Below are 121,218 nucleotides of genomic sequence, written 5' to 3'. Positions count from 1 at the left end.
TTTTACTGCTGAGTTAGGCACACCATATTAGGAGATTTTGCAAAGGGGATATAGGGGGGGTCTAGCTTGTATCTACAATGCAGGGTTTTCCAGGCTATTATTTGGTCATTTAGCCAACATTTTACTAGAAATTAACATTTTTTCCTATCCCTGACCCCATATAAGTCACATGTTACAAGGGTCACTACAAAGGCAAGATATATCATCAAACTGCAGTTATTATCCACGTCCAGTGTGTGTATTAGGCGAGCGCCAATTTAGAAAAAAAGCCTCCCGTTAAGGTTTTTAATGCACCTATTTAACACATCGCTAATTTTGGTATGGATCAAAAGAAAAGCCATCATAGCTTAAGATTTGATTGGTCGTAAAAGTTTCCCGTTGTCACGTTTCTTACAAATCTCGCGAGATCAAAGATATGTCGAAAAGCTTGTAATTATACAGTGAGATTCAATTCAATATATTTTTAAACTTTTGATACTGAATTATTTCTTTTCTTAATAGAAAGGTACAACATTGTCATGAAAAGGAGAAAATCTTGATAAAAACAATATTAAACTATAAACAATTAAATGCAACGACATTATTGTCGGCCCCTTAAAAACAGCACAAAAACATTATATTACTTTAGATTTCTTATCAAAATAACCTATCTGAACTTTCATAAGTCTTTTTTAATCTAATTTCGAATACATTTAAGCGATTTATTCAGTTAATTAAGATCAATGATGCGACTTAATATTTTTACAAGCCTTTAAAATGATTAGCAGTGGAGCTGTCTTCCGGATAATTTTTCATGTTTATCCCGGCCTCGTTTTATTCATTGTGTAAATAGAAATATTCCTTAAAAAGACATAATATTTGCATATCATGATCGAATTTCAGTCCCGCTGAATGCATACCCTGACTCTGAAACGTATACAAAGCCAATAAATTTATATCGTTGTATTATATGCCAAACTGTCACACAGCAGAAGCTAACCACTTATCAACTGATAAAATATATAAAATATACTTTTATAACTGCTCCAAGGCAAAAGGGTGATGTATATAAAATGTTACTTATTGAATTTGATCCATTCCAGGGCATTCCTACAAACACAATTAAGGCATCACAAAAGTTATTACAAGAATCATACAAGTAAACGACACCTCAAATTCTTTGTTGTGATTGTCTGTTTTCCTTGTCTGGTCTTTGTCCCTGGATTACATTCTTTTCATTGCTGCTAGATTGTTGGTTCCCTTGATTAGTTTTCAATCTCAATCGAGTTTTTCATTATTATTTAAAGTGTAAAAAAAAACTCACTCGAAGAAAAACTACTTTCTTGGGTACATGTCCAAATCAATTGGCTTTATCTAATACCTTATACAATTGGTCGTCTTGCATTTTATGCAAAAAGATCGGAAACTCCATCGTATTTATTTGTATTTCATAAAACAGCATAACTTTGGCGTGATACAGAATCTACACAAAAAAATCAAATGAGAACATGTTCGTGTACCATTCACGTGACTTATCAAATTTATAAGTGTAGAGTTGTTCGTTCTGAAAAAAAAAGGTTTCTTGCTGCAAAAATACAAATATCGCTTTCTGCATACAGACAAGTTATTCAAGTACGCGTCGTTTAGACTTCAACTCATTTATTTTATAAATACTTCGGGGACAACATACTTATTGATGTGAATCATGGTAGGGGGAAGTCAAACTTTGTTTCAAGTAGTTTTTTTCACAACTGTCTTGGGCACTAGAGTTTTTAGTTTAAAAACTGAAAAAAAAGAATGTGTAAAACTACGAATATCTGCGTGAACCTCAGAAAAAGAAACTAAGATACTGTATTTGGAAGTTTCAGTTCTAAGACGCAAAATTAGGATTACTGTTCTTCAATAAATATCCTACTGTGAACAAAATGACACTGATGAAATCTAGATACTTTGCCTTCTTTATCGACAGGGATTATTACATGACTTTCTGATCTTACAGCAATGTAGGAAAAGGAACATTTATTTGAATTCCTTTTGTATTTATAGGAAAAGGCTCTAGTCACACTTTGTATTGACATCTCTTTTTAATTGCACTATATCGAAGGTCATAATTTCTAACTGAGCGCTTACACTTCCATAGAATCCTTGCTTCATATCTCGAGGTTTGATTGTACATTGTTGTTGACAACCTGTACATGTTTGTACTTGATATATTCCCACTGCTTTCTGCCATTACGATGTCAAAGTTGACATGAATGTTGAAACAGTAGTTGGAAAGGATTCTGTTTACTCAATGATTAGTACCGCATTTCATGTTTGTGGGGAGGTAAGCTGCAATAAAAATTAAACACTTGGCAACGCAATCGGAGAATTACCAGTTGTCGAATAAAAGCCCAGTCAATAGACAAAAGAGTTCCATCGCTTAACACTGGTGCAAATAAAGCATACAGCTAATACTGTTCAGAACAACTAGGCTTTTCTAACATATTGGATTGTTTCCTTTCCATGCCGAAACCTCTCATTACTTGGTACTTCTTTAGAAATTTACCACGTACTATTGTTGAGCTACCATGTAAATTACCTGCAATTGACAGAGCAAATTTTGTATGTACTTTGTAAGACATATAGCCCACTGGAGCTGCTCTTTTTGAGCTTATATTAGGTAACAAGAATGTCTCGAAATACCTTAAGTGTTTTGGCATGCTGCATAAAACATTTGACAGTTTTATGAGCCGTTCTCTTACATTGGGCAATCATCAAAATTAAAATAATCAAAAAGTAATAAAAGCAACCTCGGGTAAAAAAATGAAGAAATTTTAAGAATGGGCATTTATAATTAGCCTCTAACTTCTTAAAACATTATAAGTTTTGCTAATTAATAGCGAAGAGTGAAAAAAATATATGGCTTTCATTTGCATTCATTATTCTCATTATTGCCTTACTTTTCTGCCCCTAATAAAATACGTCCCTGAGGCCCCTAATGGACCCCTGTCGCCTTACACGACATGCTTTATTCTGCCTACTGAAGTTGCAAGTGGCCCTCGTACTTTCTTGCGTTGGTTTTGATTCCGATTAAGATATTCGTAGTTGTATGTTTGTCTAACTAAAAGGGGAACAATTTAAAGAAATTTAACGAGCACGCTCACAATACCCAACACGCAAACATTTACACACTTTAGTATATTCAATCCTTTACAAGTATGTAACCAAATAAAATATTGCCCATTGACCGGTGTATGTGAAAAAACGTCGAAGATATTATTGTTATTAATCATTTACTAAAGTTTGAAGTAAATCGGTAAAAAAAACGGAGGCGTTACCTAGGCCACAAGACGTTATGACGGACGCACGGGCGGACGGACGGTGCACGGACACAGTTACGGACGTACAGAGAGATACTTGAACGGATCAAAACAGCAAATATCCGTAACTTTTCGTTGGATATAATAAACAAGTGTCTTAGATTGCAAGTTAACGCTTTAAAACCTTTTCCCGCGTTTTCGCGTTTAAAAAAACAGCATTTCGCGCAATAAAGGGCGAATCAACCACGATCTTAGGTTTACAAAAATAGATAAATATGTTCTTGTGACGAAAACATAAGTTTTTCTCTATGTTTATAAGGCAAGAAAGATTGTTTGTTTGTTGGGGTTTAACGTCCGAGCAGCAATATTTCAGCTATATTCAGACGATGAACATGAAATTGATGATAAAATGAACATGAAATGATGATGAAATGAAAAAGGGATGGGACACAAGGACAATGGGGTCGACAAATTTTGACTGCCACTGGAAATAGGGAGAGGTGGGTAGGGTCGGGCAATTTAGCCTCCTGTGGCGGAGCCCTATGGTTCCTACTCCGGGAGAATACCACAGTAGGGTTCTTTAACGTGCGAGGAACGTGGCATCTTTCCCAACATTGTGCATCACTATGGTTTGCGGTCAGGTTTTCCGTATTATAGCCTGACAACCCCAGCATGTAACACGCCAGGGGTACCCCATTCCACCACCTGGGGCACACATCCCAGTTGCTCTGTGGGCAGAGCGCCCTAGCCCCCGGCTAGGGTTCTGAGCACTATTTAGTCGCCTTTTACGACAAGCTGAGCGCTGCTGCAGGCCTATTCTTTTAACACCCGGACCTTGGGCCCCGTGCAGGTGGTGGAATGGAGTATCCCTGGCGTTTTACATGCTGGGGTTGTCAGGCTATAATACGGAAAACCTGACCGCAAACCATAGTGATGCACCATGTTGGGAAAGATGACACGTTCCTCGCACGTTAAAGAACCCTACTGTGGCATTCTCCCGGAGTAGGAACCATAGGGCTCCGCCACAGGAGGCTAAATTGCCCGACCCTACCCACCTCTCCCTATTTCCAATGGCAGTCAAAATTTGTTGACCCCATTGTCCTTGAATACGTCGATAATTAAAACACTAGTACCCAGCATGTCTTTTAACATAGATTATATGCTAAATATAACATTTTGGTTCATGTCGAGGTATTTTTTTTCATGGGTAGGGGGTACTTCTTGCACTAACATGACTTTGAAAGTTCGAATATTTATAACTTGGGCTTACAAGAAAGTTACTAAACTATATAGTAGTATTTATTTACAAAAGCTTTTTTGAAGTACGGTATTTCAATAAAAAATGTGCCAATTAAAAGTGAAATAGAAGAAAATTGAAATTCCGAAAATCCCTTTTTTACGAAAGCACATTATTGTCGCCTTGAAACTAAAATAATACGCTCATGAAATGAGCAGTGATGTTGGATATATCAATGATGAAAACAGTAGCACCCAGCATGCCTATTGTACATCGTTAATAAACTTAAAACTAACATTTTGGTTCATGTTGAGGTATTTTTTCATGAATAGGGGTGGTAATTTCTCACCTTATTTGACTTGGAAAAGTTAAATTATTAATTACTTGGGCTCATCTGAAAGCTTAGGCACTATATACATACACTGTTTCACACAAACACTTGTTTAAACTACAGTATTCCGAATGAAGAAAGATAATAACGGGTGATAAAAAAAATCTGTAAATTCACCTTTTCTTGATTTTATAGTAAATGCAATCCTATTAAGAAATTCAAACAACTGAGTTGATCAGATATGTTGAGTAAATCATTATCTTAATTATGAGTGCCTACATTATGAGTTTCACCGTGTCGGTATGCTGTGAATGAGAAATATGTTTGATACTGAGACCAGTTTCCTAGGGGTAGGGGTAATATTTTTAACATTTTTTAAAACATTCTTTCTTGAAAATTATTTTTGGTGGTTTATTAATGTAGAAAATTAAATTTGGTCACGCAATAACTTGTAGAGTCGAATTTATGCAAATTTTCGCGGGAGTCGAATGTTTTTTTAATTAAAAAATATATTCCGACTACAAAAATCGACACAAGTCATCAATAGAGTCCCAGGTGTATCAATTGTGATAATATTGAACGTAAATAACAAATAAGTTAATTTTTACTATAGAATAAATACTCTAGGGTGACTGGATAGACTACCCAAGTGTATGTCGTTCAGCATTTGTGATGTCTATTTTGCCTTTTACGGACTGATTTGAAGTTTACACGATCAAAAAATTCCGGGGTCACACGTCATCATGAATTTTTTGTCCACGTCACGTAAAAAAGAAACCACATTACGTAAAGAATAAATCATTGCATGTAAAGTATTGAGAGATCGACATAACGTAATGATGAAACGACTTCGCGTTATAAGAAAACCACTGCACGTAAAGATAAATCCACATAACGTAAATATATGTTGACATAAACGTAATCATAAAACGACAGAACGTAAAGACAACATTACAGAACGTTAAGACGAAATGGCAGAACGTAAAGACAAAACGACATAATGTAAAGATGTTCCTACATAACGTAAATACAAAATGACCACATGTAATTTTAAAACCACAGCAAATAATATAAAATTGACAACACATTAACAAATGTGTATCTCATCAGACAGTTTAGGCGTTCCATAGACACGGTCGATTTGGTTTTTGAATCACCTTCATTAAAGAATCTAGCATGATGTCATCAGCTAGTGGTCATATATTGTGGACCAGGACATTAAAAAATAGAATATGATAGAGATTTTGTGTTGTTAGCAGTACTGATACTGGACACGCTATGCACATATTTTTCAAATTCAAAATTTGACAATTTGACAAGTTCTTTCAACATGATTTTGTATTTATTGAAAATATAAGTTAGATAATTACATGTACATATAAATAAATTGGAGAACAAACAAGAGACTTCCTCCGAACCCTAGAAATTTCAAGTGTGTAATGTCGTCATTTCAATTCTACAAGGAAATAATTCAGTCAATAAATACAAACTACAATATGTAACAGTAAGTATATGTGTTAATTAGATTTCACCAATTTATTTTGATTTTTTTGTTTAAATTAGGATTAACTAATACGATAAGTTATACGATGTATTTAATATTTTTAAAAAGTTATTTAAATTCCGCTCTTGGAGGATGGACATTCTTTTACTTCCTACTTAACGCGAGTCTTTTACATTCACAGAATGCATGCCCGGAACAATCAATTCACAAAACTTAGACGTAGACCTAGGGTAAGGGACACAACTCTTACAAATCATTGGAAAGTTTGTATTAATCATTTTTCATCAATCTCATGTAAGCGTCAAAGTAACTTGGATTGATGTCATTCTGTTTCAAATGAAAGCTTGATAGGCCTTGGTTAAATTGAGTATGATACAAACATACCACTGATTTCAAGAGTTATGTCCGCTACCCTAGGTCTACCTCCTTAAGTTCCCTTTGTCTGATTAAGGATAATTTTATGTGTGCATATTATGTTGTAAATAAACAATGCTCACTCACTTAGCAACGTTTTAAATATGGGGACAAAGGTGATCTGATTTAATTTACTCAACGTGTTATAGTATTCCTTTCCTTTTTCGTCTACCCCTGACTCGAGTTTTTATTAGCTGATCGGTTGGTGTTTCTAGAAAAGCAGAGAACGCTTACCCTACCGGTGGACTTGGTCCGTGCTTCCAGTTTTTAGTGGGGCCCGAGTAGCTTATTTACTTACGTTGCTTTGTACGCATTATTTTGGTTATTTTATGTTCTTCGTTATGTGTGTCTGTTTTCCATGTCTGGTCTTTGTCCCATGATTAGTTTCTGTTGATTTCTGCAAGAATCTTTGTTACCTTGATTACTCCTTATGAGATGATTAAAGAGTCATAAGGACTATTTCACCAATAGAAAGGTTCTGTTGTCTGCTTTCTAGATATTAGATAAAAAGGCAAATATACGTCATTCTTTGCATTCCAATGACAGCAACTCTACCAAGGAGTCGTCCTACAACTTCGAATCATTAAAGACTATTGTATTGTTATTCAAACCGAAGAAAGAGTCACTATCATTTTTCTTTATTCCTTATAGATTTGAGATATACCCAAACCTTGAAAATTAATAAGCGGCGTACCAGACATGAAGACCACATTTTTTCATGGATGAAAAATCCAAACGCTGTTATTTTTTTAGGATGCTATATTAAACATTAATGCCAGCTTTCATTATCACATGTCATTTAGTTTTAGAAAAGAAGATGCTTGAAGAAATATTTATAAAAGCCGACGAGGACGGACTCCTAGAGATGGAAATGGCTCACAACACGTTTTGGGTCAGGTGAGCTAAGAAAATGAACGCTCGATCAATGCAAGAGTAATCAAGGGAACCAAGGTTATAGCGGTAATCAAAAGAATGTAATCCAGGGACAAAGACCAGACATAGAAAACAGACATACACAAAAAAAAAGAACATAAAGTAACTAAAATCATACATACAAAGTAACAAAAGTAAATGAGCAACTCGGACTCCACTAAAAACTGGGAGCATGGACCAGGTGCACCGGTAGGGTAAGCGTCCTCTGCTTTTCTAGAAACACCCGCCGAGTTGCTCATAAAAAGTCAAGTCCGGGGTAGACAAACGAGGGAAGGAAAACTATGACCCGTTGAATAAATCAGTTTTCATGGTGCTGATGGATACACCATAACGATCCACGAGTTCATGATAACGGCCATAAAACCTCTGTAGTGATGACTTCAATCTTGTAGCAACATAACTCTATTCCAGAAGCCTATTTGTTAGAGTTCTAGCGCGATACAAAAAGTCTGCGTAGTTTCGGCAAGTTCTGGCATAACGTATGAGTTGTGATATGAACACTCCATACGCAGGAGCCGAAGGGATGTTGCCACAGATGAAAGGGAAGTTGACAATTCTGAATGAAAAGTCATCACATTTGTCGTAAAGTTTGGTCAATAGTTTTCCCTTACCATCGATTTCTAAGTGTAGGTCAAGATATGAGGCTGACTTCACAGTGTCTGTAGTATCCTTTATCTCAAGTTCTTTTGGGTAGATGCGATGTATCAAATCCCCGAAATTAGGATTGTTTAAAGATAATACGTCATCTATATAGCGGAAACTGAGATTGAAGGATCTAGCCAAACGATATTCTTTCTTTCTGATCAGATCAGCTATAAGGTCAGCCTCATAAGAGTGAAGGAATAAGTCAGCAAGTAAAGGAGCACAATTTGTTCCCATTGGAATGCCGACCGTTTGTTGAAAAACGCGTCCACCACACTGGACAAATATGTTGTCAGTTAAAATTCCAGTATTTTGTAAACATCTTCCTCTGTTTATTTGGAAGATGGTTTGGAATTATTTCTTACAAAGTATGAGGAATCTCTACCAAGAACTATATATTTGTATCTAGGTGTACCATCTTTTTTGGAAAAAACAACGATGTATAATGTTTTTAAGTCGGGATTTTAACTGATTATGGAGAATAGAAGTATACAGTGTTGAAAAATCAAAGGTTTTAATGCTATTATATTCAGATAATAGTCCTGAACTGATTGTTTCCAAAAGATCTTTCGAATTTTTCAGGATCCACATTGAATTAATACCACTACGGGAGTAACAAGTGTTGTGGTAGGACTGTAGACCCTCTTTGACAGTTGTGAGTATAGAAGTTAAAAGTTTTGAAAGTGGTTTGGTGGTACATTTTGCAAATCCAGCTATGAAACGTTGTTTGTATGGATTGTGAAGTTTAGGAATCCAGTTCATAGACGGTAAATCACAATCATCCTCCTCCTCACAGATTTATGGTTTTCTACAATCTCTTCTTTGGAGGGAGTGGTAGCAGTGTAGGTCTTATCACTGCTATAATTTTCTACGTCTACCTCTTATAATAAACATTGGATATAAAACGTTTTGCAGACAAAAACAATGTTGTTTTGGGCTTTGTCTGCTGCTACGACAACATATTTGTCATGTATAGTAGACAATGTTTTTGTTACATCGGGGTCTTTGAAAACTGATGTAGCCTTGGCACTCATTGACCTACTTAAAACTTTCATTCGTTTCAAAATTAAAGACCTCACGGCCTTTAACCACTCTGACAGAGAATCAATGTCTTCTTTTTCTCGTTTTATCCATTTTCTTGCATAGTCCTCGACGGCATCCATAAGAACTTTAAAGTTATAATTCCAATATATGGAGCGTGGTTCACGGTACTTGGGACCTTTAGAAAGGATATTACGCAGAGATTCGTTTTCGATCATGGATAAATCTCTTGTAACGACGTGACCAGAAGGACCATATTTGAATGGAGAGGTTTTGCAAGAACAGTCAGGTGGTTTAGCCTTGAAGTCCTCAATCTCGAAGTTCTGCAATAGCCTTTTATAATTGAAAATTTTGGATGCGATGGGTGAAGTATAGGAATATGAAATAATTGGTATGGATTTGTCTGAAATATGGGGGAATTTGGTTGGTAACGTTTTTGTGATGGAGTATGTTAGCCAAATTAATTGCATCTATACCTTTGTTGACAAACAGTAGTGGAAGAAATGATCGTTTTTCTTCATCTTGACTTTTCACACAAACTGGTTTAAAGAGTCTGTGGAAACCAATATCCAAAATGATGGCAACAAATCTGTATAATGATGAGGTGGGGTCAGAAACAGGAGTGTCAAGACTTGTTTTATAAAGGGAGTGTAGTAGAGTGAGAGGTATAGAATAAAGTTTGGTTCTAATGTGATCAAGTCCAAGAGGTTTTTGTATGAAAGGAAGGAGACCATCTATGGAGATATCATGTAACTTAGGTGACGTATAGTGGCGATGGCCATGACTCCTTTCCCGTCTTGGATTTTTGTCAAATAAATTCGTCACATTTATGTTATTGTTATATTGGCTTGAAAGGTTTTCTATACTTTTGATGTTGTCATTGCAAACAAGTCAACAACAACAAAATCAAAGTTCTTATGTAATGTTTCAATCAAAATTAAATCAGAAATAATACTTAAAATCCTCACAATATTCGCGTAATGAAAATTCTAGTACTATGTACATGGTTTATAGAAACTGGACGACATGTCATAAAATGTCGTGGACTATCCCAAGCGTTCCTTTCTTTCATCCGATCTATAATGACCTCATATGGGAATTTAATAACTGCATTTTTAATTAGTAAAGATTACTTCTTTACAAGTCAGATATCTATGCAAATAACAATAATGGTTGATGTTCAAACAATCTGCATAAATTCCGAGGATTTTGATCACCTATGAATATCGACAGAGTCGTTTTGCCGTGGATGCTAACTGTAGATTAGACGATGAGAGCATGATTGGAGCATGCTCAGTATACACTTCCGTAAGGAAAATTAATTTGTTCTACCCAGGCCCTACCTCGCTAGAGTGTAAGTATATTGAGCATGCTCATGAAGTTATCATAACAGTCATTCTCTCAGCTCAGGCGACTGCTATATTAATTCCGATCTCCGATATTGGAAAAAAAACTAATAAACAAACCAAAAATGGAGTAAACAGTTAATATTAGATAAAACTCAAACTGACACAGAAACAGGACGAGCAGGTGGTAAATTTAAAAAAGTGATTTTAAACCCATTTTCTATAAGTCATTTGTTGACCTTGTAGGACGCTTACTAGAAATGTGTTTGTATTTGATTTGCAAATGCTTGTAGTTTTTGCTTATGTTTATCGCCAGATTTTTTAGGTATTTGTTATAGAAGAAAATAGAGCGTATCTATATATTGGGCAAAGAGGAACTGCCAGTCTAGTAACATGTATTCTAGCCATAAACGATTATTTTTAGTACTGATTGGAATTTACTTTGGCTTGGGACTCAAAGGTAAGAAGTTGATCATTATATATAGTACGCAGCAAAAATATTATAGCTTAATTACTTTAGATGTACAGTATATTATTCATTGGTATATGCGCATTATATACGTGCACATTATTTTAATTTGGAACCTTACATTGGTACCACTAGGTCATTTTTTTATGTCAGACATTTTTATGAGAAATTTTAGAGATCAACAAAAATGTATCAGATGTTTAGTGAGATCTTGCTTCAATTGATAAAACTATGCTTTAACTTCTAGTGCTTACACTTTGCTATGTTGAGATGGATATTACACAAACCCTAGATAACTTTAGTGAAAATACAGGTAACCTTTCTGTGTCAAGAAATTTACATGCCCCACAATGTGGTTCGTGGCCTTTAGTTACGCATTTTCATCACAAGAACTAGCTGTTTAAATTTGGAGGTTGCCGCCCTATTTTAATGAATGCTGATTCTAATACCAGGGTTTTTTATCTAGGGGGTTGGTGAAGGTATGGTAGATTGGTTACAAGTCGCGACGAAAGCTGTGTTATATAAAACAGTCTCGTATTTTGTGTTATGTATAAGTAATCAATGGAACGAATGTTCGAATCTTAACCAAAAGAATATAATCTAAGGACAAAGACCAGACAGGAAAAACAGACACACTCAACATCGAACATGGAATAACCAAGATAACACGTGCAAAGAAACAAAATTGAATGAGCAACCCGGCCAACACTAAAAACCAGGAGTATGGATCAGATGCACCTGAAGAGTAAACGTCCTTTGCTTTTCTAGAAACACTACCGAGTTGCTCATAAAATGTCACATCCAGGATAGAAGAAATTGGAAAGGAAAACTACGACAATGTGAACAATTCAGTTCTTATGATACAAATGATACACCCTAAAGATCAACGAGTTCATGATTGTGGCCATAACTTTGTAGAAATGACTTTAATCTGTCATATTCCTGTTCTAGTAGGCTATTTGTAAGAAATCCATTCTTAAAATCTCTTTGAATGTCATAAAGTTTGTCCTCTAGAAAAAAATCCATTTCTGTGATGGTTTACGCAGGCACAATTCCTATTCCCATTGCTCTCCCTTTTATTTGTAGGTAAATTAGCTCAGAAAGAAATGCATTGCATGAATTTAGTACTTTCAATATAAAACCTTTAGAGAATTATAAAACTAATTTATTTAGAAATTTCCAATCAAAGATTTTAATTGTGAATTTTAATGTTAGCGTAGATCATAATTACATCGATGTTCTTCAATGCCTTGTTCTGGTATGTACTATGAAAATCCAAAACTCATCATCAGACATAGAGGTTGGAAAAATATACATAATATCTGAGTATTAGAAGAAGGGCCTGTTTTTAAAGATCGATAAATTGATGACATTGATGAAGTTCCACCGCTTATTCGGAAGTCCATACAGAAGTTACTTGGTTGACCACTTTATGTATCAAAAAATCTCTTAGATTTTTTCTGAGGTTGCTCTCAAATTTTGAGACAAATATTTTGACCTTTAGAGTTGTTAATTCATATATTGAATTATCAGCTTGGTAATATTATTTAAGTTTGACTGTTGTTTATTTACAACAAGTAAAAAATTAGTCTTTGTCCATTATGACTGTGGCTCCCACATTTTTTGTGCTCGCTTTATCACGATAAATTAATCTTTTAATAACCTATTGAAGAGCAAAATTCATCTCTCTTGGGTTTGTTACTGGTCTTTGCTTTGCATGCCTGTAGTCACTTCTTTGCACTTTGTGAAAATAAGCGAATCCTGAAAATGATTCGCCAGTATAACATGCGTTATCTTTCACATTGACCATCTAAAAATTTTTTTTGAGCAATTTGAATATTTTTTGTCGAATAGCACATCTAGATTGCGATCTCCCTCTTATTGGCTTCTATGTCATTTTTTATCTTCTTCGATATTTATTTTCGGTTTCTTTGGCTTTTAAATGATTCTTTGTCATAATGGTTCGCATAATCACGTCATAATAACCATGAATCGTTTTATTCAATATTTCTCTGTATTTCAATTCCCAATTATGGTATGATTTCTCCACAATTCCATGAGTTCATATCAAAATATTTCCTTATAGTCTTTTTGACATTACACTGAGTGGATTGAGCCTGATGTTCCGGTTAGATATGAAATAGTGATTTCCGCTTCAAACTTTCTCATAGCTAAATTAGTGCGTTTATTTGTTTCTGTGTGTTGTTCAGGTAACATTTCCTTCATTTGAAGTTTCAGCGGAAAACTGGCGACTCTCCTTCCATCCACAAACTGTATGTGTTTTCAACTTTTCGCAACGCACATGTTTATGGAAAATACAACATACAGAATTGCAAAGAAAGAATATTTTGTAAGAAAATAGTGTTTTTTTAAGATATAAATTACTATCCAGATCGAAAGTTGTAAGAAAAATTCTTGATTTTTTTCAAAATCAACCTTTAACTATTGCAGGTTATAATGCAAGTCAAATTAATAATAGCTGGTATACAGAATTATATACATATGTCGGCGACAACGTTACATTGAATTGTAACATTATATCTAATGTATCTGAAGGCAGCATACGGTGGTTCCGACAAGAAGACCGCAAAACAATATTGAGCGGAGGAAATCTGGTTGATGATAGATATCACTTAAAGAAAGACCATAAGAATGGAATATTTTATCTTTGCATCTTCGGTTTTAATGAAACGGATGGCGGTACATATATTTGTGACATGCAAGCAGTTTCATCATTATCATTTGTTAACCAAACAACCAGACTAGGTAAGCAGAAAAGTAAGATATTTTAGAAGTCAGTATTTTTTAAAATAAAAAAAAAAAATTGACGCTCTAAAGTAAACAGAATGAGAAGAAAACAAGCGGTGTGGTATCGCGCTTTTAACAATCTCTTTTACAAATGTATATATAAGTCTAAAGGAAACTGCCAACCAGCAAACTTAATGGGTATCGGATCGTCCAGTCATGACGATGCAGCACAAACAAAAATAACTATATAAGTCTAAAGGATTGTACAACGATACAGATAAAGATGTTAACACACTATAATAAAGTATATAATGGGCAAAATTTTCAGTCAACAAATGACCTTCTTCAGTGCCTTAAATAAACTGATATATACTTTCATACACACTCAGTTTATTTAAGGCACTGAAGAAGGTCATTTGTTGACTGAAAATTTTGCCCATTATATACTTTATTATAGTGTGTTAACATCTTTATCGGTATCGTTGTACAATCCTTTAGACTTATATATATATTCATGATGTAGATAATGTATGTAATGGACAAATGTCGATAAATACTAATTCTACGCAAAGTACGAATAAAACATCAAATCATATAAAACTGAATACTTGACCATAAAAAGGTCAAAGCTGTGTTGGAACATTATGTATGTCAGATTTCAATTGTTTTCGACAGATTAAAAATAGTTGCATTTTCGCTAAACTCTATGTTCACATTTGCATTGAAAGGCATTTGGTTTTTATTTATAAGTTTTTTTATTACCTTTTAAGTACCAGGTTGAAATATGAAGTAAAAAGATGATACAAACATTACTTATCTAATATTTGTATTGATAGTACTGGTGGAAGCAACAAGTATAAACCCTTATCTGGATAAAGAGATTTCAACCCGAATATGTATGTTATATTTATACTGAAAAGTACAATTAGCGTAACTACACTATGTTTGCTTATATTGCAATAATTGCCAATGTCATATCTGCAACTCATCCTAAACCTCCTAATGGTGGAACTTTTATTACATATTCCCATTGTGCACTCATATTTTAGATTTATATGATCTTTCCTTTTTGACTATTACTTTTGACTATTGGGTTTATTAGTTTGTTAGTATCCTAACTGAAAGGGTATGATAAAAAAACGACGCGTTAGCTTTTGGCGTAAAAAATGGAAAGTTGGAGGATGAGATTTGTTGTATAGGATAAATTGAAGTTAAGAACTGTCAATATTTTATGGTCGTGAAAACAAAATGAATACATGTAGTTGGCTATCTTGTCAAAACCGTAGGATAACCTTTGTTCTCTGGTATTGGAATTTGAATTAGTTGGTTATATGAAGTTTCTATTTTGTCTTGTACACGAATAGTTTATACTTAATATTGGTAGTTTCAGATTATACGCAAACGTTTACTAAAGAAAAGAACAAACTTGAAGAAACCACTGCTGGTAAGACGTCATATATATATATATTTATTTGTACTTACATGTTAAGAGTTCAGATGGCAAAAAGAGAAAAAGGATCTCTGTTTTAATTAAAAGAAGAGTTAAAAGATAAAATAACATGTACATACCCATCCTTTGAGAGGTTGTATATAGAAAAGTAATTGTATTTTAAAAGTCACACACACAAAGCGTAACACTTTTGTAGACTATTAAACAATTTATATACATTGATTATACAAACGTTTTAGTGTTTTAGAGTCAAATTGATGTTATTTATATTTAAAGACTGCCTACAAATTTTGAAACATGATATTTATTTAGATATACATCAGAATTTTAAATTTATTCAAAATTACATTCCAAATAAATAAAAACTATGCTCAAATCTGTCATAAATAGACTAGACAAATGGAAACAATGCGGATTTCCTTATTCGCGCTTACTTCCCCTTTTCAGATGTCAGAAATAAAGATGATAATATTGTCGACAACGGTAAGAGCTATGTATATATGAATAATGTAAAAAATTAAATTGTATGTACACAACATAATTTAAATCTTTAATTCGTATGGTTTCTAATTTTAGATTTTGATCCAAATCAATTTTGTGGTTTCATATTAGCAAAACATGGAATTTGACATTCATGAATATGGCGCATGGGCACATATGGATAACCATCTCTTACCTGGTATACTTCCTACATCACTGAATGAAACGGGTGGGGTATCAACGTAGGAAGCGCAGTTTTTTTCTAGTTTTAATTTCAAGACGTAATGCTCTTTATTGGTCTTGTTGTTGTTCCTTAATGTTGGCCTGATTGGATGATAATATGTAGGCAATATCCAGGTTTATGTGCTATATTAGTTTGATGTAAACAATAAAAGAATTGAATTGGGCAAGAAGGATCAGAAAAGAAATTCCAAAGCATACATTAAACCCAGCATAAAAGACATTTAGATTTTTACAAGAAAAAAAAACTCATCTACTAATTGATATTTATTGGTTGGGAAGGTTCAAACAACAAGGTATAATCCGGGTATTTCTAGAAACATACAGCAAAAATAAATGTACGGATAATATAAATAATAAATAAGTAGAACGATTGGAATAAATGTAATATAGGAAAAAAAAATCAAATAAAAACATCGGACTAAAGTAAAATCAAACAAAAACACAGGACTATAGTAAAAACCAAACAAAAAAATCATGAAAGGATGCCATTGACGACGAGCATCTATTAATTAAATTTATTATATGCCGCAGCAACACAATTTGCTATGTCAGTGGTATTATGTAATCCGTAAGGGATGATGAAAGCTACATTTAACAAAAACAAATCATTCTTTTTGGTGAAAAGGGGAATAATATTAATGAAAGTACTGTTGTAACAGATTAAACATGACATTTTATGTATAAATGACTTGCAATCGCTTCTGTTTCAGGTTCGTTCTTTCGAGACAACTTTTACATTGTCAGCTTGGGGGCTGGTTTAGTAATCGTGTTGCTTTTGTCTATTGGTTGCAATGTTTTAATTAACAAAAACTGTAAATCACGAAAAATAATAATTGAAGGTAGACCTGAACACGAGAATAAAAATCGTGTCGAAGCAAATGTAAACGACAACGAAGATGACATATTCAGTGAGAATGGTGACAATTCGGAACAGTATGAATTAATCGACGAAAACAAAATGACACATTATGTCTATCCAAGTGAAAATGAAATTGAAACGTTTGTCACAACTAGAGGAGATTATCGTAGTCGTGAGTATGATACTACTGTAGAGCCGTATCTAACAGTTGTGGAGGATAATTCTTCTGAAGGTAGCTCTTGTGATGAACTAATCAAGACGCTGCAAAATCATCAACACAATGAAACTGACAACAAAAATGAACTGCACATATGTGAAGTACATCACAAAAAGCCCCAAAATGATGCTCTAAGTCTTTCAGATAAAGACGACAAAATCAACGAATCAAATCCGCACTCTCCGTGTGGTGCGGAAAATAATTTCTCTGCCCCAATGGAAGGGCGAGAGAAACACTCGGATAAAAGCTTTGATATAAGAAGAAAAAATGATATATACTTGAACCCATGCAATCCACTTCTCATCAAAGATATGGATAATCTCCAAAGTTATTCTGTACCATCTTCTATAGAAGATAAAGTCAGGAAACGTGATTTCTACTTAAACCCGTACAACCCACTTCAAACCAATGATATGGAATATCTGCATAGTTATTCTGTACCATCTTCTGTAGAAGATAAAGTCGGGAAACGTGATTCATACTTAAACTCGTACAACCAACTTCAAACCAATGATATGGAATATCTGCATAGTTATTCTGTACCATCTTCTGTAGAAGATAAAGTCAGGAAACGTGATTCCTACTTAAACCCGTACAACCCACTTCAAATCAATGATATGGAATATCTGCATAGTTATTCTGTACCATCTTCTGTAGAAGATAAAGTCGGGAAACGTGATTCATACTTAAACCCGTACAACCAACTTCAAACCAATGATATGGAATATCTGCATAGTTATTCTGTACCAACAAAAACATCTCCTTTAAATGATAAAGAAGACATGAAGCGTGATTCCTACCTGAAACCAAACAACCCCCTTCTCAGCAATGATATGGGCTTTTTGAAGGGTTATTCCTCACTTAAAAGATCTAATTCAAATGAAAATAAAGCTATAAACGTGGAAACTGATTCATAATTCAATCTTTATGTCCTGCTACAGGACTATGTAAGCAGTTTCAATAGATAGATGGTTTTACTTCTAGGAACTGATTTCGTAGACTCAATAGCATAAAATGATGGGATTGATTATATCAATGTTTCAATGGAAATTAAATATTTCATTTTATTATGACTTAAAACATGTCTTTAGATGTTGTTGGTCTTGCAGAAAAATTGTCGGAAAAGCAACATGATGTTGTACTTAACCATGTTTATTGCTTTGTTAAATGCACCAGAAGATTAATTTTTTCTTGACCTGTGGATACATCACAGATGATATAATGCACAAGTAATTATCGTATTGTTTTGTTGTTTCTTGTTAACTTTAATTTCAATGAAAATATGGATTTGCATGCTTGTACTTTTGTGTAACGATGTAGCCAACATATCTGATGATCCCAAGTGCTCAATGTAGTTTTGTGGTGACAATAATGACCTGCATGAACGTAGTGGATTTTATATTTTACCTCATGTTAAATGTTATCAGCATTGTAAAACATATTCTACCATGAGCATAACAACGAAAGAAGCCACAGTGTTTCAGGTATTTTGAAATTTGTAATACTGCAAATTTTTATAAATGTGATAAATAATTCTGATATATTTCGTGGTCAGACAAGTCTGACTTTGGGGTTTGTGAATACCCAAGGGGATCTTTGATGGCATCGACCCAGTGGTTATTTGATAAAAAAAAAATCCGTTATGCTGTAAACGTGTTTTAAGAAGTTATCTCTCGTCAGCTGCATTGGAGACTAATAAACAGAAAGATCAAAGTCCATAAATTAATTGTATACGAGAAGAACAATTAAGCCCAAGTAATGAAAATCAGAATTTCTTAAAGGTCGTTTTTCGGTGCTTGAATGCTACCCATAGTCCACTACAAAAGCTTGTTAGAATTATGGTATTTAGCGATTTTTCTGTGTGGTAAAGAAATATATTTTGCATGTAACTCAGTAACCGTAAGGGTGACCGCAGGGGCTTGCTCCCATTATCAAATATGCAGTCCGACTAGTACAGTGGATTCCTGTTAATTTGTGTACAAAAAATGTAATTAACTGGAATATGCACTGAAATTATCAATTCAAGAGAAAACACATAATATTTTCAGTGTTTAATTTGGACATATTATTTTATCATGACTATATTTAGATTCTTGCCATAATGTCTATAGTCAAATTAATGAGAAACTATTGTCGTAGCAAAACTAACGTATTTCACTACGATGTATTGTTTTAGCCATTTATGTATATCTTTTTAAGCAAACATTGAAAAATATTTATGCAATTAAGAGGAAATTTCTATTTTTTTTTAAATTTTATGTGAATTACAGGAATCTTTACGTGGATAAAATGGGAAATGTTTCTGTTCATTGAGTTTCAATGCAATTAACAAGTTAAGTGGGATTAATTGTATTTTGTAACAAAAAGGGTGATCCAAGATTTTTGATTGCCTCGCTTCAAATATTTTTTTCCAGATGAAATCATCAAATATATTACTGTTTAATTCCCTGCAATCACTTAACAAATAATAAACCTAATAATAGAAGTAGGTATCACCATACATATAATATATCTTTTATATTAATATATGTTTTCTTCTTTCCTATTTTAGACAGAAAAATTAGAGCTCACCAAACTTAAGTTCTTGTTAATTCAAAACATATAAATCCCAACTTTGTTTCTATAGAATAATTCCCCCACCAATTATCTCCCCCTGAAAAAAAAATGATTTCAGAATAAATGTTTTTATGCCAAAAATATTCTTAAAATATATTAGAAGAAAAAGTTTTTACATCATACCAAAAAGTTTTTACATCATATAAAAATTTTATCAAAATTATACATATATTTCTATTTGAATTAGTAAGTTGACAAAAAAATATGCCTCATGTAATAGGTACAACTTCCCTTCACCTCATTTAATACGTACAATCTCCCTTCACCTCATGTAATAAGTAAAACCTCCCTACATCTCATGTAATAGGTAAAGCCTGCCTTCACCTCATGGAATAGGTACAACCTCCCTTCACCTTATGTAATAGGTACAACTTCCCTTCACCTCATGCAATAGGTACAACCTCCTTTCACCTCATGTAATAGGTACAACTTCCCTTCACCTCATGTAATAGGTACAATCACCTTCACCTCATATAATAGGTACAACTTCCCTTCCCCTCATGCAATACGTACAACTTCCTTTCACCTCATGTTATAGGTACAACTTCCCTTCACCTCATGTAATAGGTACAACTTCCTTCCACCTCATGTAATAGGTACAACCTCCCTTCACCTCAGGTAAGTCGTACAACCTCCCTTCACCTCATATAATACGTACAACTTCCTTTCACCTCATGTTATAGGCACAACTTCCCTTCACCTCATGTAATAGATACAACCTCCCTTCACCTCATGTAATAGGTACAACCTCCCTTCACTGACTGCTAACATTCAATTGTTGATTTCTAATATGCACATTTGTAATTTTCAAAGTAGCACTCCAGCTTAAAATCATGCAAAATGTGAGTCGTGGGTAAAAAGCCTACATTTTTTTATTTTTTTATATTTTGTTTGAATTGCCATAGTTAACAGAAATTAAAATGTGGCTTTTCATATAGCACATGGTCTTAGAAGATAAAAATTATATAGAATGTACTGAAGAACTCAAATTAAGGGAGATAGCTCTGTAAATGCCGCTAAATTACAGGAGAAAATTTGGAATTTCAATGTGAATTATCTCCTATGAGTAGACAGATTGGAATGAATGATTATACATGTCATCATATAAACCTATAAAGCAATTTAATAATTAAATATGTAACCTTTTTTGGGGATGTATCACATATCACACAATCAGTACATGGATGAAGACAAATGTTCATACATAGCTCTACCTTCTGAAATGTTCTATTTGACTATTCACAATTGTTTGAATTAATATTTATTGACAGCTAGAGTACATAGAATACACAGTAGAAACCATTTCAGCCAACAGCATTATGCTTTAGCTTTATCTCCATACTGAAATAATATTCAAGATCCTCTATAGGTGATTGAAAGTATTGCTCAATCAGACAATTTTTTAAATACTGTCAGTTCTTAAATATAAAACATAATTTGGATAATATGGACCTTTAGGAAAATTAAGAAAAAATTCTATGAATAAGGTGTTATAATTCAAAACACAAAATACATATTAACTAGGAGCCTTCATAATTATATATAAACAATTAAAAGTTTAATAAATGTTGTTAGAAACATGCTTAAGGACGTAAACCTAGGGTATGTTGATTTTCCTTGATTCTTGGATGGTGACAATGATATCTGAGATTTGTCATCCTCTGATTCTAAGCCTGCTGCATCTGTTTCTTCTTCTGACTCAGACTCATCAGACCTTTTATCGCTTTCTGATTTTAACCCTTCATCTTTGTTTCTGTTTCCGTTCTTGAAACCTGGGCAGTTCATCATTTTGTGTTCAGATTGTGAGCAAAATCTGCATATCCAATCATTTGGGCATTCCTTGATATTGTGACCTTTTTGTAGACATTTATTACATTGAAATACATCAGTGTCTTTTGGTTGCCCCTGATGATAAATTTTAGCTGTATATTTTCCGATCTTAAGGGTCTTTGGGAGTGGCTCAGCAAATGGCTGACAAATAACCATTCTCAATCCTGTCCAACAGTTTGTAAGTTTGTTGTCTACCCTTAGGTATTCTCTTGAACATTCAACTATTTCAATGTCTCTAAGTGCTAACTCTCTGACTATCTGACCATCATCAGCTGATAATGGGACATTGTATACTTAGACAAATACAAGGAGGTCATTACGCTTTCTAAAGGGTTTTTGTCCCACTAGTATTACTGTCTTTCCGCAGATAGTGACCCTTTCAGTTAGTAACTTGTCCCTGTCATCTTCGTTGTCTAGATATATACGCCAGTTGTTTGTGATTCTTTGAATACCACGAATGAAATGTGGTTTGATTTTGTTACCAATTGCTTTGTAAAGTTCTAAATGGGTGAGCCAATCACTTTGTGTGGTTTTGTATCGCCAAACACATCATATTCTCTGAGAAATATCGGTTTTACACCAGTTAAGTCAGTATTGTTATCTGCTTTGTTATAGTGTTTACCGGCTGCCTAAGCGTACGACGCCATTTTGCCATTGTTCATGTCTTGTTGGTTTGATTTTTTACGTCTATTTTTTTCGGAAGAGGTTGTTCCTTCTTCTGTCTGTTATGTTTGCTTCTTCTGATCCATATTGAAGCTATATCGCTTCTTCAGGTGTTGTCAACTCACAAAAAAATATATATTCTCGAACTTTTCTGCCACTTCGAGAAATCACCAATACCTTAGCAAAGCCCGATCACTCAAAATAAAAGATTGCACTCTTTTGATTACCGCTATAACCTTGGTTCCCTGGATTATTCTCTCTAAAGTCAAAGAAATCAAAATCAAAAACAATTTCATTCTTTTTCAATTAAATATTTAATATTGCAATTAAGTGTCACTCTCTGTAAGAATCAGGCAGTGGATGAAACATGGTTTAAAAAAACACATAAAGAAACATAATTGAATTTAAAATCTACCTTTAATAGACATGTGTAAAACAAATTACTGACACTGAAAAAAATACCTTTTTGGTCATTTTCTTTTGCATCTCTACATGCATTGACAAGATTTGATAAGTCTGATAATGGCAGAGATGTAAAATTAGAAATTCATATAATTACATTTGAATATTTCTCTGATCTAGTCTGTGAGAGAAATCATAATAAAATGCACAGTCTTTAGTTCGACCACATTTTGAGCAGATGTAGTCTATGTCTTTGCATTTTGTTAAGATTTTGTATTGATCTTTATTTAATTTCTGACATATGTTGTGAAACCATGTTTCATATTGATCACAGAATACACAGAGTACTCTGCAATTCAAGTCGCAATCACCACACTGGTAACTCGGCATACTTGTACTGCATTCCCTTGCCCAATGGGTACGAACCCTGTTCCGAAGGATTTAGATTTAACACCGATGGCATCAATCTAAACGAACTAATGTTTATCTTTGCCCAAGGGATACTAACCCTGTTCCTAAGGGTTTACATGCAATACGGATGGTATCAGTCTAGTTATGTGTATCAAAAATTGAAATAGAAGCTAAAATTCCACAAAAATTATATTTACGCAGGAACCGATACATAGATACGAGATCAAGTATTTATGTAAAACTCAATATGAGGCGTGGCTTCTTTCCGCTTTAGTGAGTATACAGACTATACAAAGCTACATTTTATTTATTAAAAAGACCCAAAAACCAAAGAATCATCAGTTCCTTTTGATCCATGAAAACGTAGTCAAAACATTTTACTTCTCATTGTTTATATTACCATTAATATACATTCACTAAACTAACCCGTCTGATTCTCTTTTATCTTTCACGTCAAAGATGATCTTAACAATCATATCATAGGGCTTATTTCATTTAATTGATTTATTTCTTTTTTTTACAGATATTATCCAAAAATATTTTGAAATTTATATATTTGTCGTAAAAACTAAATTTTATTGCGCTAATCAATAGATTGTTGCGTGACCTCAAACAATTACATTATAATTAAGATTTATTGCTCTAAATCCATCCACGCGTCAAATCAGGACAGTAGATAACTGGCTTAGTAAACACATGTGCTTGATTAATTAAAATGGATGGATTATTAATCATTATAATTAATCATTATATCATTAATCAATTAATCATATAACTCCACCATACAAGATTTTATCCAAAACCAAGCAAAAAAGGAACTGTTTTAAAAAGAGTTTTTTTACATCTTGTTACTGATTTTTTTTCACGCGACTTAATATCTTTTTTTTTCTTTTATAACTTTCAATTCATTAAAAAAAAATATTCATACAAAATTTTACTCTATTTTCACCTTTTCCGAAAAATATCTATTTTTTTCCCTGGTACTGGGTGCAGTGGTAACAGTCAACGCACTGGTCTTAAAACAGTATCGCCTTTACATGTTTCAGTATCAGAATGGACAAGAACGGATGTAGAAAACTGATACGGACCTTTTGGGATTCATTGTCCGGAGCTGTTTTCTGATTTGGCAGTGGACGGCCAAATAAAAAAAAAAACAGCCCCGGACACTGAATCCCAAAAGGGATTAGTAGAAAACGAGCTGCACTTATTCTGTAGTGACACAGCTATAACTCCCTTATTTATTCTGAACAAGGTTGCAAATGCGAACTTAAATGGGAATCAGAAGGAATATGTGGAGAAATTTAAAAGATATTTACATTGTGACATACAATTTTTAGAATTAATTTTGTCCCAGTCTGTGGTACATGATCACTTATCAGGCAACTCTAAACCAATAAAATCCCGTGCAGGTCTGGGTGTTAAAAGAATAGGCCTGCAGCAGGGCTAAGCTTGTCGTAAAAGGCGACTAAATAGTGCTCAGAACCCTAGCCGGGGGCTAGGGCTCTCTGCCCACAGAGCAACTGGGATGTGTGCCCCAGGTGGTGGAATGAGGTACCCCTGGCGTGTTACATGTTGGGGTTGTCAGGCTATGATACGGAAAGCCTGACCGCAAACCATAGTCGTGCACCGTGTTGGGAAAGATGCCACGTTCCTCGCACGTTAAAGAACCCTACTGTGGTATTCTTCCGGAGTAGGAATCATAGGGCTCCGCCACAAGAGGCTAAATTGCCCGACCCTACCCACATCTCCCTATTTTCCAGTGGCAATCAAAATTTGTCGACCCCATTGTCTTTGTGTCCTATCCCTTTTTCATTTCATCATTTCATGTTCATTTTATCATCCATTTCATGTTCATTGTCTGAATATAGCTGAAATATTGCTGCTCGGACGTTAAACCCCAACAAACAAACAATCAATAGCAATAAAAATGTTGTAAAGCACACAATTGAAAATTCGATGAAGGATTAAGACAGGTGATTATTCAATTCTTACTTATGTGATTGAAATTTTGTGTTAGGAATTTCCTTGGGTAAGTGCATTCTGAATTCCATCTTACCCTGCCATTCTATATTCTCCTCTTAACTCACATACATGTATCAATATCCAAATAAAAAAGAGGAAGTCGCATGTTTAGAGGAAATTTGGACTAGGGAAAGCGCATAATGAATTGGGCTCAACTCAAGTTAGCATGAAGGTTGATCATACCTAATATTTCTAGTAGATAAATTTCCTAATTTTTCAAAGATGACCATGAATGTACTTTAGAATTTTAATGTAAAAAACGTATGTCACTGAATATCATTTTGAGATAATTGACCCTAACTAAAGCCAGTATTTTACTCCGTTTTATATGGATTCTGTAGGGAATTTTCAATATTTCGTCAACTTCTAAAAGGCTGACCGTGTAGATGAAATTTCCCATAACTTTATATAAAGAACACTTATACTTAAAAATATATCCGGCTTTCTTTCGTATTTCAAAAATGTAATTTTGGGCTCACTGAAATTTTCTTTCTTGTAATAGTAACAAAAAAACCTAAAATTCCTATAGGTACAGTTCAGTAGATCATTTTCCCGCCAATTACCCCCTTTGAAAGACTTATCCTGCCAATTATCTCCCTTGAAAGAGGCTTTATGGAAATAATGTTTTTAATTCTACCATTCTCATTGTTATGTTAATAATCGTTTGAAATGATTTAAACATATTATTCTTTACATCATTTCAAATTAGTTAATAGAAAATAGAAATACGTGTACATTTGTATGTCTGTATGATTTTGCAAGATGACAAAAATGTATGCTCCGTGTAATAGGTATGATTTATCTTATGTTTTAGCCTCACCAGAGACAAAAAATTTACTAGAGCTTTACAACTAACTGAAATCTCATATAAATATGCTACAGGGAATGAGATTTCGTACTTACTTAATCAATAATAACAACTTCACTTTAAATGATCATAACTTAAAAAGTATTGCGTATAATAAAAAAAACCCTTCAGTTTCCCATTCTATGATGTCTTAGTTACATGTTCATACCACATTATTCTTTTTACCAAAACAAACAAATACAGAAGTGTTGAAAACAAGTTACCTACCCCCTGATATTTTATGAAAGTGAATGAAAAGGATTCAAAACATAAATTCATAATTTTCACTTTAACCTTTTCCAACTTTTTTGTATCCCAAAATAATTAAACATAATCCACAGTTTCCAATTTTTCTGCCTTCTGGGCGTCTGCTACAAACATTTCAGATCAATACATCTGAAGGGGAGAAAGTAGTTTAATAAATAAGTGTAAAGGTTAGGGAATCTCATTCTCCCGCTTGATAATTTTATCGATAAACTAGCTGTGAATTATATTTCTCTGGCCTCACTAGACTCAATATTTTATGAACATTACAATGAAAAACCAAGCAGCAAGAAAAAAAGATGTAGCTTTTTTATTACATAATCATTGAATGTATTTTGATAATATTTTTTTCAGTGTTCAGACTGTATTGCCTAAACTGAAATTGAAAAATAGAGATCAATGTGGAAACAGGAATATTGTCAAAGACTCAGACAACTACCCTACCAAACAGTGAAAAAAGTCTGTGTTGCCTTCAACTGGCTCCTGAAACCACAAATATACCAATAAGAGGGAGATCAGCAAATAAGATTAATAATTAGATTTCAAGTCCTTAATCATACATGTACACAGTCATTTCTACAAAATTCTATGTAACTAAATATGCATCCCACGTATTCAGAAACTGTTAGAGAAAAATAACACTGTTGTTCCTCATAATCTGCAGTTTGGTTTTATCAAGGAACATGGATCGATTCCGGCTATTTTCAAAATTAAAGAATCAATAAATTATTATACAGAACGACAATCAACTGTTTTTGCTATATTTTTAGACAACGAGAAAGCGTTTTACCGCATTTGGCAAGATGGTCTCTTGTATAATCTTTGGCAAATTGGAATTACCGGAAAACTTTGGAAACTTATTCACAACTCTTATAAAATGGCTACAGCTCATGTGCAATACAACCCGAGGACTAGTCAAGTGTTTCCTATCCAGAGAGGTGTTGGACAGCGTCGTGTAATGTCTGCCTGGCTATTCGCTCTCTTTATTAACGATCTCATCTACGAACGTCTTGAAACTCACTGTGGACTTAAAATAGAAAATTTACATATACCGACAATCCTACTTGCGGATGATACGACATTGCTAAGTGCGTCCGTAGATGGATTACAAACTATCTTGAATGTAACAGATGCGTATGCGCGAAACTGGAGACTCAAGTATAATGCTAGTAAAAGCAACTGTCTGATTTTCACTCCTTCGAAATCACATAAACTGAACAATTCCGAATACATGTTTAAATTTGGAAATGGAACTGTTTCTGTCAAAGATAAAATCACCTACGCTGGGACATTAATTGATTCTTGCCGAAAAACTTATGAAGGAACTGAAAATGCGTGTAAGAAATTGAAGAAAAACTTACATTCCTTGCATAATATTGGACTTAATCGGGATGGTATGCCAATAATAACAAATACCATAATTTTGAAACGAATTGTGTTACCGACTGCCATGTATGCTTGTGAAACCTGGGGTAAACGGACTTTTACCGAAATTCAGATACTTGGACAAACGCAGCGTTACTTTGTTCGTTTCATTCTTGGCTTTGATAGACAATCACCGACAGATTCGTGTATCTGCAGTATTGGATTGTAGTCAATCGAAGGACTTATTGACAAGTTTAAATTACATTTGTTTGGTACATTGTGCAGAGCCAAACACAATACAAGGATACTTTTATTCCCGACAAACGACTTTGGTCAAAAATCATTTAACAGACAATAGACATTCAGAAAGAAACTCGATGGAAATCGTCCATACAAAATCGTCCGGCACTTGATAGGTTTTACCGCATTCACAACACGCTAACCGAGCACAGATGACTTCGTCTAGCATCGGTGAATTCATGGTCAAAATAGGATCTCTAGCTATTAAAGAAGTTATATGTACCATGTGCAATCGAACATGACATAGTGAAACATTTAGTTCTAAACTGTGAACAACTTATTGATGAGAGAACACTATATTTTATTCTCTTGTTGACATACTGCCAGTTCAGCAATCCGTAACGTCCTTCCTTCAGAACGAGGAAAATATACTGGAATCCCTGCTCGGTGGAATTACTGACTTCATACAAACACTAGAATCCGATGTGTGGAAACATCTGATATACTCTTTGGCAGGTCACCTTTATAAAATGTACCTCAAATTCAAACCTGTTTTGGGCAACCATAGATTCAATTTTGGACACTGAAATGTCATAGATATTTTTGGACTTGATTTTTTTTGTGTGTATATTGTATACTAATTGTGTCCATTTTGTATGTAAATTAGTGTTGTGAATATAAAATGTAACTCATAATTAATGGTGGAAATAAAGAAAATCAATCAATCAATCAATCAATCAATCATGTACACAGTCATTTCTACAAAATTCTATGTAACTAAATATTCATCCCACTGGACATTCTTTTAGCAAACATACACGTTGTATCAACTATAATTTTGTCCATTTTAGTTTTGTGAGGTCCACCATAAGAGATTATATGATAGCTGTACAAACTCAAGCGACGAGATGTGAAGAATTAAGGATATTAAGGTCAGGCAAAACACTGAAAGAAGAGATTTTTAAAAGATTTAATGCAGATTTTGCCTTGTTATGCTGTTTAAAACCAGAGTAAGTATCTTGTTTTGTAATTCATTAGATTGTTTAAATTGATGTGGAGTTTAGGGTTACCAGTACAGTTTTGTGTTTTCTTTTACTGTGTTCTTCATATTTTCAGTAAAATTAAACCATCTGTGTTCATTATATTTTATTAATTAGCAGCAACCCAAACACTGTATTTTGATTTACTTTACAATGTACATGTAAGTGTAAGTTTTTGCAAGAAACAGGCATAATGGGAAAAATCAGAACTACAATTTCACTTAAGGGTGCTTACTCTAATTGAAAAGACCATTTATTTGATCGGCTCTCGCTGGTCAGGTATTGGTCGATAGAATATTAGAAAATAATGAGGCTTTTGAAAGAGTTTTCTGCCCTATAAATGTTCTTTTACAGTGCATTGCAATGAAATTATAACTCAATTTAACAGGTGATATGGAAATTTTTGTCTTTTTTCCTTGATTCCTGATGGTGCAAACAGTCAAATGAAGCTTCACATTGGTATGTTTTTTCATACCATATTTCACCCGACTGATTACCGAGACTTACACTTTAAGTAAAACAATCAGGGCTAATTCACTTTTCATAATGTTGATTCTAAGATATGGGATGTTACCTGAAAAAAATCAATAATGTGTAAAATGTGTTTCTGATTTACATTTTTTTTATTTGAAATTGACAGTTCACATTTATAAAGTGTTTCTGAACCGTACAATTGTTACATTACCAAATATGAGGTAATTGCATTTCTGTATGGAAGGCAACAACTCACTCAATTTCTTTTTGTATACAGAAACATACGATCAATTCCTCCAAACTTTCACGCAAACATTTTTAGTCGAATTTCACATTGTAAAAATTTGGTTAGAGTATAGTGAATGTTGGACGGGAGGGCCGTGGTCGGAAGTCAGTTGGTGGGGAAATTATTGTTGTAACACTTCTCTAAGCACTACTAATCCCAGCCTTTTCATGTTTGTTATCCAGCATCAGGTAAGGGTCCCATATCGTGGGATCCAATGTTAGGCCTTGCAAACATCTACTTCCTGTTTAACGAAATTTGGCCATTTCTGTCTTTGACCCAATTTTTTTACAGTACTATGAATAACACACACACACACACACACACATATATATATATATAAAACACTCCAAAATATTTTAATCCCCCGATCCTTTTTTGTAATTTCATTTTACTTTAATTTTTTTAATGTTTCTCCTTTTTTTTGTCTATGCATGCTGCGTTTGTTTGTTTAAATAACGTTTGTATACTCGTATTACTAGGCCTTATGTGGACCCTTAATTTGAAATGAAGCATTCTTCAATCTTCTTCTATTTCAAATGTAAATTATTGTAGCAAACAATGCCTTTGGTGTTTTAAGATTAAAAATCCTTCCTCGGTAATTAACTTTAGAGTTAAGCAGTACATTTTCGCAGTAGGATACTCTAGTTTCTGCATACATGTATATTACTTTTTTAAAAAGGTAAATACATGTACCTATAAAAAATTTGCATTTTCTAAAATAGACAAAATAGAAACTTTATGCAATACAGTAAGCCCTCTCTAAAACGGTCATCTGAACATGGGCCACCCGTCTTTTTTTTTTCTTTTTTTTAAAGATATTACATATACATAACAAATATGAAATAAAAGTGTTTATAATTTGCGTACAAGTATATAACAACGTACATGTAACAGATACAATGAAATAATGAAATTGGCATAACCTCTCTTATGTGGCCAGTTTTGAATTGCAGTATGGGTGGCCACATAAAAGAGGGACTACTGTAACACAAAATTTTAAGTTAGAAAAAAGGAGCAGCCCCTTCTCAACCATGTCAGAGATGAAGGTGAAAATGTCAGATCCAATAGTTAATTTTCCTTTCAAAGGTGTACTCTTGGTAATCATAAAGATGAATCATGTGTTTGGGAGAACTTTAGAGGGTTGAGGTCTGCAATGTCAAATCCTGATATACGATTGATGAAAAGAGATCTTCCTGAGGAAATTGATAGAAATTTTGAAGAAATAGACCTCCCAGTTGCTTTAGTGTTGGAGGCCCTTCATCCACAGTCTCAAAAGGCATGTAGACTAGTTAGTATTTATTTTATGTACCCCTGCAAACAATGTTATATAGTAGAAAAGAGTAATCAATGGAAACAAGATTCTGGCGGTGATCAAAAGAATGTAATCCAGGGACAAAGACCAGACATGTTTGAATAATAATGCAAAAGAAAAAGAAAATCACAATTTAACTTAAGGAGGTAGACCTAGGGTAAGAGACATATCTCATGACATCAGTGATATGTTTGTATTATATTCAATTTCACCAAAGCCTCTCAAGCTTTCATTTAAAGCAGAATAAAATGAATCCAAGTTAATTAGATGATTACATAAGATTGATGTAAAATGCTGAATACAAACGTTCCTATGATTTCTAAGAGTGGTGTCTCTTACTCTATGTCTACCTCCTTAACACACACCGGTAGTAATTTGGTCAATATTACAAAATGAAAAATGGTTTGTTTAGTAAGTCAATTTGGATAAAATATCTGACATCAATAAATCACTTTCAGTGAAAATTGCATGATTCTTAGGCGGACTGCTACTTAATTTACGATGTAATTGATGCATGGCTGAGGTGGCAGCTAAAGCGATCCACAATGTAAAAATATCCAATGACCTTTCAGAAATATTTTCACCTTTTTTGCTTTTACTGGTATAAAATAAACTGGATTGTTTTGTTGAGTGATGAGTCAATACGGAAACTGATAATATATTTGAAAAAAAAGTAATTTCTCATTCGTGAAAAGCTTACTTGTTCATACAAGAGATGTATTTCAAATGTTACTACATTTAGAAAGAAGTACTTATTTTTATCATACAGTTGTTGTCTTCCTACACAAATACAAGGATTGAAAAATGCTATTCTGTATTTTTGTACATATTCATTTCTGTCTGTTTATAGGCCGTGCCAATGATTATCTTAGCTTATTGTGAAGATGGCCCATGCATTCAATGTACATTGTACTACCACTCTACCCGAAACATGAAATAAGCTATGTGTAGCTAACTAGGGATAGATTACAAATACTGTGAAAGTACTTTAGTTCGTGGATACCAATTTTCGTGAATCAAGGAGGAAACGAAAGTTTGTGGATTCTTGAAATCGTGGCTTTGAGGTTTTGAGTTTACACATCAATGGAAATCTTCTTTTCGTTGGGAACCAAATTTCGTGTTTTGACCTACCCACTAAAACCACGAAAATTGGTACCCCACGAACAATACTACTTTCACAGATTTATGTCTGTACTATAAAATAGCTTTATTGCTTTAAAAAAGGAATATAAAAACAGTGGTAGGGCAGTGTCGAAGTATACAGCTTGTAAAATGTATGTGTACTTGGCTCGGGACCTAAAAATTCTTAGGAAACCATGACTCATAGGTGTTGATTTTTAAAAATTGTTAACTGAAAGATCTCCCTCTCAAACTTTCTCAAAGTGTGAGATTTCCAAAAGTTTTATTCTTGCAATATGTTTAATGTTTAGCAACGTACCTTTTTAGCTCACCTGGACCAAAAGTCCTAGTAAGTTTATGCTATCACTTTGCATCTGTCGTCCATCTTCACATTTTCACATTTTGTTTAAATGCATGAAATCCCATTGACCAACTTTAACCAAACTTGGCAGAAATGATGTATGCAAGAACCTCTACAAAAATTCTTCTTTTGTTTTAGCTTGATTAAACAAGATGGCCGCCAGAGGGCATTTAAGCTTCTGATTGGCCAGTTTTCAAAGATCAATTCCTCTGAAACCACAGCCACAGGAGCCAATGTTTCGAAATGCTAATAGAGTTAACGACCCCAATACCCTATACAAAAGGTTCTCTTTATGGGTGGCTTAGGTAGCTCAGCGGGTGGCTGTGGCCACTCAAAGTTGACATTGAAACCCTATGGGGATACACATTTTGGCCTACATGTACCGGTATGTCTTTGCATTTACTTAGCCATTTGTGACCAAAAAAAAAGGGACAAATTAAACATGTGATAAAATTTTGGTTCTGCTTGCTTAAACAAATTGGCTGCCAGAGGCTGGTTGTCCTTGGCTCTTCTCCATCCAACTTGGCATTTTCCGCCTTTACATGGTCCAATTTCATTTTTATTTTTACTTTTCAAATCATGTAGTAATTTTGTATTTAATAACCAACATTTCAATAATTCACAATTCATATTTCTTTTTTATATCACTACAATTTTCTACTAAACATTTATTTATTCACTTACTTTTATCATTTATTAATAAATTTATTTTTTTCTTTTATTTTTTTTTAATCCAATTAAGATGAATATCAAAATTATTTAAAGCCCATCAAATTGGGCCGTCCGAGAATTGTAAGAGTAGTCAAGGACGTTAAAAAACCCCTTGGTAGTACAATTTTCAGAGATCAACTTCTCTGACACCATAGGTGCCAATGTATTGAAATTTGATAGGGTAAATGACTTCAATGCCCTTCATAAACAGTCTACTTTTTGTATGGCTCAGGTGGCCCAGGGGTGCCAGGAATAATGTTAGTAAAGATAAGTTGAATAACGCTCTTAAACTTTTGTTTAAATGGTTAGATTATTTAACCATACGATTTCAAAATCTCCAGGTGAGCTATTCAGGTTATCTAGAGCCTCTAATTTGAACTAAAACCAATTTCACATGTGTGACAGCTTGTCATGACATCTCCTCCCCTGAAATTTCCTTATAATTTTAGCAATGGTGATAATGATCCTTATCATGTATCAAATAGCTTTTAATAGGTTTCAAAATCAATTTGTTTTAACAAGAATTGAAGTAATTTATTACAATGTCAACTAAAATGAGAAAATTCCAACTGCAACTAAATCTTCAATTTTGACACAAGCCCGCCAAAACTGCGAGACTTGCATTTTGGTCCGTTCACGAGCATTATACACATACGAAGTTTATTTTTCAACATTGCCCTAATATAACGTATATGAGCAGTATAGAAAGAAGCTATTTTTTTCAAAACAATTAAGAAGTGTGTTATTGTGTGTTATTGAACTACATGTAGAACAGGGATGCAGACATCCAACAGTGATCAGTGGGGGATCTAGAGGGGGTGGAGGGGATGTTTACTTCCCCCAACTAAAAATGAGGATTTTTTTTTATGCATGAAATCTTGATTTTTTACAATTAGACCCCCTACGTTTTTTTTTACCTTGCTTTGCTGCACTTGATTCTATTTCCGCCACCCCGAACCTGAAATCCTGGGTCATTCCGTGGTGATGTGCAAATTTACTGAATTTCATTTATAACTAAGTCATAGATTTGATTAATTTTGTTCACTCACTTAATTAATTCACATTGAGAAAAAAAACGATGGAAACCTGAATACACTTAAGGATTTACATTTGTATACATGTATATTATAATTTTCATCAATAAAACCCACATACAATACCAACCGAACAATGAAATATAGCCATACTACATACTGGTTCTGACAGTACAGCTTTTTCAATGAAATAGTGGGTAGATCGGTTTTCAGCATACATTGTATGTACAGGTACTAAAAAATAACAACACATCATAATATAATTTGACCAGCTTTCTGGTTGATTGGTTCTCTTTTAGCAAACAAGGTTATATCGTATAACTGGGTTTAGATATGTTTATTCGCTAAACTCCCAAGTATTTTCTAAAACAAGTGATCTGATATCATGGAATACGGAAGTCGCGTGATTTTAGAACATATTGCATTCGTGCCATTTCAGATGTTGAAAGTAAGCCAAAATCAGTGGCAGTGAATATTTGACGATTAGCGACTTTGAGGATTTCAGTCTTTGATTTATTTTCTTTACTTTTCAAACCTATTTCATTACTTAAATTGGGTCTTAAGTCAGTTTCCGTATGGAAATCAAATACATTTATACATTAGAATTGGTAGCACATGATGATCTCCAAACTGTACTTTTATTTGCTTGTTTGTATGTAAATATAAAAAGACGAAAATAATATCAAGTATCTGATATACCTCTAGTTAAACGTTTTTTAACCAATTTGATTTGTAGTGGGTTCTTTGTAATCAAATTTCTAAAAATTATCTTCTTTTGGAGAGGTGCTTAAAAAAATACAACGAAAATAAAAAGCGGAATTTCCCTAAACATCAAAAACATTTTGTAGAGAATATATGATAAACAAGTTATTGATGTGACATGAGTTATCTCCATTTCACATGGTGCATTCTAAGAAAACCACGTGTACATCTTCAAAGGAAAAGTGCCATTTTCAGAAAACTTAACATTTCTGAAAAGAAATACAAAAAAATGATTACACAAATGTTACACACAATCGTAGTGAATCAATTTTTATAATGTGTCGCACAATTTTTAAATAACCCCCCAAAAATTGCTTTTGTATAATGGTATGGCACTGCATCGTCACCGTCCTTGTGACAAATTTCGTTGCCCTCCGTAGGCACTAAGTTTTCATGTCATTACTTGAATATTATATGGTTAATCTTTATTTTATATTATAACAAGGTTCCAAACCAAAAAAAGATGGGTTGGTATTGATTTTAATGTCCAGTACCGTTTTAGAATTAGGGCCAAAAACAAACTTTTCATAGAATTCTTTTTTAAAAATCCAGTTAAGGTGGTAGACCAAGGATATTCAGTTTTTTACATCAATCTCATGTAAGCATCAAAGTAGCTTTGACTAATTTCATTCTCCTTTAAATGAAAGCTTGATAGGCTTTGGTGAAATTGATTGTGATTCAAATATATCATTGATTTTAAGAGTCATTATCCTTACCCTAAGTCTACCTCCTTAAAGCATGGAAATGTCTATGATGTTGTTTCACAAAATTCTATACCTCAACGGTCAGACTGGTATTGATTTGGGTGTTAAAACTTTTTAAAAAATTGGGACACGGAAATTTGGAACAGCCGCCAAAATGAAAGATTGGATTGAATATCGAGGTATTGAATTCAACCATCAGGAAATAAGGGGCCAAAAGTGACTGCTTCAATCCTGGTCAAATTCTTGTTCTGTGTCAAATATTTACTTATATTCAGAATACAAAATTGTATCAAGACAAAGTTTCCCCCATCTAATCACGCGGTGTGAATTATTCTTTCTCTGACAGTGATTAGATGCCCCCATATAATCACTGTCAGAGAAAGAATAATTCACACCGCGTGACATTCATGTCAGGTTTCCTATCAATATATAAAAGCCACCAGGTATTTGGCAAACATGCTGGTGAATTGCTATTTGACCTGAATAGATGTTTGACAGACTCAAAAGCAAAAGTTGGTAGAATGCCTGGCATAATTGTTGATGGCGTTAAGGTGAGATTAAGAAATATATATACACGTGTATGTATATGTTTGAGAAGAAATAGTTTTACTAAAAAAATGAAAATGAAGAAACTCTGCTTCTCTACTTGTGCTTGTAGGAGATAGGACTTAACTAGTATATAGTATCTAAATTTGACCCAATAATCCTGAGATGCCATAATTCGGGGGAAATGGTGATTTGCAGGGAATTTTTTTTTTTAAATGTCAAACAATGTAAGGAATCTGTAGCTTTTTTGTACGAGAATGACATGTTTAGTAAAACTATTTAGTATTTTGGTGTGGTTTTGACCATAGCATTTTTCTCTATTGTCATTTGCCTTTTTGATACGTAAGAGATTTAATAGTTTTAATGTGTTAAGTTCATTTTTTTGTGTATTTTTTGTTTGATGTATGGTATCTTAGAGCAAAATACATCCAAAATATCCTCAGTGACAATAAGTTTGAGGTTAGGCTGAATTTTTTTTAGATTATTTGACTGTACTTTTTAGCCAACAAAGTTTTAATACATTGTAAAATGCCAATCTTCTTTGCCGACGTTCATCTACTTCCTGCTGAACTATGTACAAAAAAATGTATCATTTTGCTAGCTTATAGGCTCACCGGGCATGTGCACTGTACTAATTTGCATAAAGAAGTGGGGTTTAACACTTGAGTGTGGTAAGTCTTTGAAATAGCGAGTATATCCTCTGTGCTGAAGATCGGTTAAGTATTATTTATTTGAGATTCTTTAAGTAGCATTCCAGCTAAGAATCATGCAAAATGTGATTCATGGGTGAAAAGCCTACGTATTCTTATTTTTGATATTTTGTTTGAATTGCCATATGAGTCACCATAAATTGACATTCGGTTTTTCATATAACCCGTGTTCTTAGGAGATAAAAATCATATAGACTGCACTGTAGGTTTCAAAATTCAGGGAGATAACTCTGTAGATGACATTCAAATACTATAGATTCTATTGCATTTTTAATGTTGGTTATGTCCTAAGAGCAGGCAGATTTGAATGAATAATTACACATTTCATAGTACAGACCCATAAAACAACTTAATTACAAAAACAAAAATATGTAGCCTTTTTGGGGTGTATCACATTTTTTAGATTTTGCATGATTCTTACAAAGACAAAAAAAGTCCTATTGCGTTAGTTTGAATGATTTTTGAGCTGGGATAAACCATACATCTGTCCAAACTGACCAAAATCTACAGTCCGAATCTCATGAACCTCAACAATATACCGATACTATTCTATACTATTCTTGTTTTGATTTTACAATACCATTGAGGCATTCAGTTCAATTCTTCTGATGAAAAATGTTACGCATGTCTTAGAAAAAAAACACTTTGTTTAAACTAAAACTCATGTCATGTTTAAATAAACTGATTTCTTAAAGACCTTGAAATTGTACCACAAGGTGCCATACCACTAAGGTTAGACTAAGAATATTTTTTTAGGGTTGTGACTCCATATATTGAAAATTAAGGCGTAAAAGGGGTCAGGGAGTTAGGGATAAAAGGGACAGAAACGCATTTCCCTGTAGTCTCATCGATAACATGAGCAAAAGGGAAAGAATACTGGAATTGTTTCACAAGGTACCATACCACCAAAGAAAGATTTGTATTGATTTTGTAGGTTGTGACTAAACCACACTGAAACTAGTATCCGAAAAGTTACAAATTTGATTCTTGTCCTATCCTGTGTCAAATGTCTAATGCAATAAAATTTTAAAGCTTAACCAACCTTAATGGGTGTGCTTGTACTCATCTCAGTTGTTCAGGATTTGATCTCTGTGGCTGTATCATGCTGCTTTCTTCGTTGCATTTTATTTCTAATTTTAATTTTTGTTATGTATGTTTGAATTTTAAGTTTTGATGTTTTAATGATCCATTTTGCATCCTGAGTGTTATTACTGAAACAATATGAGAATATTTCTCAAGACTCAAACAAAAGATGTTGTAAGTGTGATCTTAGATTCTCCTGGCAGTAATTTCTGCTTTAGAAGAGTTATTTTTGTACAATTGTCCTAACTACCAGAAAGAAGCATACGATAAATATATCTTATTGCTAGCCAGACGAAAAATTAATTTGCATACCAAATTGACTTTTGTGTTAAATTTTCAATTCTGTATCACGAAAAGTACTTTTTTTTTACAAAACCACAACATGCTAATTTAATCAACATTTTGCATACAATTTCATTTTTATCTAAAAAAGTTGACTTTTGTCATTTAATTCCCGTATGAGATAACAAAAGTCAATTTTCTATGCAAATAATTTAATATTTGCATACATATTTGAGAAAATTTAATTTTGTTTACAAAATGAATTTTGTCATTACAAAATTGTAGTGATCATAAAACAAGTCTGTATAATATACTTTTGTACGACAAAAATGATTTTGTTATGACAGAATTCAATTTGGTGTACAAAAAAATGATTTTGATCACAAAAAGATCAAGTCCCATTCGACGTCCCGTACCTCGACATTTACAGGTCCTCATCTGTCAAACATTAACGGAAGTGTCATAAATCCGCAAAGCTGTTTGTGATGCACTATACTACCGTATAGCTGGTAATTTTAGCGAGTGCTAAATTTATAATAACTATATCATATACATGTATATTTGCATAAAGGGGTGGAGTTTAGCACTGAATGTAGCAGGGGCGTAAAGCTTTGAAATAGCGAGTATACCATCTCTGTAGGGGATTGACACTGTGATATCAATGCTTATGTGTTTATTAATGCATTTACATTTTATGGAAACTTCCTTAACATAAAATAAAATGAAACAAATTATTGTTTTCGATTGAAGAAAACAATTGTTCATTTTATATCATCACGATTCACACTAAAACAATATTATACTCATTTATTTTACCTTTAATTTATTACTTTAATCACGGAAAAAAATGTCTACCTCAAAGTCGGATCCAGCCTCCCCTTCTCCCTTTGCGTTTTTTGGAAAATATTGATTTAAATGAAATTAAATTATAAACGGTGTCCGCATGTTTTAAATTTATTTTTTGTCAGTTAGCAGACCCTCCCAATCTTCAATTTCTGTACCCACCTCTGTACATTTCCACTAATTTAGTTCAATCCCAGCTGGGTATGCAAAGCCGTCATATTTCCCAATACAACCGACGAAAAGTGCGAACTTATGCCCGTGTTTGTGTTCTGCGACGTGGTATCCTGTTGAAACTGGGATCGCAAATGTTGAGTAAACCGTGAAGCCTAACACTGATCGCCTCTCGTTTGAAATTTTTATTTGTTTGCCATCTAGACGGATACCATGTTTTTCTTTAGATCTAATAATGAAAGAAAGAGTGTTTTTATACTTAAACATTGGGTCTGGTACGTGGAACACGTAACGGCTTTTGTACTGATTGACGCCTGGTATAGATATCATAAAGGAATCGCCATTTTCGCCAGTATCGTTCTTTGAATTGCCATAATATTGGACCATAATAGGAGCAGTAGATTTAATTACATGAACATCATGGCTTTTTATATCTGCGAATTCCTGAGAACGTAGTGATAGGGTTGTTCGTTTTGGGGATTTCACAAATACGGATGTGTACCGATCTGCGAAAATTCTCACAATTCCTCTATATTCGGGAAAGGCAGGAAGGACGAATGCATGAGCATATTTAGATGTTGGAATGATCATTTCAGAGGTGTGACTACAAAATGTACTTAATAAATTTGTACAATCGGTTCCAGCTACAACTACGATAGGATGAGTTGACGTTATCAAAGTCCCACTAAGATCGCAAAAATTACATAGCATTTGTACGGTTTGAAGAGCATTGAGCGATATAGTTAATTTCGAATTATACTCGTAAATAGTATTGGTAAAATTAACGTGTCCCCCTATTGTCCTTATATTTATAGTTATAGATGTATCATCATACATAGTAGTAATCCCAAATAGACTGTTTCTTCGAGGCATATGGGAAGGTACAATATACCTCCGTCCAAGAGAGCTTGTTGGAAATACTGGAAAACCATCGCTTGCTGCAAATTCCCAGTTCAATCCGAAAACACTCACTGGGACATTACATGTGACCAGTACCCCCTTTTTGCTGAACCCATCTGGTAGGTTCATCTTTTTTTTGAAAACATGGATAGTTGTTCTACCAATTCGTACAGCAACAGTTTTGGGACGAGAATAAATTGGTGACGTGATGGAACAAAACCCGCTACTGTATAAAGCCATGATGAACACTTCTTGAGAATTTGGGCTGGTGGGATATTCGTTATTTTTTAGATAAAGTAACAAATATCTGTAGCGGGATTTCCCATCTGAAATGAAATATCAAGTCAATGGTGTTAAGTAGCACTCCAACTAAGAATCGTGCAAAATTGCTTGAAAGCCTACGTATTTTTATTTTGATATTTTGTTTAAAATGCTTAAGTAAACAGAAGTTTACATGAGGTTCTTTATAGAACGTTTGTTTTTTAGAAATAAAAAAATATATATAAAATGCACTGCAGAATTGAAATTAAAGGGAGATTACTCTGTAAATGACACTAAAATACAAAAAAACTATTGGATTTTCAATGTGAATCTACTCCCAACAGCAAACAGATTGGAATGAACAATTATACATTTCATCATAAAGACCTTTAAAGCAACTTGATAACAAAAATAAAATTGATAGCATTTTTGGGGGAGTTTACAGTTTACAGAATTTACAGGATTCTTACAAAGACTGCTACTTAAGCATTATTTCCCTTCTGTATACATATTTCCTTTCTACTAGGACATCTTATATCGTTTATATCTGTTTATGATTCATTTACAAATAGAATGCAAACATCGTAAGAAACAGCTGTATTATGAACAGAAAAAAAGGTATTACTTTGGAGATATTTGAGTTTTCCTTTGTTTTTTTTAAGATACATTATACTAACTGTAGAAATGCCGATGTGGTCCCACATGCCTTTCATGACGATCATTGACCTGTTGAGGACTCCGTTGATAGATCTCAGCTTAAAAAAGAATAAAATGTTAATTACAGTGAAACCTGTCTCAACCAAACCCCGAATTAACCGAAAACCGGTATGCACCAGATACTTCTTGAAATCCCATTGTGTCAGGTTAAATATATATTAAACCTGGATAAACCGTACACCCGTCTAAACTGAACGGGTTCTAATGTCCAAATGAGGTTCGGTTTAGAGATGTTTTATTATATATTTATTGTTCTAAACAGAACTTTGAAAAATTGTCTAAACTAGATACTTTTAATTCTATTGTTTTAGTTTATTTTGCTAATTCGAACAAATTTTAAGATCCAAATGGGGTGCGGTTTTGACAGGTTTCACCAAATTATCAGTAATATTGGTAATCTGACACAAAAACAAGTTCCTTGCAGAGGGTTTTTTGTTATTTTGTAATTGCAGTCCTTTAACTTAATCTGATCATTACCTGTTGTTTCTTGGTACTTATCTCAGTAAAGTTAAAGTATTAGTTAGTGCTAGCTAGTATCGGATAACCTTAACACAAAACAAAATCCAACAACAAACAAACAAACAAACAAACAACAAAAACAATATACCGGGAGAAACATCAGCTGCACCGGAAAGATAAGCATGCCCTGCTACTTTAACTGATACCGTTCAATTTGATATTGCATGCGAGTAAAATTTAGGTGAAAGCATCGATGAAGATATTTACGGTTTTGCTAGGAAAAGTTAATTGTAAAAAATACCGCCCATTTTTTTTAAACTTCCATGCCCTTGTCTTTAAAACTCACTTAAAGTTTCACAAAGACAATAGAAAAATCAGATGATTAAATAGATAGCAGTGATTCATCGAATGTTCCCTGTGTAAAAAACAATCGATAATTTACTCGCGGCCATTTTCCCCACCAAAACGTCACAACACGAATTTCAGTGCGCTCCGGCGATTTATGTTGAAAGTACAATTAATTATGAAGAAAACCTATATAATGACAGGATAATCAAGTCGTTATTGTGAATAACCAAAATATAGTAACTCGTGCCAAGAAACTATATCCTATATAGTCCTCTACTGCAGTCAACAGACCGGTTAATTCAAATCAAAAATTCAAATACTAGACAGTCAATGGTGTTGCCTATCAACATTCCCAAAAATTTCACAACGTTTCACGCGAGGTTCAGAAAGAGTTTCTGATACAAAGCAGATTTATTATATTACAAGCACTAGCATTGTTGAAACAAATCGCAATTAATCCGGCCTTTCGAAATTAAACACATACATAGCTTAAGACAAGCATTTGTAAATTTTAGGAGGTTTGATGCGAAGTGTATGAAACTTTAACTCCTTTCGACGCTAAAAATTACGAGGAAAGATGCAAAGTGGATAAAACTTACCTTCGACGTTACAAATTACGGGGAAAGATGCAAAGTGGATAAAACTCACCTTCGACGCTACAAATTACGGGGAAAGTTGCAAAGTGTATAAAACTTACCTTCAACGCTAAAAATGACACCAATGAGAACAAATAACTGTAATATTAACATATTCTGGTTCAGTTTGTTCCTATTCCATACCTTTTAGCATGTTTTATACATGCAGCTTAACAAGAAAAACAAATGAAGAACTCTTTATTTTGTTTTTGATATTTTTCACCCTTGAGTAGCAGATGTTCTTTCCATTCGATGCGCAACACGGAAACACTGTGCAAATGGCTACAATATAAAAATAGAAAATTCACCGTTTTCGAGAACATTTAAATATTTCCATCAGGATGACTTCACTATCGACTTATCGACAGATAAAAGATGAAGATGAAAATATCTTCGTTTTTTAATTTTCTAACTATTATAGCAAGTTCTACAAATACGCCTTCTTTGTTTTTAAAAGGAAATACCATAAAGTTTTAAACCTTGCTGAGATATTTGTAAAGAAAATTTGTGAAAATTAAAATATCAGGATTCCTTATTATCGCTTTCGCGTTGAAACATGGTTATTAAATATATCAAGAGTAATCAAGGTGAACAAGACTCGGGCTGGAATCAAAAGAATATATATTCCAAGGACAAAGTCTAGAAAGGTAAAATAGATCCACAGAACATGAAATAACCGAAATAACAGGTACAATGAAACAACACTTAATGAGCAACCCGGACTCCACTAAAAGCTGGGAGCACGGATCAGGTGCACCGATAGAGTGAGCGTCATTTGATTTTCTAGAATCAAAGTAACTGACATGCCATCTAAACATCAATTTAAAACTACAAACTTGCATTGTAAATTACAATATCCTCAAAATAATAGGAAGTTTAAAATCCTTGTCAATTGTCCATTTAATTACATATTGTACCTAAGATATTTCATCAGGTCTTAATCATGAACATAATCAAAATTCAAGACTATGTCTAGTACTTCTAAGAAAAAAAGTATCAATTTTAAAATTTGAAAAACCCATGGCACACACTTTACTCAAAATGGCTTATTATGCTTGAATACATAAACATAAGGATTTCTTCAAATCTGTAATAATAAGGCATTAATGAAATATTTAGTAATACCCCTCATGTGATGGTGAAACATTTTCAAAGTTCGAAAACTACATTTTGGATTTTGCTCAAAATTCAACTTAACCTGTATTCCATGGTATTTAAAAACTGTGCAAAGTTTAAATAAAATCAATGATATGTCCTCAAGTTATCATCTAGAAACGATATGGGGACAGACGGACGGATGAACGAACGGACTAGCAATTTTTTAAGGGTATTTCATTATACCTCGCCGCTGCGTGAGATTTTCTCGATATGATCTCATATATAAGTTCATTTCTTACTTAATGCCATAAACAAAGTATGAATGTGCAGTTGTTGACTAAGAAATAAAAATAGAAATCTGTTTCAGAATTGTAAAGATTTGAAATAGTGAATATACACTCTGTGCAGAAGATTGGTAACATATTTGTTTCTTTGAGAATCTTTTAAATAAGGTATAATTGTTTGAATTTGGATTATTTTGGAAATAAGAAAATGACCAAAAATGAATTTGTAATGTTAACCCTTACTATGGTATGGCTAAGAGGTATGGTTAGTAGGTTAACAAAAGCCAAGGAACTCACTACCCCCCCTCCTATGTCATGAAGGCATAACTAACCCCCTTAGTAGTGACGTAATTTAAAAAAAATCTTTTTACTTATTTTATTAAGCCCCAAAAAATTCCAAATTCAATAAACAATTTTACTCTCTGAAAGTAATGATTATTCGCTTTACAAATAATCCATAAATGCTAATTAGACGGCCCTGAGTTAGTAGTAATTGTTAGAAATATTAAATGAAAATCTACATTTGTTTGTTGAAATGATTTTTTCTCTATATTTCTGCCGCAAGACATTCTGATCTCATGTCTTACATTATTGACATTAGGGGGAAATCATTCATTTTTAATTGTTTCATGTTGTAAATGTAACTTTATAAAGTGCCCGGAAAGTCCTTTTCATATCCCCGACTTTGGCTTCGTTTTTTTAGGAATTTTAGCAAAGGGGAGTAACATACAAATTTGTTATCCAAGAGACTGGTTTACTGTCATATTGGAGCAATGGATAGCAGAAGACTTATTCAATATATTCAATTTATTAGAGCCGCGGTTAGTACTTGGATACTTTTAAATAACTTATTTCAAACCATTCAGGTACTGACCGAAGTGAAAATAATTTAAGTTTCCAAGAAAAATGTTTACTGTTTTCCCTTTCCCCAATGAGACAGCCAACCAGAGTGTCGGGTATTGAAGGGTTACGTCCCTTTGAATAACTTGCTAAAATGGCTTGCACTCCGTAAATATGAAAAAACGACTATTGGACTGGTTTTCAGAGGACGCTTACCCTACCAGTGCACCTGGTCCATGCTCCCAGTTTTTAGTGGAGTCCGAGTTGCTCATTTGCTTTTGTTACTTGGTATGTATGATTTTAGTTACTGCATGTTCTTTGTTGTGTATGTCTGGTCTTTGTCCCTGGATTGCATTCTTTTGATTACCGCTATAACCTTGGTTCCCTTGATTACTTTTTAAAATTATCCAGGTTCAGTTGAGACAGGTTTCAGTGTACTAAATTGGTCACTTACCATCACTTGTGAAAGTAATGTATATTTTCAAAAGTTGTATTTTCCATATCCAAAACTATTATTTGTACAGTGCAACCTGTTTTAACTAAACCGCTTTTAAGTCCTATTGACCTTTAAAATCCTATTGATCCCTGGCACTCTTTAAAGTCCTGTTGCGTTAGTTTAAATAATTTTTGAACTGGGATAAACCGTACATCTGTCCAAACTGACCAAATTCTACAGGTTTGGTTTAGATAAGTTTCATTGTATCAAATAAAAAAAAATCTGATTTTCAGGTAATAAATCTTCACCTTGCTAGAAGTACATGTTACACATCTAGAGAAGCTGATGACTAACAAAACGTTAGATGATAGTGATAAAGCTGTGATATACTATTCAATTCATTATGATATTCTAATTCAAGCTAATAGAAACATTGTACATGTATTAGAGCATTCCATGAATCTCAACAATATAGCAAGTTATGGACATAGTGGTATTCAGGAAACACCAACTCAAAGTAAAATGAGGATGAAAAGATTTAGCAATTAGGTCAGAAAAGACTTTTGTGTTCAAGTGTTTTGTTTCAAATTTCATAATGTCAAAAGTTGTGCTATAATTTTGATCAATATGCCGATACTATTCTTGTTTTGGTTTCACAATTCCGTTTAGGAATTCAATTAAATTCTTCCAGTGCCATACCACTAAGGTTAGACTAAGAATATTTTTTGGGGTTGTGACTTCATATATTGAGATTTAAGGCGTAAAAGGGGTAAAGGTATTAGGGATAAAAGGGACAGAAACAGGCATTTCCCTGTAGTCTCATTGATAACATGAGCAAAAGGGAAAGGATGACTGGAATTGTTTCACAAGGTACCATACCACCAAAAGGAAGATTTGTATTGATTTTGTAGGTTGTGACTAAACCACACTGAAACTAGTAGTCCAAAAAGGTTACCAATTTGATTCTAGTCCTATCATGTGTCAAATGTCTAATTGCAATCAAAATTTAAAGCTTAACCAACCTCAGTTGTTCAGGGTTTGCCATCTGTGGTTGTATCATGCTGCATCCTACGATACATTTTATTTTTAATTTTTAATTTTGTTATGTATGTTTGAATTTTAAGTTTTGATGTTTTGATGATCCGTTTTGCATCCAGAGTGTTATTACTGAAACAATATGAGAATACATCTCAAGACCCTTACAGAGAGTTTGTGTGATTTTAGATTCATCTGGCAATAATTTCCGCTTAGAATAGAGTTGTTTTTGTACAATGTTCCTAACAACCAGGAACAAGCATACGATAAATATATCTTACTGCTAGCCGGACGAAAAACTAATTTGCATACAAAATTGTGTGTTAAATGTTCACCATTGTCTCCACAAAAAATAACTTTAATTACAAAATCACAACATACTAATTAATGTAATCAACATTTTGCATTCAATTTCATCACACAAAATTGACTTGTGTTATTTAATTCCCATATGAGGTAACAAAAGTCAATTTCCTATCCAAATATATTACTATTGCATACCTATTGGAGAAAATTGAATTCTGTCATGACAAAACTGAATTTTGTCTACAAAAAATGAATTTTGTCATAAAACAAGTCTGTATGACATAGTTTTGTACGACAAAAAATGATATTGTTATGACATAATTCAATTTTGTGTACACAAAGTTGATTTCGATTACAAAAAGATGAAGTCCCATTCGACGCCCCGTACCTCGACATTTACAGGTCCTCATCTGTCAAGCATTAACGGAAGTGTCTTAAATCCGCAAAGCTGTTTCCAATGCACTATACTACCGTATAGCTGGTAATTTTAGCGAGTGCTAAATTTATAATAACTATATCATATACATTTTATATTTGCATAAAGGGGTGGAGTTTAGCACTGAATGTAGCAGGGGCGTAAAGGTTTGAAATTGCGAGTATACCATCTCTGCAGGGGATTGACAGTATGATATCAATGCTTATGTGTTTATTAATGCATTTGCATTTTATGGAAACTTCCTTAACATAAAATAAAATAAACAAATTATTGTTTTCGATTGAAGAAAACAATTGTTCATTTTATATCATCACGATTCACACTAAAACAACATTATACTCATTAATTTTCCTTTAATTTATTACATTAACCACGGACAAAAAATGTCTAACTCAAAGTCGGATCCAGCCTCCCCCTTTCCCCTTTGCGTTTTTTTTTTTTTTTTTTGGAAAATATTGGTTTAGATGAAATTAAATTACAAAATAATGCATAAAGGTGTCCGCATGTTTTAAATGTATTTTTTGTCAGTCAGCAGACCCTCCCAATCTTCAATTTCTATACCCACCTCTGTACATTTCCACTAATCTAGTTCAATCCCAGCTGGGTATGCAAAGCCGTCATATTTCCCAATACAACCGACGAAAAGTGCGAACTTATGCCCGTGTTTGTGTTCTGCGACGTGGTATCCTGTTGAAACAGGGATCGCAAATGTTGAGTAAACCGTGAAGCCTAACACTGATCGCCTCTCGTTTGAAATTTTTATTTGTTTGCCATCTAGACGGATACCATGTTTTTCTTTAGATCTAATAATGAAAGACAGAGTGTTTTTATACTTAAAAATTGGATCTGGTACATGGAACACGTAACGGCTTTTGTACTGATTGACGCCTGGTATAGATATCATAAAGGAATCGCCATTTTCGCCAGTATCGTTCTTTGAATTGCCATAATATTGGACCATAATAGGAGCAGTAGATTTAATTACATGAACATCATGGCTGTTTATATCTGTGAATTCCTGAGAACGTAGTGATAGGGTTGTTCTTTTCGGGAATTTCACAAATACGGGAGTGTACCGATCTGCGAAAATTCTAACAATTCCTTTATATTCGGGGAAAGCAGGAAAGACGAATGCATGAGCACATTTAAATGTTGGAATGATCATTTCAGAGGTGTGACTACAAAATGTATTTAATAAATTTGTACAATCGGTCCCAGCTATAACTACGATAGGGTGAGTTGACGTTATCAAAGTCCCACTAAGATCGCAAAAATTACATAGCATTTGTACGGTTTGAAGAGCATTGAGCGATATAGTTAATTTCGAATTAAACTCGTAAATAGTATTGGTAAAATTAACGTATCCCCCTATTGTCCTTATGTTTATAGTTATAGATGTATCATCATACATAGTAGTAATCCCAAATAGACTGTTTCTTCGAGGCATATGGGAAGGTAAAATATACCTCCGTCCAAGAGAGCTTGTTGGAAATACTGGAAAACCATCGCTTGCTGCAAAGTCCCAGTTCAATCCGAAAACACTCACTGGGACATTACATGTGACCAGTACCCCCTTTTTGCTGAACCCATCTGGTAGGTTCATCTTTTCTTTAAAGACATGGATAGTTATCATCTAGAAACGGTATGGGGACAGACGAAAGGTTGAACGGACGGACTCGCTACTTTTTGAAGGGTATTTCACAACACGTCAGCACTTCGTGAGATTTTCTCGATATAATTTTAATGAAAAACGGTTTAAATAACTCAAGTTTATTCCTAACTTAATGTCCTAAAAATGATGAATGCCCAGCTGTTGACTGAGAAGTAAAAAGAGAAATCTATTTGAGAATTTGCCCTAATCGCATATTGCTACATATCGCTGGTGATCTGGCGCGGATCCAAGGACTGGCGTAACGGACGTACTCCCCCCTAAGTCGGTGAAAAAAAAATACCACAAGTTTCACCCCATAATATGTTTTGCCTTGCTGTGCACTGCATTTAATTCAATTGACGCCACCACCTTAAACTCAAATGCTGGATCCGCCCCTGGTGATCGATCTATCCTTAAAAATAATGATTATGTTATCTAGGTAAATCACTGGAGTATATATATCAAAATATGTACAATATACTTTTTAAAGTATAAAAAAACAGCTCGGCTGAGGTACGCTAATTTTTGCTGAAGGGCTATAGCTGGTTTGTATAAAGGTTAACAATGCCTTTTCATGACAATCCCTTCAACTTAAATTTAGCCTCGCTGAAAAAAAAATCACTATATTTTCAAAGAAACACAACGATACATACATTTTACATATCAAATGGTATCAAGGGAACAAGCATTTGAACGGTAATAAAAAAAATAACATCATAAAGGGGTAATAACTAGACACACACAAGAAAAAAAAATGAAACGAATGAAAAAACACGCTCATAAAAAGCCGAAGCAAATTAGCAGCACGGACAACACCAAACATTTACCAGGTGGACTGGTATTCAAAGCATTTGAATTTTTTTTTGAAACACCTGCCGAAATGCACATACATGTACTAAGTGCAAAGCACAAAGTGTCACTCCCATTTTTTCGTGGAATTTTATGATGCAAGTCTCGTTTACCTTACCTCCAGTTTTCATATATAATTGAATTTCATTCTATTTGTTATATGGTGTAGAAGTTTTCCCCAGACCAATTTAGCATGGCGCTGCACCATGCTGCCCTCATGAATTTTCAGAATAAATTGATTATTAATTATATATCATTGATTAGCAATTAAACATATAATTATGTTGTCTTTGCACATATTTATGACATTTTAAAACATCATACTAAGATTAAAGCTATTTATCGCAGGAATAAGAAAATAAACTATCCCCATGTCAAGATGAAGTGCCCCTAATATGAAAATTTGTAACGGTTAAGTGCCCTCAAAGCACTTGCATAACCATGCCGTCACACATTTTTGAGGAAAATATGGTGTATGTAGATCGTCCTTTTTTCCTGTCCAAGCCATGTCCTTGGATTTTGAGGCCTCTGATTTGTCCTTATATTTTTGATGTTTCCTTCATTTTTGCCGATACCGTATAGCACTGCAATTACTTCTAAACTGCCTCAAATCATTTCATTATTGAAACAAATATATGATGAAATCAGTCTCTCTTTATACTGCGTAATGTTTGCAATTATGTTTTAATGGTTTGTAATTTTTGAAAATGAAAATCACTACGTATAGGTATTACTGTTAATAAACATAACAAACGATTTTAACATAAATTGAAAATTATCGTGGTAAAAGAGACACAACCGTGGTGTACTTCATTGAAGTAAAAGAACACTTTATGATCAGCAATTGATCTCAACAGCAATGTATGTGTGAGTGTGTGTATGTTCCAAAATAACACTCTTGAGATGGTCTTCAGTGATAATTATCAGCCAGACCGGATTCATTCATATAATCAACTGAAACAGAAGTTCCACAATAAGAAAATATGAAATTAGCAATTATTGAACATATTCACTGGTCTTCAGTGTATCCCTTTCATTTTCTTCTTCATCCACAGGGGTTTACATCCAATAAAAAAATATACAGCCCGTATATTAGTATAAATATAAAAATTTAAACACAAAAAGGGTGGGCCCAGATTTAAAAATAACTCAAAATATTACTACTTACCGCTCTGCAGTCAACTTACTAAGGCTAAATCTCACCATCAAATTCTTCTAATTAGATAAAAACAAGGATTTGTTCATTAAAACTTCATATTTCGACAAATGCTTGGACCGAAAATGACATTACTGCATCTTGATACCGCTAGACAAACCGGGTTTCCTTGGGACTTATCAAGTTGTTGCCGATGTCACCGAAAACACAAATCTTTCCGTGCTTTCTGGTGTTTTTCTACATTACACGATTAGTCACGAGGAAATCCGGTTTGTCTAGCAATATCAAGGTCATACTAGTTTCAGTAATATTTTCGATTTCAATTTGAAAAAAAAATGAATTGAAACGAGGTACCCCTATTGTTGCATCCCTCTTTTCGTGTTTCATACTAGTCCGGCTTGATAGTGGAACCAAAGCTTTGTGCTTCATCATGTAACTCATGGACAAGTGGTGTTTTAAAAAGCTGTTCAACAGGCTGATCAAGAACCCAACAAACCTTTGGAAAAATATAACTACGATTCAAATCGAAGATGAAACAGGCAATCATTTATATATATATATATATATATATACATATACATAAACGTCTCAGAATGTGACCACTCTATTCGCTACACTGCTCCGTCGGATCAAATTGATACAGGGAAGATATATAAACGTATAGAAAGGTCTGAAAAGTTCCCAATGATGTTAGAACAGTCAAATTTGCGATGCAAATTTTTGGTCGTTCGCTCCGCGGGACTCGAACTCGTACCGCTGTGACATCTATGGCAACACCGCCTGCACTAAGACCAGCGCCCTAGACCACTCGGCCAGCTAGGCTATATAAAAATATAGCTTTCGCTGGCCGGGTCATTCCTCCTCGTAGGATTAATCTAGGGTTGTAACTTAGTACACGATGTATGGTAGTACGGGACAGTTCATTTTAGATGTTATTATGTAGGATAGATGATCAAAGTAATGATGCATGTCACAACAAATAAATATTATACAAACGTCTCAGAATGTGACCACTCTATTCGCTACACTGCTCCATCGGATCAAATTGATACAGGGAAGATATATAAACGTATAGAAAGGTCTGAAAAATTCCCAACGATGTTAGAACTGTCAAATTTGCGATGCAAATTTTTGGTCGTTCCCTCCGCGGGAATCGTTGGGAATTTTTCAGATCTTATATATATAAAGCTATGAGTTGCGTCAGTTTGATGTGCATTTATTTACGTAACAGGTTATATGTAAATTCCAGTCATCCGTACAGAACTGTTATTTTCGAAATTCGCTAAAATTACAAATCATATCTTAAAAAGGATAAAACTGGAGCTGCTTGTTAGGGTAAAAATTAGTATTCAAGAATATTGAAGCTCACGGTGCTCGCCGATACAGGCAATGCCTACTGTATAGTAGGTTTAGATATGTACGTTAAATGGATAAATGATAATTCGCTATTAAGACTTTCAACCTTGAGTCACCTTAAAACCATGTCAACTGGTAAGACATAAAGACGAACCTCTGCCATGTTAAACATTTATTTCTCGGATTTCGAAGTACATATTCACGACTTTAAAGTGAAATACTTTCTATTACCGTTTAACTGATGGCAGTTGTAATAAAAAAAAGACAATCACCTAAAAGTAATACAAAATGATTGAATTATACCATTCGGATGTCAACCAAAACAACCTTTAAAGTTTCAAGATAATCTAGAATTAGTACAGTGTTGATTAAGTCTGGAGTATACTTTGAATTGAAATTTTATGCCATTTTCTTCCTGTAGTTCTTGATCGACGCCATTTACCCTGCAAAAACCAAAGTGCAAGTTAATAATCAACTATATTAATAATTCAATAATATAATAACGGAATATACAGAATGAGTTATTGTTCTTACTAGTTGGATTTACCGCACGATTATACCAGAAAAAGACGTATAGTCACCCTTCTAGCAAGTTGTGTCTATAACATGCTTACTGTTGGACAGAAAATCGTCTCCCCTATATATGTATATTTTCAGTATCAAAGGTTGTACACACATTATTATTATACAGATATCAGTGATTTACCGAATGTTCATGTGTAAAAAAAAATTCGATAATTCAGACTGAAATAAATTCGGTAATTTCACCCTCGGATTTTCTCCCGCCAAAATATTAATCCGCCGTTCACAAAACTTAAAATTCAGGTTGAAAATAGGAGTAAATAATGAAGGAAATCTATATCATTAAATAGGATAACTAATTGGTTATCGTGAAATACAAAAATATGATCACTCGTGCCATGAACGCATACATATTTCACTCGGGCGCGGAACAAGCTCCGCATACTGGTTAATTCTAAGCGTTCTTCGGCACCCGTGACCATATTTTGGTTATTCACTCTTTCCGATTAATCATCCTATTATTACCTAATAGAGCGTGATGCATGGTACATCAGAAAGTGGCTTTTGGAAAAAGTAATGGAGACTGACCAATTGACAGTCACACGAAAGAAAGCTAACGACTTCCCAGTCCCAGTTCAAGCTAAGCCGGCTACTCGTGTGTTCTCAGAAATGAAAGGTAATATTTTTACCAGTTTTGACAATCTAGTTCGGGTGCTTGTATTTACGATTTAAGTATACTTTTGTTTTATGGTCGTCATCATGAACTCGTGGACCGTGATGGCGTATCCATCTCCACCATGAAAACTGATTTGTTCATCAAGTCAGTTTTCCTTTCTAGAAAAGCAGAGGACGCTTACCTTACTGGTGCACCTGGTTCATGCTCCCAGTTTTTAGTAGAGTCCGAGTTGCTCTTTGCTTTTGTTACTTTGTATTATTTTAGTTACTTAATGTTCTTTGTTGTATATGTCTGTTTTCCATGTTTGGTCTTTGTCCCTGGATTACTTTGTTTTGATTTCCGCTAGAACCTTGGTTCCCTTGATTACTCTTTGTACAATGTTTGTTAACGTAAGATTTTGATATAGTTTTTAATTAAATCTATTTACAACATTTTCTACATTTTATTAAGTTACACATAACCACATACACTCGTTTTAACTTTTCTAATTGCTTTTCCTGACTGATTTTTCAACAATCTTGTGAAATATACGAACAAAACGACAAATGATGCATATATGATTCTAATACTTCTGATGAGAGATTATACCTTGAAAGAAGTGTAAAGCATACCAAAATTGGCAATAGATATTGGTATTTTTTGTATTTTCGACAATTGGCAACTTAATCATCATTTTCATGTTAATATTAAAAAACTTAAGTGCAGAAATGACTGTCTAAAGCTTGTAAAAAAAGAGAGCGTTACAAACCGCAGTAATTGTTAGAAGCTAGAAGTATTACCTGATCTCTTTAAAATCTTCAGGTATTTCGGGGAAAAACCTATCACTATCAAATTCTTCATATATATGCGTCAGATATATATATTTGCAACAGGGATGATTAACAGCTAGCTGGTGAAAAGAAAATACTTAAAGAATACCCACGTTTCATCACTCAAGAAAACGCATAATCTCACAGGTATAGTTGTTTATATGTCTGGTGCATGTTCATGGTTTACTCTGTTTTGGAAGCTTGGTATTTCAATGCCAACAGATTATCTACTGACTTTTGAAAAATGGACTTATATTCCATATACAACCAACGGAAGTCAAGGAGATATTTAAGTTCCCTATTGTATCTCACATGCACTTGGAACCCTGTCCATCCCTGTTATTTTTCTTATCAACCTTATCCAACTCAACGACAAACGTGTTGACTTTTCATTCAGAATTGTGAACTTTCCTTTCATTGGTTGCAACATCCCTTCAGCACTTGCGTATGGAGTAATCATATCACAACTTATGCGTTATGCCAGAGCTTGTCGTAACTACGCAGACTTTTTGCATCGCAATAGACCTCTTATAGTTAGGCTTCTGGAACAGGGCTATGTAACTACAAGATTGAAGTCTTCACTACAGAAGGTTTATGGTCGCCATCATGAACTCGTGGATCGTGACGATGTATCCATCTGCACCATGAAAACTGATTTGTTCATCATTCATCGTGTCATATTTACCTTTCCTCTTTCGTCTACACTGGACGACTTTTTATGAGCAACCAGGCAAGTGTTCCTTGATAAGCAGAGGACGCTTATTCTACTGGTGCATTTCGTCATTTGCTTTTGTTACTTTGTATGTATTATTTTAGTGACTTGTTGTTCTTTGTTTTGTATGTCTGTTTTTCCATGCTTGGTCTTTGTCCATTGATTGCTTTCTTTTGATTTCCCCAAGAACTTTGGTTCCCTTGATTACTCTTTACTACATTGTTGTGCAATATAGTAAAAATATAGGTTACTACAAATTTTGTTCAGTCTTTACATGTTTACATGTTTGGCGGCATAGCGTGTGATTTCGGTAGGTGTGCTAATTTTGGCATATTTTATCGGATTGTCTAAACGCTAAAATATATTCTGCAAAATATTAACTCTGCGCTTAAGTGTGTAATGAAGTGAACCACTTATCATTTGTACATTCTTACATCATAAATAGTCTGTCCACCAAGTATCCAAACTCTTTCACAAGTCCCATTTTCGAGTAACTTTTGACTATATTCAAGAGCTTCGTCTAAGCTTTGTACAACTTTATTAACGTTTTGGTCAGCTTCTATTCGCTTTCTGTAATAACAAAATATATAACGTATATATGTTTAACTATTTGGTCTATAAAAATATTACACTACCACTTGATTAGATTTGTGGAAAAATATTTTATATACAAAATGTACTACAAACAAACCTTTTCCAATACATATCGCATAATTGAATTAAGGAGGTAGCCCTAGGGTAAGGGACACAACTCTTAAAAATCATTGGAACGTTTGTATTCAGCATTTTACATCAATCAGATGTAAGCATCTAATTAACTTGGATTCATTTTATTCTGCTCCAAACGAAAGCTTGAGAGGCTTTGGTGAAATTGAATATGATACAAACATATCACTGTTTTCATGGGTCATGTCCCTTATCCTATGTCTACCTCCTTAAGCGATATATTAATTTCATGGGTATATCATATCATCATTTCATAACTTTGTCAATATTTTCCAATTGCAACAGAACGATTAGTCTCGTTGACTCTTGTTTGTGTTAACAAAGATATAACATTTATCAAAGATCCGTGAGCACTGAATGCTTTTCATCCTTGTGAAAAAAGTAGCATACACAGTCAATTTGAAAAAAATTTATACAATAAGCTGTATTCATGAATTTGTATTTCCCATACGATTTAGATTTTTTTTCTTAAATGTATTGTATTAATTGAGGGTTTTAAATCTTTAATATTGGTGATCTGTAAATTCATAGTTAAACATGTATAGTATCTAACCACATGCATTTGCACATTTTGCATTTGGGATATTTAGCTTTTGAAGAATGTATCGTGTAGGTTCCAAGATGTGTTCAAATTCCGGGAAAAAAGCGTTTAATACTATAATAGAAAACTAATGAAATTCTGGCACCACGAATTTTTTAATTAGAAATTAACGCATACATTACCGTTCAAACCTAGAGATGACAATGTTAAAAAACCCAGGGTTAGTTCTCTCTGGCATTGCTGTTGAATCCCATGTTTTCCGACCTTTTATTACAGCACAGCGTTTCCCTGATAAAACATTGTACTAACATAGCATGTTTAACGCAACTAACTTGTAGACAGACTTGCTACATCAACATTTCACTAAAGAAATCCGTGGTATTTTCTTCAACTTATCCAAAAATTTCTTAATTTTAGTTTATTTTAATTCAATAATTTTGTTCATTAGCTTAATGTAGTTTGATCGGGGCCGCTAGATTAAGATTATTGTTTCTCCACTGTTACAATGAATAGAGCAAGTATTCGCTTGATGTATGCAATTTTGTTTTGTAATACTTTTTTTGCTGCATAGACTGACTCTGCAAAAGTACATTCGCGTTTTCATGTAAAAATGATATTTTTACATTTTGCATCATGTGCTTTTTGCGATTCCGGATATATCTATATACATGTATACGCATTTAAAAGTATAACAATAATTCTTTTGGTAGAGGGAAAATGAGTAATAATTTTCGTATATTTGTATTTTCGTCCGACGTCTTCCTCGAATATAGCAAAAATACCCCCCCCAAAAAAAAAAAAAAGAACCTACCTTGAATTTTTGGACTGCACTTCTCTACATAATATTTGTAATCAGTTCTGGAAAAGAAAAAAAACAAAATACACACTGTATGAAAAATGTTTCGCAGAACACAAGGCAAGACCAAAATCGCAGTGCCCCTTTTCTATGGCCTCTAATTCCAGAATGATTCACATCCCAACCCCAAAAGTCAATTACGGCTTTCATTTTAGTGTGAAAGATTAGCTCGTGAGAATTGGACGGACAAACCAAAAAAATACAGTAACTATTGTCCGGGTAAACAGTAGAGACAAGTCGAAGGATTTCTCTTCATTGAAGGGTACTGTCACATAGGAATGCATGAAATTTAAACGAAAAAAAGGGGGCGAAAGATATATTAAACAAATCAATCAAATATATATGTTCAATTCATTGCTGACACGTAGCTTGTCTTTGCAAGAATCATGTAAATTCAGTAATATGTGATACAGCCCAAGAATGGGTACACATTTTTATTTTTTTATTAAGTTGTTTTATTGGTCTGTATGTTGAAATGTATAACCATTCATTGTAATCTATCTGAATAGGCAAAATGGGAAAAATCTGAAACATGCATGTCAAAAACCCACCAATCTGACAATGTAATATCACTCAAGGATACTTTATTTGAAAAGACCATTATTTGATCTCTGCATCACTGGCTTTGCAAAGACATTTTTCAACAGAATGTTAGAAAAATGAGGTTTTTGACAGAGTTACCTGCCCTTGAAATGTTCTTTTTCAGTGCATTTAAATGAAATTGTAACTCAATGGTCCAGCATAATATGGAAAATCTTGTCTGTTTTCCTTGATTCTGGTGGTGCAAATAATCAAATTACTTTATCAAAATTATGTTTTTTTTCATACCATGTTTCACCTACTACCTGATTATTATAGGGACTGACACTTAAGTAATATATCACGTACTTAATGTTCATATGTTACAAATTGCATTTAATGTGCACCATTTGTGTTCATTTTAAATCAATGTTATATAAATTAAAGGAAAAAATTAGATAAAAAAAAACACAACCGCGTTATCATAAATTCATTTTCAATTGTGTTGGTAAATTTGGGGTCGTTTAATTTCAAATGCATGGACATTAACAAAGTTTTCCTGTCGGTGTCACCAATGATAATATCTTATCGCAGAATATTCTGTAACAACGGAACAAATCATAACAGATGTGTTTTTACCACACCAGTTGTTTAGCACTGATCTGACTAGTGTTTTACAGATTTTGACCTACAATGGAACTAGTTTGTTTGCTATAGAAATGGGAGGCTACGCTCTAGTCATAAAACCTAGTTTAACCAACCATTTCACTGAAAAATGCTTGTACCAAGGCAGGAAAATAGTCACTTTTTTCCGATTTATCCATGATTTTGACAGTACACGTACTTTTTAATATTTCCCTCCGAGTTATGATTATGAGTTCGGTAAATTTATTAATGTTATTGATAAAGGGCAATAACTCAATCATGGCTTAACAGATTAAAATGAAAATTGGACCACAGATAGTTCTCATCTTGCAGAACACTTTAACCATGTCAAAATTTGGCTATACCTAACGGTCTTGGATATATATGTGAAGATATGTACAATACTAATATAATGTTAAAACTACTACTATTTGGAAAACAGTATCAACGTTTCAACTTTATATATACTAAGAAACAGAAGAAATGCACCACTTCTTTCAAGTTGTACAAATTCAATAGTTCAAATATTTGGTACACCAAAACAAAAGTATCCTAAACATGATTATGCTTGACGTCAAAACGTGTAAATTGAAGAAATTTGCGCTTCTGTTGTGGCAACAGATAATTTCATCAAAAGAATTTAAAAAGTAGTCCCTTTCTAAATGAATGGTTATGAAAAAAAACCCTCATTTAAACTGCTGAAGAATGATATTATGTGCTCTATCATAGTAAAAGGACATATATCGGATCAATTTCTTTTTACTTTTAGGGTAAAAACTGCCAATATTTGAGAAATCAGTACTGTAAATCTGGAAATTTTCAATTGTCTTAATTATTTAAACAGTATATTCGTCTGAATCTACAATCGTGAAATAAATATCAGTGGTGCTTTGCTTTTGTTATTGAGTATTTCTATGCTTTTTCTCCAATCTAAACTATAGTTTAATAAACATGACAATACTTACGGTAAAGATGGCCATGGAAGATTATTTTCTAATGCTATTCCCCTATTATTACACATTGCAGCCATTACATTGAAATCACACATTCTGCATAATCTGTCCTGTTGACAAAAACGATGATAAAATTATCTTTGTTATTCGTCGTCAGCAGGTGGTGAATATATTTCGTGTAATATCAATAAAATAAGATGTGTTATTCATTACGCATATCTTACGTTTTAAATTAGAAGTTGGTTTTAATTGCCGAGACATTAAGTATCCGTCTTTGTAAGAATCATGCAAAATCTGAAAAATGTGATACATCCCCAAAAAGGCTATATATTTTTATAATTAAGTTGTTTCATGGGTTTATATAATGAAATGTGTAATTATTCACTCCATTCTGTCTGCTCTTAGGAGATAATAAACATTGGAAACCCAATAGATTCTTGTGTATTTGAGTATCATTTACAGAGTTATCTACCTTAATTTTGACATCTACAGTGCATTCTATATAATTTTTATCGTTTAAGAACACGGCTTATATGAAAAACCGAATGTTTACTTCTATTTACTATGGCAATTCAAACATAATATCAAAACATAAATATATGTAGTCTTCTCCCGTGAATCACATTTTGCATGATTCTTAGCTGGAGCGTAACTTAATTTTAAAATGAAAACTGAATGAGGAGACAGAGGTAATAACTACTATTTCCTTTCTATCAACACTTTAATAACTATGATTAAAGAAAATAAACAAGAGGCTCCGAGTCGTTAAAATCAAGCACCTGCAAATATTGTTCCTAAACTTACATCATTATGATTTCCTTTGATGTGGTGCTATTTGTGAGCCATTTTGAACCAATTAGAATCGTTTCTCGGTGAAAGGTAACAGTAAAAACTTTCAAACTCAAAGACAGAAATGAAGCGTTCTTTTCGTGCACTTGTAGTTTTTGTGATTTCTTTTTTACGTATTAGATTCAATGGGTTCCAGAGATTATTCATGGTGCTATTGAGATCATCTTTGTTGACCAGAAGGTAAATTGGAGGTATTTATTTTTCTTTAAGACAAGCACCTTAAGGCTCTTTTGCAGAAAATTATTTTCCTATGTATTCGGTGATGGTGGCTATATGTTTTGGATGAGCTGAGTTATCGGTTCAATACTGAGGAGAACATCTTAAAGGAAATTTCGAAAATATTAACAAACTGGCAGAGTGTTAAAATAGCTACACACAGCTATACCGGATATGCCCCCGCCCCCATCCCGAGGCAGGTTACGGTAGTGAAATATAACTTGATATGAGTGCAAATAGTAAAATACTTTGTCACATTCAATGTAGTCGATAAATGATGTATGGTTAAGGTTCGAAATGATATCTTCGTCCTATACTTCCAACGAAATTCAACGAAACAAAATCGCAGGAAAGTATGCTTATCTACACCTCATAACAGTCATCATACCAAATCCAAATAAAAAAAATCCCTTCAGCGGTTTCAGGGTAGCTGCATCTGCAAAAAATTATCAAGTCCCATAATTCCAAAAAAAATGCCATAACAGAATAACAATGCAGCATGCTGGTCTACACATAATAGCAATACTCTAAAATAAATATTAAAAAAAAAATCAATCAATCAGATCCGTTCTGTCCACCGGTCGTTTATTGTTGAAACATATTGAAAATAATCTAGATCCAATTATTCAAAGAATATTCGCCAAAACATAATGTAGAATGCACCACTAAACTTCATAACCGTACAACATTCAGAATATCAAAAGACACTTTCGATCGGTTTCAGAGAAGTTGCTTCCACAGAACCTAACAGACGGGTGTCTACCATTCCCATGTCCAACCGTCATTTCGCAGTCGGGGGAAAATATTCAAGGAAAGAATTTCATGTTATTCCGTTGCCACGAGAATATAGGCAATAAAGGCCAAATTTACTGAAACTTCAAACAGAAAAAAAATTAAAAGAGACATAAGAATCCTTAGACATAACAAAACTTGAAGACAGGAAACAGAGACTATCAAAACATACAATGTATACAATATAAAAAAAATATCAGATTAAAATACAATTACAAATTAAAAACTGAAACAAAAAAAGTACAGCACATGAAAAACTAAACAATTGCAATACAAACTTCAACAATACACCCTTCGCCTGAATATAGCTGAAATATTGCTGCTCGGGCGTTAAATCCCAACAATCAATCAATCAATAATACGCTGGGAGTAACATCAGGTGTTCCGGAAGTGTAAATATGTTCTGCACCGTCAGAGTCACATGAAGAAAATCCAACAATCATTCAAGGTGAAATGAGAAACCGTACTGAAGATATATTTACTCAACGTTGAAATAAAATTTAATTGTGACGACGACCATGTAACTTGTGTAGTAAATATAGAAACATATGCTGAATACTGAATATACCCGACATAGAAGCTTATTTGACAGAATCCTTTACTAAGAAATCCATTGTACGAATCAACTACACGGCAGTAACGGATCGATTGACACATGTATCTAAAGTAGACTAGATATATTGATACATCCACAAAGAAAAGGAAAATTTAGGATTGGAAAGGCAAAACTATCACGTATGTCATAAAATCTCGTTTTCAAACGTCCTGTGTCACCTATGTATAGTGCAAGATATAGTATGTAGTAGGCGAGAGTGTATCAGTTGCCTCTCTCATGTCAAGTTAATTTGGGTAGATTTAATGTAAATAATTCCTCAAGATAGGGTCATTCAGAAATAATACACCATTAACCCCCTCTTAGGGGGTCACATCATGATCAGTGGCTACAACAGTCGGTGTATTCAACCATGCCTTGGATTATTTTGGCAGCCCTGTTAGCTAACTTTTTTCATGTGCTCTTTAAATTGTTTCTGAAACACTTTTTTGTTTCGTAGTGTCTCCAATCGTGTCGTCGTACCATTTCCTTAACTTTTCACTGCCATCCTAGACAACATGGGAAACTGTGGCTCTTAGATGTTTATTTAACTAATTTACCATACCCTTAATGACTACTGATGACAGTAAACAACCCCGGGATGCTCTCACAAAACTAAGTGAGCAGAAGCATGGTAAATGACATTCCATATACAGTCACCAGATAGAAAAAACACCCGTACTTGAAAGTAACCAAATTATTAGACAGAAGTGCAACAGTATCACAATACTCCTACCATGCAAGGAATTAAACTGTCAGAAAATCTCGAATGTGAGCCAAATATCAACATGCCTATTAGCTGTATCCAAAACCAAGAGTCATTTTCACAGGGAATAGACATCAAATTATTAAGTAATCACACCTAGTTCCATCTCATCTTGAAAAGCTTGGGATCTCGATGTATCAACTCATTTTAAAGGTACCCGAGATTCGCCACTGCAACATGCCATCGATAACATGGAACTGTAACAAAATTTTGAACTACCTATGTTGACCTCCTTTGCAGCAAACAAAAATTAGTCGTTTAATTCTTTTCAATATAGTCACCTAAGCCAAATAGCTTTTTACATTCTACCAAGCAATCGAAAACCATCTACATCTATCAGAAATACCCATCTAGGTAAAATTCTTTATCTGATGCATATATACCACTACAGGGTTCAGCCACAATCCATCATGGATAAATAAACCCGACAAAAATGTGCACACAATATGCTACTACGCTAGACAGCTTAAAGGAAATAATTACGAAGATTTAGATAGAAAGCAGGATCAAACATTTGATCTGAAAAGCGCTGGACATTTTAGTATTTAAATAACTTTGTAGTGGAAGGTGGGCATATCAGTGGAAAAAAAACTGATGCTTTATCAGTTAATCAGTGGACATATCAAGGGAGGATTTCCATGAAATGTTTTGCGGAACTTTAATTAGGCTATTCAGCTGGAAAGTTAACAATAATTTGCCTATTTGTTTACTACACAAAATCAGTTGCTCGGGCTAGGGTGGAAATAGGATTTTGAAAAAAGGCATAATTGAGTTTGAAAAGAGTGCCATCGTTTCTTGGTCATTGTTCATAAATATTTATAGCTGATCTGATCCGAAATAAAGAACATCGTTTGGCAAGATCCTTTAATCTCAGTTTCCGCTATGTAGATGACGTATTATCGAAAAACAATCCTAGTTTCGGGGATTTGATACATCGTATCTATCAAAAAAAAAAACTTGAGGTAAAGGATACTTAAGGCTAGAAACCACTAATTCCACTTCCCATAGGCTTCTATGCTAATTTCACAATATTCAATGGCTTCTCTGGACTTTACCTTAACTTTAACCTGCAGAGGACTACATATCAGCATGATTCTACATGTCAGCTCACAATCCTCAAAATGGCATGTGGGGTTAGCAGACTTGCAGTGCAGTACTGGTCACCGGAAGTGAAGGGTCTATAAATAGCATGGGAAATCCCAGTGTTTTCACAAGATAGGGGTATATATAGAAATCATTATGGAGATTAGGCTTCACATCACAAGAAGCAAAATGCACCTATAAATTGTACAGAAATGTTTTTCCTTTCAGAAACTGTTTAATTTTTTTAAATAAGATGAGAACTTTTTTCACAGCACTATGAGGAACAGGGGTAATTTCCGCGTAGGACTATGTTTGCCTACGTTCCAAATGCTCATTGGTTGCATTGGTGGTCTGTTACCTACAGACACTGTGAAGTCGGTCTTATATCTTGACCGATGGTAAAGGAAAACTAGTACTATTGACGAAACTTTACGACAAACGTAATGACTTTTCATTCAGAATTGTCAGTTTTTCTTTCATCTGTGGCGACATAAGTAGAAGATTTAGAAATGAATTCTTTAAACCAACTTACATTCATCAAGTTCCTATTAAATACCTGCAAAGTTTTTTATACAGTGCAAGTAAAGAGCGTTTTCAACCTGAAGTAAAAGAGGAATGAATCTGGAGTAACATCCTACATTTCACAAATAATACCCATGAAGACAAATAGTGTGGTAATTATTGACTTGTTAGGTGAACTGATAGACAGAAAAAGATAAAGTTGTGCTAGGTTCATCCCCACTCGTACAGCAGAAAGTTACAATGTATGCTCAATCTATTTAAAGCCATATATCAAAGTTGAAATTAATCAATTCATCCAGTGGCAGCCGAGATTTTTGTGACACAAGTTTTCTCCGTACGTCATCCTGTATAGTTGAAAAATGTGACGCCCAACAAAATAGATTAATTGGTACTAGACATCATTTCAAATTGCTAACAACATATGCCTCATATACATAAAGCCATACATGTATACCGAATTTGAAATGATGTAGAGATAATTGTGAAGAATTTCCTATGGAGAGAACAACAGCCAACGGTGTGGTTCAAATATACCAGCCAGACGTGGTTTACAAAGCAAACCAAACCGGCAGAAATCTGATATTAACTTAAGCTAAATAAAAGGCTTCTCAGGGAACAGATTGATATGGCTGCAGATGTCGAACCCTGAATAGTTTGACATTTGATGTGGGATAAAAATTTGTCCAGAACTAATGTGGTCCTTGTTTATTCCTAAATGGTTCCAGTCAAAACCTGCAAAATCTAACCCGAGCTTCATGTGAGAATACAGCACCTTGTGGTACAATTTCAAAGCAATCCATTCCCTTTCAGAAATGTTATTAGCCCCTTTGTGGCCCATTTTTTCATTTGGCTCAAGCCACAACCCCAAAATCAATCCCAGTTTTCTGTTTGAGGTATGGTACCTCGTAGTAACATTTATTTGAGATCTACACACTCTTATTCAAGTCATTATATGGACAAAAGGAAAGTGCTTGTTTTATGCCCCTTTTTTGGTCCATTATTCATGCAAGGTTAAAGTCTTAACCCCAAAAATTAATCCCAGTCTTCCTCTGATAGTATGGCACCTTGTACTACAATTTCCAAAATATTCATTCACAAATAGTCTAGTTATTGTCTGGAGTCAGGAAATGATTCAAGTTCCCCTTTTTAGCCCTTTTTGGACAAGTTAAAGTCTTTACCCCCGAAAATCCAAGCCTGACCATTGTGGAATAGAAAATTGTGGAACAATATCAAAGACATTACTATGCTTTTACTGAAGTTAAAATTGTTAAAATCTATGAAATTTTTGTTTAAGGCCCTTTTTGGTCCCTAATTCTAAAACAGAATCATAACCCTAAAAAATCATACCCAACCTTTCTTTTGTAATTTGGAACTTAGCTAATAAATTTTATAAAGAACAACCTACAAGTACTCAAATTATTGCACAAAAACCCAAGTGTCTACAGACAACAAGAAGAAGGCCATACCATTAACAAATGCAAAATTTTTACGGTCATATCAAAAAGAACTGTGACAGTATATTCTGGATTTGAAATTCCCCTTTAACATGTTTAATGTGGAAGAAAATGCTTGTTGAAGGGGGGTATATATAAACATCTCCATCTTCATTTAGTTGCAATCTTTGTTGTGCAAGGTATACCTCACTCGTAAAGAAATTTGTTATTGGATAACAACAAAAACCGCTTCCAAAGTATGCCTTATCTATAAAAAGCCACACCCCTAATTTGAAATCAGTCCATCCATTGTGAGGCGAGATAATTGCTACAGAACTTGGACAGATGGAATGACAGAAAAGGTTATTCCAATATACATACATACATACAACCTACTCACTGAGTTGGGGAATAATATACTTTTAAAGCTTTTTTCAGGTATTAATTTCTGGATTATCCTATTATATACTGTGAAAGTACTATTGTTCGTTGGGTACTAATTTTCGTGGTTTTTGTGGGGAGGCCAAAACTTGAAATTTGGTTCCCAATGAAACGGAGATTTCTGTTGATGTGTGTACTGAAAACTTAAAAACCATATATTCAAGAATCCACGAACTTGCATTATCTCCCTGATCCACAAAAATTGGTATCCACAATTAAAATACTCCCACATTAAGAAACACACCACAACACCAAGTTTTAGTAAGTTTTTAATTATCTGACCTTCTCGTACACCTCAAATATTAAATCAATGTCTTTATCCGTCTGTTTTCCAACTGGTACTCCTTCAAAACTGCAAGATAAACAAAACCATGAAAATGTGGAGTTGCTTTAATGCATTTTCTATTAATAAACCATTTTTAAGTCCCTTAGCGACTTCTTGCACTCGTAATTTCAGTGCTTTATACATGTATTGGCATATAATTTGCATAATTATACATTTATACTCTACATTATGCTGTCAATCCAGGCTGTGTTTACCACCATAGCATCATAGTTCTAGCTTCATACGAGATAAAAATGTACCTCTTAAATATCATACATGTGTGTTCTATGTGTTATTTGCTTGTATGAGAATGTGAAATTTATATGAATTATTCGGTTAGCATTCAACATTAACCAGTTTCTGATCCAGGCACAGGGGCTCGTTATACAACTATATAGGTCATATACATTAGTAGGGCCCCGATATCTATGAATATTCATTACTAGTTGTTTATTCTGGTTCCTAATCTGGTTTCCTGGTCAATAAGCGACCCAAAGATCAATTAATGTACCCTTTTAAAAAATATAATACACATGTGTATGTGTATTTTTTTGCTTGTAAGAGAATGGGAAGTTTACATTAAAAGATGAAATGATCGGTTAGCATTGAATTTAGGAAATATTACCCAGTTTCTGTTTCGAACACAGGGGCTGCTTTCAATTGACTAAATAGGTCATATACATTATCAGGACCCCGATATCTCTATATAGCCATTGCCAGTTGTTTAATCAGGTTCCGGGTAACCAGTTGTTTTGTTTAAAAATATTCCAGTCATCACAGTTACGAAAGAGTGTGCAATCATATCAAGGGAACCAAGATTCTAGCAGAAGTCACCCGATTTTAGAGCATATTGCATTCATGCCATTTTGGATGTTGAAAGCAAGCATAAGTCAGTGGCAGAGAATATTTGACGATAAGCGACTTTGAAGACAACAGTCTTTGATTTACATACATTATTGAACAAATATTATATGGTTAACTTCAGGGAATAGAGTTGGCCTTCCCTTGATTGAATGACAATCACTTGATTATCTTCTTAAGAATTTTGGCTTTCTATCAAACTTAGAAAAAAAGACCAATTAAATCATAATTGTATTTTGTCCTTTAACATTTTGCAATCACCATAACTGTGTACATGTTAAGAAAATGTAAACCAGTGATCCAGGAGTTGATACTGATTATTGTACAGTAATTTCTGAGTTATGATGGTACATTTGTATAAGGCAATGATTGCATGAGTAACATTTGATATTTATCCAAGTAACAACTAGCCTTCAAATTAAAAAAAGAATGCAATTTAAGTGCAGTATTTTCACTGCAGTTTACATTTGCAACACATTGTATCGCTACTTTTTTAAATAACATTGAAGGTTTAAATCATGTACAAGTAAACACCAAATTTTTTGTTACCAAAAAAAAAAAATGTTTCATATTATAATATGGTTTTGTTAGTCTTCCTCTCAGATTAACTCCATGCACCATTCTACAGACACAAGTACTTCAGTGTCATAAATGATTAGCTGTCTGAAAGGAGGAGCCATGATGCATGCAAATAATACAATCTAAAAGTCGGACCATGTGAAGTGCGACATCCATCACCTCATCATGTTAAATTTTGGAACTCAACAGAATTCTAGAAATTCATAAGAAATTTTATCATTACCAAGTTTGTAAGGATGCTGATTTTCATTATTCTGTGATCTGGACCTTTAATCTTAAAAATCAAAAGTGTTCTAGGTTTATGTATCAAATTTTGTCAAAATCCCTGTAATGCAAACTGATTCTTGAGTCCTCACAAAAGTGTCACAGACTGATAGATTGACAGATGGAACTTTGTAAGAAAGTTCATGAAAACCTGGGGGATCCTGGGGTTCCCTGAGTTAGAACCCCTTCTTTTTATCAGAATTGATACTTTTGTGCAAAATTTTGGCAAATAATAGACTAGAACCCCCTCCCCTTTTCAAAATCTATATATTCATCCCTAAAATTTACATGTAGATGTTGCATCAAAGTGTAGATGCCCAATCATAAACATACTTCTCTACAAGTTTATACTGGTTCTCATCAAACTCTGGCAGGAATGTGTCACAATCATATTCAGCAAGTACTCTTGTCAAGAAGAATCTTATACTGTAATCTGAATCCATAGCCTCCTACAACAATAATAAAAAAAAAATCATGATAACCATTTTGGGCAAATGAGAGCAGCAAGTAAAAGCTACTTATACTATAATGTTTTGTTTAAAAAAAAAAAAGATTATTCTTTTTTAAACTTAATGGTTTTGAGCCAGTAGCCGATTTTTTAAGCATAAATTGACCCTTTTGACCATGTGATTTATTTTAAGCCACAATGCAAACTACTGGGTCAGACATTCAGTGCTAATTGATTACATATATTGAGGTCAAACTGTTTTTACAGAGGTGCTGAATTTCCCTCAAGAGGAGAGGCTCACATTTTCAACACTGTAGTTTAGATTTCAGTACTTTCTTTGCGGTTCTAATCATTATTTATAGTGTTCACTTGTTTCTCCCTCATGATTCCATAATATGAAGAGTTTTCTATTCTTGAACTATTCTGAAAGCATGCAGTTGACTTTGAAGCAAGAAATACAGAAAAAAAATTATCTGTCTTTAAATGTCATACTGACTCAGACTTATGTTTTTTTTTTTTAAATAGATGCATTTAGGAACTGATTTCAGGAATTTATGAAAGGGACTATCTCGAAAGGTGAAAGTTCAATGCACCCCAAAGATGATAGATGCCAAATGATGGCATTAGCTCACATGGCCTTTGACCAGGTGAGCTAAAAACTTGTTTTCATATTTACATGTGTATTCACCATTATGAAAGTGAGATTTCTATTGACAATACAAAAATGCAAAAAAAAAAAAAATTTTAGCCCTTAAATTAACAATGGAAATGTCCACAAAAAAATTTTTAATTATCAGAAAATGGTTAGAAAAATGACTATCAAAACTGACACATAATGTTTTATTATTTTTTTTTAAATAGAATAACCTTTATATTTATTATTTCATGTAGTGCAGATATTTAAATAAGCTACAGTGGTCCAGGGTTTTTCAGAAATAGAGGGTACCTCTGGAAAAATCCATATAAAATCAACTTTCCCACAGTCAATGACTGCTTTCCTAACAAAGCAAATACTTACAGCATATGAAGTTTTCAACTTGCCACAGGAAAGTGTAACTAAGTACCTAACTTTCCCTGACCCAAATTTCACATGCTCCAGGTAACGGGAAATAGGAATCCTAGAACACTGAGTTATACAAGGAGTATTTCGCTTTTCTTATCAAAAATCTCAGACTTTTTGTAATAAAGTTAACAAGAAGGATGGAAAGGATTTTTTTCAAAAATGGCTTAAATATCGTAAGAATATTGAACAACTGCTTGATAACAGTTAATATATTGTAATTTTATTTTTGTTAATTTAGTCACAAAATGACCCTGAGTTGTAATTTTTTTTATATATATCCTCATCAAATTTGACTATAGAATGCTATAGAGAACAGATAAATAAATACAGAATAATTGCAGTTTTTTAAGGAGGTAGATCTAGGGTAAGGGACACAACTCTGAAAATCATATGACTGTTTGTATTCAGTTTATATTTTACATAAATCTTATGTAAACATCTAATTAACTTAAATTTCATAAGTTATGTCCCTTACCATAGGTCTACCTCCTTAAGTCAAGACTTCAAATATCAAAGTGAGTCTAGTGGGGCAAGAGGTTCAAAACAGACATTATTCTGTTTATAGGCAACATCACAGTGGATTTGACAAAACCATGTCATTGGAAATTGTAAATATTATTTTAGTATCATGGCAGTAGTCAGAGACAGAACATATCAGGCAGGAAGAAAACTGGTAAATGATTTAGCTGTCAATTAAGATACACCTATAGAAACATCACTATGGAGTACCTTATATATTGAGCTGCCTCCAATGATGTAAATAGATTCCACTTTATCTGCTAGATCTTTTGTTACAATATTCATAGCTTCATCCAATCCTCTGGCAATATATACACCCTCAGGAGCTTCTCTGAAATCAGAAAAAAATATGTTTATCATGATTCCCCATATCAATACTAATTATAAAAGTTTTTTTTTAGGGAAAAATCAAGCTCAGTATGATTTTAATGTTTTTTGATACATCAAAAGATTATTAGAACTGCTGGAAACAATGGCGTTCGTCCAGTAAGGGCAAAATTTTGCCTTGAAATCAAGGTCTACCTGAAGAAAATTTAATGATGTTTCTCCAACTATTTAATGTGTTTTATAGTTGATTCGATTAGTTTATGGTAATAATTTAACATACACAAGTAAATGTGTACGGTCATATATGTCCTTCAAACTTGGCTAAAATTGGAAAAATCTGTTAAAGTCTGGAAATTTTTTCACTCTTTTAATAATGGCCATATGTGCGTTCATCCTCATGTTCCATATACATTTGTATTTTGTGTATAATTGTCAGTTATAACTCATGTGAAAATATCTTGAGTAAACAAATATGTCACTCAAAAACCACCTTAAAAATTGCAGAAATGTTAAAAGTTTAAGGCTTTTGTAAAAGTTGCATAAATGCATACTTTTTATTTCTTTAATAATGTCATAAATATCAATAAAAAAATGCATGTATTGTCTTTCAGACTATTTTACTAAACTAGCACTACACAGAAATCAGCTTTAATCAAATTTTTAAAAATGCACAAATTATGAGGGCAAAAGGGGTCCTTACTGACCTTTCTCCTTCAGTAATCATGGTTCATCATAGTTGAATATACATGTACATGTAAATTTGCACATTATTTTTTAGAGAAACATGTATTGATATTTCAAGGTTTCATAATGAATGAAAGTTGAGTATCACAAATATCAACTTAAGTTATTCAATTTCTACATCATAACAAGTGAGCCTCAATGACTTTTTTATGACGTTGAAAATAAATAAAGCTACATGTAGTTGATATTTTGTGATAATCAACTTTCACAAGTTATGATTTTTTTTCTCTTTGATTCTTCTGGAAAATTTTGGCTGCTGAACATTTGACATCTGTGATGACGGAAATTCTAGGGGTCGTCTGTCCATGATGTCACTAATGGTTACAAACATCAAAACATCATTTTCAACAAATTAGGTTTTATAGGAAATGAAACATATTAATACAACAGCCAATGGCAACAGAGATTATTTTTTTTTTCACTGAATTGTATCACAGTGACAACGTCCATGATTTGATACAATGTATTACAAATCTTGTCGTCTGAGAAGTAAATAAAACAACCAAATCATGGAGAAATGGTTAATAATGATACACCCAAGTTTTTTTGTGATGTGTTGCCTTACTTCATTTCTCTGCTGAGTATAATGTTTATTCTTTTAGGAAGTGGTCTGAACTTCTCAGGAATAGAAAACCAGGTTTTTCTTCCCATAATAACTGCATTTCTTTTATCTGTGGAGAAAATAAATGAAAAGAGAATTAGAAAAAGCCTAGCAAAGCAATAAATCAAAATTAAAAATGACATCTTTTTAAGTTAAACAATAAATACACAAATGTATTTAATCAATGTTAATTTTTTCCTATATTTTTAGCACATTGAACTATGCCAATTTTGTAACTTTATGTTGTGGATGGTTCAATGGTAATCTGCAACTCCAGGAATATTGGACCAATATTATTCAACCTCATCTTCTGGAGAGTTAAAAAAAATTTTCTACAGTTTTAGCATGTTAAACTTACCTATTATGTCAGCAATATATGCTATCATTAGTACATTACTTAAGAATTGTCTAACCCACACTGCAGTTTTTTTTTAACTTGCTTAGTGTTTACAAACATATTGAAGATCTAATGTGCTGACAAATATATGACGGTGGCTAAGGTGGAGATGGGGATCGGGATTGTTTACTCAAGTCTATGCTTACACCTGAATCTAGTATTAAATTGGGAAAAAAAACATACATAAGAGAACATATGTATTTTTTCGGGAATAAATCAAAAGTTTCTGTTCATCTCATGCAAAACTGAACAAAGTATCATTAGTATTGGGACTCATTAAAACTGAAAATAAGACAAATGCACATGTATTACTAACACATCTTTTAAATATATTCATAGAAATACCATAGATTTCAGAGAAAAACTATAATAAAATTTGCAGTTTGTGTACATCACATGCATGAATTACATGTAAAAATGTATGTACATGTAATTTATATTCATACATGTAAAATGATATAAAAATAAGATGTGGTATGATTGCCAATGAGATAGTCATCCACCAAATGCCAAGCAACCAACAATTAAACTTCTACAGGTCACCACACTGTCTTCAATGATTCGACAAAACCCATATCATAGAGCAAGCTGTAAATGGCCCAAAAATAAATGATGTGAAGCTATTAAATAAAAGACGAAAATCTGCAGAAAAAAAACACAAATATCAATGAACCAAAACAAAACAAAAAAAACAAGGACAACCAATGGGCTACATGTTCCTGGCTTAAGACAGTCACATTAAGTGTGTGGTAGGGTTTAAACATTGTTTATGAGTGCTCAAACCTCTCCTAACATGGGACAGTGGTGGGAAAATTCAGTAAAACAACAAACAAAAAAAATCTGTCCATTACAGATTTAACTCTTGAGATCACTACAGAATACAAACTCAATAACAATGAACTATATGTCATTACAAGCAAGTCTTTTTAAAAGAAGGCAGAAGCTGAATTTTATTTCAGTGGCACCTGAGCAAACATATTTAGTATATACATGTACCTTGTACTTATCTCAATTTTTGTTTGGCTAGGATTAACTACATCTTAGGTTGATGCTTTTGTTAAAACTGCATGTATTTACCTGGATCTTTTGTCTCTGATGTTATCTTTTTAAAAAAATCCATGTCTTTTCTGTAAAAAAAAATAATAATTTATAACCATATTAATACAAACAGGTCTTAATTCATTACTTTACAGAATTTCATATTCAATCTGCCTTCATGACCTTAATTACATTACTGTTAAAGAGAAATACACTGACAAAGAATATCTTTCCATCCTTCATTGTATTCATGAGGCCAAGAAAAAAAATTATGTCTGTTTAAGGTTACCCTACCTACATGTATCCTATTTTTTCTACCTACTTTAGGATATTTTACTTGTATTTTTTGTCAAAATGCCTCTAATTTTATTACACAAGCACGATAAAAATCCTCCCATAAGTGTCTATATAATGTAATTTGAATAAATAAAATGATTTTACCTATCTACACGTACCTACCTTATTTTTTCATCCAATTTAACCTTAAACTGATATATATATATGTTTTTTTTGCCTGACTTTATAATTCCACAATTTTAAATAGCATATATGTCTTTTTTATGCAATATTGGTAGATCACCTTCCATGGCCTCAGCAATGACAGTTTTTACAACAGTGTAAATCTCATGTATATTTCATAAACAAACACGGCTACCATTGCTTTGACAAATTAAAGCTGATTACAGGCATGAAACGGCATTATCTGCTTTACTTCTTTCATATTGAGCATCGCATATATTAAAACCACTTTTGAAAGAATATGGTCAACAGCACTTACATCTTTTAACCTGTGTGACTAATTAGCAAAATTAACAACCATGTCAAAATGTCCTTTGATTGCTGCAACTACATGTAGTAACATAAATTTCACTCAATATGTTGAGTCTCAAAGACAAAAAAAGGTAAACACATTTCAGATAATTTCAAATTAAATGATTACCTGGCATATTTAAATCAAGTAGAATATTATAGGATTAAACACTGTTTTTCTAGAATTTATCTAAGTGTAAAATCAGACCATTCACTCACAAACCTGACAATAAAAGTAAATATGCCAGGTAATCCTGCAATTTGATAGGTCAGACGGACGACGACGACAGACACCAAGTGATGGCAATAAAAAGTGTCCTCAAAATTATCTTAAAAACTAAAACTATTTCTTGAACTTTCAAAAATCTAACTTCAAATAGCAAAAGAGGATTGGAAGTACATACAATGTTTAGATTATGAGAATGTCACATTGCAATCAATGTCATCCTATTTACAAATGTACTTTCATCTCTAACTCAGTTGAAAAGACAAACAATACAATGTATCAAAAAGTTAAAATTTTATGTAAACGAACAAATGTATTCAGAACACCTAGGCTACATGTATATGTATTTTATATATTTTAATAATACAGTCAAACCTCCATGTCTCGAAGTCCAAGGGCCACTGTGATGCGTTTGAGTTATTGGAAGTTTGAGAAATTGAAATTCGTAGATTTCTGGATTTTTTTTGTTGCCGGTCCAAGTTCAACTTTATCATTAGAAATTGCTTAGTTCCTACAAAGTTTCGTTACTTTTTGGATATTTTTAATTCCCTTTACAAAGGTTATGTGGATTTGTTGACATTAAAAACTTCCAGTTTCAGTTCCTCGATCAATTATTTGTTTTTATCTGATTTTCTTTGATGCTTTCTTCAGGGCTAGTTCAGAACATTCTGGAACTTTAATCAGTATTATGTTAATTAAAACTACCTAATTAGTGATGACTTAAATATTTCCAGTAATTAACTAAAATGCTTCTTTGATTAATCACAGGGTGTCAGTTTTTCACACCTTTTATTACCCAAGCCGACAAAATGACTGACAAGTTCAATTTAATAAGGGTTACTCTCTAAGATTTTTTACTAAACGGACTGACTAGTCAGAGTGTTCGAGAAATCAAAGTCCGAGAAATACAAGGTTATTTATTTTGATTATATAGGAGAAAAGTTTGATACTTTGCATTGTGTTCGAGAAATCCCGGATGTTCGAGCCATCCAAGTTTAGCAAGTGAAGTTTGACTGTAATTCATACATTTAAATATTAAAAAAAAAGTCAACATTCTCTGCTGACTAAGTAAATGTACTTTGTTTTTTACAGCAAAACCTAGTATTACATTACTGGTTAGATAAAAAAGAAATGCTGAGCTCGCTTACTAAGTAAAAGGCAAAGTCAAACACGCACTTTATATAATAAAGTAATATTTAAGTGTTTATAGACTACACAGTACATTTGTATATCAATATAGTCTCTAACCCTGGTCCCTGATGGAGTCCCATGCAGGTCCGGGTGTTAAAAGAATAGGCCTGCTGCAGCGCTAAGCTTGTTGTAAAAGGCGACTAAATAGTGCTCAGAAATCTAGCCGGGGACCAGGCGCTCTGCCTACAGAGCAACTGGGATGTGTGCTCCAGTTGGTGGAATGGGGTACCCCTGGTGTGTTACATGCTGGGGTTGTCAGGCAATAATACGGAAAACCTGACCGCAAACTATAGTGGTGCACCGTGTTGGGAAAGATGTCACGTTCCTCGCATGTTAAAAAACCCTGCTGAGGTATTCAATAGGTTTAGGAACCATTGCGCTCTGCCACAGGATGCTAAATTGCCCGACCCTACCCACCCCTTTCTTTTTCTTGTGGCAATCAAAATTTGTCGACCCTATTATCCTCGTGTCCCATCCCATTTTTTTCATTTCATGTTCATTTCATCATCCATTTCATGTTCATCGTCTGAATATAGCTGAAATATTGCTGCTCGGACGTTAAACCTAAACAATCAATCAATCAATGGTCACTGATGTCGTGATGTCTGATGACCTAACGCCCTAAGAGAAAAAATACAGTTGTACGAGTTTTACATTGATTACGCTTCTGAATCAATTCTGCAAGTATACCTGATCATTTTCCATGGTAAATGTCCATCTTTGCCTATTCCCCTATTATTGCACATTGCAACAACCAAATTAAGCAAAGTTTTAGACATAACTTATGCCAATTGTTTACTTTCGATTTGACCGAAAATATTATGGCGGGAAAATTATCTCCCTTTAACTAGAGGAAACTGGCATGCGGACCTCCACGAAAGCACCCACAACATGCGCGCTAAACTTTTCGAAGAAACACAAAATGTGGATATCCAGATCATGACATGATGATAAGAATCTGTTTTTACTTCTTTCTTCTTTCAAATATTTTCATTGATCGACAGGTGTTATTATTGTGTTTGATCACATGACTGACGTCACGTTTTGTGTTGGTTCCATGACGCAAACAGGGAAGACAACATGGCGGAAGACAATGATTCCACATAAACAAACAAAATTAATGCAAAAGAAGTCTCTGTATCATCATTTTAATGTGACAGTAGGAAATCATGTCAACGTTATTCTCATAAATATGTCCTAACACTATGGGAGGAAAACAAAGTACAAATACTCCGACCAGAGGACGAACTTTCTCAGGAAGCGCTCCTAGCACGAGTGGAGCTTCAGAAGTTGGACTTAGTAGTGGTGCCAATGGCACAAGACAAAGGGCTAGAAGTCTAGGTGCATTTGCTTCAGGTGCTGCCTTGGGGATCCCTAATGGGAATGGTGAAGCGAGGGGAGCTGGCTCTCCTGACTCTGATTCTAGTACTCCTGAGGATGGCCCTCTATTTGGCAGTAGAAACTTGGCACACTCTTTACCATTACATTTGTTCGCCTTGCATGGTAAATGTTTATAAGTTTACTATTACAATGTACTGATTTCACATTATTACCATTTCAAACATCCATTACTCATAAGGTAGAATCGACCAATGACATGTACATGTAGCTACGTCATTACCAGTACATGCATTTTACAGCATAGCCTAATTACTGATCAAGGAATAGTTCTCGCTGGCAAGTTTTTCTCCCCAACCATTTTTTGTCCTTTCCTATGAAACGGGTTATTGTCCAAAATTTTAGACATGAAAGGAAAAACATCTAAAATATTGATGATATTCCGCTCTCAAAAATGAGCTACATTGTATCATACAACAATTTTCACTGAAGAATAAAATTTTGGTATTTTGGCGAGAATTGCTTTTGTCTTAGAAAACGGCAAGATCTCTTCCAGTAGACTCCTTTTACATGTAGTAGTGTTTGATCGCAAGTAGTGCTTGGTGATGAAAACTTTTTATGGTATTGTTATTTCAGATATGGGTCTGGACAAAGTTACAATGTACATGTACTCTTTCACTTTGGTAGCAGGTCAATCTTCCCCTGGTTTTTCTGTCCCCAAGTTGATCCTTAGAGTAAATGGAAAACAATTACACTTTAATGATAAAAAAATAAAAAAATAACTTAAATTGACTGATTGCTTTTCATTTTGTAATGTAAAAATCATATGTACATGTACATTTTATGTAATTACTGTAAACTATACTCTATTTGGTCTTTTACTTGTAAAATAATATTGTTTAATGAACTATAATCTATTCATTTTTAAATTGTAAAATTTAAGAAAATACATATTGACGATATAAATATGATAATTTATTTTCAATATTTATGTGTAATATTTTAATTCCTAATTTACAATGTACATGTATTATGCATCAAGTTTATGATTGGGGACAAATCCACTTGGGGACAATTCTCTAGGGGACAAATCCTCTAGGAGATGGATCCACATGAAATCTTTAACTTTATTGAATCACAGACACAGTAAATGTGAAAACGTGTACTTTTGGAGAAGAAACCAGTGGTAAAAGCAATTACTTTTATAAAAATAGTGTTGTTTACATGTAGCTGTCTGAGAACTTCATTTAATTCTAAAGGAAATGACCCATCTCTTTTTGTATATCTCTAAGTAATCGGCATATTGTTAATGACAAACTGCATGTACGAATGTACAAGTACATGTACATGTATGTAAAAAAATTTTGTGTTATCTCGCTGTAGTAAAGTGACATTCTTCATATGGAATTTTATACTTGTATATTTCAATTTACAGAAATGTTAGCAGGAAAATTAAATACTGTATGTTAAAGGCATATTTATTATTTTTCCAGCACTGACCAGGCGAGTCCATTCCATCCTAAAAATCAATATAACTCTTGTCCATTACATAGGTTATTGTCATTACAGATTTCAGTGCTGTGGTATATTACAAGAATTACCTATGCCAACTATTGCCCTAGATCTGTAATTGAGAATTTCTTTGCCCTATTGATACAATAGGCTGTAATAACCTCATGGTTTCATTGTACATATGTATTTTACATTATTAATTTTCTTACAACACAATGTACATCTTAACAAGAAAATAATGTATTGTTGTGCATATTTACAAATTGTAACAATTTATGTTCAAGTATGGTTTGACTGTAAGCACTTGGTACTCAACTCAGGTGTCCCTGGGCTGGTGCAATAAAAGATAAATTGGATTTCAGTATTCCCCTCACAAACAAAGGTCTGTAACTGCATGTTACTATGTTAAATTAACCCCATTAACCCATTCATAAGACCTTTGGCATGTGAAAAGTTTAGGATTGAATATTTATCATTCATTCATTTTTTGATGAAATTTTGCACATACATGTACATGTAGTACACACATTAGTTTCCTACGCCTAATTACTATACATGAATATGTACATGACAAGTATATTTCTATCATCTATTGATTTCAAAGGTCACAGGTCTAAAGGTGAACATTTTTAGAGGCCGGGAAATGCCATACAGTTTCACAGCCTTGGTTGGTATTTTTTTCCTGATCCCATATCACTTGTACTGAAAGTTAAGCAATTTGTTAGGTGTATGCCATTTAAAGTTTATGGATCTCTATGAAATTGTACTACTACAGTGTACATGTACATGAATGAGGTTCCATACTCTAGGAGGAAGGAACATGTACATGTGTTCAATGTACAAGGTATTGGTGGACTTAAAGTGTTATACAATGTAATTTAATTTCTGATACATGTACATGTATTATTAACCCACTTTCTGATTGGATAAAAAAAAAGTTTGTCCATCATCTCATAGTCCAAATTTTGTAACGTGACTGTAATGTCATCAACCTTTTTTTGCTGATTTACTCCTTAAATTATGATACTAAAATTAAATTATAAGAAATGGCTGTTATATTTTTTACAGTCTAAATGAAATAACCTCAATGCCTGTGTTGCACACTTAAAATAACTTGCTACACATGTACAACATGTACACAGGTTATTTGGTGTTGACATGATTGAGGTTATTTCCTTATAGACTAAAAAATATACCAGTAAAAGTCATTCCTTAAATAGCCCAAAGTTACCTTTTTGATATAATTGGATTGTTTTTAAGGACCAAATGCTAGCAAATATTGAAGGTCTTTGACCATTTTAATTCTGGTGAGAATGTTGTCTAATACATGTACAAATTTAGTACATATGCAAATTAAGAGCCGCATCAATGTTTGAATGTTGTGTCATACATGCACATTTGGATTTCTCACAACTGATCAGGCCTTCAGGATTTGATACGATGTAACTACTTGTATGTGTATATCTACTTTCAGTACAGTCATATCAACCTGCCCTCTGCAAGGCATAACTTTTGGTTTAATCAAGAAATTAGCATAGCGAAAAGCTTTGCACATGTCAAGTTAAAACAATATGAAGAAAACAGCAGTTAATAACATTTGTCATTTTTATGTTTTTTGTTAATAATTGAATTATATACATTGTAGTTTAAATTTTTGGCATAGATGTACCAGTAGGTAAATTTATTTGTAATTAGCATTGAATGCATATTGCACAAAGTAATTTACAGCAAAATTAATTTGTAACAGTTTGTCAAAGGAATTTATGTGTAAATAATCTGAGACAGTGAATTTCGTGTTCTTTTTTAGAATTTTTGACTATTTACATGTAGTTAGCTGGATCTTCTACAAAATTGACAATTTTCATTGGTCCAAATGTTCATGTTGCTGTCACCATTAAGCTGTATTGAAAAAAGATTTTAATTTCAAATATGTTTTGACCATTATGGCATATATGACCGACGTATATGATATGCTAAATGGGTTTCAGATTATTTCTTTACTTTACAGGTATTAAATGCCCTGTCTGTGCGAAGTTTGTTCCCCCTGATGATCTGGAATGCCATCTAGTCATTTGTTTAACCAAACCTAGAATTACTTATAATGGTAAGACTGTTGAACAGTTATATTATAACAAAAAAGGGGGAGGGGGTGACAAAGCCATTTTATTCACCAAACAAAATCAAACTAGTAGTTCATACACTTAGAGTGTAAATATTTGTTTCCGGTTTTATTTACATCTTTTGTTTGTCATCTCCTGTGTACAATGTTTACATAAGTAATAAAAGTGAAGGTGAAGGTTATTTAACTTTTGACAGGTTACAAAATAGGACATACAGAATATACAATGTAGGCTATTGTGCAATACACTGAGCTGATACAATCAAAGTTATTGAAGTTGGAGATTGGAAAACTTGAATGATCATTGCAATTTCTTGCTTAATTATGTTTTATTTTAATTGTGTGTTTTTTTTGCTTGTGTTTTTTTTTTTTTTTTTTTTGGTGTTTGGTGTTTAGGGGGGGTGGGGGGTGGTTAAGGGCTGGGGAAAAAAAATGTAATGAAGGAAACATTGTTGCATTTAAAAAGCTTTCATATTAACAGGATTTAAAAATACAAGAATGTACAGTTTTGTGGTGAACAAAAAACAGGAAGTTCATTTAATTTCATTTGAAATGTAATACATGTATTACAATAATTTATATGTATGCATACACCTGTAATTAATAGAAAAATGATTTGAAATGTGATATGGAGATTGCCAAGATCTGTTTTACAGTTTGTATGATGTTTGAGTTGGTCAAGCTGCCTTTATCAGTTAATTGATTGTTTTAAGGGCTCCAATAATGGACATTTTACATTATTAGTATTACATACAAAATGTACATTAGTAGTTTTGTACTTGTGTATATAGTAGGGATGGAAACAGTTAACCGGTTAACTGTCAGAGGTACAGAATATTGAATACCAAAAACGCTACATGGTTAACCTTACACATTATAAATTTTTAGACTTTATTTTTATGTTATTTTCTACAGGTCATATAAATATCCAGACACCATTATCTAACTAAGACATTTTGAAGGTTATATGACCAGAGACAAATTGTTTTTTATTAATTTTCTTTACATCTATTTAAAAATCAATTTTACGGCTTGGTTGTATGAGTTGTAGTTCACACTGTTCTGAACTCTGTAATGACCGTAGCAATTAGAAGTGGAAATCTTGGTCTTATTGTAAGAGAAGTGCAGATGAAAAACATGTAAAATGCAAACTATGTCACTTTGAACTAGCATATGTGTACACAGGCGCTGTGTGACAGGCAATATGCTAAAATCACCTCAAGTTGGAACACTAATCAGAGTTTTCACAGACCCCGGAAAAGGTAACACAGTTGTCGATGAACTAACTTGTGAACTCACCAAGGACACAAAATTTTTCATCATCACAATCAGAACTCATTACAAATGCAATAGTTGATATAATTCTGCTGGATTATTTACTATTACACATTGTTTAGGGGCGAGCATGTTCATACAAACTGTACATATTAACGAGTATAAAGTTCAATCAACTGATATTATACATGTATTTTGTACATAATTAAACCGAATAGAAAACCATATGGGAAATTTTCTGTTCATAATTGCCTTGCTAAAAAAATTTATCAAAATGCCAGTTAACCAATAAAAAATTCTAATGGTTAACTGGTTAGTAATTTCAGATGATTTTGACTACCTATACAGTAAAATGTTCATCAAAAGGATCATACTAATTGTGTATACATGGATATGATATTTGTAGAGGATGTACTCACAGAAGATAAAGGTGAATGTGTGATATGTTTTGAAGATTTAAATCAAGGGGATACAATAGCTAGGTTACCATGCCTTTGTATATACCATAAAGGGTAAGTACTCATTGTGTATGAAATACTGTAACCATAGTAACAGGTTCAACAAAATGCCTGACTTCAGTGCTGCAAAACATGAAAATATATGTCTGAGAATGTAACGGCATGGTTGAATTTTTCATTGAACTTGTCAATTTGTTGCAATGTATGTATATTCTGGCCATCTTTCACACCAGTACTTGAGTCTGAGGAAATTCTTAAGTAGCAGTTTTTATTAAAATCAGACAGGAGGTGATTCGTGCATGTCAAAAACCCACCAAATTCACTTTTTATTTCTGTTATACTTGGTAACGATTGCAGACCACAAAACTGGTCTGTCTATGTCATTTGGCTCTTTGCATTTTTGAGATAAGAATTATATAGATTGTATATGAAATTTGTACTTTGCAAGAGTTATCATTCTTGATTTGGTTGATTTTAGTGGGAGATAAATGTATGGTTTACTCAATAGTACAGATCTGAATGCAGAAAGGGTTATTGTTACTCAAAAGTCTAGTATATGTAGACCCAAAAAAACATCATTTGTTCAATGGTTTTTTTACACCTTTACATTAGGCAGTACCAGAATTTTGTATTGACTGGTACTTAACTACATGTTTCATATGACTATTATTTTATTTAATCCAAAGATTATGATCAGAGCTATTAGGGATTTTTGGAATATTCAGACTTTTTATTGGCAAAGCCTTTGAAATATAAGTGGAAAACACCGTTGCTACATTGTACTTGTATTTTTTCAATTATTAACAAAAAACATTTTGGTTGCTGTTTTCTATAAAAAGTGTACATTGTTGTTCATTGAAGAAATGCCGTCCATGTTAGACTGACATGGTAGTCAAGGATATTGAAAACCCCCTCAATCAGTTCATGAAGACCAGTGGGTGGCCTTGGCCTGACATTTTCATCCTGATAGGGTTGTTGTGTAACATATTCACCATACTTATTCTTATTTTATTGTATGTTATGCATATACATGTACTATTATCATTTGTTCTTTAATAGCTGTTTCTAGCTTTTACTACAATATTCTGTCATATTAGCAAGTAATTAATGAGTAATGACATTTGACTTTAACAGAGAAAAGTAACCACTACAAAGTCCATAGTGCATAGCAGAATGCAAAAAGAAATGAAAATTTGTCCTTATCCGATAGCTTTAAGTATTTTTGATTGATAACACATATACTGGTACAGGCAGGTAAAAGTACAATTAATCATCTGATTTCTTTTTAATTTATTCTTCAGATGTATTGACAAGTGGTTTGAAAGGAACCGGTCATGTCCTGAACATCCTCAAGACTGATGCATTATGGACAAAAACAAATAACAGTTTACCTGGGCTTTCATTTTTTTTAAACAAGTCATTTGACAAAAATGTACAAAGCTATGGGTGTTTGTGTTGACCGTAGCGGTGCTTTAAATTGGATACAAGAACATATATAACGCCAGATGCGATGGTTGTATCGTGAGATTTGAAGAGTTACCATATGAATATTACATGCATCTGATAGTATTGTATTCTTGTGATGCTGTAGTTGATATGCCAGTATGACGGCAGTATGCAGTGAACTGCATTTTAAAGCAATATATATTTTATATGTATAAAATACTATGCGGTAATTTTTAATTTATGCAATGCTCAGGGAAGGCACTTTACTTACTTCAGATTTACAATGCAACTTTTGATAGGTCAGTTGATCTTGAAATTTTGAAGATAAACTGAAATAGCAGTATATTGTATTATGATCTATCTTTTCATCACAGATTCTTTTTTTAGATATTTTAATTCTAAAAGAGATGATTATAAATTTTAAGGCACATTGCTTTGTCATGGAAAAGCATACATAGGAATGAGAAACCCGTAAATAAAATGTATGCAAGTTTTAAGTGCCTTGCTTGAGCCTTGTTATTAAGTAGCAGTCTTATTGAAGATCAGACAGGAGATGATTCATGCATGCTAAAAACCCTCGAAAATTACTTACAGTATACATGTATTTCTTACTGAGAAAGTTACAGACCACAAAACAAGTCTTAGTTTTCCATTCATTTGTGGCACTTTTGAGAAAATATTACAAAGATTGTTATGAAATTTGAGTTACTGTTCCAGGAGTAGATCTCACCAACAAGAACAATGTAAGTCTTACCAACCCTTTTTTGTCCTCTTCTGTGGAACAAGTTCATGCCTAAAAATAAGACAAAATGTCCAACTGATTGCTTATATTTTTTTTTCAGTACAATGATTTCCATTAGGAAATAAAATGTACTGAGCAGATTGGCGAGAATTGCTTTTCTCTTGAAAACGACAAGATCTACTCTCTGACTAGTAACCATCTTTTATTTGGTTGTATCTTGGTGTATTTTATTATGAAAGGTGAATGTATTGTTTTCTTTTACAGAAAGGCTATTTTTACATGAAAATAGTACATATGTACACATATAATTCAAGAAAACATCATTTGTTCTGTGGGTTTTTTTACACCATGAATCACCTCTTATCATTGTCAGTGTCTAAATTTAATATAGACTGGTACTTACTTGAAACATTTTAAAGCACATAGACATAAATTCACTCATGTCCATCTACAAAATTAACCGAGCCTGGAAACATTGATTTTAAAAGCTTTTATTACCGTAGTCATAATATCATTTGAAATTGAAGCAGTAGATGACCAAACTATTTAAGATAAAATATTCAATGTTAAGAAATTCAACCAGTTTTTATATTATTTTTATACCCTACCACATGAAATGGTGAGTTATTGTGTGATACCTTATATTGGATGTCCATCTTTTCAACCACTGATGGTTTCCAGATGATATCTTGAGAAAGAATTAATAAATTTTGCAGAGTTTTTTTTAAGGAGGTAGACCTAGGGTAAGGCATACAACTCTCACAAATTATTAAAACGTTTGTATTCAGCATTTTACCTCAATCTCATGTACATGTAAGCATAAAAGAAACTTGGATAGATTTCATTCTGTGTCAAATGAAAGCTTTATAGACTGGTGAAATTGAGTATGATACAAACATATCCCTGATTTCATGAGTTATGTCCCTTACCCTAGGTCTACCACCTTAATACCATAGAATACTGGTTTAATTTCAACCAAATGCAAAATGTAGTTCTAGTTGGACCATTTTTAAAACATTTTATTACGGTTGTTTTAGGAGTCAACATAGATATTTAGGGTTCTTTGCCCCCTTCAAAATCAAAATGCAAATTTTGATGCATGACAACAATGTGATTGGTCAATTTTAAGTGTATTTGTACTGACCTCTGGCTTGACCTCTCATATAAGCATGCATTGAAGATTTGATTTTAATTAGATTGGTATGAAATGCTGTAACATTATTATTGTTACATTGTCATTACAGTATCATATTTATTCTTTGTCATGTTTGTAAAGTGTTTTATTTTATAGAATTTAAAAACATTCATTTTTTTTACACAAAAACGGCAGGAAGAAACAACTTGAATAAGGACTTGAAAAGGATACCACTTAAGAATGTGAGCTGATAAGCCTTTTTTTTTTATACATCTTTATGCAGAATTCTAATGCTGATGAATATATGCAATATCCCATAAAGATAGGCTTATTTGTTTCATAATTAAAAAGAGGTTTGTTATAGATATGGAAATCAAATTTATGTATATTGCTTATTACGGCTGTGAAATATTTCTGTGTCTTGAAAATATCAAAAATGTTTTTGCTTTTTTTTATATAGCTATTTTAAATCCAACATCATGAAACTACAGGAAAGTATTTCAGGGTATACCAATATGGTGAAAATAAGATGATTGAAAAAAAAATTTGAGTTTCCGTGAAGGAAAATGAAATTAACTTTACAGTGAAACATATTGATCTTTTTAAGCTGCGGAAATATAATATTTTCCTGGGAAATTTTTTGCCACCATTTTTAGAGTTGTCTGCTCGTGGGTCACTGCTAATGACATCAAAGAATTTTGTGGTCATGTAGGCACTTTGCTGTTCGACTGCTACTAAAATGCATATCTCTCTCTTACATTTTCTTTATCACCTTTCAACTTACTTTGCTATTACATTGTATATCTTCAGCTGAGTCAAAGAAATAATTTCTGAAGGATCTCAATAATGAAAAAAACTACCATAAAGATGGCCAAACTGCTTCACACATGCAAGAGTCACAGATTTTGCATGTATTAACACAAATTTATTTTGATCAAAATCAAAATGGCAATTTTTTTTTTATCTAGGGCTGCAGAATGTGTGAATTATGTCTTAGAAGTTCATTAGTAATTACATGTAGTTGGAAGATTATTAACATTAAATTTCATTCAAATGTAGTGCTAAGTGCTTGAATTTCAGGTTGATTTATTGTACATTATGATGTCATAAAAGCTTTGAAAGAAAGCAGTGCTCATGATTTTTTTTTTCACAACAATGTTCCAAAGTGTTACCTTTGCAAAAGTTAGTTTTGCTTTTGAATTTCAAAAGCAAGTTCAGCACACAGGCTATTTCCTGGTTTGTTCCCTGCCACATGAAGTGCGGAAGTTTTATGTGATACCATCCATTATATCTGACAGATGTATGTCTGTCTATCTGCTAGTCAGTTCCCTGGTGGTTTTCAGTTGATAAATTAAGAATGGATCAAGGAGATTCCTATTAAGTCCTTTAACATACAGATTGGTTTGATTTTCAGCACATCTCATTTTTTTTTCTCAAGTGAAGTTGTTTAGAACTTTTAGTGGAATTTTTTGTTGTAAATAGTTCATTGCCCCACAATGTGGCAGGGAATCATTGAATCATTTTATGTCCCATTAGATACCCTACATGTATTTTTGTCTGAGAAAATATGAAATGAAAAAAAAAAACATTCAGAAAGATAACCAGCTTTTCATTTTTTGTTTGTTTTTGTTCATTGTTATGAAGGTAGAAAAATATACAGTGAATCCTCTGTAAACTAAACCCCTTTTAAGGAGGTAGACCTAGGGTAAGAGACACAACTCTTACAAATCATTAGAACGTTTGTATTCATCATTTTACATCAATCTCATGTACATGTAAGCAACGATTTCATTCTGTTTCAAATGAAAGATTGATAGGCTTTGGTGAAATTGAATATGTTACAAACATATTTCTGATTTAAGAGTTAACGTCTCTTACCATAGGTCTACCTCTTAAACTGTAGAATTTGTTTGGTTTGGACAAGTGTTTGGTATACAATGCCTCAAAACTAATACGAAGGGACTTCAAAAAGTGTCTGTTAAAGACAGGATTTTGGTTATTCAAGGTTCAGTTTAGAAAGGTTTGACTGTAGTTTGAACTCTGTCCTGTTGTAGATGATACATTGTTGTAATTATCTAGTGATATAATATGGTTTGTCTTGTAAATCTCAAAAAGATGAATTTATTTTTTGTATTCACTACGTTCTTCATCATGATTTGTATCTACATTACACAGAATGGTCACTTTGTGTTCTATATATTTAGTTACTGAATTGGTTTTTTTTACTGTGGTTTGATTCATTATCATGTTAATCATACATGTACATGTACATATGATATGTTAATATCTCCTAAATTTGAACTACTCAGCCATTTCCTCTAGACTTATAAAAATAATCAGGGCTGCAGACAGAAGAAATTCTTGAAATGTTTGCTGGAATTGTAGTGATCTGAGAATCAAAGTAGTTCAATCCACCAGGAAGCTCTAAAAATCCTTGAGATGAGGAACAGGAACTCTGTCAAGAATTTTGGCATGAAGAACATTTAACTAGATATGACTTCAGATCGAACAATTTCTGGACAGATTCTTCTGGTTAGTGTATTCAAGGTTGTTTTTTATGTGTAATGAGAAAGGCTGAGTAGTTCCTATTGAAATTATCCTGATTTGGAATCATACCTTGCTTCACAATATCTCTCTGAATCAAAAAGAAGTTGCACATTTTGTACAATGTGGAAATGACTTGCTTCCATTTGAATGAACATGAGAATTTTGCATACAATGTACAAGGAAAAAAAAGCTCTCAGCAAGTTTTTTTTATATTTCAGGAATGTAAAAAATTAATTTTGGCAAATGCTTAGTGGTGTACTAAGTACTTATGTCCAGAGTAAATATTTTGTGGAATTAATTTTGGTGTTTTTAGATGGTATGCAAAAAACGGCACCGCACGACAATTACCCACTTAACAGTATATGCACAAAGTTATTGTATAGTTCAATTCAAAAACTGACATCGGAGGCAGATCCAGAAATTTATAAAAGGGGGAGTTTATAAAGTAGTAGTTCTATGCCATCATTTGCTCATTTTCGTCAAAATATTGCATTAAAGTAACAAAATTTTTCAACATAGTAGGGGTCCCTGTTTTTTTTCATGTAATGGATCCACCATTGACTTTTATCTATATGGACTTTTAAAAACTCATTTAAAACTGTATATGGTACCCACAAAAAACTGGACACTGTGATTATTGAAGATTTAGGTTATGATTTACAGCTAAGTACAATTAGGTGTATACTTTCCTTCTCTTTTCTTAATTGATAATTACTAGTAATTATCTTAGAAATTCTAATTGATTTTATATCATGTTGATGTTTAACAATAGATCATGCCCTATTTAGGCAAACTTATTGAGGTAGACCTAGGGTAAGGGACACAACTCTTTCAAATCATTGGAACGTTTGTATTTACCATTTTACATCAATCTAATATAAAACATCAAAGTAACTTGGACTGATTTTATTGTGTCAATTGTTTGTTTGTTTGTTGGGGTTTAATGTCCGAGCAGCAATATTTCAGCTATATTCAGACGATATTCTGTGTCAAAGGAAAGCTTGAACGACTTTGGTGAAATTGAATATGATACAAACATATCATTGATTTAAAGAGTTATGTCCCTTACTCTAGGTCTACCTCCTTAAAGTAATTTCTTGGTTCTCAGTCCTTTGTCATTGATTTCAGGGAGACTATCAGTACCTGTTTTATTGCCGTATCAGTAAATTAAAAATGAATAAGCACAGTGCTCAATTTTTTTATGGCTATGATTTTTAAAAAAGCACTACAATTTTTTTGGAATGTAACATGAAACACTCTTTCCCTCGTTGGTTTTCACAAATATGGCACGAGAACCAAGGAATTGCAGTATATACATTGTTATTCTATTTTGTATGGAAATAATTCTAATGTGATGTACTGAATTTTTTTTTATCGAAAACAATCTCCACAGTTCCGTTCATGCGGGGATACATTTTGAACAATGAAGTGCAACTGAAAAATGAGCCCCCCATAATGTATTTCATTATTTATTTTTAAATTACTGTGAAAGTACTATTGTTCATGGGGTACCAATTTTCGTGGTATTAGTGGGTTGAGTAAACTATATAAATTTTTGCCAAAAAAAATAGCCAGTCGCGAGCTGGCAGGCAGGCTACTATTTCTAACTCTGAGTAAACCACAAAATTTGGTTCCCAACAAATAGGGAATTTCCCATTTGTTTTTATGGTTAACTTGTCAAATCCACTAATTCAAGATTTTACAAACTGATAATTTTTACCTAAACCAAGAAAATTGGTACCCACAAATAAAAGTATTTTCACAGTACTTGACAATTTTATAGACTATAGGGGCAAAATACTCTTTTGGAAATTATTTCACATTTTGCACTCATCATGACAGTGAGCTTTGTTCATTTTTATGTTTAAGTGCCAAGGTTAATTTTTTTCAGTAAAAAAAAATCAGTTGATACTGCTATAAAATGTTTACTCATTTTTTAATGCTTTGTGTATAAAGCTTGATTCAAAATTTTATGAAAAAATAAAACGAACTCCCTTTTGTTGCCATTTCTATCTAATGGACAAGTTATTTTGATTGTAAAAAAGAGAAGGTTGGCATCTTATGTGTTAAAATCTTAAATTGTAGAGATATGATTAGAAATAATGGCAAAGAATGATGAATATCCTGTAAGTTGTGTTCTTTTTTCATACTAAATTTTTGATTTTTAAAGAAAAAAATTAAATTGAGTTTCAACTTCCAATAATTTTTGTTAAGTTGGAAAAAAAAAACATTAGATTAATCTTTAGATAAATTGGAGTTGTCCAATCAAATTAGGAAGTGTATGCTTGTCAGCAGTGACAAAGAAGAGAGTAACTGATATTTCTCAGTCACATTATAAAATTATTTATCATTTAGGAAGACAGAAAAGAAATTTAGAAATCAGTATGCTCTGTATATAAAGGTTTTTTTAAGATGTTCTTTTTGCCAACCATGGAATTCTTGTATACAAAAGGTCACAGAATCCCTGGCTTTGGTAGGATGTACATATTGTTATTTTACTCCAGTAGAAGGTAAATTCTGTTTGATCTGCCATATTGAAAAAAGTCAGTCAAGATCTCAAGTGACCCAGGGGGGATAATTGACTTATTACTGGATTATTTCCCTTTGATAAAAAAAAAAGGTCTAGCATTGAGTTGCGAATTAAAAAAAAAAGAATTCTGCACTTTAAATGTTTTTTTTTACAGGTTCATTTTAGGTTGTTAAATGATTGGTATTTATTGTTATATTTAATGAAAAAAAAAATAAAGTGGAACATTACCAATGCTAATGCCAGAAAATAAAAAAAATGAACATTTAAAAAAAAAAAAATTTTAATGACTGTTTCATATGAATATGCTATTTTTCTTAGCTTGGAGAAACCATTTTGACAGCCATTTAGAGTGCAGAAATTTTGTGGACTTGTCTGTACATGTATTTGTCCATTTGTACAAAGTTCATGACATGTATCATGTACAGTATTTATATGATGCTTAAGTTGTTGTTACTACTATAAAAATACAGACTGATTTCATGAGCTTGTGTTGTTTCAGATCTGCCTGGGTAGGCTTTGGGTTGTGTGCTCACCTCGAGTGCTTGGTGTCTTGTGTTCAATCACCTGGTCAAGTCATACCTAAGACATTAGTCCAGCATGTGGTAATCAGGGGATAGAGTAAGGGTTTGGCTCACTCAGAATAATGTGTCCAAGTTAGATGACATGCCTACCTACACTGCAACAAGTAGTGGCTTTTGTAAACTTGGGTAAATGAAGATCTGAACAGTATTCATCTGATGTATTTATATGACTGATTTCATGAGCTTAGTGTTTTAAGTGCAAGTGTTTGTAAGAATTAGGCAAAATAGGAAAAATCAGAAACATGCTTGTCAAAAACCCACTGATCTGACAATATAATTTCACCCAAGGATACTTTCTCTATTTGAAAAGACCATTATTTGATCTCGGCATCACTGGCTTTGTTCTGAAATTTTTCAATAGAATGTTAGAAAAATGAGGTTTTTGACAGTTATCTGCCTTTAAAATGTTCATTTCCAGAGCATTTCAATGGAAATGTAACTCAAAAATGGGCTAGCATGATATGGAAAATCTTGTCTGTATTCCTTGATTCTTATGGCGAAAATAGTCAAATTATACTATCAAAATGGTGGGTTTTTTTTTTTCATACCATGTTTCACCCACTACCTGATTCTTACAGATACTGACAAGTGGGTGTGCCAGATATACGTTTCTGTGATCTTGAGGTAGTGAGTGCTTGCCTCAAGTACAGGAGGTCATGGGTTTTATCCCTAATGGAGTCACTCAAGACTTTAAAATAGGTAACCACAGCTTCTCCCCCAAGCATGTGGTATTTACCTGTAGAAGGTAGAGTTAAGAATTTTTGGCTTGGTCAGAATAATGTGTCTGGTGATATGTTTATTTGCAGGCTGTTGCTAGCATAAAAAAGATCTGGCTTCTTGTGTAAGACAAGTACATGGCAGGGTCAGTGTTCAGTTGGTCAATTGTTCTTGCCCTGAAAAGCATCAAATGTCTGCCATAGGACAAAATACCACAATCAGTCAATTAATGCAACCAAGTTACAAATAATACTTGTTCTACAGGGAAAACAACATACTTTGTTGTTTTTCATATTTACGGAATGAAAGCCATTTTAGCAAGTTTTTTTAAAGGGGCCATAACCAACCAACACCCGAAAACTGGTTGCCGGTCTCATTGGTGAAAGGGACAACAGTAAACATTTTTCTTTGAAACTCAAACTGTTTTCACCAGTAAGTACCTGAATGGTTTGAAATAAGTTATTTAAAAGTATCCAAGTACTTACAGGGTCTCAAATAAATTGAATATTTGAATTTGAAGTCTACTGTTGTCCATTGCACCACAGTAAACTTGTGCAAACTGTCTGTCAGATGCCAAATTTGTATAAAGTTACTCCCCTTTGCTGAAAAAGACTATAATATATATCACTAAAGCAGCAATTTGCATATCGGATAAAGCAAAAATTGCCATCTAGCCATAAACATGGAGTATTTCTTGGTTGGAATAGCATTGGATTGTCTGAATACAGAAAGCTCTAGATGTCCAAGATGGATTTTAAAAGAAAAACTACAACAAAATACAGTGGCTGTTTTATTTTATTTTTATTTTTTTAAGTAAAAACTACAACAAGAGAAGTGAAGGTGAGAATATTTAATGCTTGAATTGCTCACCTGGAGAATTCGAAATCATGTGGACATATCATTTGATCATTTTAACAATAGATTTAGTAAGTGCCCTATACTTACATCATTCCTACCACCCACTGAGCCAAGTATATGTTTTCCCGTAGGATTTCAATAGTAACTTTTAGAGTGGCCGCAGCCACCCATTGAATCACCAAGACCCACAAAAAGTGGAAGAGAGCATTGAGGTAATTAAACCTATCAACTTCTAAAACATTGGCACTTGTGGTTTCAGAGGAATTGATCTTTAAAAATAGGGCCAATCAGAACCTTAAATAGCTTCTGGTGACCATCTTGTTTTATTAAATGAAACCAAAAGTAGAGCTTTTGTAGAGGCTCTTGCTTTCATCATTTCTGCCAAGTTGGTTGAAATTGGTCAGGTTAGTTGAGCATAATGCGAACAGTTTACCAATAATGGATGACAGACGTATAGTGATGGCATAAGCGCACGGGGACCTTTGGTCCCGGTGAGCTAATGAAAAGGCTAGGTCTCAGTATTGCTTAAAGTTCCACTAAAGTCAATATCTAAGACATTCCTTACTGAATTGTTTTTATTCATCATTAACAGTATGCATTAAACATAGCTCTGAAACTTTTCTATATACACCTTGATGTGTCATTCAACAGAAAAGCATGTGCCAAGTTTTGAAAAAAATATTTTCAAATTTCTATATTTCACTGCCAAATACTCTTCATATTGGAGGAATGGAAACAACAGGTTGACCCAAGTTGAGTTATGTGCCTCAGAGGAGTAACTGTAACTGGTCTTCCTTTATCTTTCTGGTGGGTAGCTCATAAAATGTTATTTTGAGATTTAATCTAGAAAAGCAGAGGAGGCTTCCTCTACAGGTGTACCTGATCTAGGCTCCATTTTTAGTGGACATGTTGGAGTCTAGGTAGCTCATTTACTAATGTTTCTTTGTACATGATATTTCGGTTATTTGAAGTTTATTGTAATGTGTGTCTATTTCCCTGTCTAGTTTTTATCCTTGCAGTATATATTCTATTCATTACTACTTCATTACTCTTTCAATGACTATGGTAGACAAACAATTGGCATTGCCAGGTTGTCTAAAGAAGTATTTATCCTGGATATGTATTGAAAACTTAGCCAATCTGGTTAAATTTTAATTTTAAATTTTAAGAAATTTGTTTGTCATGAATATGTTCAGTTTATACAAGTCTAAAAGTGTTTCACTGGGAGTTTGCCCCCCCCCCCCCAACAAAATTGAGGCAAAAAGTTATTATGCATGATATTTTATTTTTTTTTTTATAACTAACCCCCTCCCCTACCCACAAATTGTTTTCCCTCACTTATCTAATCCTGATTCTATTCATGCATCTAACCTAAATCTGTCATCTTAGCATCAATAACAAAATAACTAGTCAACATAATTCATATAAATCATTTAATGTAGAATCAAAACACATAACAGCAATATAATATTATAAAAATATTCTTAAAATACAAAGATTTCATACAATGTAGTCCTAGAAAGATCAACATGAATCCAAATCTGTTTCTTTGTTTTCTATTAAGTTCATGTCTGGGTAAAAATGTTTTTTCCATATAAACCAAAATTTCAATAACAATTTTTACAGATATTTCACTCCTTTTGGAAAATTATAAACCAAATTATTTTCTTGTCCAGCAGAAACAAATAAAGGTAAATCAGATGAAGCCAGTCCCTTCTGAAAAAAATATTGCAGTAGTACACGTGATTTGTTTTCAGTAGCGGTGAAAAAAATATTGTTTCCAAACACATTTTTACTTTTTCTTTAACCAAAATTAATACCAATAAAGCATATTCTTTTTTTTAATATCATGCATGTGTTAAAATAAATATTTTCTACCTTAATTTTAAGGCTTCAAATGGTGAAACGAAATACCCAAAAAATTAAATTTAAGGAAAGTTGGCTGAATCCATGTTTTTTTTTTTTAGCAAAAATTAGAAGTATTGATACTTTGCATAATGAAGTCACTGCAGATATTGAAGAAAAATATATAATTCTTACCATTATCAATTTCTAAAAGTTACAACATTGTATAACGACATAGTTTTCAAAATAAACAGTTTATGAACATATGCACTACATACTTCAATTGAAAAAAAAAAAAAGCAAAGCATAGCAATGCAAAAAAACTGTCAAGATGTATTGTATAAAATATTATATAAAGTAAATATTCATAGAAATTGAAAGTTCAATAGAATTCCATTCAATTTAGATCTGAATTATCCCACAATCTTCTTGGTCTTAATTGAACTGACCTGGGTTGTCTGCCTTGTCATAGCTGTGTTTGAAGATTGGACTTGAATTAGTAAGATTTACTGGAAAAAATTTACCCAGCATTAGATTACTATACCTGTATTTCATTAAAATTCCTGTTCAAATTTTTTTAAGAAATTACAGCTGATTGCTACAGTTTAATTTGTGGTGTTAGGTGGTGTCTACAGTTAGATCTAAACGTCATAAGTTAAAGATTATTTGACTATGAGGCATTCAACTTTTTGTGATTTATGTGTTTTATTTACATCTAAAATCGACAATTTCAAAATTCTAGACTTTTATCAAATAACAAAATCCTTTAGAAAAGATGACTAAATATAAAAAAAGAAATTCATATACATAAATTTTAAACACTTTCCAAGATACACATCAAATTTGACTTAAACCTGAGAACATTTTTAGCATTTTTTTTTCATAAAAAAATGACATCCCCAAAAAATTCAAATATTTACTGGTAAAAAAAAATTAAATGATTTTCACATGATTTTTGTCTGAATGTAGCAAATAGATCTATTTATATATTTAACATGAAAATCATGTGCAAGGACCATTCACATGAAATTTATGTGAATTTTTCCATAAAATAATCAAAGGAAAATTTCATGTGAAAATCATAAGAACTACATGTTGTGTTCATGTGATTTTCACATAAAGCTCCAGTCACATGAATTTCAATTGAACAAAATCTGACAGATATGAATTATGTTACTTTCATCTCATATTATACAAGTAAACAACCAATGCTTGAATTATAATCTAATTAACTGGAAAGACTGAATAACCAAAATATGATCATGAATGCAGAAGAGTGCAAAGATTTATCCAGTGTGGATAAATTGATTTAGTGCACAAGCTTAACCTCCAAGTGATTATCAGCACAAGTAATAACTGGTTATTCACAATTACCAATTGATTATCTTATTTATTACATAAGTTTTTGAAATAACAGTAATATGTGTTCTTTTAAATAAAAAAATTGTGATTGACAAATTGACATTCGGAATTATCAGTGACATCAAATAAAGTTAGGGCTGTTCCTTTAAAAGACACGAGGTACCCCCGAAAGGTACTTTCAACCAGAGGAGTCCCCCGTAGAAGTTCTATTGATGATTTGTAGTATACTATATATTTTGTCAAGAGATCTGAACATCCACCCATATACAGAGAATAATAGAGCCTACCCCCGTCCCTCATATGTTGTACTGAAACAGCCCCTTAACACCACAAGGTAAGGAGTTGTGACAGTAAGGCACAAGAAAGTTTGTGAATGAAAATACAGAACTTATTTCACATACAAATAAAAAAAATCTTTAAGCAGGGAAAATTCAACAATCCTGTGCTATCTTTATAATAATTAGTGGTTTTACTATAATCCCTGAAATAACAAATTGATTCAATTATCTAAGACAAATAACTGAATTATCATAATTTATGTTCTATCAATCACAGACCTCTTTTTATGAGGTCAACGAACAAAGCAGTAATTTGCAAAATCAGAAATGAATATACAGTAAAAAAAGGAATAAAAAAAGTAAAGATTTGAAATAGCGAAATTCTGTAAAAAGCAGAAAAAATCATGTCTGAAATCAATTCAGGCACTGTAAAGTTTGTTACAAATCTTGACAAAAACAATAGATCTTTACTAACAACTAAAAAAAGTGATGCTCCTGCACTCAATGTTGACTGTATAGCAAAAACGCTCCATGTAAGACTACACCGTAAACATTTTTGTGTTTTGGAGACACAGATGATGCCCTGGCACAGGAAAGAAAGAAGTCTATTGACGCTTAGGCAACTCAACAAATAAACAACATTTTACTAAGCTAATCGACTCAGTAGATTTTCTATCAATCCTCCATAATCATTTGCATATTGAATGAATAAATTTTGAAAATCTTGAAAACGAAAAATTGAAGGGAAATTTAGTAGCAGGGGCAAGAAAATAGATTTCAATCTGATGGAATGTATAAAAGTTTCACCAACAATAATTAAAAAAAATCACAAATATTAACATGTAAACATGTATATACATATCGTACAAACTAATTGCCAATTTGTACTGTCTGATGGAATGTATGGAAGTTTCACCAACAATAACTATAAACAATTATAAATATTAACACGTACATTTGTATATATCTCATATATCTTTATATAGAACAAAAATAATTGCCAATTTGTTCTGTAAACCAACTTACTTTCTAAACAATTTCTTTTCGCCAAATTTGCAAAGATATATATGCTACTTTAAGTGCAAACAAAAAGGTTGTATATAATGTTTAACAAGTACTATCTTTAAAAAAAAGATAGCAGACGCAGTAAAATTTTATTTCTAAGTCCAGTGATTGATTTTGAAAAGGGAGTGGTTCCAGAAATTTCAAGATGAAAAGAGTGTTCCATGCCATTTGCTCCCTTTTGCCAAAATTTTGCAGGGTATTTAAAAAAATTTCCACCAACAGGGAGATTCTGATCTGCTGTTGCATTGTAAATTTTCAAAATAAGTTGCTATGACCTATTTCACTTCGAAAGAATATTAAAACTAAAAGATACTGGAAAATAGGTTGGTTTACAGTAATTATGCATAGATCAATCTCATATACAATGTGGACAGACTATAAATGTATATTCCAGCAACAGCAAAGCAACTAACAATGAAAAGTTACAGATGATCAATTAAGAAAAAAAACACTGCAATCTAAAATATTTTCAATATATGTTTAACAATCTAAAATTTACAAATAATTATATTTTAAAACTTTATCTAGACCCTCTTTACAAGGTATTCAAGCCTGCAAACAAATTTCTACAAGAATAATAAATTGTACCAACATTTGTTTTAAATACATATACCAAATGTATCAACATTTCAAAAACTTTACTGGTATTGAAAAAAAAACTTTTTTTTTAAATAAACTAGTTGTTGATAGTAAATTTAAAATGCAAAGAAACGATTCTACATTAAGTTTGTAAATAGTTTGTAGCAATATAACTATATATTATGACAATGAATACTATTCCACACTTTAATATTTTAAAAGAAACATTCTTTGCATTCCTAAAATGATTTTCATTATTAAAAATCTAATAAGGCACAACTTTTCACAACAAGCTGAAATTACCCAAAGTAGTGCACCAAAATCCCCGATTCATGTTAAAAATACATAATAATGTACATGTAGATGTAACTTGTAATAAATGTACATGTACAGTAATTCTAAATAAATGTACAATGTACATGTAACTTCATCAAATGCCCACAACTATACAACTTTAATTTTATAAACAAGTAAAATTGTTTAAAAATGTGTAAGGTAAACTGAGTAGGAATGTAACACTGCACTTTTGAAACTTGTTAAGTACCACTCTGTGTAAGAATCAGGCAATGGATGGCACATCATTTCCCTCAATTTGGTATTTTTTGCCTCAAATATATTCAACTAGAAATCAACCCAAAAACTATTTTAATTAATCCTGTGATATATATATTTTTTGACTGCCTATATAGGGAACAAGTATGGGAAAATTTACCTGGTATTTTCCAGAAAGCACTTCAACTAAACTTTTTATATTTCTGAAAAAGACAAACTTTACAAACACTTTGAAGGCTAATTCTGGAAGTTATGTGGTAACAATACTAGGATTATACACAAAAATCTCTGCTTATTATTTTCTTCATTTGCCACACATTATACACATTTTGCCTGAGTCTTTGATGGAGAAGTACTTAATTTGCTTTTCAAATAATCCAAACTACACAGCCATTCTCACCACACTAATAAATATGAAATAAACTCTCAGGCAGAAAGGAGAATTTTGCCAAATTTGTAGTGTTATGTGGATCTAAGAAGTTCCATCCACCAGATAGCGCTAAGAATTTTAGATATATATCACCAGAAATAAAGATCACTAACTCTTATAAAGAATTTTGGCATGATGAGACGAGTAAAAGGGAAAAATTTTAACAGTTTAGCTATAATTTCAGAAGCAGATATTCTCCTATGTAACCAAAAGGACTCAGTAGTTCAGATGGTATCTTCCTGATTTGCCCACTTTTAATTACAGGTATAATTAAATATAAGGGGTTATGTTGTTTTAACAGTTAAAGTTTGTTTCTGAAATGTACCTAAATGTACCTGTATTTTACCTGTAAAGAATTCTATAATTTAATATTGAATTAGTGAAATATACACATTTTAAGAATAAATCTTTCACAAACTGTACATATAATGCTTAATTTTAACAACAAAGTTTGTAAAACTTATATAATTTTGACGAAGTACTTTACTTTACTTTTTACAATTCATCATTCTCATCTGCCAAAAATATTCAAATTTATTTTTATATTAAAACTGATTTTAACCAGTCTCAAAAGTCCTTCCAATGGTTTATATTAAAAATCATAAATGAACTCATAAAAACTCTGACAGCAAAATAAAAAGCTGTAACTCTAGATAGAACATTGGGAAAAGTTCCTTAATGGACTTTGGCTAATGATACGTTTTGCGTTTTGTTTAGCAAAAAAAAATAATCAATACAAGATAACATCAGTTTTGAAGCACATGTAAATACAGGAAATATTACAATGAGCCCAGTAGGGTGAGATTTAATGCTCTGTTTGGACGTTCAAAACTAACGTAATTCTGTTCATTCGCAACATCACTGTCAGTATGATGTAACACTGTCATTAGAAATTACTGATATTTTTCAGTTTCATGGCATAGCCTGAGATAGAAATTATCAGGAAGTAAAAACAACAGAAAAGGGATGAAGTTGCCTATAAAATTTAATCAAATGGCATAAAAAAAGAAAAGAAGAAATTTCTTTTCTTAAACTCTCCAAGGTTTTTGGTTAATGCAAACATAAAATGTACTAAAGTTCTATACTATAATTTGTTTCTCTACTTTACTAATCAGCTGGTTAATGCATTTCAACATTTAAGACAGCTGAACTAAAGATCTCCATCCACAGACAAGAGAGTTTAAATTTAGATGCAAAAATCAACTGTTGGCAATGAATCATTTTTTTCTCTAAAATTCCAATTCAATTAAGTATACTTATGTAATCATTTCAAATCAGTATAGCTTTAATTAGGAAAGATTCATCTTATGCTTGAACATTTTATATGTAAAATCATGGACATAAACAAAATTGATCAATTAATGATTGAAAATAAACAAAATATATACAAGATCAGAGTCCCAAAAAAAGTTGAAGACCTATAGACTTAAAAAAACCAAGCAGGTCTAAACAAAATGCCAGAAATTATTTTAGCATAATGCAGTGAAATTCATGAACATTTGCTGTATGTCTATGATGAACAAAATATTAGAACCATCAAGTGGTACGTGCAAAAAACAACCAAATAATTAGGGAATGTAATTTCTACTGACTCTACAGGCCTGTCAAGTTTTGAAAAAGATGTTTATCTTGAGACTTGCTTTAACTTTGAAACATCAATGGAACAAAAATTGAAACTTGACAAAATTTGGCTTTTATTTCCTTCTAAGTTAACAGACCTGGACAAGCCTTAACATGAACAAAAAAAAAGCAAGGTACATGCCGAATTAAAAAATAAGCAAGCAATGAAAGTTGAAATTTCAACAAAATGACATATATTAACACAATCACTAATTTTAATTTTTAAGGCACATGATTAAATTGATTTTGATGTAAAAACACAAATACATATATAAGTATGTATTATAAATACAGTAAGTATAATAAACATAGCAAAAATAAATAAAAACATAAAAATCTGTACTGTACAAAAGTATGTAAAAAGTAAGAAATCACATTGCATACACATGTGAGAAATCTTCAGGTTTGACATACATGTACATGAATATTTTGATTTCATTTTTTTTTTCACTGATATTTATCTATTTAAACACTTGTGTCTGTAAGAATCAGGCAGTGGGTGAATCATGGTGGAAAAAAAAACATACAAGTCTTTCCATGAAATTTGATTAAAAAAAGCTGACTGAAATGCAGAAATGGCATCAATTTCTCTATTTAAGTGTCACTTTTCATGGTCAAAGGGAAATAACTAACTTTCCCCTTATCATTCTTTTATAGATTTGAACTCTCATTTCTGCATTATCTGACACTACTAAGATATCAATTCATCTTCAATGGACCATAAACAATGTATACAAATTGTTAAATTGGTGTACTTTTTTCTAAGCATGATTCATCATATTTCAATTCTGACTGATTCTTACAAATTTCAGCACTTTATGATTTATTACACACATATTCAGTTCAGACATACAATTAATTATTTTCAATGTCACTGGTTTTAACATTACTATGGCAGGACTGTAACTTCATGGTAGATTTACATAATGAGGATTAGAGTTAGTCTCTGAAAGAAACAGAGGTGATTTTTAATATATATATTTCATACTCAAATTGTAACACTGTGAAAGTACTGTGGAAGGAGATCTAGGGTAAGGGACATAACTCTTAGAAATCATTTGAACATCTGTTTTCAGCATTTTACATCAATCTCATGTAGGCATCAAAGTAACTTGGAGTTATTTCATTCTGTTTCAAATGAAAGCTTGAAAGGCTTTGGTGAAATTGAATATGATAAAAACATAGAGTTATGTTCCTTACCCTAAGGCTACCTTCTTAATTCATAGATCTATCATTTTTTGCGAATTAGGGAAGAAAGCAAGTTGGTGGATTCTTGAATTCGTGGTTCTGAAGTTTCAGCATACACATCAATGAGATTCTCTTTTTCGTTGGAAACCGAATTTCGTGGTTTGGCCTACCCACGAAAACCACAAAAATTTGTACCTCACAAACAATAGTTCTTTCACAGTAAAGTGTATCATAATGTTGAAATTACAGCAAGTAATGAAGTTAACTTCAAGAACTGTAGCAGCAAAAAATGAAAAAAATTTGGATGATTTTTTTTTGTCACTTATTGACATGATTACATGGGATATAACAAAAATGCAGTAGTCTTAAAAAATTATGAAATACAATTAAACCTGCCTAAATTGAATTTTGAATAAACCAAAATTAAATCCAAATAAGATTCAATAGGAAATCCCTTCATATCAATTTCAATCAATTTTGAAACTGAATAAACTGATAAACTTTTTATACCAAAAAAATTCTTCAGTTCCAAAGGGAATAGGTTCAGACTGTAAATACTTGAATAAAAATACTTTTTAAATTGCTCTCGAGCAGAAGAAATTTATATCCTATTTCACAAACTTTTTTTGACAATTTTCATTTACCACTCATTAATCCTACCCAGTTATTTGCAAAACTAGGTATATCCACACTTATAGAAGAAGTTGATACTGGAAAACAACCAAAATTCCTTACAACATATCCCCCATCTATAAAAAGCCCTATATCAGTTTGAAATCAATCCATACTGTGGGAGCCAAGATTTTTATGATGAAAATTTTCTCCATCATTCCATGCAGTGAAAAATGGGAAAGTCTATCCTAGACATGACATTTTATAGGCAACTCGGTGGGTATTTCCCAATGCTTACCCTACTAAACTGTACCAGTGCACCTGATCCATGATCTCAGTTTTTAATCGAGTTCACGTTGCCTATTTGCTTTTTTTTCTTTGTACCTGTTGTTTTGGTTATTTTATGTTCTTTGTTGTGTGTATCTATTTTCCCTGTCTAGTCATTATCCTTAGATTACACTTTTTTTACCATTCAAATCCTTGATTTCCCTTTCCCACAAAACACGAAGTTGATATCATACAATAACCAAAATTGTTTACAAAATACCCGCAGATCCAATCTTACTTTTTTGAAAACACTGCATCAAATGACAATTGAGATAATTGCAAAATCCAGACAGACTGACATATCTAATATACCATCCACTCATTTGGGTATAAATATGATAAAAAATCAGTTGATTCAATTTACACACTGTGTACCTACTTTGAGCTGGAAGATGCACTACTGCTTGTCTACTTGTTGATTTGCTTTTAATTCTCTGAGCACTTGCTTCCAGTCTTCTATGAATTCCATCATAATAAACTGTTCTAAATAAATATATTCCTTCACCAGTTGGGTTTTGACTACAATAAAGAAAATCAACCTAAAACTTACCAAAACTTGTATAATTATACAGACTAAAACATGAAGTTACACGCATTGTCATACTAGGTTTACACCCATTCATACAGTAAGTTGAAAATGGATATCACCCAAATTGCTTACGAAGTATGGCCCATCTGCATAAGCCACATACCAAATTGAAATTAATCAGTCTAATGAGAGCCAAGACTTTTGTGACAAAAATTTTCTATATTATTCCATACATCAAAAAAGGAAACAGAAAATTGCTATCAGACAAAATCACTTACAATCCATGCCACATCTTTATAAAGCCAACCTCAATTTTGAAATCAACCCATCCAATAAGAGTTAAGTTAATGAAATTTGGACAGACAGAATTACAGCAGATGGACAAGGTGAATACAACTTGCCACTCACTCTGTCTATTATTCAAAAAAGCAAAATATCTTTCTACACAGTACATAGTTTTTATAGAAATATGTTTCAATTTAGCAAGTATTTGAAACCTTCTACAAAAAAGCTATTAAAATAAAATCCTCTACAGTTTCTTGTCAATGTCAATGTTTTGACCCCACCTAATACTGACCCTGGGGTTAAAATATCAGAGAAATTCTTACCCCTACCTGTATAATATTTTAACCCCCATGATATTTTGATCCCCCTACTGCAAGTTGAATAGAAGTACGGGGTTAAAATTTTCACAACTGGGGGTTTAAATATTGCAGCAGAAGGGTTAAAATATTGCAGCAGGGGTTTAAAATATCACCATGATGAAAAGTTCTTACATGTTAAAATTCAACTTTCTCTATTAGTAGTATTGGTCAATGTGCAAAATAAATACTAAAAGGCCTTTAAAATTTAATTTTGAGATTCTTGGCCTCAGACTATTTTCCATCATAACCAATGAGAGGGGAAAACATTTCTTTTTACCTTTTAATTGCCTCCCACAGAATCTTTTTATAAAATCACATTTATTAAAAAAAATATAGTGAAGCCATTTTCATTAACATGAACAGTACAATTATGTGGATCAGGTCAGTGATACTCACCTGCCCACTTCTATCAGGAATTGTTTCTTCTTAGCATCTGCACCATAACGTCGTATATGTGTTATATCACATGATGTTATCATACGTCTTTTATGTTGATCTTCATAAATATACACATGGTCAGATGTCACTTGTAAAATACATTGTCCACTATCATTCAAAGTTAAACTTGGTAATAAAAACACACGGAACATATCTAAAAAAAAATAAACAAAGCAGTTTGTTAATTACTATTCTCTGTAAGATTCAGGCAGTGGGTGAATCATGGTGATAAAAAATAAATGTTCCCTTCAAAAAATCTTATTCAAAATGTTGTCTGAAAATTAAATGCAGAAATGACATTCATTTCTTTTTTAAGTGTAAGTAATTCAAGATATGAATGATATGAAATGCATTGTAATTTCATCGTCAAAGGGAGATAACTTTCCTTATCATTCTATTGTAACCTTGAACTCCCTTTTCTGCATCCTCCGACACTTTTCAGACCACCAAACACCAAATCATCTTCAATGGACTACATGTAAGTACCCACAATGTCGAATTCTGGGTTTTTTTTTTAGTATGATTCACTATTTTTCAATTTTGCCCGACTCTTACAAATTCCAATTACATGTATGTATGTATGCAAGAATTTAGCAGGTGGTAGTAATTATTTAAAAAAATAGTGACTATTTATTGTTTTAATTAGTGTTCTTAGGAAGGCAAGGGAATCCTGTCCTTTTTTATGGGATTTATAAGCCCCCCTGCCCTTTTCTGTAAATTCTTTCTGTATGGATCTTAATGCTTGCGCAAGTGCCTTAAATTTTTCCTCTAATGTGCTTGAGTGCCATTTTCACCTGGATTACCCTGTCCTTTTCAAAAGCATGGAATTTGATGAACTGCACTGAAAACTCCTAGCAAATGCGCTTGGCATGAAGATAGTACCAAAAAAAATGGGATCTAAGATCAAATTAGCTGAAAATTTTCATGTTTTTTTTAACCAATTTTCAAATAATGAAAGCTTTGTTTGTCATCCTGAATTTGACTGAAGAAGTTTGTTGTGATTGTTCCTCAGGTGCACTGATATATTATAGCAATAAAATGACCACAACTCCTTTTTTTATGCATCACTATTATTGTAGGACATGCCCAATTCTTACATGGATTTGTACCTAAATATATCTTTTAGGTTGCTAACTTTATGAACTACCAAAGTACTTATTTTGCAAAGAGTCATATCTTTTTCTTTCCTTATTGGTTCTTATATAAAAAAAAATAGTCAGTAGTGAGGACATGACCATTTTCAAGAAGTCTATGGATTTGTCAAAGTTTATCATAGTGGGGTACATAAAAAATAGTGAATTTCTATTGATAGTGAATGAGGATAAAAAAAGAAAATTGACAGGAAAACTATCTTTTATTTGATTTTTTTTGCATTTGTTAGATAAGTTTTGTTTATCATAAGAATGGTTCAAGTAAAGACAGTTATTGTTTTCATAATGAAATTGTATTCAATCTTGACAGCTGAAAAAACACAACCCTGGATTTTTTTTAATATGGATAAACAATTTGAAGAAAATAAAATAAAAAAATGTATATTGTCTTCATACAAGCTAGTACAAACCACATGGTAGATTATCTGTTTTATACTCACCCTCCCCAACTTTGTTTTAGGGGGGCTAGTAATGTACAATATGTGCAGTGTCTTTATACATGAACCAACCATCTGGTAGATAATCAGTTTAATTCAATTCTATATTCATCCCCCCAAAACTTTGTTTGTTAGGGATAAAATCAATAACGTACAGTCCCTCCCCTCCCAAAAGTGGGGGTGTATAAATGTACAACAATGCAGTGTTTTTATACATGTACTAACCATCGGGTAGATTATCAGTTTTGTTCAGTTCAGCCTGTATAGCCACCAACCAGTCTGTAGATTCTGCTTCTATAATAGAGAGTAAAATATTCATGTACCAGTACATTTATACAAATACATGTATGTAATACAGGTATATTGTTTCTATACTGTAGTGGTGTCAATATTTCAGCTCCTGCAAAATTATATTTCAACCCCAGGGTTGATATTTTGTGAGAGTCAAAATATTATATATGTCACAAGTACATGTACAATGTATTTTCAAACTAGTAAATACAGGTATGATATCAACATTTTGTGAACCTTGTGACAAATTGAAAACTAGATAGTCATTTAGATAATGCAAATTTAAAATACACAAAATTAATTTGTGCTTTGGGCAAGAAAATTAAAATTTACTTATCCTGGGCAACAAGACAACTATTGATGTCAGAATCGGAAATATACTACAGCAACCAAAATTTCAATTTCTCCAATCTTCACATTGGAGTCACTCATGTCTGTCCTTCACTGTGACTCCACCAAATTAAAAACTGGGATAAAATTGCTCCATCTCAATAGTTTTCAATATTTTTTTCTGTCCTTTACTGAAATGTTATTGAACTGCTAGAACTATTAAATATACCTTGATATAAAGACAGGAGAATTTAATAACAGACAATATATGAAATGGTGATTCCAATGGGAGAGTGGACACACTGTGACTCCACTTAAAATATCGCCACAGTGGAGAGTGGAGAAATTAAATTTATGTTGACAGTAGTGTAGATGTAATACTGGAATGTTGTGTTTTAAGCTAATTTTTTTTAAACAAAGTTTTGCCAAGCACTGTCACAAAGTTCAATTGCTATATTCAAGTGAAAAAAACCATGTGATATAACCAAAAGAAATGGGATGAAAATATTTTTCAAATACCATTTATGTTTGGTATCAACTATGTTATTTATTAATTAAAATACATACATACAATGTATATGCTGATTTTCTAATTGCCAAGACATGTCATACTCCCCAAACCTAATATTTTCTCCATCAGTCAGTAAATGCATAACAAAAAGTATCGAGTTGTTAGAATAACCCTTCGCTGTATCAAAACTTTTTGTTCACCTACTAAATGACCTTACTAATCTGATACTTTCATTATCACCTCTTTAATTTAGAAATTGGTAATAATTTCTGCCATTAATGTTTACAAGGATATAGGTGATAATTTCTGGTGTTAGCTTGTCCTATCAAGTTAACAAGGATACTGGGGATAATTTCTGGTGACAACTTACCCTTTAAAGTTTTCAAGGACACAGGTGATAATTTCTGGTGTTAGCTTGCCCCATCAAGTTAACAAGGCTTCTGGTGATAATTTCTGGTAACAACTTCCTCTTTAGTTTACAAAAATACAGGTGATAATTTCTGGCGATAACTTATCAAATTAACATGGGTAATGGTGAACACTCTGGTGACAACTTGTCATACAGAGTACAAGGATACTGATGATAACTTTTGGTCAAAACTTGCCCTGTAAGTTTTACAAGGATATTGGTGATAACTTATGGTGACAACTTCACCTACAAGGTTTACAAATATATTGGTGATAATTTCTAGTGACAACTTTTTCTTTAAAGTTTACAACTTGCCCCATCAGGTTTACAGCTTGAGTACTAGAAAAAATTGTCATCTTAACCTTCTAAATTGATGTTATTCTACAATTGCAGGTGTAAAAAAACATCAAATACATATAGACTCTCCTTCAGTATAGAGTAGTTTAAATTTTTTCCCCACTGGAGATGCTTTAGCTTAATTTTACCATAGAAAGTGGAGAAATGATTTAAATTCAGGACAGGCTGAAGGAGAATTGGTTTCTCCCATGAAATTTGTAGAAAACTTGGAAAATGTAAGTAACTGAAAAACTCTTGCAGAAATTTAATCACTGCCAGATGGTTAAAAAATCATGTGAATTTTTAATCACTGGCATTGAATAGAACTAGAGAGACATGCATGTTATACCTGAATCACACAGAAACTGTTTAATGCTTCGATCAGTCATCTGTAGAGTGATGCCGTCACTGTGAGCTCCTTCCATCATTTTACACCGTAGTGCACTTCCAATATCTTTTAATGGAATTTCCGATGAGTGATCTTCCTCTTCAAATGCCTGTTCTGAATTATACTTCACAATTCGTGCCGAACCATTGCTTGAAGGTCCATACAAAACTAGAAGCTTTTTCTTCCAAGACTAAAAAGAAAAGTGATATAATTAATTATTAATCCTTTCATTAATTAACTGATTGGTGTTTAACGCCAAAGCAGCAATATTTTATCTCTATTCGGGCAATTAACAGGAAATGGACGATAAAATGAACATAAAATGATGATGAAATGAAATGAAAAATGGGATAGGACATAAGGATAATAGGGTCAATAAATTTTGATTTCCACTGGATATAAGGAGAGGGGGTAGATCAGGCAATTTAGCATCCTGCAGTGGAGCGCAAGGTTCCTATTCCTATAGAATACCAAAACAGGGTTCTTTTGCAAGGAATGTGGCATCTTTCCCAACACTTTAATGAGCTCCATCTCAATTTTCTCTTTTAAATCCAAAAGACCATACTTTGTACTAAACTGGTACACTGAGCCAGATTTTTTGTGCCAGCTCACAGAAGTTGAACAGCCACAAGGAGTCATTTTTCACAACATTGAAACATAATTCTTACTCTCACCAAGCAGTTGTAATTTCACCTATTATATACTGCATGCAGAGATGCAGTAGATACATTTGTACCTGTTTTAATCTTTGATATGACTCAACTACGGTTAGAACCTACAATCTCCCACATGCTAAAGCCAAATAAAATTAATCAGTAGATTCTCATCCCAAGCCCTCCCTCCCTGCTCCTAAAAAATTGACAAAATTTTTAAAAAATGAGGTGGGAATTTCAAAACCAGGATTGTTTTGTGTCAGTTTCTAGTATTGAAATACCATAACACACAAATCATTACTTTCTTGCAGAAAAAAAATGATGTTTCTTCTCTGAAACTGATGTGGCTATGCTTTAAGAACATATCTATATTTAAGAAATATAAAATTAAAAAAAATAACCTCCCACCTGCTCTATACTTTATAAGGTTGGATGAGAATATACTATTTAAGTTTACTTGCATAGAATTCATACATGTACATGTAACATTAAGTACATCATGGATGTGCATTGTGGACATACATGTACATGTACAGATGTACATTTGTATCTCAAATATTGACTTACCTACATTATAATACTTGTGCAAGTAAAATGTTCATGTTACCTTAAACTTGAAGAGTTGCACCAGGGATGCCAGGTATTGGAGGTAAAAATGTATACATTGTACCTGGCATTTATCAGACTATGCTGTCAGCTGTACTGTACCTTACCTTGCCAATTGGAATTCTGCTTTTGACTTTTACATAGCCCTTTTTAATCACAGTCTTATCCATGTCTTCACCATGACAGCTCTTAGTCTTAAACTGTGACAATTTCTTTTATTTTGGCTTTCTGCTTTAAAAATGTTTTAAAACACATAAATGAAATTAGATTTGCAATCGTAACATTGAACAGTGTCCTAGTTAGCTTATCAATGACTTCTTTCTATATGTGTGATTCATTTGCATGCTGTTGTCAATGTGATACTAGATGAAGTGTATAGGCAGTGTTAATATTTCATAAGCTTAATGAGCAACTCGGTCAGTGTCTCTAGGAAGCAGAGGACGCTTACCCTACCGGTGCACCTGGTCCATGCTCCCAGTTTTTTGTGGAGTCCGAGTTGCTCATTTGCTTTTGTTACTTTGTACATGTTTGTATTATTTTAGTTACTTTATGTTCTTTGTTGTGTATGTCTGTTTTCCATGTCTGGTCTTTGTCCCTGGATTACATTCTTTTGATTACTGCTAGAACTTTGGTTCCCTTGATTACTCTTAAGATGATACTGCAAAAAGAGGTACAAGTAAGCATTCCCTACTACCTGTGGCAATTTAGTACTGAAGCTACTTCTGATTCTGACTCAATGGGTTTTTCAAGAAAAGCAGGACACTTACCCTACCGGTGCACCTGAATTTCTTCAAGATCAACTGATAGAACAAACAGCAATTACTTCCAATACTAGATTCCAAAGTAAAACAAGAATTACAAAACTGAAACAGTAGCATTAACATATTGCATGTTCCTACAATGCAGTTCACATGGGATACTTTTGAGTGATTTTGTTACCTTTCATTAAAGATACTTTTCTGGATATTTTTTTAATTAGAGGGATTAGAATCTAAGTCTCTGTTAAACAGAAAATTTACATGTGTTTCACAAACTTGCATAGAAAAAAAACATAAGTCAAAAATATGGACCTGAATATGTCAAACTTGGAAGAGTCAAAACCTTGGGTAACTAGAACTTGACAATCCTATCAAAACAATTTACTCCAATACAATTTTAGCTTTGGATGGATTTGACAACTTGTAGTTTTCAATCACAACCCTGAAGTCTGGAAGTCAACTTATTGGTGGGAAAGCTTATTGCTTTATTGTAATCCATGATTGAAAAATATTTAAAAATGTTTATCATGGCTTATATTACAATGTATTACTGGTTGACACCTTTTTTGATTAAAATATCTTGGGTAGGAAAAAGAAACAAATCTGATTTATTTAACTTCAAAATTCACATCAACAATAACTGATATCTTGATAATAATAAAAAATTTACTTAAAAATTTCATTTTTTAAAATGATATCTGTTCATTTAAATACAAAGAAAACATATGAAAGTGACCGCTATACAATGTACTACAACGACTATGTTTTTTTTCCCTAGTGAATCTGTATTTTGTAGTGCACAAGGTTTGATGATATTCCTGATTTTTAGTTATTAAAGCAACTAGTTGAGATCCAATGAAATTTCTGCCATACTCTTTTTTCCTAAAACACATGATATTGCTAAGCATTTTTAACATACATATACAAAATGCAGCTGATAAGCAATTATCTTCCTTATCTCGTTATGTAATACACAAGAAATCATGAAGTATCGTGTTAAAATTAAGTACAATAAATCATTAAAACTAAAATATTTACCTGACAAGGGACGAACCTTAAATAACTTTAAAAAAATTTGCCTAGTCCCTTCAACTCTGACTTAGTGAGGTTTGACTGTATATTAGCATGTACATTCTGGGTTTTCAATAGGAAGAGGCACCAGGGGAATTTTCAGTTCTTCATTTCAATGAAATCATCTGTTAAAATTTGAATTTTGTTATATAGAAGCAGAAAAAAATCTAATTTCCCCAGTTCAAATCTTAATTTCTCATATTGAAATATAACTTATCGAAATCCCGGACACTTTGTACATGTATATACATTCTGTATTTACATGTAGTGCTTTTCCCTTGCAGCCTTTTTACCACAAAATTAGCATGTTTCAAATCAAGACCAATATAATTATAATATAACTACATAAAATTTCATATGTTTATCTGACAATTTACTGTACATGTACAAATGAAATGAAATGTTTAAAAACTGCTTTTCCACTTACGAAAAGGGGCAAATAATGTTGGCATCATTCTAAGTCATGGTCTAAATGATAGCCTCACTAGAACAGAATATGCCGAGGAACCTTCATCTACGACTACATACATGTAAATGTAGGTTGGTAATTTTGGCAAAATGAAAACGCTTTAAAAGTTACACAGAAATTTTAAAATATTAAACAATTCCTAACAGACCATTTTTCAGAACAGAACCGAATTGATACATAGCGACAATGAATAGTTTAAATATGTAAAATTACATAGAAATGTCAATCAATGACTAATACGTCTTATCTGGTGCCAAACCGAAATCGCCTAAAAAATCCGGCTTCCGTGGAGAAAATAATTTCTGTAACAATGACGGCTTAATTCATGTCAGTTCGTCCCTTTCTTAATTGACACTTTTCTTTTTCTGATTACTTTTCATATCGTGTCACCATGAGTTGGTGTTTCCTGGTCTTTTGTTACATTAAGTTGTGGTTTGTGACAGCAATAGATAAATTTGACTACAGTTTGGATCTCTTTTACAATCTTTTATAAACTGTTTTTTGTGTAACTTGTAATTTATTTATCTAAAATTACTTAGGCAATTAAATGAGGTCAACGGGAACTTAAAAAAAATATTAGATTTCACTTAACATGAATAATTATTTGTCCTTAAAAATTAATTATTAACAAAATTTATTTTTTTAGATCTAAAGCACACACCATTGTCTTCCCTATAGGTTTGTGTTTGTGGGTGGATGCGTTGGGGTGGGTGGGGGGGGGGGGACTGGGAGTTTCAGCAGGTATTGGAGAGATAAGATTTTCATTGGAAATACCTTGTTACACAAAGGAGGGAATAGTTTTGTTCAGGACTTAATAAAGAATTTTGCTTCTTTGAAAATTATGCCTTTCAATACAAGGCAACCACGCTTTTGGTGCATGTGCCAGGAAACTTCATTCCAACAGCTCTTTCTACAGTGGTGGATCCCGAGTTTTAGGGAAGGCGGAATCACTGGTGAGAATCATAAAGTGAGTGTTTTTCATGATTTAACGCACACAATTTTTTGTCCAAGGAGGGCCCGGACCCCCTAGATTGATCCACCACTGTGCTATTTCTATCAAGGATATTCTAATAGGATTTTCTAAAAAGTTTATGAATAAAAATGTATGCAAATAGAAAGGTAATGCATATGAATTATACTGTATTTTTTCCAAGCCTTGTAAAATAAATTAATTTTTGTCATGTACAATGGCCAATTTGACTTATGTTTTTTTTGTTATCTTGATTTTGGTAAACTAAAGTTGAAAACTTTTAACATTTTTGCAATGTTGTTTGTAAACGAACAATTGTTTCTGGTACTTTATTTTTTATAGGTGACAAATTCAATTGTAATATGATGTTAGTTCAGTGGGATTTTTTTTTTTATTTGAACAACAATTGTCTACCTTTCTCATTAATCATTTAATCTTATTATTATTATTACTATGTACTTTAATAAAGTTCCAACCACTAAATGAGGGTGAACATTTCATTTTTTTTTAAATGAAGAATAGGAATAGTGGAATAGTGGAGATTACAATGAGTTCAGCAGGGTTCCATAGGAAACTCACTCAAATTCTAGTCAGTCCTGAATACAATTTTTCAATATACTTACTGTATGGCTATATAAATTTTTCCTAAAATCAGCCAGCCCTGCCAAAAAATAGCCAGTCTCAGGCTTGCAGGCAGGCTACTATTTCTACCACTGAGCTCAGGAGGATGAGAAGCTGATGTTTATCATTTGAAATATAATCTATTTTATTTGATTCCCTACATTGCGTACGTAGATCATCTCTGTTTCATATGTTCATGGAAAAGGCCATGTTTTTAGATTTTGACATATTTTAATCATCCAACTCCTGACACTTCAGTATTTTTTCCCCGACATTTGAGAATAATCATCTAATTAATAATATTTGTATTATCATAAATAAAACTTAAACTATAATTAATCTTTAGAAAATTAAATTTAATATCTTGTAAGACAAAGAATGAGCAACAAAAGGGTCTTAACAATCTAATTTAAATCAGACCTATTAATTGTTCCATTCAGTCACTGCATGTAGGATCTAACAATACTGCACTCTACTTTCTGTTCAGATGACCTTTTCAAAAACCTCACATTTTTCCCTTTGAATTCATGAAAGAAGAATTCTGATTGACTGATCAGAAGGTTTATCTGAATGGAAAGTAGAATTGAGTATTGTTAGATCTACATGCAATGACTGAATGGAACAATTGATTTTTCCCTTTGAAAAAGTAATCAAGGGAACCAAGATTCTAGTGGAAATCAAAAGAATGTAATCCACAAACAAAGACCAGACATGGAAAAGAGACATACACAACAAAGAATATAAAATAACCAAAGTAATGCATTAAAAGTAACAAAAGTAAATGAGTAACTTGGACTCCACTAAAAACTGGGAGCATGGACCAGGTGCACCGGTCCATGAATAATGCTTTCAAAATCCTGAAAAATTAAATATGATTGACTGATCAGAAAAGTCACCAGTACAAAAAGGTAAGATCCTACTTGCAGTTACTGAATGGAACAATAGATAAGTCTAATTTTAATTAGATTTGAATTTAAGGAGGTAGACCTAGGGTAAGGGACAAAATTCTTACAAATCATTGGAACGTTTGTATTCAGCATTTTACATCAATCTCATTTAAGCATCGAAGTAACTTGGACTGATTTCATTCTGTTTCAAACGAAAGCTTGATGGTGAAATTGAATGTGATACAAACGTCTCACCGATTTCAAGAGTTATGTCCCTTACCATAGGTCTACCTCCTTCAATAGGAAATATGTGGAATGAAACCTCTTTAAACCAAGTCCCATTTTGGACTTAAAAATTGATTTGGTTTAGACAGGACTTTGGTTTATCAAGGTTCAAAATACATTGAAATTGATATAAATGGACTTTAAAAGTGTCTGGTTTTGAAAGGTTTTTGGAATATTCAGTTTTCAATTTGTACAGGTTTCACTGTATTAAAAATGTGTGTTGGGGTTGGGAAGGGAAATGGAGAGTGTTGCATGTATATACAAAATGTACAGAGTAAATAGGAAAATTACAGCCATTAACTGATGTGTTGTAGACTGCACAAAACCAACCAAACATTTATTTTTAATAGTGATTTCAAAATGTACAATAATTTATCAAACTAGTTAAGTCTATTGTGTTGGTTTTTCTTCTGTCTCCGGAGTTGGCTGAGCTCCCTCTTCAAGTGCTCTGAACTTAGGAAATGTTTCCCAGGGAGTACTTGATTCGAATTTTCTGAATTCTTGTGCAAGTTCTAAAGGTTCTACAACAACCCTCTTGACTTCATCATCATATCGTACCTATATAAAAAACATACAAAAAACTACATGTATTATGCAAGTACTGTGAATGATTTTCGCAATAAGGGGAGATGACCATTTGATCCTGAGGAGGGTGGGGCTGTTTTTAGAAATGAATATTCTGGCCTACGCCTCCTTTAAAGTCTAAATACTTCATATATTGAATTGGAAATAAATAACCTTGTCCTGATGTAGTTGAAAATAAAATGTTTTGACTCCTGAAAATAAAAAAAAATAATATTCTGACCACACATTTGCCAGGCCCCCTCAGAATCAAATAGTCATCCCCTAAAATCTGATATAAAAAATTTACAAGTACAGTGGATTCCTGTTAATCACATAGCCTATTCTATTATTTGTCAGAAAAAAAATGCTATTAACAAAAATTATCATTTCAAGGGAAAATATGTAATATTTTCAGTGTTTAATTGGGAAATTTTCTTTTACCATTTCTAATTAGACTCCTGCTATAGTGTCTAGTAAAAAGAAAAAGAAAATATTGTTGTAAAAACAAAGTTCTTTAGAAAACTGAGGTATTTCACTTATGATGTATTGTTGTTTCACCTATTTAATTACATCCCTTAAAAAGCCTTTTGTAAAATCTGTAGATTTAGTACAAATTATTGCAGAAAATTTTAAAACAAAGTCACAGGAGTAATTTTGCTGTGCTGCTTTCTATTCTAATGCTACATATATTGGGCATTTTTCACCTCTACATATCCACTGAGAGGAAAATCTTTTCTGAATGGATGTCCTTCAAATCCATAGTCAGTTAGTATTCTTCTTAGATCTGGATGATTAGAGAAAAACACACCAAACATATCCCAGATCTGAAAGAGTAATCAAGGGAACCAAGGTTATAGCGGTAATCAAAAGAATGTAATCCAGGGACAAAGACCAGACATGGAAAACAGACATACACAACAAAGAACATAAAGTAACTAAAATCATACATACAAAGTAACAAAAGTAAATGAGCAACTCGGACTCCACTAAAAACTGGGAGCATGGACCAGGTGCACCGGTAGGGTAAGCGTCCTCTGCTTTTCTAGAAACACCCGCCGAGTTGCTCATAAAAAGTCAAGTCCGGGGTAGACAAATGAGGAAAGGAAAACTATGAAACAATAGAAATAGACAATAACAATGCACTAACTTGAAATACAACTAATATACAGATGAGGCTTAGAACCACGAGAAAATTTGAGACTTTGCTCTGATAGCTTAAATCAAGTCAGTGCATTGTTATTGGCTTTATACTGCAACAAAACTTTTAATGAATAATGAGCAAGTCCAGGAGCATCTTGCCTAATAGTACTCTGATGGAAAAAAAAGCACCCTTAAATAGAACCAAAAGAATAACTTTTCATCTAAATAATCAGACATCAAAACATGTTACCCAAATATCAATTCCCGACTTATGGAATAATCATATGGAAGGGTTGCAGTCATAATTAATGTTATTCTTATCATGTATATAGATTTATTGATCTTTCCAGCAAGTGCGATTTGGAGAACCCTCAGAACTTTCTATTCAAACATAACTTTTTCTACGAGAAAATTTTAGGTTTCCACAACAAAACTCTAAATGAAGACTAACTTTCACACACTTGAAGTTTGCTTTCCAAACTTAACAAATCCTTTAAAAAATTCAAGCTTTCTATTTGCCAAACGGAATAGTGGGACATAATAATCAAATTTCCCAAACCAAAATTGCAACAGCCTCGGGTAACCGGATATGCAATCCTAGATTGTGTTGAAAAAAAAACAATTCAATTCAAAAATCAGACATACCTGCTGTAAAGAAAGATAACTCTTGACAATGGGAGACAACTTGGATATACCAAACCAAGAGAAAAGTTGGCAATAATCTGTATTTCCTTACCTCTCTTTCATACCAGTTTGCTCCAGCAAATACAGAACATAAAGAATCAATGGGAGTTAACTCATCTGTATAAGTCTTCATTTTTATGCGGGAGTTATATCTTAATGACATGAACATGTAGACAATCTGAAAATACAAAGACAATAACATGTGTAAAACACTGAGTATATAAAGATAAATCTTTTCATTAATTGATTATGGTTTTACATCTTACGGTAGTTTATCCAATAAAATTTGAAATTGGCTGCTATGATACGCTACACTGTCTGTTAGAGAGTGTAACGTATCATAACAGCTAACCAATGTTCACTCTATGTCTAAAATGCTGCATGCTTGGAAGAGATTTGATTACCAATTTTGAAGTCTTTGGCGGGACTCAGCGAAAAGCACTGAACACATGACCTTTAACAAGACAAGCATACTTTCAAGAGACCATTCAGTTGGTATAACAAAATAAATACAGCTCTTACATCTTACATGTATACATTAACTAGTATGAATATGTAGCCAATGTAAAAAAAAATAAATTGACAGAATACCATGAATACTAGTTGAAAATTTTTTGGGTAGTTTCTGTGCTACCTATTAAAACATCTCTCACTTTTTAAAAACAACTTGAATATAATTGTGACTTTTTGGATGCATAAACAGAGTATGAAAAAACACTTAATACCTCAAATCTATTTTCACGGGATGGTATATCTACCCCTGCAATGTCAATTATGTTCAGGTATTGTGCATTATGATGATCTTTCAAGAATGAAGCCACAGGAATCACTCCTTCTGGGTGAATAAGCAATTCTAACTCTTCATGGTTAGTAACTTGGACTCGCTGGATGTATTTTGGTAAGCAATCAGCAACATACTGTCCAAAGTCCTTCAACTGTTGCCTGTATGGTAAATTAGGCTTTCTGACTGTGGCTACAAATTACAAAATATGGTAGTGAGAAAAAAAAAGCAGTATGATGGCAAAGTAAACAACTAAAAACCAATGATAAAATTTACTCCTACAGCTCAAGAGGTTAGAATTTCATTCCTCAAAACTCCAAAGGCACCAAGTAGGAAAATAGATTACCAAATAACCTCTAGCATTACTGGAGTACATTCAAATCATAATGGTATATTTCATCTTCTTTGTTTAATTCACTCAAAATATGAGCATGACATAGTTCATACCACTACACTTACGAGCAGTTGAAGTTGTAGAATCTGTGGACTGGAATCTTTGAGTAACACTAACAACAGGAGCTTTCTTTTGCACTGAAATGTATTGAAATCAATGTAAAAACATATACTACAATCCTTGAACTGATCCACGTAACATTTTGCACATCAATGACTGCTGACTGACTGCTGAGGGTCGATAAAGGATGACAGGTGACCGATCCGATTGCAGTTTTGTTATGTAAAATGATGCATGATCTGTTAAAAACAAAGCAAATAAAAAATGAAAGTATACATGTATATTGATGTTTAAATCTATTGCATCATGTAAATATGTGAAAATTGACAATGAAAACAATGTAAACCATAAAAATATATTGACCACTCTGTAGTCATGTGATGCAATTACCAGTTTAATTGATCGGTTCGACTGATCGATGATAGATCAGAAACTGATCAGTGATCGATGAAATCACAATTTTTTTTGCACATTTTGGTTAAGTTACTGTATCTAAACGTAATTGAAATATTGATTCAAGTTGCAAATCTTACAGTTTTTCATTTCACAAAAATGAAGACAGACCTGAAAAAATGATAATGTCATTTGAGGAATAAATGTATCTACTTCAAACTTTAAGGAAAGGTTAATAGTACAGTAAGTGCATTGTACATATGTACAAAAAAATGTACATTCAACCTTCGCTATTTTTGATTTTATCTCTGTATCATTCCTTGATGTATCATTTAAGCTACATGTACATTGTACATGTAATAAATTTACAAAAAGAGAACTGTTTGCAAACAACTACCCTCAAATTAGACCAAGAAAAAAAATGTCTGTTTAAGGTTACACAATGTACATTGGATGAAAACATAAGGTAGGTTAGTTAGTGACATCATTTTTATTTTTCAATTATTTTCTTGAGACACTTGTGGTAGGATTATATATCAGTGTTCTAGGATTTTTTCAAAATATTGGGTTTCCATGGGAAAACTCTAAATGGAGATTAACTATCCCACACTTGAAATTTGCTTCCTAAACTTAATAAAGCCTTCAAAAAATTCAACCTTTCTACTTGCATAAGGGAAAGTGGGGCATAATTATCAACTTTCCTACACCAAAATTGCACTTGCCCTACATGTATAGGTAGATGACAGAAAAGTTGAATCCCAGAACAATGATTATTTACTTAAGCTTGTTTGGTAACTTGCTCAGCTAAAAAATGATGATTTAGTGGTATTTCATAAAAAAAAATACAATAAAATGTGCTAAGGTTGGTATTGTAGGGTAACCTTAAACTGGCAGATTCTTTCCTTGGCCTTACATGTGTATTTTTCCCAGTAAGCCATTATTGGGGAATGGTGACGTCAGTGAGATTACTTGGACCATCTACTGTAAACATATTAAATTTTTGCAGTGTACTAATTTTTGCTATTTTTGCGATGGACAAAAAAACACAAAAAATAGTTCCTGTGGATTGGATTTTTTAACACTATATATATATGTACAATGTATTACATTATTCATTTTTTTCAAAAACTGATACCTGCTATTGTGTTCATTTGACAGAACCTGTGAAAATAAACAACCACGAAAATTAATACGTTAACAGCATAGCCCTAATCATTTGACTCCAGAAGAGTGTACCAAAGCTAAAACATGAACATGTAGGGAATTATCTTTCTCCAGCATCCAGACACATCAAATTCTAGGAGGTATAGAACAAAAAATCCTCAAAGAATTTTCTTTTATGAACATCAAGGTATTTGGACTCTTGGAGATATACATTATAGTAGGATGTGTATTGAAGTGACAATTTGTACTTTGTACATGCCTTCGGTTAACTTAAGTAAAACCTAGAAAGCTATTTCAAAATCCATTGCAGTCATCTTTTCATTATCATTTATAAACACTCTTTTGAACAGATAAACAAGCCACTCTGAAAATTATTCCTTCAATTAGAATATACATGTATAGACAATCTTCTGAATTTGGAAATAATTCATTTATTCAATTAGACTTTTCCCCACCTCCAGTAAAGAGTTGTAATTAGTTTAGGGTAATAAAATTGTCACTTTCGCCATTGAACCAATGTTGGCCTTACAGCTCTTATGTTTTGTACTTCCAAAGATTTCAGGTGACCAAATGAGACTAGATTATTTTCATCAATCTGATAAGTCTTTCGTCAATGACGAAAATGACGAGCGCTAGAAAAATCACAGGCATTGACAAGATTTTAGACAGTAGTTTTGTTTTGAGAGTAAGTTTACTTTTCAACTAGTTTTTGTCAGTAGGGTTGTATAATTCTGGAACAATTCTGGATTTCCCAATTTGGAATATTGTCCATTATTAATGATTGAAAAATAAAGTTTTTCATCTCAACATACAGGCTCAGTAGTTCTAAATGGCTATAGGTCAATTTAAAATCCATCCATTAACTTTCAAATTAAAGTGTGACATTACACAGAAAATGAGAATTGAGGCATCAACAGAGGAACTTTTTGTACGAAAAAATAAAATCATGATGATCAAGCAGTTTAACTATAATTTTAAATTTGTATTCAAGTAGCGCACAACTACTTTATCCTTTTAAGTACATGTACATGTACCAATAACCTAAATTTAAGAATTTCAAATATGCAGTAAATTTATTCATTTGTATTTTAAGACCGGAAAGAGGCTAAACCACTACTGTCTTCAAAAGTGTACATGGTTCATTTTGGAGAACTTTTATAAAAAAAAAAAAAAAAAAAGACATTTTTAAGTTGTATGTTCACGTTAGTTTTGAAAATGAAAACTAATGTCTCTTGACCACACAAGAAAGTCTAAAAAATATACAAACGTCAAGAATGCATTTGGGTGCAAATCGTCTCGCGTCTTGGGAAGCACAGAACGGTAACCCCATAAATATTACCAGCATTTAACAGTACAAAGTTTATTTTGTATGCAGAGTTACTTACATCCCGTTTGGTACACCCTGGTGAGTGTAGCAGGTCGAAAAAGGCGACAGAATCTGCTCGCCATTGTGACCTTGCAATGGGGATTCTAGAGACAGGGAAACGGAATAAACTGTTATGTAAATTATGAAGACATTTCGACCCATATTATTATCGTCCTTGCGATGAATGGAGATAAGCTATTGAACTTAAAAAAAAATATTAAAATTAACATTATGATATTTTCAGGGGCGTCGCTCAAGGCCCCCAGTGATTCATTGCATAATACCTCTATTTCATCTTTAAAATGTGTGTTTTTATTCTTGTTACTTTTTCCAAAAGTACGCAACTGCGTATTTGCGTATAGGCAGCTACGCCCCTGATTTTTATTGAAGATAAGGTATGAGCAACAATCATTTAGGTACGCTGCCCCAGTCCTCTGGAACTCAGTCTGCCTGAGGATTTCAGACAGTGCCAAAACTTTAACCAATTCAAATAATTTCGTTTGATTTGATTTGCATTTTTTGCCTTAAGTTCGGTAGCTACTTTACTAAAGTTGTTAATCACTTACTAGCATTTCTATTTAGCCTTCCTGTGCTATGCCATTTGTATGTAACCCCGCTTAATGTGTCTTCGCCATTTTTATAACTGTCTGTCCGTGTTTCATTGTA

At 32.9% G+C, this 121,218-nt stretch overlaps 7 protein-coding genes and 1 pseudogene across 17 annotated transcripts; 3 read left to right on the top strand and 5 right to left on the bottom strand.

The window, feature by feature from the left end:
- The first annotated feature begins 6,135 nt into the window (after positions 1-6,135).
- Positions 6,136-18,488, top strand: LOC148617156 (uncharacterized). 3 transcript variants are annotated; one of them, XM_088584513.1, is made up of 8 exons: positions 6,137-6,353; positions 7,571-7,664; positions 11,055-11,189; positions 13,650-13,964; positions 14,783-14,842; positions 15,331-15,390; positions 15,844-15,879; positions 16,830-18,488. In XM_088584513.1, the coding sequence occupies exons 3-8, from the start codon at positions 11,123-11,125 to the stop codon at positions 18,110-18,112; spliced, it is 1,821 nt and encodes a 606-aa protein (XP_088440639.1). In that variant the 5' UTR covers positions 6,137-6,353; positions 7,571-7,664; positions 11,055-11,122; the 3' UTR covers positions 18,113-18,488. The 3 variants fall into 3 exon arrangements, with proteins under 3 accessions (XP_088440640.1, XP_088440639.1, XP_088440638.1); XM_088584512.1 differs by having other exon boundaries at positions 11,046-11,189; XM_088584514.1 differs by having other exon boundaries at positions 6,136-6,353; positions 7,571-11,189; positions 15,337-15,390.
- A 4,338-nt stretch (positions 18,489-22,826) lies between these two features.
- LOC148617154 (uncharacterized) lies at positions 22,827-45,820 on the top strand (annotated as a pseudogene).
- Positions 39,072-42,836, bottom strand: LOC148617155 (peptidylaminoacyl-L/D-isomerase-like). Its single transcript, XM_088584511.1, has 3 exons — positions 42,676-42,836; positions 41,132-41,209; positions 39,072-40,519 (listed from the first exon to the last, which is right to left on the bottom strand). Exons 1-3 carry the CDS (start codon positions 42,725-42,727, stop codon positions 39,300-39,302), a joined length of 1,350 nt encoding a protein of 449 aa, XP_088440637.1. The 5' UTR covers positions 42,728-42,836; the 3' UTR covers positions 39,072-39,299.
- A 1,721-nt stretch (positions 45,821-47,541) lies between the features above and the next one.
- On the bottom strand, positions 47,542-48,689 carry LOC148617153 (uncharacterized). Its single transcript, XM_088584510.1, has 2 exons — positions 48,515-48,689; positions 47,542-47,851 (listed from the first exon to the last, which is right to left on the bottom strand). The coding sequence occupies exons 1-2, from the start codon at positions 48,679-48,681 to the stop codon at positions 47,629-47,631; spliced, it is 390 nt and encodes a 129-aa protein (XP_088440636.1). The 5' UTR covers positions 48,682-48,689; the 3' UTR covers positions 47,542-47,628.
- A 3,215-nt stretch (positions 48,690-51,904) lies between these two features.
- Positions 51,905-76,211, bottom strand: LOC148617152 (uncharacterized). Of its 3 annotated transcripts, none has more exons than XR_015922434.1 (12): positions 76,075-76,211; positions 72,919-72,968; positions 71,409-71,514; positions 69,983-70,103; positions 68,076-68,191; positions 65,996-66,065; positions 59,032-59,129; positions 56,858-56,904; positions 56,229-56,334; positions 55,214-55,349; positions 54,038-54,143; positions 51,905-52,503 (listed from the first exon to the last, which is right to left on the bottom strand). XR_015922434.1 is itself a non-coding variant. In XM_088584499.1 (12 exons), the coding sequence occupies exons 1-12, from the start codon at positions 76,209-76,211 to the stop codon at positions 52,398-52,400; spliced, it is 1,203 nt and encodes a 400-aa protein (XP_088440625.1). In that variant the 3' UTR covers positions 51,905-52,397. The 3 variants fall into 3 exon arrangements, 2 of the variants coding, with proteins under 2 accessions (XP_088440625.1, XP_088440626.1); XM_088584499.1 differs by having other exon boundaries at positions 54,038-54,147; XM_088584500.1 differs by lacking the exon at positions 76,075-76,211 and adding an exon at positions 75,797-76,033 and having other exon boundaries at positions 54,038-54,147.
- Positions 76,212-76,311: 100 nt separating this feature from the next.
- On the top strand, positions 76,312-90,691 carry LOC148617151 (E3 ubiquitin-protein ligase ZNRF2-like). Its single transcript, XM_088584509.1, has 4 exons — positions 76,312-76,609; positions 79,965-80,060; positions 81,757-81,862; positions 83,110-90,691. The coding sequence occupies exons 1-4, from the start codon at positions 76,312-76,314 to the stop codon at positions 83,165-83,167; spliced, it is 558 nt and encodes a 185-aa protein (XP_088440635.1). The 3' UTR covers positions 83,168-90,691.
- A 3,089-nt stretch (positions 90,692-93,780) lies between these two features.
- LOC148617150 (docking protein 4-like) lies at positions 93,781-111,560 on the bottom strand. Of its 7 annotated transcripts, none has more exons than XM_088584504.1 (8): positions 111,457-111,541; positions 110,742-110,899; positions 109,053-109,176; positions 107,648-107,876; positions 105,647-105,715; positions 103,792-103,987; positions 102,602-102,741; positions 93,781-101,041 (listed from the first exon to the last, which is right to left on the bottom strand). In XM_088584504.1, exons 3-8 carry the CDS (start codon positions 109,113-109,115, stop codon positions 101,004-101,006), a joined length of 735 nt encoding a protein of 244 aa, XP_088440630.1. In that variant the 5' UTR covers positions 109,116-109,176; positions 110,742-110,899; positions 111,457-111,541; the 3' UTR covers positions 93,781-101,003. The 7 variants fall into 7 exon arrangements, with proteins under 7 accessions (XP_088440630.1, XP_088440629.1, XP_088440631.1 ...); XM_088584503.1 differs by having other exon boundaries at positions 109,053-109,173; XM_088584505.1 differs by having other exon boundaries at positions 109,053-109,173; positions 110,758-110,899.
- Positions 111,561-114,337: 2,777 nt separating this feature from the next.
- LOC148617149 (NADH dehydrogenase [ubiquinone] iron-sulfur protein 3, mitochondrial-like) lies at positions 114,338-120,672 on the bottom strand. Its single transcript, XM_088584498.1, has 6 exons — positions 120,572-120,672; positions 117,635-117,706; positions 117,120-117,367; positions 116,447-116,572; positions 115,275-115,394; positions 114,338-114,564 (listed from the first exon to the last, which is right to left on the bottom strand). The coding sequence occupies exons 1-6, from the start codon at positions 120,633-120,635 to the stop codon at positions 114,397-114,399; spliced, it is 798 nt and encodes a 265-aa protein (XP_088440624.1). The 5' UTR covers positions 120,636-120,672; the 3' UTR covers positions 114,338-114,396.
- Between the last annotated feature and the right edge of the window lie 546 nt (positions 120,673-121,218).

This window comes from Perna viridis, chromosome 5, assembly GCF_037379345.1.
Source record: "Perna viridis isolate PV_CMFRI_1.1 ecotype Kerala chromosome 5, ASM3737934v1, whole genome shotgun sequence".
Taxonomy (NCBI): Eukaryota; Metazoa; Mollusca; class Bivalvia; order Mytilida; family Mytilidae; genus Perna; species Perna viridis.
This window is presented reverse-complemented; position numbering and strand designations above follow the sequence as displayed.

Coding starts and splice junctions, on each gene's coding strand:
- LOC148617156 (XM_088584513.1), top strand. CDS start 11,123: ATGTATTCTAGCCATAAACGATTATTTTTAGTACTGATTGGAATTTAC. Junction 11,190..13,649: donor CTTTGGCTTGGGACTCAAAG/GTAAGAAGTTGA, acceptor TAACTATTGCAG/GTTATAATGCAAGTCAAATT. Junction 13,965..14,782: donor TAACCAAACAACCAGACTAG/GTAAGCAGAAAA, acceptor TTGTATTGATAG/TACTGGTGGAAGCAACAAGT.
- LOC148617155 (XM_088584511.1), bottom strand. CDS start 42,727: ATGTTAATATTACAGTTATTTGTTCTCATTGGTGTCATTTTTAGCGTT. Junction 41,210..42,675: donor TGTCATTTTTAGCGTTGAAG/GTAAGTTTTATA, acceptor TTCTTTTTTAAG/CTGAGATCTATCAACGGAGT. Junction 40,520..41,131: donor ACCACATCGGCATTTCTACA/GTTAGTATAATG, acceptor ATTTCATTTCAG/ATGGGAAATCCCGCTACAGA.
- LOC148617153 (XM_088584510.1), bottom strand. CDS start 48,681: ATGATAACTATCCATGTCTTTAAAGAAAAGATGAACCTACCAGATGGG. Junction 47,852..48,514: donor ACAAGCTCTCTTGGACGGAG/GTATATTTTACC, acceptor TTTCATTATTAG/ATCTAAAGAAAAACATGGTA.
- LOC148617152 (XM_088584499.1), bottom strand. CDS start 76,211: ATGTGGAATCATTGTCTTCCGCCATGTTGTCTTCCCTGTTTGCGTCAT. Junction 70,104..71,408: donor ATACTCAGCAGAGAAATGAA/GTAAGGCAACAC, acceptor TTCTGATTTCAG/AGAAGCTCCTGAGGGTGTAT. Junction 56,905..59,031: donor CTTCCATGGCCATCTTTACC/GTAAGTATTGTC, acceptor TTTCTTTTCCAG/AACTGATTACAAATATTATG.
- LOC148617151 (XM_088584509.1), top strand. CDS start 76,312: ATGGGAGGAAAACAAAGTACAAATACTCCGACCAGAGGACGAACTTTC. Junction 80,061..81,756: donor ACCTAGAATTACTTATAATG/GTAAGACTGTTG, acceptor TGATATTTGTAG/AGGATGTACTCACAGAAGAT. Junction 81,863..83,109: donor CTTTGTATATACCATAAAGG/GTAAGTACTCAT, acceptor TTTATTCTTCAG/ATGTATTGACAAGTGGTTTG.
- LOC148617150 (XM_088584501.1), bottom strand. CDS start 109,115: ATGGATAAGACTGTGATTAAAAAGGGCTATGTAAAAGTCAAAAGCAGA. Junction 103,988..105,646: donor AACTGATAATCTACCCGATG/GTTAGTACATGT, acceptor ATTTTTTTTTAG/ATATGTTCCGTGTGTTTTTA. Junction 101,042..102,601: donor AGTGCATCTTCCAGCTCAAA/GTAGGTACACAG, acceptor TGTTTCTTTCAG/AGACTAACTCTAATCCTCAT.
- LOC148617149 (XM_088584498.1), bottom strand. CDS start 120,635: ATGGCGAGCAGATTCTGTCGCCTTTTTCGACCTGCTACACTCACCAGG. Junction 116,573..117,119: donor CCCGTGAAAATAGATTTGAG/GTATTAAGTGTT, acceptor TTGTATTTTCAG/ATTGTCTACATGTTCATGTC. Junction 114,565..115,274: donor CTCTCAGTGGATATGTAGAG/GTGAAAAATGCC, acceptor TTTTTTATATAG/GTACGATATGATGATGAAGT.